Raw genomic sequence first — 142,000 nt, 5'->3', positions numbered from 1 at the left:
GCTGCGCTTTTCCTAAAGAGAAGTTGAGTTCCGTAAGCTGTTCTCCAACTAATCTAATTTTTAATCTGCTCTGATGTGAAAGGGGAGCCCAAAAACTGGGTGTCAACTGAAAGTCAACTTCTCAAATCTTGTTACGGTTTCCCTGATTTTATTTTTTGATCTGTAAAAGATGCTTTGTCAGGCATTTTCAGGAAAATTCACGCTAGAAACAGTGAGCCAGATACCTTTCATTTACTCTTAAATACACTTTCAGAATAACTCTTCAAATACTGCTATTACTGTAGATTTACAATACTTCATGGAGGGTTGAAAACAGCCCAGCTTTTATCACATATAACCTTAACTGGGATAAGTGTTAAAGCGTTGGATCCAGAAGTTGAATCCAGACTTCGAATCTTATTACGGAAGGTGTTTGCAAAAAAAAAAAAAACCCAAAAAACCAAAACAACCCCAGAGAGGTTAAAAGTTTAAATGGAAGAAGACAAGATGAAGTTTCAGATGTGGGATCCAGCACTGCATATTAATAGATAAGATTGCGTGAATATGTACGTGAATCTGCACGGTAGACAAAACTGCAGACGGACTGTAGGGCTGCAGGACTGCATCCTTATTCACTATTTCTCTCATTCCTCATCTGTTATTACTAAAGAGCTCAGGAACTCTCTTTGAATTATTAAAAGAGGGTGGATAGTTGCCGAATTTCTTTATTTTTTGCAAGTTTCACAATATCAGGTGTGTTTTGTCTGTTTTTTTAAAACCTTGTCTTCTGGAAGGTGGTGAGCATATCACCTTCCATTTAAACCAAGGATTTGAAATTTACTAGTTCTTGCGCTTCTAGAATAAAATTATGAAATAGGTCTCAGATGTATGCATAAAGTTCAGACTGAAAGCCAGCTGATTTCTTATCTTTTGAAAACATTTCATGTTTTTAAGTTGGTCACGCCCAAGTTTTTGAATGTTTGGTTTGAAATCCTGAAAATCTTTTTCCCTCTCTCTGTTAGTATTTCAGTGCAGATGGTTTTTAATCAGATGTTCATGTTTTGGATGTTAAAAATGAGGCTTTATCTGTGCATAAAAAAGAACTAGTTTGTTTTAAAGTTAAATCACTTTTTGGGGGCAAAATACCATTTGAGACTGCAGATTTTTTTAGGATGTTTATCAGCCCCCAGTACAGGAAAACACTTAAAAGATGGATATTGAGTTTGCTAAAGTAGGCATATTTTGCTAAGTCCTGTTTATCCTATTGATTACTGCCCCCCAAAAGCAGCATGAATATGCAGGATGCATGAATATTTTCAGTAAGGTTAGAATTTCTTCAGGACATACACAAGAACTTTGCATGTCTTAAGAGCGAGTAATTAATTTCAAATACTGAGGGAGCCTCTGGAGCTCTGAAAGTCTGCTGGTTCACATCTGCCTATATTTTTTAAATGGAGATATATATATATACATATATATATGTATATATATTTATATCCAGAAGATACCAACAACTTACTGCTGTTGTCTTTATGTCTACAGACAGTGCTTTCCAGCTAAAAGTACCTGGTGGATGTTTAAGTTGTGATAGACCATTGATGCCACAGGCTTAACAGCATTGGGAGTGAGGTGAAGAGCTTTTGTCAGATAAGGTGTGCTCTTTGATGCACAGTTACTGTCCAGGAATAACAGGGATGATGCGGAGACACGGGCAAATGGATGATTTTGGATGGTGTGATCTGACAGTGCAGATGTAGTGAGGATTGTAGAGGACACCAGCTGGGTACAAGGCGCAGAGTCAGGAGGATGGGGTGATATTCCCAGACCATCAGAGCTCTGTGCTGGACAATTCAGCTGCCCATTGAGACAGCGGAGTTGTCTGGGACAGCGTGGAATTTTTCTAGCTGCTGTTTGAAGGGCGCTCCGAGAGCTTCCTGAGGAAGGATTGCCGGATATCCGCTATTACAGGCGGCACGGCACGAAGAGGTAACCTGGCTGCGTCTGGTTTGGTTTTTTTACAACGAGGTCAAAGTGCACTTCTTTTTGGGGAGAATAAATTTAGAAATGTTGAAAACTCGAACGTTAAAAATTCAAAACCTCACTGCCCCAGCGGGCGCAGAGCTCGTAAAGTGGCGGCACCACAAGAGCCGACGTTGTGCCGGCGCACGGACTGGGACCTCTGTTTGCCACAGCGCTGATTTTTGAGTCATTCTGAGGTGTGTCTAATCATAGACATCATCTCTGCTGTATCCCCCCCCCCACCCCTCCATGGGTGGATGCTCACATCCCAGGTTAGGAAAGCCATAACAGTGTCTGTGCACCCGAGCTCATCGGGAAGAACAGAGGCACCAGAGGCTTTCACTGGGGCGGCTTAAACCAGCTGCAAACACTTCCATCTCCTTTTCCAGCAGATGGATGAGGTAGTTTGATTTTTCCTAGTAAACTTAAATAAATCTATTTTAAAGAAAGCCTTTGTGTCCACGCCAGGGGCTGCCCAGCTTTCAGTGCTGTTCTAAACCCTGCTACAAGTTTGTGTGTAGACAAGGCCCAGGAGAGTTATGGTGGAGCTATTAGGAGGGGGAAGTGATTTTTTCCTTAGACTGATTAAAATTCTTTGGGCTTTCTGTTTGTTTGTTTTTAAACACCTATTTAGCTTTTAATTAACATTTAAGAGAAAGGAAGCTGGTTAAATATTCAATACCTCCTCCCTTTCAATTAAGGTAGAGCAGCACACAAGGCATGATGAGGCCTCTGGGAAGTACGGAAAAACGGAGAAGAGCAGGCTCCTGATTATCATTTTCAGGGGGACTGGAAAGGTGAAACCCATCTGATTATTATTACCATTAACAATAACAATGTTGAGGCTATTTTTTTAACATCAGAAAGCAGTTTAAAAATGCCATTATTCTGCAAAACCATATATACTGGGTTTTGCCTTTAAATACTTTCATGTTTCCAGTCCCATTCTTTACTTATTTCAGGAGTAAGGATGGAGGATTTTCTAATAAGCCTTTTTGTCAGCTTAGTAGGGAGGCTGCAGATGCTGGAGAAGTTGTTCTTCATGCTACATGCCCTTATTTTCATTTTGATGCAGCTTTTTCTGTCTCAGCAAGTCAGCAGCCTGAAATCATATGGCCCTGAAAGCTCAGACGAGCCAGTGGGAAGGAGCTGTGTTGTCACCATGCTCTAGTGTCTTCCCCTTTTTCTTCCTCCCCCTTGAAAAATCCAGTTACCTTCTGTCTGTGAGCCTGTTATCTCTCAAAATTGCACATAAAACTTTCAGAAAAGAATGCCTCGGTGGAAGAAATGGATTGGAAACCTACTGGTATTTATAATTCAATAAATATCCTTCCTAAACTTAAATTCCTCCCTTTTGATGGTAGTGTACCCTAATTTATTTAATAATATATTTATTTGGTTATCAGTCCAGTTTAAAACAGAATTATGTTAGCTGAAAAAAAAAAAGACCCTTTTGCATTGTGGAAACTCCTCAAACCACTGCCAAAAAAGTGATATATTTTTAAGCTTGCTGTTTCTTTTACTGCAGTGAGACAACTCTAGAAAATACTTCTTTTTTATTAAAAAAAAAAATAAAAAAAAATATTTTTTTTGATCACTATGTTACATAAACAGGTTTTTAAAATGGAATTGTTGGCACCAGATACCAGTTGTATAAATGTATGTGCCTGAATGAGTGGTTGCTTTTTGGCTTTTTTTTAAGGAATGAAGAGAAAGCAAATGATAAAATGCATAGCTATTGGACAGGTTTCATATAGTAAGACTTCAAGGTTTACTGGATGTAAGATTGCATCGATTTTTAAAAACAGAAATAAATGTTTTGCAGAAAGATTTCTGACTGCATATATAACAGGACTTTCCAATTCAACTTTAAAATTAGCCCACTGTGATGACACAATTATTTTTAAAGTGACTGTTGTCTGTTGTGTGGTGACCTATTCAGTGTTATGGATTTTTATTTAAAAAACCCAAACAAACAAAACAACAAAAAACCAACATGTTTTCTCCATGATTCTCTCTTCCAAATATATAAACACATGAGTAGCTTTATATAAATGTCTCTTGTGATTACTTATCAGTAGAGTTAATGATGTGTATTTACTGGCTGGACTGAAACAAGAATTAATCCAATTACTTCAATAATTGGTTATTTACCAAATATTCTCTTAATTATCGAGAGTCCATTTCTATTTCAGCTGTAAATAACAGAAAATCTCCCATCAATTTCAGCTAAAGTGGTATTTTTTCTTTTAAAAACAGATTTTCATAGCTTTTTGTTCAAAACCCAATTCATAGAAATCAGAGGAAAATTTCACAGTTCCAGAGGATATTGAAAATAACACCTTTTGTCAGAAGGTTCAATTTTTAAATCATACTGTCATCCAGGTGAACTCAACAGCAGGTGAAGATTTTTTTTTTTTTTTAAATTTAATTTGTAAAGGAAAAAAGCTGAAGGAAGTAGCATGCATGTGTCTGGAAATAGTCAAATTCTCTTATCTAGAAAATTCTGTGCTATAATATGATCAAAAGTTAACTTGAGCAACCTAAGACTGAAGTCCCTGAATTGGTTGACCTCAGAGCTGTATCTTTTAGATGCAAATACCACTAATGTCAATTTTATCTCAGCTGGATATAAATTATATCCAGTTACAACATGCCCATGCCACAGAGATCTGGGAGATGATAAAGCTGAAGAGCTGATGAAGGCAAAAAGGCAGGTGCAAAGAAAGGGATTTTGCCTGTGGATTTTGGAGCAGGGTCCTGCCCAGATGGACAGCTCAGACTTCCCGTGGGGAGGAGGAGAGATGAGGCTGTGGAGAAGGCTCTTCCCTTTCTCAGCTTGCTCCTGGTTGTTCTCTGATAAGAGCATCTTCAAGAGGGGTTAGAGGGAAGGCAGGGATCTGTTTGGCAAGAAGAGCTGTCCTGGATACTGAGGAAATACTGTCTGCAAGAGCCTGTGCTGTAGGCAGATACTTCAGTAAATGAGAAGAGAGCATGAGTTTGCAAAATATTTGTGCTATGCACACAGAGATAATGTAGATAAAGCTCAGTCTTACTCTTTCTTTGTGTTTTCTCCCCCTCTTTTTTTTTTTTTCTCCAGATTCTCTGAAGCGGCTGCATAGTAAGGACAACACTGACAAAAAAAAAGGCACTATCAGTAAATCAATAACTTCTTTTCTTTCTTTGTTTTTTTAAGGAGAACACACACAAGAAACCAATTCACCTCATTCGCTGAAGAAGGATGTGGAAAACATGGGGAAAGGTAAAATAAATAAGGGCCTCTTACATTATAAAACTGCTCTTTGTTTTAATAGAATATGAGGGTAATAGGGAGCACTTTTGTTCTGCACCATATTTTAAGCTTGTCAAGTAACATATGAATAATATATGGACCTTTGGGTGGATATAATTGAGATTAATGCATATATATCAATCAATACATGACACTGTAATATAATACTTTAAAATAATATATTTCATTGATTTATATTCATGGCTTTCTGCACAAAATCTATTGTAGGTCTATGCAACACTTTTTTTTTTTTCCTAATAAGTGCTAAAATATTTTGTCTTATAGTAATGAATTGCTCTGCAACTGTTCCTTCAAGAATTATTTACACAGACTATCAAATCCACTTTTCTTTTCTCTTTGTTAGAGGAGCTCCAGAAGGTTTTGTTTGAGCAGATCGACTTACGAAGGAGACTGGAACAGGAATTCCAGGTGTTGAAAGGAAACGCGTCTTTCCCAGTCTTCAGTAAGACACATCTCTGTGGTTTTGGTGTTGTGTGTGCGTGGTTGGTTGTTGCCAGGTTGATAAAATGGGAGAGTTACGTTCTCAGTTGTGTTGCCAGGATCTTTGGCTTAGTTCTGCTGAGGCAGGTTGGACGGGGCTCAGAGCAACCCGGTCTGGTGGAAAGTGTCCCCGCCCATGGCAGGGGGTTGGAATTAGATGGTCTTTAAGGTCCCTTCCAGCACAAACCGCTCCATGATTCTACGATGGCACTTCTGGTGTGGTTTTGCAGGCTGCCCAGGCAGGTCTTTTGTAGGGAAGATATAAAGCTGGATGTCTGTTGTGGTGTATATTTTACTGGTTTTGGTAACACTCAATACAGGAAGGAGAAACGTGTAGGGTCTCTCAGGGTACAGTGATACTGGTCTTAACCAGCATCTTAGGGGCTTTTGGAGACAAGGTGCTTCATAGCCATTTTCAGGTGGTTCTGGCTGATGCTGGAGAATTCATTTGGCCTGTGTTTAAGCACGAGAGATGCCTTTTTAGATTGTTCCCCCTGAGATGGGCTATTGGAGATTGCCCTTGCACCGCAGCTGATGAGCGCGGTGCTGCTATCCCGGGGTGACAGAATGCACTGGGCACGTGTTAAATGAAACTAAATGGACGCCTAGCAGGGTTCATGTGTTTAAAGTTTAAAGAAACTATGTTTTTACCCTTCCTATAGCATCAGATAGGCAAGTTCAGGGAAGCAAGGAAGTGCAAAGACTCTGGGAATGACTCTGTCTTCAGCCCAAATATTGAAATATGTAGACAGCTCCATAAATAAAGAAGAGTCGCCTGACGTGATACAGATAATAATGAAAGGAGTATAACCTCACCCTTCAGAATAAATACAGTCATTACTTGGGTTTGGGAGTGAGGTAATTTTCAAATAATTTGTGTAGATCAAAACACTGCTGTGTGGTATTGGCGAAGTGGCACCTTGGAGTTTTGCCATTCAGGTGTCTTATTTATCCTTTTGTTCTTCTGCAGTAAAATTAATGCTCTGTCATTGCCCATGTAAATAAACGCTGCAATTAAACCACATGAAATACAATTCAAATAAAAGAAAAGAACACGTACGGCCGACCAAGGAAGTGGTGACTGCTGTATGCTGGCTTGAAAAATATGTGGTTTCAACGTACCACAAAGTAGTGGTCAATTTTCTTCAGGATTAAAATAGAAAACAGATAATGTGCTATAAACAATACCTACAAGTGACCGTAAAACCTATTTACAGATTTAGATTTACCAAAAAAACCCGCCCCTCCTCCACATATAATAGAACAAGAAAAATGGTCTTTGTAAAGCAAATTAGTGTAAATCCATGATAAGGGTGGTTTGCCCTCTACAGCAGTATGTGTTCTAGCGAAAGAGAAGGGTTCTGTTCCAGGCTCTTGATTCTGAACAGGGCTGTTGCTTTAGATCAAGTATTAGAAACTACTTTGCCAGGTTTCCCAAATTAGAAACTGCCTCTGGTGGTCTTGGGTAAGGAGGAGCTAGGGAGAGAAGTGTTTGGAGATCCAGCTAAATGGAAGTTGAGGTAAAATTAAAATTGTATTGATGGATTTATCATGGCTTGGAAATACGTGAGGCTGCAGGAGGGAGTGAAGAGCAGGCAGGTTACAGGTTTTTATATCCCAGTCTGGCTCCGTGCAGCACCGGAGTGTGCAGTCATGGAGACTGGAATTCTGTCCCATCCCTAAAGCCACCAGGGACAGGAACACACTGCCAGGGTAATTCTCACTCCAGCGGTTGGTGGTGGATCTCCCTGTACTTCGAACTGTTCAGATGCATAAGAAGCCTTTGAATTTCAAGTCTTCTTCTTGGTGTTTTTTTAAATAGGGGAAAACTCATCCCTGTTTCAGCAGGGAGGCAACACAAGGTACTACTGTGTCTCTCTAGAAAGTGCTTCTGTCAGGTTACCTGGAGTTAACTGTTGGGTCTTGCACTTGGAACAGAGCACATTCAGGGTATTACACGTTAATAGTCATAAACCACTATCCACAGCAGGGCTGTGCATTCTTGTGTGTAAGTGGTGTTTGGGTTCAGAGTTCTCCTCATGGAAATCACTCTTAAATGAGAACTGAGCTCACTTGCAAGCTCTTGTAGCAGTGCTATGCTCCAGGCATCTCTGTGGCTTCTCGTACCTGCTTGAAACGTGGACTCTGGTGTTTTATAAAACAGCAGACCTTGTCTTCTGCTGCTTGCACCTGTATGTTTCATGTTGCTGTTGTACTTGAAAGCCGCAGGTGAGGTTTTCCGTAAGATCTCTCAAAGCAGAGATCACCTGAAGAAAATAATAAAAAAACCCAAAGATCAGATCACTTGTAGAAAATTGGAGTGTTTGCTGTCCTGATAGAAATACAAGCATCTGTGCCTGGTGACAGGTTCTCCTGGAAACCTCCACTGGTTTGTGCCGCTGGTGTCGGCTGCTCCGCGTTTTGTCCGTCTGCATTTAACAACCGTGGCAATAAAATGGTGGAGAAGTAGTCTGGGTACTTAAAGTATTTAATTTTGTGTTAAGAAAGCTATTTAAATATTCATATCTTTTCTCTGGGGTATTGCTTATGGCTTTGTCTGTAAGCATTCGGAGTCGGATTAATGCTGCCGGAAAAAAAAAAAAACAAAACAAAACAACACTATCCCTGCCATTAACACCCATTTCCACTGTGAGCTTGGACATTTGCCGTGCAGGACAGAGAAAGATTTCTGAGCTATTTGTTCTGAGAGGTGATGAGCCCGTAAAGAGGCAGTCAGGAGGAAAGTGTTGAGGAAAGATGGAAAATTTCTCCTTAAAGCCTGCTCAGAGTGAAGCTGGAGGACCTCAGTAGGAATTAGCACTGATATATCAGCCTTCAGTGACCAGGGCAGGAGGGAATCATCTTTTTATACAGCATGACTTTTCTAGGGGTAGGAAAAGAGGAATTGTAAACCTGCTTTATTTCTGTTGGCTTATTTTTATTATCAAGTTGGAGTAATAGAGGGAATAAGATGAAAAGTTCTGTGGGAATTTACTTGAAATACGAAGAACTGCATTTGGATGTTATCATGTCCCTTTCTGTATGACAGTGCTGGACTCCTGATGGTTTCGGCCCACCAAAATTTCTCTTTCTTTGTTTCAGTGCTCTTTTCCTGCCTCCTTGCCTTTTGAATAGCAACTTGACTCATCATTCAGAGAGGGCAAAATTCACGTGTGAAAGAGGAGGACTTGTACTTTCACTTGTACTTTCTTCCAGCCTTGCTATGCCCGCTAATGATGGTGACAAATCCCCTTTTCCCTGCAGATGAGGGACATCCCCTCCACTGAGTTGTGCCACAGCTGCTCTCCTGCCTTCCTGCTCCTGTTTTTTGGAGTTGGGAAGTGGTGCAGAGGCTGCACGGCCAGTTTGGGAGCGGGTGAGTTCCCAGCGTTGCAGCAGCACAGGTTATTTATAGGAGCTGCACAGTCTCACCTGGGCCCAGATCTTTCCGTTGCAATTTAGGCAGTTCTGCCACTCACACTGCTGTGCTATCAAAGCATCCCAGTCCTCTAATCCATTAATCCTCCCAACCCACTTGGCAGGTGAAGCAGGGCTGTTACTCCTGCTTTGCTTGTAGTGAAAGGAGACATGGAGACACACATGGAGTCCAGGAGAACCAAGGCTTCCTGACTCCCAGGCTAGTGTCCCAGCAGACAGCATGACTGTGTAACTCTTTTAATTGGTTACCTGTAAATTAACCATTTTAGCTACCTTGGCCTTGCAGTTCCCTTCTCCGGGCTCTCCATGATGTTTTCCAGTGGCATTCACCTCACTGGTTCTGTGCTCCAGGACAGGCTTGTTTCCCGGGTTGAAATGATACTCGTTGGAATGGGTTTTCTCTCCCCTTCCATTTAACAGTTCATCACTGCACCCAGATCTCCACCAAGGCAGCTCTTCAAGTTACTTGGTTCTTGTCAATAGTTTTGTTTATGTTTTTCTTTTTCCCACCCTCCAACAGCAATGTTATGGAAATCAGACCAGCAGTTAATCTTCTACCGAATGAAATTTTGTCTGAAATGGTTACTTAGGAGGAAGATAAGGGAAAGAGGATCTACTGGAGCAGGAAGGCAGGACTGTGCTATAGCCCAGCTGTTCAGTCTCTTTTCTTTCAAAGACTTTTTCCCTTCTGAGTTCGACGTCACTGTTTCTAGAGCTTTAGTCTGAGTTTTATTCAAAGCCATCAGCACAGTATTACACACTACAAATCAAACCCTGCATCCTTGAACGCTTTCTCCTCTCACATGTTGGACATCGCTGTTGATGTCCAACAGATTTATGCCAAAGCAAAGGAGAGCAGTTTTTGCTCCTCTCTTCAGTGTTGGTAGAAGTTTGAGTAATGACTGCAGAGTCTCGCCCATCAAGAAAAATAACTGGGAATAAATGATAGCAACAGAAACTTAGCAGCCTAGATCTGCTGATTGGGGAAGTAGCCAAATCTGATTTTTTCACAGTTTTTCTGTTGTCTGTAGTGTCTTCTAATACATAAGGTTTTTTTAGGCACGCATTTTAATTGTCTGAAAGGCTTTGTGTAGTGCTTCAGTTCCTCAGTGGTGATTGGGTTTGATATGATTTGATTTATATGAATTCTGCTGTGTGGTCTCTGTTTTAATTATTGCATCTACTTTTTTTTGTCCCCCCTCACACAGATAATTTTCAAGATCAGATGAAGCGGGAACTGGCGTACAGAGAAGAAATGGTACAGCAGCTACAAATTGTAAGTTTGCCTTCTCCACTGAAAATGCTATGAGCTGCTGCTTTATGTTCTTTAAATGCACACCTCAGACTTTTCCTTTGTGAGCCATGCAGATGCACTGTCACCGAGCTCCTATTACCTTGTAGTTAGCAAGACCTAAGTGTGCAGTTCTCAGCTGGTTTAGAGCCTAATTACCTGGAGATTTACTTTCATACAGTAACCAGATGGGTCTTCATGTTTCAACTAAATGAAAAATGTTGACTCAGACACCGAGAGGTGCTTCAGCAGGGAGGAATGGGAGCCTTGAATCAGCAAACAGTTAAATGTTTCTACCTCATGTGAGCTGCCAAGGGGTGCAGTTCAGCCCTCGGTAGGGAATCTGTGTGAGCCCAGCTTCTCACCAGCAAATAAACCTTAGGATGTGTCTTTTTCACGTTTCAGACACTAGAAGAAGTGCTTAACTCAGCAGTAAAGGATCGAGTTGCCAAAACACAGTTCAGTGCAGGCACACTTTACTGTTGGGTCTCTTGCTTGTTATTTTAAAATCAAGAGGGATTTTGCCTGTGTGTTAGTGCAACTCTAGATCATCATATACAACTCTGCTGTTTTGAAAACTTGACATGCTTAATCCAGTGCAAGGAAGGCGGCTGGAGCATGGGAAGATGTTTCATGCTCAAACACTGATCAGTGGTTTTCAGAGCAGGGCATGGTAACAAACAGGAGGCTGTCAGCTAATACTTGCTTTGCTAGTGCTTTCTCCATGATCAGTCTGACATTATTTAACAGTCCTTTGTTTTGAGGCAGCTTTGCCAAATATCCCCACTTCCCCGAATCAACCCCGTGCTCCAGCACCTTAAATTTTCCTTCTGCTTGTCGTGGGCCATGGTTCAGAGAAGGCATCGTCCAGCCTCCTGGTACTGTCATTTTCTAATTGATGGGTTAGGACATAAAAACAAAGCTGAAGGCCAGGATTGTCAAACCTGTGTGCCGGCGTTTGGACGCATTTAGGACTGGCCTTATTTTTAGAGCTGCCGAACATTCACGCGCCCTGTTCCTGCTGACTTCAGAGATTTCAATGAGAGATGGAGGGTGTTTGAAAGAGGTTGGTAACGGAGGAAACTCAAGTCCACAACATCTCTAGATATTTTTTTTTTTGATGCTGGTCTCCACTCTTTTTCTTTAATGTGTCCAACTCTTAACACGTCCCTCTTTGTCTGTCGATGCCAGGCAGGGAGTTTGGCTTGACCTGTGAATTTCATTGTCACAGAAGATGTTAATTAGGATGCCACCCTGAAAAGCACCCCTACTGCTTTGTATTTGAGGCAGGTGACCTGCCCAATTCCTGCTGTGAAGCACAGAGTTTACAGGGCCACCTCAGCCTTTATCTCTTGTGTCAGCTGGACTTGGAGCTAACAAGCTCCCCTTCCTAAAGAGAGAATGGATCACCCCTGCCATTCACTTTGTGTCCCAATTGTGAAGTTGCTTCTGAAACTGGATATCCCAGACTTCCAGTGAGCCAGCTGTGGTCGTTTTTTTCTGATTTTCTTGGGCAGGAAAAGAAATATGATCATGTAATTCACACCCTTTCCACTTACTGACGCACGCTACGGAAAGACTAATAGTCATTTAATCATTAAACAGAGCTGTCTGAATGTACTTACAGGGAATAGTTTCAACATTTAATGCACTGCCCCAGCAATTCAGGACCTCTTCCCTCACTGTTGCTACCTGAGTTTAATTATTACTAATAGGAATGTTGTCAAGTCAGCAGTAAGTCCTTATGCTCGTATTTGTGAGGCAGGTTGTGACACTGAGACAGATAAAAGGATATTTGCGTATGCAGAAGTGAGAGACTGCTGCAAGTAACGTGTGTGTCTGTTTAAAACTGGTAAAGAAATCTTCAGCTGATGTCTTGGTTGATAACTGAGATGGAGTCAGCACTTTCGAGGTGATAATCCCTGCAGTTACTTTAATTCATTCATGTGAATATATCTTGTATGTTTATGTGTAGAATTAAGATTAATGAACTGAATGTGGTAACGATAGAACTACTTTGGCCTTCTTGGGTTATGGCATGGATGAATTAAAGCTCTTGGTGCAGAATACATGAGAAGCATGGCTACTTTTGATTTTTTTTTATTGTTGTTATTTTTTTTAACCAGTGGCAGGTTGTTTTCTTTTGTACCTGAGATGCTGTACTGCTGCTTTAACAGAGCTTTAGCCTAATTTTCTTGTTAACATAGAAGTGTGAAGAGAAAAGCAGAAGTATTTAATGCATACTTAAATCCTAATTTTACTTAGACCTTCACAGATGTATACCTTTGCAGTACTGAACTCCCAAATTTACTGGTATAATTAGCCACAGAACTTGGCTTAATTGCTTTTTAAAAATTATTTTACAAACAATGTAAACGCCCAGCGTCAGGGGTTTTTTTTGGCTCTTCTCACTGCTGAAGGATTATACAACTTAAATTAGTCCTTCCTGAATATCCCTGGAGGGGTTTAACAGCTGTGTGGATGTGGCACTTGGGGCCATGGGTTATTGGTGGCCTTGGCAGTGCTGGGGAATGGTTGGACTTGATGACCTTGTAGGGCTTTTCCAACCTAAACAATTCTGTGATTCCCTGATCCCTGGTAACAGTGATCACCAGAGGCAGGTTTTGCCGGAACTATAACCCCTCAAGCTGCATAAACCATCTTTGGCGTGTTTGCTGTGTCAAAAAGGTCTGGAATACAAGAGGCAGGAAAAAAAATTAAACAAATATAGTCGCACCTGACAGCTTTCCGGCGCCAGCTCCCGCTGTAGCCTGAGTGTTGCACGGAAAGCACTGGGTGAAGGTGGTGCCCCGTGCCCGGACGGTGCTGAACAGTGGCCGGCGATGCTTTTTTCTCCCTTTTTTTTTTTTTGGGAAATCCGTCGCGGAGCTGCGGCCGCGGGGATGGATCGGAGGGGTCGGGCGCCCTCTGCCGCCCCCCGCCCGACACTGCACCCGCCGGCGGCCGGGCCTCTCGGTTCCTCGTCAAAAGCCTCGCTTAAAGCAGGGCTTAATCAGCGGGGGGGGGGGTGATTTTAGTGCCCTGCCCTCTCCCGGGTTAAAGAATAATGATATTTTGTGTCTTCCTGAGAGTTGGAAGCAAGGCTCTGATCATTGGGAAAACGGGGTGGGTCCTGCCCCTGTTTTGTGTTCAGTGGTGGGTGTTGAGTTCTTTGGGCACAGCCTGGCTTGGCAGGGTGCTGGGGCAGCAGGACGTTGTGTGGCCACCAGTTTTGCTGAGAATCACAAAATGGTTCAGGTTAGAAGAGATCTGGATGAGTGGAGGTCGTCTAGTCCAACCTCCCTGCTCAAGCAGGATCCCCCCCAGGGCACATTACTCAGAATTGTTCTTGTTCGCAGGCACACACACTTATAATAACAGGTAAAAGAGCATTTCCAGGCAGCTTTTGAATATCTCCAGTGAGGAAGACTCCACGACGTGTCTGGGAAGGTTGTTCCAGTGCTCAGTCACCCTCATAGTGAAGAATTTCTTCCTGATGTGGAGGTGGAACTCCCTGTGTTTCAGAGAAAAGAGTTTGATCAGAGTGTCTGGAGCAGCTACCAGAAAATTTTGCAAACTGTTTGTGCCAAGCTCTCAGCCAAGTGCCAGGGAACAACTGATTTCCATTCATATTTAACTGGAAGACGGATCTCAGATCACTGAATTAATTTTTATTTGCCTCATCTTTCAAAGTGCAGCCTCCCAGATTGGCTGAGCACAGTGCAGGCACCCGGAGACCATATATAAAATATGGGGTTTGCATATGAATCCTGTTGTGCCAGGGGAAGTTTAGAATGGATATTAGGGAAAATTTCTTCACTGAAAGTGTTATCAAGCCGTGGCACAAGCAACCCAGGGCAGTGGTGGAGTCCCCATCCCTGGAGGGATTTAAAAGGCCTCTGGAAGCGGCAGCTGGGGACAAGGGTTAGTGGTGGCCTTGGCAGTGCTGGGGGAATGGTTAGACTCGATGATCATAGAGGGCTTTCCAGCCAAAAAGGTTCTGTGATTTGGTGGATCATCTGGCTGTTGTCACTAAGCTGTGCAAAAAGGGCCAGACAGAAGGAATTGCTGCAAATTCCAGGCAGGTAAATTCTCTCAGGTAAATTCTTTCATGGCACACATGGTATGGCCTTAGAAGAGCCTCACCTGCCTTTAGAGTTGTCAGTTTCTGTCCAGTGTTTACCAGAATTCATCTGCCAGGACAGCGCAGCACCTTAAGAAAGTATTGAGTCAGCTCCTACTTGAGACTCTGTATCTCTCTGATACTGTTTTCTGAGCAACTGTGTTAGTGGATCAAATTTTAAAGGCATGAACTTTCTTCCAAGCTGCCTGGTGAGAGAGAAAGATCAGAAGCAGCATTCCCAGCGTGATGATTTTTATCCTTTAATGTTCTCGTGAACCCCTCTCAAACGTTGCCACAGAGAAGTAGAACACCAAGGAGCAAATTTATGTCTCCTGAAAACAGAGTAGCTTTTCCTCATTTCCTATCAGAGGTCCCTTACAAGTAGTTTCTGAGTTCCCAGGGAGTGCTGACCTCAGTGGTGACCTGTCCATCAGGAAAAGCTCAGTTCATCACCCACTGTGGTTTAGAACATCAGGTAGTGACCAATCCCACTAATTTTATGTAGGGGTAAAAGATGGCAGTTTTTTGAGATTTGCTAGAAAATGTGAAATACTCAGGCAGTCCTTTGTCTCTCCAGATAAAATGGGAACTGTTGGTTTGGTTTTGTTTGGGGTATTTTAATTTCTTAACTGACTTGCTCCTTAGTAGCCTAACTTCGGGCTGATAGTAATGTTCAGAGCTCAGAACTGGATCCATCTGGAACCCTTCTATGTTTTATGGCTTTCTGCTGTAAGTGCTGCGTTGAATCAACTCTGTTCTTCAGAGTCAGGCAATAAAATAAATCAGGACCTATCCACCTGCAAAACTCATTTCCATCTCTGCACCATCTTTAAAGAATCACAGGGAATGTTTAAAAGAAGAAAAAATGTACCATGTGGTAATACTGGTAAATCTTCAGAGGTATGAGATCATGTTCCTCTGGGTGCCACTGTAATTAAAAAAAAAGAAAAAAACCAAACCACCAGAAAGTTTAGTTCCTCTTTTAGGTTGTACATGGAAAGTTGGTGCTTTGTACAACTAATTTATTCATTATACAAAGAAGGAGTATCCCTATTTTTGTGTGCAGAGGCCTCAGTCTCTGCACAGCTGTCACTCCAGTTTCAAGAAGAGGAAATATGAAATTGCAGTGCTTTATGGGCATTTCTGCTTTTTGTCCTCTCCTTGAAGTGGTCCAGCTGGAATGGCTGACCTTGACAAGAGTGTCAGAGGCAAACAGTTGTTCAGCAGAACGGCTCCTGGATTTCTTGAGCTGCATCTTGTGCTCCAGTGCCTGTTCACAGGCACACACATATAATGACGGGTAAAAGAGCATTTCTGGAACCGTGTGTCCTGCAGACTCCGAGGGAGATTTCATCACCTTGCCCTCCCAAACCAGAAATTCTAATTAACTTTTTCTTCTGTGCTCTAGCAGTTGGGATGATACTGCTGGTCTGTTTCTGTATGTTCTGTTATCCTCATTTGATTTTTGGTGGAGTTCTCTCCAGGTTTAGTGTCACGAATTGGGAAAAGTCCTTTTGATGCCGAAGGTAGAATACACATCCCTGAATGGGCACACAAAAGTGAGCTGACAAGTGCTATTTTCACCAGAATTCTATTCTATTTGCTACTGTTGCCTTTTTTTTTTTTTTTTTTAATTAAGACAAGTGAACAAAACTTTTATCTTGACAATACATCTTTGTATGCCTTGGTAGGACAGAGCTGGGCCTCCTTCTCCTGTAAATTCAAATGTCAGAGAAAAGGAATGCCTTGCAGAGATATTAAAAATAGAAGCAAGAGCTTCCTTTCCCTTAGAATCTGCAGAAAGTCTGATCAAAAATGGATGTGGATGTACAGAGAACCACAAGCACATCCTCTACTATTGCCTGGGTGCAAAATCTTTTTTCTAAGCAACAGAAGTCAGGGTGATGTGTCTTTGCGTACCCCACTAGAGGTAGGCTGAAAAGGTGACTCCTCTGAAAGAGGATGGTGTGCCAAAGCTCCTTTGGTGTCCAAGTGTCTGTAGCAGGGATCAGACCTGCGCTTTAGAAATGAATCAATCCCCAATCCCACCCAATTTCCTGCGTATTGCTTCGTGTTGTGGAGCAGACCCAGAGCTTGGGTCTGGATTCCTTCCAGGTGAAACAAATGAGGATGTGTTCAAGGAATGCACATAGGAGTGTGCTCTACCTCATAACAGGTGACCAGTACCCAGGACTAGACTGGAGTTGGGCTGAAGGAAGAAGGACCCAGTGTCCATATTGTGGTTCCCTTGGGGTTGCTCTTCAGATCTGCCCTCATTGTGTCATATTTCCTGTTAATGTGAGCTTAGTCATAAGAAAATGATTTCTTGTTGCTTGAATCCAAACTGCCTGCAATTTTGTTATTGCTGTAGACAGCTTTGTTAAAAGGGCCACCCATTGGATCTCCATGCCCATTTGAGTGCTGATCCCATCTTCATCACAACAGTCACCCTGTACGCACTGAAGGGCTGTAAATACCATTCCACCGCAGCACCAGAGCTGCCAAATGCTCTTACAATGACAAAAGTAGAAGATGACACTGTAGGTGATTTAACTCACGAAGAAAGTAGTCATTTCCCTGTTGAACACCCACCTCTCCCAGTGACATTTATTACCAGGAGAGCGGATAAACCAGCGCACATTAAAAAGGCGCCGATGCGCCAAATATAGCGGAGAAGTGGATTAAGAACAGTTAATTTCTGACAGAATGTACCCCGTTGTATTATCTAGGTCAGTTCAGCCTGGGAGATGTCCTACATAACTGGAGGCCATGCAAACCCAAGTTGCCTGTTGGCCGTGGTGAGTGGGAGAGAGGCAGAAAGCAGCGGGTGAGGCATCACAGGTCCCAGCTGGAATGTGCTGGGTTTTTTTTTGTCTGAGCCTCCCTTTTGAATCTAAACCGTGGCTGTGGGTGATCAGGTTAAACAGCTTCTTTGAACTGTCCTCCCTGGTGCAGTTTTGGGAGGAGCTTTTTGGCCTTTACAAGCACAGGGAGGCAGCTCTGTTGGTGGAGGGGAGAGCTCTGGTTTTTTGGGGCGATCCTGGCTGCAAGCTTCCTAGTGGCTTTTAGCTTCTGCCAGGGTTAGGGGCTATAAGAGTGGTCAGCCAAAACACCTGGGTCTTTAGACTTTTCCAGCCGTCAGTGGCTTGTGCACACACATTTCCCTTTCTCCAGGGCTGCGTGGTGGAGGAAGCAGTGTGCCCCCCAGGAAAGGCTTTTGCTTTCATTCAGCCACAGACACTCCTGCTTCCTTGTGCTGCTGCTTTCAATCACGTTGACCTCCTTCCCTGAGAAATGAAAGGGTTAGTTCTTGAGCTGCAGATGCTCTATTCTTTCCCCTCATCCTGATCCTTCCCTGCTCTTTTCCTTATTAAGGTAGTCAGGGACGGATGTGTCTCTCACTGTCATTGCAGACACAATGTTTTACACCAACCCAGACACATGCTGAGCACAATTCACACAAACATTCACACACTGTGGGCATAATGCATTTAAAATCAAAACTAGGGATGTTCAAGAACTTATGGGATCAGTGGATATGGATGAAAATTCACGTGCTCTACCATGTCCTTAGGTGTGTGGGGCAGGTTGCTTGAACTCAGTGCATTTGCCTCTGTTGCTTCTGCTGTTTGTGCAGCTTAAGGCCTTACTGCTGACTTCAGATGACATTTTTGTCAGCTTGCAGTAACAGATTTGACATTATTTGTGAGAGTATCCTGGAGATCCTGGCAGCAGAAGCGGGTCACCTCAGTGTGCAGCAGCACCTACGAGTGTAGGGACACTGATTTTTTTTTTTTTTATCCCAGCCTGAATTCCTCCAAAGGTCCTTCCAAAAGACATCATCAAAGAATTTGTAGTCACTTGGATTCCCAGCTATGGAGAAATCTCAGAGCAAATTAGTTTTGTTGCATTCTAAAGGCAAGGCATTGGAGAAGAGCAGCCCCGCGCTGTATTCCCAGTGGCCAGTGAGCACATCATCCCACTTTGTTTCTAAATATAACTATGTTCCCTAGTATGCCTATGTTCTCTGTTTTTCTTTAATTATTTGTTCCACTTCAGTGGCTTCCCCTCAGATTGGTGCAAGTCAGAGACAACTATTATGAACTTCCTAATTATGGTGATATAAATACATGAAGTCTCATACTCCCAACCTACTGTATCTTGGCTGTGCAGGGATCAGGGTGCATTGCCTGCTCTGTCACAGACAGCTGATTTTTTGTGATCTCTCAGGTGGCTTTACTCTTTATCAGCAACTGATAGAAACAAAGCATCAGAAGACATCTTTTACCTTGAATTTCAAGATCTATCTGTTGTTTTAATTCAGGCCATTTTTTAGTTTCCTAAAGACTTCAAACTTTTAATTTAAGGCATTGTTTCCTAAAATTCCTCACTGTTTCCAGGAAGGCAAATAAACCCTTTCATTTGCAGGAGTCTCCAGCTTGGATATTACGTTAGCCAAACCTTGGGTTAAAGCAGAGTCTTTGTTTCTGTGTCATTCCAGATTCCCTATGCAGCAAGTTTGATCAGGAAAGAAAAGCTCGGTGCACACCTCAGCAAAAGCTAAAGGTGAGCTTGTGAAAGAAGAAACTTTGTTCCACCTGACCTGGTGTCTTTATTTGCAGCCATTGCCAGAATTAATGGGATCATTCTGTTGTTTGATGCTACTGATTCTGGTGTCAGAGCCTTGTCTGTGGAGGTGTTTCGATACAAGCTAAAGCTGGTAACTGACATGTGGCATGAGCTACGAGGCTTCACTGGAGTGGGGGATAGTGCTGAGAGTTGATCACTGAGTCCTGCAGTGACACGACAAAGGGGAATGGCTTCAAACTGATGGAGAGTAGATTTAGAGTAGATATTAGGAAGAAATTCTGTACTGTGAGGGTGGTGAGGCCCTGGCACAGGTTATCCAAAGAAGCTGTGACTGCCCCATCCCTGGAAGTGTCCAAGGCCAGGTTGGATGGGGCTTGGAGCAACCTGGTCTAGTGGAAGGTGTCCCTCCATGGCAGGGGGTGGAATAAGATGGACATTAAGGTCCTTTCCAACCCAAAGCATTCAATGATTCTATGGTTCTGATCGCCTGAGCATGTGCTTTTCTTGACACTGGAAGTGTCATCAAGGTCATTTTACTTCCATTGGAAGGAGGGAAATACCTTGGCATTCACAGTGTAGAAAAACGTTCACACATAAGCAGGTAGGAATGGGTTTTTCTGCCCTTAATGGAACTCCTTTAGCTCCAGGAAAGAGCAGCATATTAGGACATTTTTGGATTTTTAAAGGACCCCACTGACTGTTGATCTGTAGTTTGGTGTCCTGCAGAAGGAAATTATTCTGCTGCTCATGTGCAGGGCCTTCCTAAACCCAACACTGCACTTTTCAGAACTGTTTATTAGAAGCATTCAGTTAGTAGAAACACCATCTCCATCAACAGTGGCCTGGGAGAGTCCAGTTTTGAATGCTAAAGTCTTAACATTTAAATAAGGTCCCCCTTTTTTCTTTTTTTGAAAAAAAACCCAACCAAACAAACCAAAACAAGAGGATTAGGGATTGGAGATAGAGGCAAAAAGCTGGTAGCCCTGCTACTGTGTCATGTCACAAAATCTGGCTTGTGGATTCACTGAAAAAATCCCCCAGGAGAAGTAGTGGGATTAGAAAAAAAAAAAAGAGCTATTCATGCATAGAGATCTCAGCAATGCACAAAGTAGAGGTATTCAAGAGAAAGTCTGGGACATCTGAGAAGGGTTTGATAGTACAGATGAAGGAGGTTTGCCTTAGCTATGGAAGAAGCAGATCCTTAAAAACATTAAGGGTGAGTACAGAGTAACCAGATAACCAATATCTGTGGCCTTGAGCTCTGCCTGCTGAGATAAGGAGATTAATCTAAGCATCGAGTTGGTCTGTTTTGGCCTCTTGTGCAGACTTTCTTATTGACTGCCAGCACTTTCTGGTTGAGTGTAGATTAATCTGAGTGCTGATTTAAAACAAATTCAGTGATATTAATACCCTGAATAAAACAGCACGCCTCCCCAGATGAGAAGCAGCAGGCCCTGCTCTCAGAGCCTTGTCCACAGCACTCGCTGTACAATAAAAGCCTGCCTGAGGATGGCAGCACCAGAGGAAAAGGCACCGTTTCTTCCCAGCATCAGGTTTCCATTAGCTGACAATCCCTGCAAGGAAGGTGCTGGCACCACAGCAACGAGCATTTCCTGCCTATCTCCTGAGAGTGTGAAGGATGGATGAGCTCCTCACGCTGTTTTTGTTTCCAGAGGCACACCATCCCTGCAGACAACAGGGATTTCTCCAAGCAGGCCCTGGTGCTTTTGAAAGATTAGTTGTTACTTAACTGCTAAGCTAAATCAGTCAAGCAGAGAATCACAACTGTATTGTTCAGGAGCAATTTCAGGCCCTCAAATGTGCCAAGCAGAAGAAAAGAGTCTCCTCAAGAAGAGACACGTAAGCACATCCCTACCCACACAGTACACCCAGGGGGTGAAGACCCTCAGCCACTCAGTTCGTGCTCTATGTTCCTCAGCTGCCCTTGCTGGGCCTTCTGCTCCTTTCCACAGCAGGTCTTGTTGCGTTTATTCACACTGCAGTCAAACTTGCACTTTATCATTAATGTGGATATTTCCACAAGACCCTGCAGATACTCACTAGCAAACTCTCAAAGGATGCTCCTAGAGCAGCTGACCTATGTGTGTGTGCCTTTTTCAAGGGTTGCAAATAAGTGTCATAATTCTGTGAGCATCTCAAATTTGGACTTAATGTTGGTAACACTTTCTCTCTCTCTCTTTCTCTCTTTCTTTTTTTTTTTTCCTTTTTAATTCCCAGAGGCACAAGAGTTTTTGCAGCTGTTACCTTATAAGTTATAACCCAGTCAGAAACCTGACTTGTATATAGACTGTGAAATGGAAGTGTTTGGGGATCTAAATAACAAAAAAAAATCAGGTTCCTCTGAACCTAAGGACAAGTGACCTCATAGTATCATGGACGACCATGTCAAATAGAATGTAGCAGCCATTTATTAGTAAACACAAAACCACAAAAAAAAAATGCCTGTCCTTGATCTTTTTTTTTTTTTTTTTTTTGGGTGGTACCAAAGTTTAAGTCTTTGTGTTTTTAGAAGGACTGTTGAAGTTGATAGAGAAAATGCTTTTGACGAATCGTGCAGATAAGCTGTGAAAGGAACTGCTGGTCCTTTCAGCGCCACAGACACTTGACAACATCTGCCAGTTCATCTCTTGCTTTGGGATAGTGGTTGTTTTATGGAAAGAAGTGAACGTCTCACCAGATGGGCCAGAACCAGATTTGGGTGGACGGATGGATGGATGGATGGATGGATAGAGCAGCGTTAGCCATACACAGTGCTTTTTAAAAGCAAACTGGAGATTCTCACACCCCTCTCCCTCATCCCTTCCCTCCCCTGGTATTTTGCCTGCTGTACGAATTACGATTGTACTCCTCTGGAAATATTTTACAATTTAATATTGAGTGTAATTAAGAATATAATCACTGTTATCAAAAAAGGTATTTAACTCTGTTGTAGTTTCTTTATCATTCATGTGGATAAAAAGTCTATAATAAAAAAAAGAAAACTATGAGATAATAGTTGCGCTTCCCTGTAATTTAATGCCATGCTTACTCCACTAAAGCAAACAACTGGGAAATTTATCTCCAAGAATATCCTTGTATAGGTATTTTAATTCACAAATAATATGTTGAAGTGTTTCATGGTGGAAATTCTCTGCCTCTGGTTGTTTGGAAGTAGATTTAGTAGCATTTCAGGAAGTGCCTTGTGGATCCGCAGAAACAGAGGGAGACATGCCAAAGTTGACTTTTGAGACTGCAGGCATAGTCCTCCAGGTCTTTTCCTGGTAGTGTGCAACACCCTGATTGCCAGGGCTTTCCTGAGTGAATTCATCTCCATGCTAAAGGTCTCAGTCTCAGACACCGTCATCCCTGATCCAGAAGATCTCCCACACCAGTACAGCACCACCAGCACCCCAAAGTGGTTTTGTCCATCCCCAGCACCTGGATGTGTTGCAGAGTCGCTCTTTCAATATTCCCCTCGTTCCCAGCAAAGGCCTGGGAGATTAAACCATCAGGCTTTACAGCTCCTCGGTGCAGCCAGAAGATCTGGAAGCCAGGGTGGGAAGGGCAAAGCCTGGTTTTTGTGTCCTTTCCCCGCATAGGCTCTGGTAGTAGGTGGGCTGACAGGACTCACTGAACTGGCAGCATTGTGGCCTTTGTAGGGTGAAAAAAAAAGCAACAAAAGCACCAGAAAAGCTGGACCAGGTTCCCTCCATGCCAGTGCCCTGTTCCCAGTTACAGATGAAAGCAGACACTTTGTGAAAGCACACGAGCAGTGAGAGATATGTTCCTAGAATATCGTTTTAGCTACTCATGATTTACCGCTCATGGGTTTTCTGACCTAGACATGATGTCTTGTTTTTAATAACCCTCAATGGATTTTTTTCTTCCATGAACAAACACAACTAGTGACTTTTTAAAACCTAGGCACACTTTTAGCAGCTTAGAGCATCCTGTGGCAATAAACTCCACAGCTTAAATACAGGTTGTGGGGAAAAAGAAAATTAGCTTCTGATGTTTTGAGCAGCCAAATTTAGCCTCATTTTGTGCCCTGGGCTCCTTGTACTGGATGAGACCAGTTGCCTGTTGACTGCTGGCAATCCCTGTCCACCTTTTGTGTGTTAGTCATGATTTCATAGGCATCTATGAAACTTTCAGGTTGTCTTTTTTCCAGGTTGAGTTGTAGTCATCCCTCCAACACAAGCAGTCCCACAGCTTTGTAGCCTTCATGAATCTTTTCCCAGTCACCTGCATCCTTTATGAGATGGAGAACAAGCTGCACAGAATATTCAGGATACAGGATGCTGTATAGGTTATTGTACAGAGTGACACAGTGCTGTTTTCCGTGATGAATGAACCTGGCTGCAGTGTGGTGGTAAAATCTCTTAACCACTGTAGATCAAAAATTTTGCCCAGACATAAAGCAATCCCGCTGCTCAATATGAAATTGCCGCCCTAATGGCTTTGGAGTGCCAGAGCTCCTGGATGTGGTCAGGCCAGCAGAGTAACCTGTTGTCCCTCACTATTGGAGAACCAGCCTGTTCAGGCCCAGGAGCAGACACAAAGCATCCCCAGCAGATTTATTTGTTTTCTGCTCCCAGCTCAGCAGTGTTCAGACCATCGTGTTCCCCAGGGACTTCCCACAGCAAGTAAGCAGCCCCTATACGTGTTGTTGGAGTTGTGAAACTGTGTCAAATGCACAGTTCACACACGTGACAGATTGAATAAGCAACAAATACGCTTCAAATTGAACATTCAAGCTTGAAATGTCCAATTTCCTCTTGGAAATGGAAACACCACTTGCCTGGATTGTAACGGATTCACAGGGCACAACTGCAAATGCTGCAATGGAACATGTACCTCAGAATCAAGCATGAATGAGATGTTTTGAGTTAAAAAAAAAAATCATTCCTCACGCTAATAATGTGATCCTAGAAAACAAACAAAGAGCAGTTACCACCTAAACAAATTACCTCGATAAATATCCAGGGAAGCTTTCTTATCACCAGTTGCTTTTTGTTTGCTTTCCTCTTGTGCCAAAGTTTGTACACATTAAGGTGACAAGGATCCCATTAAACACTAGTGTTTCAGGGACTCAACCCTCAATGTTTCCACCAGCTGGCATAATAAAGAAAAGGCAAAAAAAAAGGATACTGGAAGATTTACCCAGTAGTTGGTATGGTTCTATATGCAGTACACACTCCTTAAGGGGGTGTTCCCCTGTATTTGAACTCAGCTAAATCACTGCCATGGCCCTGGCAGGCTTGTGTTTGAGCCCACTGGAGTCCTGGGGAGCACTTACCAGCATGGATGGGGAGTCAGTCCAGCTCTGCAGCTTCTGAAGTGGTTTGGATGTGGCCACCCTGAGCTAAAAGGTGATGAATGTCTCGTTGGGTGGATGAAGCTCTTCAGTGCCACGTGGGAACGGCCCCAGCCACATTTAATTTACTCACTTGGAACAGCACGCACTGTTGCTGCCCTTAACATAAAATGAGTGACATGTTAGCCTGGAAAATAAACATTCAGCTTTTCTGACACGACGTGCAGCTTGTCAACACCTTGAGGAAACCTGCGTAGGTGACCAAATATCACTTCCACGGCTATTATCACATGAGAGGCAAAAGGTAATAGCTGTCTAACAGACCTTAGCTTCAGCCTTTTGTTCATCAAAATCCCCTGAGAAAACCGCAGCACAGGCCACATGCTGAGCTGTGATCTGAATTTTGGATTGATGGGATCACTTTTTACCCCACAGAGTTGTTTCCATGAACTGCTCACAGCATTTCCAAACTGGGCTCCGTCCCTGAGGTGTGGTGGTGCTTGTCCAGGATGTAGGACACACATTCTTTGCTTCTGAGACTCTTTAGCGTAGTTATTTATGTTGGTGAAGAAGTGCAGCAAGCAACAGCGTGAAGGTGTGTGCTTTCCTTTGTTCCAGGGCATGGGAACACACCTTCTCTCAGGACCATAATTTTAGGTGCCTTCAAGCCATCTCCCTCAATGACCTTGTCTGCCTTTCGTTGACCTTGTTCTGAAACAGCAGATGCAATCCACAGAATCCTAGAACAGTTTGGGTTGGAAGGGACCTTAAAGCCCATCTCATTCCACCCCCTGCCATGGGCAGGGACACCTTCCACTATCCCAGGTTGCTCCAAGACCCATCCAACCTGACCTTGTGAGTCATGAACAAGCCATTGGAAGCAGACTGAGTGTTTACTGCTCTTGAGATCAATCACACTGATGAATAAATGCCTTAATGATTAAAAAAAAAAGTTGACTCTGCCAAAATAGGTCAATTAAAGGTAAAGATATAGAAGTTTTGTCTGAACTGTGTACGGCAAGCAGGTTAAGGCCCTAATAATTAATAGTAAAAAAAAAAAATATGTGTTGTTTTTTTTATTACTGATCAATTCAATTCCTGAAGCCTTTTGTCTTCTGTGACAGATTAAAGCCCAGATTTCTTTAAGTTATTTTTCCTTTTCCACAATTTTCATGTAAAACCTCAAGACAACTGTGCCAAAAGTTTTGTATAAATTCTGCAGTGAACAAAAGATAGCTCCTCCTCAGCAAACCTGTATTTTTTAGGCCATATCAACAAGGAATTAACAAAAACAAAGTGTAGCATTTGCTGAGCCTCTTGGATAACCAGTTTTACCCCACTGGCTTTTAGGGATGAATCACTCTGCTCAGCAATCTGTTGGGAGAGCTCCTGTAGGACATCTTACTGTTTTCCTGTCACGTCCTGTAGCTTTTTTCTTCCTCTAAAGGGTTTATCTACGGAGTTTATGCCTAGATGAGCATGGCAGGGGACTGAAACTAGATGATATCTAAGGTCCCCCTCCAACCCAAGTCGTTCTGTGATTCTATGATCTTCAATGTATTTCAACACAATTTTATTTAACTGTCTTGGACTATTCAGTACAATTTTGAGAGGGCTGTTTATTTTGTTGTATTAAGATTATGCTTGATATGTACCTTCATCTATGAAATGTTTTATTTCCAAGCTCCTAGCCAAGAATTCACTAATAAATCCCAGAGCAGGTAAATAACCTGCTAAATCTCTGGCCTTGCAAACAGCTTGTGCCCTGTGGTGTGCACCTCTGTGGCCTTGGACACACTTGGCTGTTTCCCCTGGTCTCAGTGGGACTGTTTTTATCTCTGCTGGCAGTTTGCAGTAGTGGACTGCACCCAATCCACGTGAGATAAGGTGTTTCTGCAGGAAAGAGATGCCTCCTCCACCACAGCTCCCTGCTCTCTGATCTCAAGCTTCTCCACAAAACCGAGTTTGAAGTGAGGTGGATATTGGGATTTAAAAAAAAAAAAAAAAAGAATACGTATTGAATTAAAAAAAAATAAGAATATTCCCCTTCAGGAATATTCAGAGCATCCATTGCTTATTCCTTAATGTCTTTGAAACTTCAGTGAAAGTGAATTTCCATTTATCCTAGAAATTTGTGGAGAAGAACATGTCCCAGTTTCTTCCATCACATCTTCACACTGGGCACATACAAGGGATGGAGATCTACCATATAGATGTTCAGTAGCTTGCAGGAGTGAGGCCTGCTCTGTATTTAGCAGCTTTTTCCCTTGGGACACGATCTGAATACCGGAGAAATCAGTCAAGAGATTCCCATTAGCTCTGGTGACCTTTGGATCAGGCTCAAAAATCACAAATGGTTTCCACAAAGCAATCTCAGTTTTGATTTGAACTTTCTCTTTGTTTGATAAAGAAGGAAAGCACCAGCACTTGCCAGAATACAAAGTCCTCCCTTCTCAGGAACTCTTTTGTGGCATCTACAACACAGAAACTACTTTAACAGCATGCTTGTTCTGTCTCAAAGCCAAACAAAAGGCCATGATGCCCTGGAGGATGGAAGAGAAGGTACCCACACACCAAGTGTTCTCCTCTGTGGGTGACACAGAATGGATAGTTGATGTGTGGCTTAACAAAAAATATATCTGCAGGCCTGCTCTCTGCTCTTCCTCTCTCTGTAAAATCTGTTTAATGTAGTTAATTTGCTGTTTCCTTAAGATACAGTCAAAAATTCACAGCTGTGGTTGTGCTCACTGCCTTGGGCTGTGGACACCTTCCAAACAATCTCCAGGGGACTTGGAGAGGTGCTTTGGTCCTGTTTGGTCCCGTGACGTAAGAGGCGCTGAAGTTGTTGTGCAGTTATTTATCCAAGCACAGCAGAAAAACCTGTCAATCTCTATTGTTTTGGAACACCTGCCAATGTGGGGTTTATTAATGTTTTCTTAGTACCTGTATTAACAAAAAAGGAGCCTCCACCCTAGGGCACCACTCCCTCTTTGACCACAAAGCACAGGTAACCACAGCTTTTCATGAGAAAAGCTGGTGCAGTTGCCAGCTCAGCTTCAGTCTGGCGTAGGGAATGGGGGCTTTTGCAGAGCAAAACGAAGTCCAGAGCTGTGGAGATGTGACTCCCCCATACTGAGGCATGGGAAAAGGTGGGTGCTGCAGAGGTAGATTGATGCTGCCCTCCTGCCTGTGATGCGGTGAAGCCAGGCTGCAAGAAATACCACAATGAGCCACACTTGAAACCCTAAACTGGCTCTGTCCACTGGACAGCTCAACAACATCTCCTTTAATTCCCACCTTGTTCCTTTCAGTGCAAAGAGCTGTGTAACACCCAGAGAGCAAGGATGGGGCTCAGACTTGCCACGGTCCCATAGTCAGAGATGATGAGGCTACCTTGCCTGGAGAGCACCCAAACCCTGCCTTCTTCACCCAGCTTTCTGAAGGAGGAAGGGCCCAAAGGCACCCCTCCTGGGACATGGCATGTTCCTGCAGTGACTCCTGAGCACAAGCTACAGGGGCAGCTTTCCTGCAGGAGTTTATGCACATCAGAGGGTCCCGTGCCCAGCGGAAGCCCTGGCAGGCTCCGGGGTGGAGTCCAACTGTGCCTCCTGCTCCACCAGAAAGATTGTGAAAGGAATTGCTTAACAAAGGGATGGTGAGTAAACCCTCTGTTTGATCCACCTCCACACTTTATTGATTGTCCACACACGGAAGAGATTATCCTGCCCTAATAAAAACCTCGGAGAGAAGGAAGCAATCAACAGAGGCAAATGAAGTGAGCAATTAGCCTGAAGCCCTTCAGAGCAGCTTTACTTTCAGGGAAGGTCTGAGCAGCAGGATGCCGACACAGGGATCTCCAGCAGTCTCAAGGTAATCCAGATATTTGTGATCTTATTCTACTCTATATTTTAATTAATGTAGTGTATTTCCTTGACTTTTTCAAGCTCAAGGTTCTCCTTAGGACATCTTACTGATGTGACAAAAAGAGGTGGTATCTTGGGGGGCTGGAGGACTCTCTAGCAATCAAGTAGGTTTTCCATTCTCAGTATCCCTCTGCCCATTTCTCCCTGCACCAGGGGAAATTTCACGAGATACTGACGCAGACAGTGGGCCAACATTTCAGTTTATTCACATGCACTAATGGGCAAGATGCAAAGCCTGGACCATTGGTATTTGCAGCCTGTAACAGCCTGGGGACATTTCACAAAATTACGCTGCCTGGTTTTACCATCCAAGCTTTAGAAAAAGTAGGACCTGCAGGTCACTCTGGTTCATGTTGATAGGTTGTAGTGATAGGATAAGTGGTGGTGGTTTTAAACTAAAATAGGGGGAAATCAGACTAGATAGAAGGAAGAAATAGCTTAGGATAAGGGTGGTGAGGCACTGGCACAGGTTGCCCAGGAAACTTGTGGATGCCCCATCCCTGGATAATTCAAGGTCAGGTTGGATGGGGCTGGAGCAAGCTCCAGACTGGTCTAGTGGAAGATGTCCCTGCAGGGGGGTTGGAACTAGATGAGCTTTGGAGGTCCCATTCTATGTGGAACTTTTAGACCTCAGAGCATATTGCCAGACAATTTGTTCTTATATTTATTGACTGGATACATCCTGTGATTCCACATTTTCTTTCTATTCCAGAAAAAGGAGCTAGAATAGAATATAATAATGTTTGGAAATATGTGTGTGCTTATGTGTGTGTCTGTGATTGTGTGCCAGTATTCATACAGGGTGACACCTGAATCTGACCTGAACACTTGCTTTTTACACATTATATGTTCCAATAATAAGGGAGTTCATAGTTTTAAATTTCACCAAGTGGAATATTAATCATAAAATCAAGAGTCAGGAGAGGTCCTTGAGACTCCCATCCATGAAGAAGACTCTCTGACACATGTAAGACTCATAGTTAGCCTCAGTTTCACTTGAAATTTGGTTAATGATACACCTGTGCCCAAAGAAAGTTTTACTCATTATTTTGTGAAACTTGGTGCTTGGATGAGGGTTTTGGTATTGCTGTGGTGAGGTAATGTTCTTTGCCACAAAGCAAGACATTGTATTTTGGGTCCCTGTTACCTTTTCCATCTATTTGTTGACCATTCCTAGTTATTATGTGATGACTGAGATTTTTTACAGCAGTTGTCCCCTTCTGGAGGGAGTAAAAGACAAGGTGCAACCTCTGCTCTGTGTCCTGAGGCAAACTGGCTGGGAGTAGATAAAAGTGTCTACTGGATATGCTGGAGTGTGATGCCAGCATTCTTGTCCATGCCAAGATTCCACCCCTGGAAATGTTCAGTGCCAGGTTGGACAGGGCTTAGAGCAGCCTGGTCTAGTGGAGGTGTCCCTGCCCCTGGCAGGGGGGTTGGAACTACACAGGCTTTAAGATTCCAACCCAAACCATTTTAGGATTCTGTGATTCTATACAGATTAGATGCCGTAGACAAACATCAAGTCAAGCTCATTGCCTTAAAAGAAAGATCCAGGTTTTTTGGGTCAGATTAACTTCTGCCTTTTGAATCTGTCCCTTAACCCATGCTGTTTTAATCTCCAGTCTGCAGAACAGTGATAGCAAAGTAAGTCAGTTGTAAAGATAATACCCGTTAAAGATAGTGAAATGGTCAGATGTCCCAAAGGAATCTAAAATGAATGTGCTGGGTTTGAACACTAAACAGCATTCTGAATGTCTGTCTGCTTAATTTTTCAGGGTGGCCTGTGCTGGTGACGAAGGTTCCCACAACATGATGGTTTTTGAGGAAGAAGGTGTTTTACTCTCCTGTCTGTTTCCATTAGAATCTTAAATAAGTTTGACAGTGTTTTATTTGTGTGGTGACACTGCTGAGAGTGTTATCAAGTATGTAAGGCAGATACAGAGTGTTGAACAGGCTCAAAGGGAATAGATGAATCAGCCATGGTAGAGCCATTTCTGTTGGGTTTTTAGGGTGGGAAGAGTGGTGCAAATAAAAGGAGGTGTTGCAGCAGACAAGAGGAGGACTTGGAGGCAGAGCTAGATAGGAGATGTGAGAAAAATTTCACTCCTTTATGTTTGGAGTTAAATCCAAGAGCAAAATTGGATGAAAGCAGATTGAAAAGGGTGGAAGTGGATAGAAAGTGCTGGCTAGAGAGGCAGTAAGAGCCAGGATCCTGCTGTGGCTTCCCTGTGAACAGGTGGATAATATGTGGAATGACACTGTGGTCTAACAGTGCAGGGCAGACTCTTCCACCCTGAGATCCATAGGGCTGCATTTCAGTCCCAGCCCTTAAAAGGAGCTTTGCTTTGTTCTTTGGTAGGTGAAGACCCACAAGTTAGTAACTGAACTGTGAGATTTTTGAACAAAAAGTAGTTCCCAGGAATACCCTAACACAGAGCTGGCCACCCCATGGCTTGCAGCAGAAGGACCGTCAGCATAGGCAGCCTGTAACAACCTGGGGTCATTTCACAAAATGCTGCATTTCTTAAAGCTCTTTGTTGGCAAAACTAACCTGTGATTTCCATGTTCTTTCCAAGGTTCACCACCCTCCACTTATGCAATTGTCATGGTGTCTCTCAGTGGGAGCCTCTTGCTGCTGGTTGCCATCATTGTAGCAATAAGTGTTCTCCGGAGGTGAGTGTCAGGGAAGTAGGAGAGGACCCAGAGTCACCAAGGGAATGTGTGTAGGGATGAATTCATGCATGAGCCAGGAGTGACAGGGAGCCCATGGGAAGAGTCTGCCAAGCCCTAGTGCTTCCTGGGGTCTTCCCAGGCTCCTTCATCAGCAATAACAGTGGCTGGAGAATCACTAGGGTGGGTGCTTGCGTAATATCAATTTATATCTAGTCCAAATTTTTCTCCTCATTCCCAGATTTTGCATATATTGTGTATATATATATATATATATATATATATATATATATATATGTATGTGTGTGCGTGTGTATTAAAATTCAATTAAGGCAAATTAAGAGGCCCAACCCCCTAATTCTCTCTACTGCCAACATTTTAATTTTTTTCAATGAACCTGAAGCCACAAAAAGAGGGACATTCCTTGTGATTTTTGTTTCTCTAATAAGAAAGTAAATTATATGTTTTGAGAAGTCTCTTCAAAGCAAAATTTTGTTCAGTTTTAGTTTGAATGCATCTAGCCAAATTAAGGAGGGCAATGAGGTCATAAGATATGTTTTTTTGAAGGGCAGAAGATTGAGGGGAGAGGAAAAAGGCCACCTCCATAATTAAATAAATCCACTCTATCCCAGCTATCAGTTCTGTACTGTCATTAGTTACATCCTGTTATTAATTGGATTGGGTTCAAAATACCAGCAGCTCCTCATGCTGATAGGACACCCGACAGTTTGTTTTTTCTCCATTTCTGTTGTGCCAGGCACTGCACATCGAATTACACCTCAAAAAACCTCAGGACACCTGCGGTGGTGGAAAACGTTACCGTGACAAAGAACAGCTCTGAAAAGATCTCCACAGTGGATTTGGCTGGCCCAGTGTGTGTAAATTACCTTCCTGACAAGCAAAACGCACCCCCAGCCAGAGTCTACCATCTCTGAAGAGATGATTTCCATTTTTGAGCTGCTGTTCTTCTTTGCTTCTCCTGCTAAAACACCCCCCGATTGCAGTGCTAGAGCAACAATGGTCCACAGTTTCTTCAATCTGCAGCTTTCTTCCGGAGAGAAAAGGGGATAAAGGGCTCAGGGATATGTGCTAGTGAGTGGATGGACTGACATGGTGCACTTTGTTTTCTCCATCATAGCGCTGGACTGTGAACTCGTACCACAAAAGTATTAAAAAATGCAGGAAAATGACATTTTTTTTAATGGAAGTGGAGAAAAAGCGTGGATACATGTACCTTATCTCTGTGATGTGTTGTGTTAAAAATTTACTGTAGAGGTTTACAACTGCCCATATTGTCTCTTCCTGTGGGATGAGTCATGGGAATAAAATACAGGGGGGGATTCCTGGTTATTTTTACAAAGATTTCCCAATCCCTCTGACTCACTGTGAATCCCAGATGCTGCACAGGTGCCTAACCTTTTGCACATGGTTTCTGACTTACTGCAGGACTCTGTGGCTCTGCTAACATTACTGGACAGGCCACAGTCCCTAAAGCCGAGGGAATGGCCTGAGGTTGTGTCAGAGCAGGGTTAGGTTGGATCTCAGGAAAAGGTTCTTCCCCCAGAGGGTGGTTGGGCACTGAACAGGCTCCCCAGGGCAGTGGGCACAGCACCAAGGCTGACAGAGCTCCAGGAGTGTTTGGATGATCCTCTGGGGCACAGGGGGTGACACTTGGTTATGGTCCTGTGCAGGGCTGAGGGTTGGACTGGATGATCCTTGTGAGTCCCTTCCAGCTCAGCACATTCTGTGATTCTCTGAAGTCACCAGGTCTGTGATTTGGTTTTTTTACCCACCCACTTTTACAGCCTGATGAAGGATACCATCTATTAATCTTTAGTTAGTGCTGCAACTTCCCCATCACCGATGACCTCTGCCTCTGGCATGGCACCAGCTTGCTGGGAACAAGCCCGACTCTTCTCCTCATTCAGGTGGCAGATACAGGGATCAGGTTAGTCTGGAATCTGGCACCAAGAGGGATCAGTGTGCTCCCTGCATCTGGCCAGCCTATTCCAACTTTATGCCGTTTGCTAACTGCTGTTAGGAACCCATGGGTTAAAGCCTATGAATTTCCTCCTCTTCCAGGCTTAGATGGGGCCAGTGGCTCATTGGGAAAGCTGCTGGTGGAGAGTTTGGCCCCAGCAGGACACACTGGGACACCAACACACTCGTGTCAGCTCCTGCATATGGTACTTGTCAAAAGAGGGAGTTGGAACAGGCGCGGGAAGATGAGGCTGCCCTGCACAGAGCCACGTGGGCATTTCACAGACCTGAATGAAAATCTGTGCCACAGAGGCGGGTGGACTTTGATCACCACTGAAAGTCCTCTGGGTTTGTCCTAAAAGGGCAATTTCAGTAATTTTTCTATTAGCAGAGGTGGAAGCCAGACCTGATTCCGAAGCTGCAGGCACATCAGCCATCCCTGGTGGATGCTCAGCCACAGCAGGATCCTTTGATGAGACAACATGATCCTTTAGCCATGGTTCCATTCAAAACACTGCTACTGACACCGTTTCCCATCATCCGACAGAAACATGCCTGTACAAGTCTGTGGTGGCAAACACCAACTCTGTGCCTGTGGGAATTTGAGCCACTTGAGTTTTCCTCTTTCCACACCTGTGTTGAGGGAGCTGCTCCTGCCTGTCTGCTGCTGCAACACCAACATCAGACATCCCTTCCCCTTGCTGTCTGTAATATCCCTGCTCCTTCTTCAAAAGAACAAAATCCAACCCCTTTCAACATTCATGAAGCTGATTCCCCATCTTCTAAATCCCTCCCTAAGACCTGCTGCTGCCTCAGCACCTACAAATCCTGCCCATCTGTCAGCAAGGAGGCTGGGCTAAGCACAGACTTTTAACTCTCTGACAAAGTCTATTTGTTTCCTTGCTGCCCTGCTGCCTATGTTGATCTGCTTTTGATATCCACTGTCTTCCAGCTCAGACATGGACTGGAAAATTCCTACACCTGTCACCTCTGTAAAATATCTGGTACTGACCATAACAGGATTTGGTTCTGGACTGTTGCATTCCAGCAAAAACACAACACAAGCGATGCCAATAATCATAGAACAAGGTAATGTCACAGAGTTGACCTTTAAGGTCCCTTCCAACTCAAATCATTCCATGATTCTATGACAACAGTGGAATAGTGATGATACCAAGATGAACAACAGCATGTGTGTGCGTTTGTGTGTCAGCACTAGGCAACAACTGACTTTTAAAGGCTGTTACAGTTACAGAGTCAAGTACGATAAACTTAAGAAACAGCATCGATAAATTTGGGTGCAAATTCAAAATTTTGTTTTCATTTTGTTCATCAATCCCCAGGCAGACCTTTTGTGTATGACGCTGTATTAATGTTCTCTCAAGGTACAAACCTTAGCAAAGCTGGCAGGCTGTGTTTTTGAAGGGGGCAGCTCCTCACTTCCCAAACAAGCGAGGGCAGAGATGATCCATGACTCACGGACAAGACAAGGACCTTTCCTGTACCTAGCTGCTGAAGGGTAAGAACCAGATATAGGTTCTCTCAACTGTACAAAATCTTGTTGCATTCCCAGCTTTGGTGGTCAAAACAATCATCTGGACATTAAATCAGCTACTCAATTTGTGCTTCCAAGAGATGTGTTACATCAGTCGGGTGCATCATTAACCTTTACAGGAGTTTGACAGTGCTGATGAGCAAGGGTTGACAAAGGCTTTAGTTCCACTCTGAAATGTAGCAATGGGATTTATTTATAGCACCTGACTGAGCCACAGAACCTAAATTTTTTCACATGCACAGGTTTTCTCGGTTAATGGAGTTACTCACGGTAGAAGTTGGTAAGAAAGTTGCTGCCAACAAAACACATTTCTTCACTTTCAGCTTGGGATGGTTTATGCTGATTTCCAGCCTTTCCTGTGTCTCAAAAACACTCTTACTGAATATGTCTGGGTATGTAAAATATCTAAAGAAGGAAATCACTAAAACTAGTTCAGAAAATAAACTCAGAAGATGGTGGTAGCAAGGGTTGAAGTCATGACAAGTCTTCCTCTGGCCTGGTATTTGCTCACCAGGAATAACCCAATGTAATCCTGAAAACTCACAAGGAACAAGCCCAATTCTCTGCAGGGGACAGTGAGACCCAGTGAGATGTGCTCTGTCTGACGATATTGAATGATAAACTGAGAATAAAAAATACCAAGGTCTCCACAATACTTCACCAGGCCGAAGTTCAATCCTTTGGCATCTGTAAGGTGGTTTAAAAATCTCCTTTATGGTGATTGACTGCACCCTGCAGATGACAGCACAGGAATTTATTGCACTGAAATGTAACACCTTAATGAAGGGGGGAAAAAAAAAAACCCTTTCCTTTTAATGCAAGCAACTTTGTCTGGTTTTCCCTTCAACCATGTAAGGCTGTTCAGAGATGAGACTCTGTGGTTGTTAAGTTGCCATGATGGATTTTACAAAGGGGAAAATCATGTCAAGTTTATGTAAGCTTGACAGCAGCTGCTCTTTGGAAATACATCTTAATTATGGGTAAAAATACTAAGCCATAACTTGTACAGTTATTGTAAAAACCTCTTTTTTTTTTTTTCGGTGCCATAATTCTAAGCATTAGCTCTTCACTGAGGTTACCATTTATTTATAGGTTGGATACTGCAAGGAGGTAGCCCAGGAAATGCTACTTGATGATGATGGTTATTAGACAAGCCTGTTAGTGACCCCCCCCCTTTTTATCTGTATTTAATTATAGAATTACTGCCATAATGCCCTAAGTTGTATCTGAGAACAAGAGTCAGCTTTATTTGTGAGACCATTATATGCCACCACTCACAACTTTTTAAAAAATGGTGATGGCCTTTGGGATGAAATCTTTCAGCCCAGTATTGACTTTCTCTGCATGTATGGAGTTTGGCAAAATTCAGTCTTTTTTTTTTTTTTATTACTTATGGATGGAAAAAGATGACTTGAATGATAAAAAACCTGAAATTTTGGTCAAATTTTGGGAGGCCCTGGGCACCTAGAAATGGCTCCATTAAAAACATTAAATGGACAGTTATTAGGAGTTTTGCAGTTATACCAAATTTATAAACCTAGATGAGAAATAAAGAAGTTAGGTTGGAACTTCTGAGCTTGCAAGTGCCAGTACACTCGGGTATCCCCACTAGCTCCTGACATATGTGAAGTTAATCTGATGGATATGTTTGATTTTTGTTCTCTGCTCTATCTCTCTTATTTCATAATAGTTAATTTTGCGGGTAAATTAGTAACAAAATATGCTACAGCTCTGATGATGGGGTGCTTTCTCTTGCCTCTGGTTCCAGTTATTAAATTGTGATGTTATTTAATAGTGATGATTATTAAGAAGCACAATATTATGCCACTGACTATACCAAAGTGAGTATTTTTGAAAAGAAAGATGAAGATAAGAAGCAGCTGAAGTGTGGGTTTGTCCAGGCGGTGTCTGAGCATCTATTGATTATATGCTCCCAACACTTAATTAATTGCTGAAGTATCAGATCATCTCATGTTTGCTCGTGAGTGGGTCTTAACATGGAGATGTAATATTGATAAATGGTGAATAATTTGCCCAGATCAGAAATCTGTGGCAGAGCAAACAGTGGAGGTTGGGGTCTCTCCAGTCCACCACACTAAGCACAAAGTTATGATTTCTGTCGCAGTGAATGGGTCTAATAACCATCAAAGCATGGTAATTATGCAAATCATTGTACCCTGATTGAGTAATAAAAGCTATCAACCATCCGGAGTTAAGGGGTTTGTGTATTGTATGATTACTGAGAAATAAAATCAGAGTGATTATGCAAATGACCCCCTTCAGCCAATAGGATTGAGGGATGCAAGGGGAAAAAAAATGCCTATTTGTGCCTCAATAACAATATCCCTCAATACAGTATCCCTGAGCTCCAGTTGCTATTATTTTTGTTATTTGACTGCAGAACCGCCCAGAAGCCCTGATCAATCCAACATAAAAGATAATTGTTTTCTTCTGGATTTTGCATCATTTACATGTTGGACAAACGACATCTGGGATCTGGGCTGAGCTCCTGCTAGAACCCTTAGTCGGGGATATAACGAAAATCAATATATATTGAGGAAACACGGGGGGGGGGGGGGGGGGGGGGGGGGGGGAATGGGGGGTGGATGGGGAAATGCTGTCTGTAAGATTAAATAAAAATATAAACACGCCTATTTTTGCATATGTTTTTGATTAATTCCACTGATACCAGCTTACTAATGGAGGGGTGGGCACGGAGGCTGCCCCGCGCCGGGCGATGTCTCCCTGCCGGCTCCCACCGCCGGGAGACGCCACGTTACTGCGTTACTGGAGGAGGAGGAGGAGGAGGAGGAGGAAAAAGAGAAGGAGGAGGAGGAGGATATGCCTTCCTCCCGCAGCCACCGAGACCGAGGACACTCGGTACGCGGAGAGCGGAGCTTCCCACGAGTCACCGCCTGTGCCGGGATCCAGGGGCTTCGAGGGACCCAGGGGGTCCGAGGGATCCACGGATCCGAGGGATTCAGGGGGCTCCGAGTGTTCCACGGGGCTCAGGGAGATCCACGGATCCGAGGGATTCAGGCCTGGAGCTCCGAGGTTTCCACGAGGCTCCAAGGGATCCACAGACCTGACGGATCCACAAGGCTCCGAGGGGTCCACGGATCCGATGGACACCAAGGGCTCCAAAGGGATCCATGGGGCTCCAAAGGGATCCATGGGGCTCCGAGAGACCCACAGACTCGAGGCCCAACGAGGCTCCAAGGGATCCATGGATCTGAGGGACCCATGGACCCGAAGGAGCCGGAGACCTGAGTGACCCACGGACACGAGGGATCCACGGGGCTCCGAGGAATCCAGGGGGCTTCACGGGATTTACAGACCCGAGGGATTCAGGGGGTTCCGAGGGACCCATGGGGTTTAGAAGGATCCACAGACCCAAGGGATCCATGGACACAAGGGACTCATGGACATGAGGGACCCACAGGGCACCAAGGAATCCACAGATCCGAGTGATCCACAGACATGAGGAATCCACAGCTCTGAGGGATCCAAAGGCCCGAGGAATTCACAGGCCCAAGGAATCCACAGATCTGAGGGGTCCACAGGGCTCTGAGGGACCCACAGGCCTGAAGGATCCACGAGGCTCCAAGGGATCCATGGATCTGAGAAATCCATGGACCCAAGGGATCCACGGATCTGAGGGATCCAGGGGGCTCCAAGGGATTTACAGACCCGAAGGATTCAGAGGGTTCTGAGGGACCCACGGGACTCCGAGGGATCCATGGATCTGAGGGACCCATGGAACTCCGGGGGACCCACAGGGCTCCAAGAGACCCACAGACCCGAGGACCCACGAGGCTCCAAGGGATCCATGGATCCGAGGAATCCATGGATCTGAGGAATCCATGGACCCGAGGGATCCATGAATCCGAGGGATCCGCAGGGCTGCGAAGGACCCAGAGAGCTCCGAGGGATCCACATGGGTTCGAGAGACCCACAGCCACGAGGCTCCAAGGGATCCACGGATCTGAGGAATAAATGGACACGCGGCATCCACGGGGCTTAAGGGGGGATCCAGGGAGCTCCAAGGTGATTTATAGACCCGAGAGATTCAGGGGGCTCCGAGGAATCCACGGATCCAAGGGACCCGCGAGGCTCCAAGGGATCCACGGATCTGAGGAATAAACGGACACGCGGCAACCACGGGGCTTAAGGGGGGATCCAGGGAGCTCCAAGGTGATTTATAGACCCGAGAGATTCAGGGGGCTCCGAGGAATCCACGGATCCAAGGGGCCCCCAAGGATCCCCGGGCGGTCCCAGCGCCCGGACGCGGCTGCCGTGAGGGGGAAGCCCCGCCCCCCCCGCCCTCGTGGGGCGAGCCCCGCGCGCTGCCCGAGGCCACGCCCCTACGCCAAACTGTGTAGACAAGGCGCCGCCCCCTTGCAAAAGCCCCGCCCCCTCAGCTCGCGGACGCCCGGAGAGACGGCCCCGCCCACGAAACCCCGCCCCGCAAAGCTCCGCCCCTCCATAAGCCCCGCCCCGCGCCACGTCCCGCTCGGGCTTCGCTCCCGATCCCGATCCTAATCCCGGTCCCGGCCCGGCCCCGCCCCGCCGGGCCATGGCGTTCACGCTGTACTCGCTGCTGCAGGCCTCGCTGCTCATCGTGAACGCCGTGGCCGTGCTGCACGAGGAGCGCTTCCTGCGGCACGGTGAGCCGGGAGGGCCGCGCGGCCCGGGGGAGGGATCTGGGAATTCGTCTGGGATCTGGGGATGGGTTCCCGGCCGCTCCCGTCGTAGCTTTGTCTCTCTCTCTCTCTCTCTCTCTCTCTTTCTCTCTCTCTTTCTCTCTTTCTCTCTTTTTCTCTCTCTTTTTTATTTTTTTATTTTTTTTTCCTGTAATTGTGTGTTTCCCCTGCCCTTTCCCGCTGTTCCACGCCCGTCGGGATGTTTGGTGCCGTGCAAAGGTTTTCCTTCCTCTCGCCGCGCCTGTTTTTTTGATGAGATGGCGCTTCTCGGCCCTCGGGGTCCTCGGGGTTGGGCATCCTTGTCCTTCAGCGGGGGAACCAAAGCTGTGCAAAGCAGAGAAAATCCATCACAGATCTGCAAAGCCATGGAAAAAAATACCGATAATCCAATTCCCTGATCTGGAGAATCCTGACTTTTCTCCACGTCTTTTCTCCACGTCAGGCTGAGCTGGGATTTTTGGCAGGAGTGCAAAGGGTGATCTCCCGTTCCCCAGTTGGAATCGCTACAAGGGAGCTGCTCGGTGTGGGTTTGGGGTTTCCTTTTGCTTTCCTGATGAGCAGCAGCTGCGGGAAAAGGGGGATGTGGGGGCTAACGGGATGAGTGAAGCCACTTGTCGGCCTCGGGAGACTTGGGAATAGCTCCAGGCTTATCCAAGTGGGAAACAGCACCTGGCGAGGCAGGTGAGGGAGAGGACGAACCACCCTCATCCTGGTGCCAGCTGAGCGAGGGAGACAAAAGGAGGGGGGGAATCCCCCAAAAGTCGTCCCTGGAGTCCCTGGAGAATAGGAACTCGCAGGTTGGGCATTGGAACTGGAATACAGAGAGCTGCTCCATGCTCCACACGTCACCCGACTGGTAAGGGCTGTGCCAGCGGGTCTCAGAAATCCCTGGACACATCTCTGATCCCGTAGCTGTACCTCCCTGCAGAGGGGTCAGGACTCCCTTGGAGGGCTTTGAAAACCTTCAGGACTTTGGTCCTGCTCGGAAAAGTTCCCAATTTTTTCCCAAAAGTTTTTTTTTTTTTTTTTATAGCAGTTACAAAGTCATCATCATCCTGACTTTTGAAGTTGTGCTTGCTGTTTTTCCTTTCTCAGCGCTGAGGCTTCATCACTTCACCCTCATATGCAATGATTTGCTGTTTTATTTTCAGGCCTGTGGACAGACTGTGGTTGGTTTGGGTTAATTTTGGCAGGTGTCTTTTTGAAGCCCAGATGAATTCTGGTGTTTCTCTGGGCACTTGGGGAATAGTAGTGTGTTGAAAAGTTGAGGGTTTCCTTTACAGGAGCATGGATCTATCATTGCTTAACATCAGGTTTAACAGTTTCCAGTCTATTCTATGAAAATCTGATCATGGAATAAAGCTAATTGGTGGTTTGCCTTTCAGTGTTAGTGTAAACCATATTCAGGATGGATTGTTCATTAAAATTACAACATTGGTTTCATGGTTTTGGGCTTTTTTTCCTAAAGTGTTTATCTGTTTTTACGTGACACAGTTGGCTGGGGAACTGACCAAGGGATTGGAGGATTTGGAGAGGAACCAGGAATTAAAGCACAGCTGATGAACCTTATTCGATCAATACGAACTGTCATGAGAGGTGAGGAGACATCATTATTATTATTGTTGTTGTTGTTATTGTTATTATATTGTGTTTGTTTAGTTGTTGTTACCATTCTGAGTTTTGTCTTCCCTTGGAGTTTGGGAGCTGGAGGGAATCTCAGTGGTCAATCAAAGTGTGCAATTAGCTTCACCTTGTCTAAGTTCAGTTTTATGGCAAGTACCTGGTGAGGGAAATGTGATTTCAGGGATCCTGAAGTAAGCCAGGCTTTTGTGCCTCAGAAGATGGAGGGAAAATATGCTTTATTTGTAAATTACTGATAGCTTTTTATTATAAAGCACAGCAAAAATTCCTTTTTTATGTGATGATAGAGAAGAAGTAGCAAATCTTACCTCTCAGGCCCACCACCAAGGGAAAAACATTTATTCTAAATCACAGTAAAGCCAAGGACAGCAACTGACTTTGAGTCGGTTTAATTTCATTTGGAGAAAGAGATATCTGGGTTAAACTTAAAACAGAACTCAAGTCTCTGGATTAAAGTTAAAACAGGCCATAGAAAAATATTTCTGCTGTTGCTTCCTACTAATTTTTAGTATCTTAGGCTTTGAGCCTGGCTCCTTCCCCTAGTCCCGATTTTGCGTAGGAAAGTTTAAGTGTATTTTTTAGTTTTTTGATTGATTCTGCTCCTTCTCCCAGGGTATTCTCTGAAGATAATACGAAGCACGGTCGTTTTTGTGATGTGGAAAGGAAAGCTTTCAGAATTGATGTTCTTTTCTTTTTCCTTCTGCAGTGCCATTAATAGCACTGAACTCCATTACCATCGTTCTCCTCCTTTTGTTTGGCTGAAGACACCTCGTGAAAATCCTCTGGACATCCAAAGAAGCCAGTTGCTGACCATCACTGCTCTGAGTTTTCTGGGATCCAGCACGGTTTAGCTCTCAATTCGACATCCAACTTAAAATAATAAAGACACTATTTCTATTCATCCTATTTCCCCATGTTCCCTTTCAGTTTCATTAACCAAGATCACGGGGATCAATGCAACAATGCTGCAAATATGTTGGACTGTGACAAGTTCTGTTGCTTCCTGTTCATAGTGTTGATGTCATAGAATATTGCAGTGACTGTTAATATAAGATGCAGTTTTTAAATGTCTCGTTACTCAGGGATGAATTTCCTTCAGTACGCTTTCCAATTTGTTTTTAAATTGAGGAAAACAGCAATGTTTTGGTGTGGGTTTTTGTTTTTTTTTTTTATTTCAGTTACTACCACACGTTGTCAAGAATATGAACACGTTACCAAGAATTCAAGTTCGCGTTATAGGGGACTGAAGTCCAGTTGTGATATGGAGATAAAACCAGCTGGGTAAAGTTCCCATTCTGGCTCACATTGAAAGTTGAATTTTCCTGGTTTGATTGAGGACAGGATTTTTCTCTTCAAATCTCTTCAGTAGTTCATGCTGATGGTAAAGTCAGCATGTTGAAAATAGGTGCAGTTGTTGTGCAAAATCAAAAAAAAAAAAAAGAAAAAAACCCACCTGTATCTGAAGCTGGGCAACTCTGTATTAATTTAGCCTAGCAGGGGATATTAATGATTAGCATTTGTTACTCTTCTGTCAAGAGTTATTAAACTTTTTTGTGTGTTAAACTTTCTCGTGGTGATTAGTGTGGTGGAAGTGGGGAAGCATTTGTATTCTGAGATTCCTGGGAAATGTGGGAGAAGGGGAATACCGTGGGAGAGGGGAAATATGCTGCCCTTTTCAAATGCAGTTCTTTGTTAAAAACCCGCGAATTTGCAGCCTCTTCTGTTGCTGCTCCTTCCCTCACCCTCCATCTTCATTTGTTAAATTAACCGTCTTTGAAAGTGAAACTGTGAAAATGACTTTGCAGTTCTATCGAAGAGAATACTGATAATTGCTTTGGTACAGGTTTCAGTTGGGCTGCTGAGTTAGGTCTGATTAAAGAAGCTCATTCTCATGTACCTTTTCAGAGAAGTTAGAATTCTTGTGTCTGTTTCACTGCTAAAGTGTTTTACCTTAATTTTAATGAGGGGATGCCAAGGGAAACCTGGCAGTTTCATTATTTTAAAACAGCTTAGTTTATAATCTCTTCTCCTGACGCCTTGACGTTGTATATGAAAATGAATCTGTAATATGTGTAAATGCATTTAATGATCAGTTGCAGTGTTTTGGCAGAGTAAAATATATCCAGGAGGAGAATTTTGTGTTGTTTCCTTTTTTTTTAAGTGATTTTTGTAAATAAATTCTGAATTTCTAAATTAAGCACTCTCTTTCCTAACTCACCCTCCACCTGTGTACAGTGGGATTATCTCAAAACTCATCTTCATCCTGTTGCAGATATCAGAGTTACTGTTCTTACAGGGAATACTTAATTTTTTCCCACATCCCTGTGAGAGAAGTATCTCTTCACTGTGAAGCTGTATTTTGGCATCATATCTTTGCTGTGAAGCTGTATGTTGGTTTATGTAGCGAACCTAATGAGCCATGGCAACGTTGGCCTGAGGCAGAGTAGGATCTTTAAGTTCTGAAGTAGGTGGATCTGTTAGAAAGCATTTATTTAATATAATCTTTGTGTAATTCAGAGGTGAAGAGGGTACAGCCTGTCTCAGTTTTTTCATGTATCTGTCTTTCATGGAAAATGGGCAGCACGTATGTGGAGCTGATTAAAAAGTGGATCGAAATGATAAACCACTTTGTGTTACTGTAAAATTTTGGGAAAGAAAAGCACTGGTTGATGTTCCCACTGTTGTTTCATTGGAGTGCTGAGTGATTTGAAGCACAGCTTGCGTATCATTTAATTTTTGTATCTATTGACTGTTAAAATACTAAAATAAAAGCCAATACTAAATATTACAAGAAACAGATTTAAAAACGGGTAAAAGCTGATTTCCCCCATTTCCTTGTCCTTCCAGGAGGGGTGAAGTTCCAGTGTGTGGCTCACAGCACGTGGGCAGATCCCTTCCAAGTTGCTGAGGCATGTGCAGGGAGAAGGAGCAGCAGATTCACGCAGCAGGAAATCCTCCATTTGAGGCAAAACTGGGACAAGTTTTACCTGAGAGATGCAAGATTTGAAGTGGGGCAGCTGGAGATCAGGTGTCCCAGGTAATGAGCAGGGGAGAGGACAAGGGAGTGCAGAAACAGCAAGGGAATAACCACACTGCTGTCTCCTGGTGTGGCTTCTGGCAGTTCTGGAACAGCTCTGCTGTGACTAAACAACCCCAGCTGGGGCTGGGGTTCTGTAAGGACTGGGAATATGCAAAATGAAGTTTCCCCCTGGCAAAAAGCTCCAAGGCCGCTCTCCAGGGGTCACCTCAAACCATGCAGAGTATCATCATTTGTACCTGGCATGGAAGTCACTGGGTGGTTCGGGTGGGAAGGGACCTTAAAAATCACCCGTTTCCATCCCCTTGCCAAGACAAAGTCACCTGGACCAGGTGACACAGGAATAGGTCCAGCTGGGTTTGGAATGTCCCCTCCGAGGGAGACTCCACGACATCCCTGGGCAGCCTGGAATATCAATATAATCTTATCCATGTATGAATATAATAAGTGGATCAGTTATTATGGATATAGTATGGATATAATTATATATATAATATTATATATATGTAATTAGAAGAATTTTTTCCTAATATCCTATCTATCTATCTTAAAATGGTTATATTACGGATATAATATATGTATATACGGATAGAACGTGTTATATATAATCATAATATCCATGTAAGGATATAATAAGTGGATTAGTTATTATGGATATAACTAAATATCTATAATTATATAATATATGTGCTTAGAAAAATTTCTTCCATAAATATGGACTATATAAAACATATAACAACATATATATAAGTATATATAAAGCTTTTATTTATATATAAAACATATAGTATTGTATATATGTTGTTATGGTTATAGATATATCTATGTATGGACATAATAATATACTATTTTATATGTTATATGCAGTTGTATATAATCAATATATCCATACATGGGTACATCATCATCATTATATTATTATTATTATATGTAATATCCATATAAGATGAAATATATCCATGATATATGGGTTATAAAATATCCATAACATATGGATTATGGATATATTAATAATATATGTATTATGGATGTCCATAGTGTATGGATATGGGTATAATTGTATCCATATAGGAGATAATGGATATAATTTATATAATTCATTATCACACCCATAGATATAATTTATATAATTTACTGTCATATCCACATACGATATGATTATAAACAGGACATCAGATAAAAAAGATAAGCATTGGATGTAATAATACTGGTGTAATGGCCACAATTGATGTAATTAATGTAATTTATATAATTTATAAAAACATCCATATTGTGAGGCGGCTCGGGCCCTCAGGGCCCCGCGGGCTGCCCGCCGCGCTGCCTGTCGCGACTGCCAGGCTCCGACCGGCGACCCCACTCCCTGAGGGCCGAGGTCGGTGTTTATTTACAACGGTAAAAATCACATTATAATTTTTACACGCCGTGCCGGCGGCGGGCGGCCCTGGCACTGGGCAGGGCGGCCGCGGCACTCGAGGGCCCCGCAGCGCGTCGGGCCGAGCGCGGCGGCGGCGGCGGGAGCAGGTCAGTGCCGCGGGGGGGAAGCGGGAGCCGCGGCCCTCACCCCCCTCCTCAGAGTGGGCGCGCCCGCCGCCCTCGGTCGCCAACGGGCGGGCGGAACCATCCGCGGCAGGAAGAGGGGAGCCCGCCGCGCTTGGGGTTCCCCCGGTGGCGAATGGGCCGTCCCGTCTGCCCGTTGTGTGCTGGCGGGGAGAGGCGGTACCATCTCTTCGCGGGGGGATGCGCAGGGGGGTTGTGTGGAGCGGGAGGGCACGGCGGGTGCTGACCTGTGCCGTCAGCATCCTCCCCACGTATATAATCACATATATAATTATATAATATACCCCTCTTTCCCTTAGGTCGTGCCTTGTGTCCCTCGTGTCCTTGTCCTAGAGCTGGGCTGGGGGGTCCCTTTGTCCTGACCAGGTGAGTTTTCGTTGAGATGAGATTGTGAAAAACGAGGTTCCGGGGTGTTTTAGGACTTCCTTGCCAGGCCATGAGCGTTATCCTTGAAATTATGCTGTGCTGAAAACTAGCTCTCCACGTAACTTGCCTATTTGCTGGATAAATACCCTGTGAACAGGAGAACCCATGGAGATCTAGGCTAAAAGATAGTAAAATAATAGTAATTAAAAATAAAGGCGCTATAAAAATTAATAAATAGATTATTATTATTATTAATAATAGAAGAACAACAGAAATTATTTATTCTTGAGGTGCCCTCTTTCCCCATGGAGGTGATGAGGCTCCTTTAGGAGTTCTGTTGCCAGCTTTGTATCATAAGCGTTTAACTTTGGTCCTTTGTAGCAACAGAGAATACTGTAAAATAGGCATTTTTATTTATTTTCTTACTGCAGAGAATCAGCAGGGAAAATGAATGTAGGGGCTCAAAGTTTTCTCTGTGTGTGTCTGTCTTGTAGCTGGGACATCAACGTCACAGGATCATTGATTAAACTGTCTGCAAAGATGAAACTGAGGGAAATTTAAATTTACTGAGGCAGGTTCTAGCCTGTGTGTGTTTTAGAAGTAAAAACACGTCGCATGTTGTCTGTAACCAAAACAGCTCAACGGAAAAACTGTAATCCCTTGCTAGTGGTGACAGATCACAGATTCATGGAATGGTTTGAGTTGGAAGGGACCTTAAAACTCATCCAGTTCCACCCCCTGCCATGGGCAGGGACATGTTCCACTATCCCAGGTTGCTCCAAGCCCCGTCCAGCCTGGCCTTGGACACTTCCAGGGATGGGGCAGCCACAGCTTCTCTGGGCAACCTGTGCCAGGGCCTCATCACCCTCACAGCCAGGAATTCCTTCCCAATATCCCATCTAACCCTGCCCTCTGGCAGTGGGAAGCCATTCCCCCTTGTCCTGTCCCTCCAGGCCCTTGTAAATAGTCTCTTTCCGTGTTTCTTGTTGGTTCCCTCCAGGCACTGGAAGGGGCCACAGTTAGGTCATGCCAAAGCTCTTCTTCTCCAGGCTGAACAATCCCAGTTCTCCCAGCCTTTCCAATAGTTGTTATTGTCTAATGAACAGATGTGTGTGTGTCTGTATTGGACAGTTTCTAAGAAATAGCTCAGCAGGGCTTGCTTTTGGAGCAAAAGGCAGCACTTGGAGCTCACGTGAGGAGAAAGAGTTGTTTCTGAAGGCTGGATTTTATCCAGGTGACTTGCTGTTTCCTTCCGCAGTGCCTGTGCCCTTCAAATGCTGGCTCTTATTATGGGCTGAGTCTCTTGTACCTTTTTGTGTGACCCAGAAGCTCGCTGTAAAAAAACCTGCCTGGCTGTCCCATCTGAGAGAACAGGGACCAGCCCTTTGGGGTGCTGGGTATCCATGACCCCTGAGACCAGGTGGGAGCTGGGCTGGGGGGTCCCTTTGTCCTGACCAGGTGAATTTTTGTGGGGCTGTGATTATGAAAACTGAGGTTCTGGAGTGGTTTTTTGGGACTTTCTTGCCAGGCCATGAGTGATATCCTTAAAATTAGGCTGTGCTGAAAACTGGCTCTGCAGGCAACGTGCATATTTTTTAGATAAATACCCTTTGAACAGGAGAACCCATGGAGATCTAGGGTAAAAGATAATAAAATAACAGTAAATTGAAAGTATAATAAAATAATAAGTATGACTAATATTATTATTAATAATAATTGAAGGTAAAAGATAAAATAATAGTAAGTGATATTATATAATGATAATGATAATAATAATAATAGAAGAATAATAAATAATTCTTGGGGTGTCCTGTTCAGGTCCAGGAGTTGGACTCGTGCTGATGGGTGTAACAACCTGCAAGTTCCACCCTGTCACCACCAAACAGCCTCAAAGTCAGGGCTCCCAGGGCGTGGTTTGGGCTGGATCACCCTCGATCTTGCTTACAGAAATAAAAATTAACAACATCCACTTCGGCGGAGCGTTTGGAGCTTTACAACGAGAGCAGTGTGTATTTATTTTCACTTCAGCAGCCCCGTCGGGCGTAGGTGGGACTTGCTGAAATGTGCTTGCTGAGGCCTTGAACCAGCAATACCAGACCTAATGATCCTCTTCTCAACACTCTTGAGCTGTTCAGAGAATTTTTTTTTTCCTTTCGACTCGCAAATAAAGGCACTTAAAAAACAAACAGGACCTGATTTCCATATACAGAGTCTTTGGGAGAAAAAAACACCTCTCCATCAATTATGTTGGCTTTTTTTTTTGTTTCTTTTTGTTATTGTTGTTTGTGGTTGTTTTTTTTTTAAGCGCTGCCTCTTATTTCCCCCCAGTCTAGAGAGGCCCATTTAGTGCTGGGAGTAATGTTGTGAGTAATACCGGGCTTGGCACAAACGAGGCGCTTAACTGAGCTCCTTGCTTTTATTGCCCATTGTCTCTAAGCCAGCTTGTGGTTTCATTTGTTTTCCTGTGTCCCAGGGGAGGGGCGATGGCAGCGCGGCGGGCGCTCAAAGCCGTCCTGGTGGATCTCAATGGAACACTTCACGTGGAGGACTCGGCTGTGCCAGGCGCCCAGGAGGCTCTCAAAAGGCAAGTTTTACCTCTTTGTTTTTCTGTTGTTGTTTTTTTTTTTTTTTTTATTTCCTCTGGCAGGTTGTGTCAGCGCTGTTTCCACAAAGTCTCTTTTCTAGGTGAGCCCTGGAGCCTCTGCCTTTTTCACGCTGTTGTGGCAAGCAAAGACTTGGCCAAATTCTGCTTTTATTTACACCTGCATTAACACCCAGACAACTCAGAAAATTCAGCTTTCCTGAGTGGCTCTCTGTGTGTTTTCTAAGCCTTTTCCACGTAGAAAAAACTCAATATTCAAGGTCTTTCCACTGATTCACATATGACTACAGCCTTAGCCAAAGTGGAGAGCAGTTGAGTTCACCTGAATTACGCCACTTACACAAAATCACTTCAGCTGAGCTGTTTCTCGAGGCTTTGTGAAACTGCAGGAGCCTGATCCTGTGTCAGAGCCCTTAGATCTGTGCTAAGCTAAAATGGAATAGCAGAAAAGCTTGGCCTAGTGAGCAAGGCAGACTCTGCAGAATTCTTATTTCATTCAGACAAGACTTTTCTTTATTATTATTTTTAAAGTTTCTTTCTGCTAGGTAAACAACCTAGTAATTTTTTGGTTTGAGAAACGTTTGATAATACAGCTCATTGTCTTTTGTAGGAATTTTGATATATTAATAAAAAGGAGAATTAAATACCTCTTGCTCTTGTGATGAAAGGGTGCCTAAAGAAACTGAGGCATAGCAAAATGATTTAATCTGACCAAGTCAGTGGTGAAATAGGATACACAATCCCAGGAGTATTTGTACTATGATATGACACTGTTTTCCTGGAGAAGACCTCTTGTAATGGATTAGGAAAAGCCACAGAGTGATTGATATATGCTGTTGTGGTGAATGAGGGAGGACACCTTAAGATTCAGGTCTTTTTCCCTAAAGTTTTGAAAAAAAAATTATTTTCTCATGTTCTTTTCTGCTAATCCATGTCACTGTCCTTCCTGAAGAGGAGCTGGAATGACTGGCATTGGAGCAAACGGAGAGATGCCATTTTTAGGGTTTCTTCTCAGTATTGAGGTCCACAGGAAAAAATAGTATCAATTTTTATTTTAGTACCAGCCAGGGGACTGTTTTACCAGTTCATGTCTGTGCAGGGTCAGTGTATCTAACAAATGAGAAGAAAGTGGCAGGTGCAAGCAAAGTCTCCAGGACTGACCAACTTTATTCTGATGTTCTCCATGCAGTCCTGATGCCTGTGTTTGTTCCTATAGCAACAGAGAAAGTGATGGTGGGGGAATAATTAAAGGAAACGCTGTTGAAACTGTTACTTAAAATTATTTGATTGTTTGGTAGCATGTACTGTCAGTGCAGGGCAATAATGTGGGTTTATGTGATCCTGGTGTTCCTCAGGAAGGGGAGAAATGGCTGCGAAAGCTGACATAAAACCACCATCACGGTAACACAGGTTCCTGGAGCATCCTACACCTCAGAGCGAGGCACAGCTGCTGGGAATTCACCCACCACGTGGAGTTCAGTGTATTAATTTAGCAGCAAGCTTCTTTGGTTTGTTTATTTCTGGTTCAGGGTGCCGTTGATCAAAAATGTGGGGCTGGTTTATTTGTTATCTGGTTTGAATTAAAAGGCTTTTCAAACTAGTTGTTGATCACAGATGTGTTTGCTACTGCTGTGAAGGTGGAGCTTGGAATCACCACTTTCCTCTGGAATTTTCGTGGGAGAAGGGGAAGAGGGCTTGGGGGAAGGCTTTGTTTTGCCCTGGTAGCTGTAGTTCTTGCTCTCTGCTTCACGCTACCCTCCAGCCCACAGAAGTTCTCGTGTGGCACCAGTGCTCTGGTGTTTTCCTCTGCAGCCACAGAGGGTACTTTTTTAGCCCCACAGAGAAGTACAAGTGTGCAAACAGAAGGATTGCTGGCCGTGATTCACACTGGCCGCTCTGGGTGTGCTGTTCCCCCACAGGCTGCGCAGTGCCCCTGTCACCATCCGGTTCGTGACCAACACGACCAAGGAGAGCAAGAGGGACCTGCTGGAGAGGCTGACGAGGCTGGGCTTTGACATTGCAGAGAACGAGATCTTCACGTCCCTGACAGCAGCCAGGAACCTCCTGGAGCAGAAACACGTGCGGCCTCTGCTCCTGGTGGACGACAAGGCCCTGCCTGACTTCACAGGTGAGGGGCTCTCGGAACTGAAGAGGGGAAATTGGGGAACAACTAAGGAAACATAGTGCTCTCTGTCATGCATAGACTTGTCTTCTTTTTAAATTAAACAGCCTGAAGTCATAGCTTCTTGAAGGAGCAGTGGAAATGGCAGCCGAGGCCTCCAAATAGAATCACAGAATATTCTGAGTTGGATCCTCAAAGATCATCAAGTCCAAGCATTAAGTGAATGGCCCATACAGGAATCAAACCAACGACCTTGGTGGTGTTAGCACCATGCTCTAAACAACTGAGCTTATCTCAGAGTCATTTGGGTAAAACTCAGTACTTTCCATTAATTTCCAGTGTAAAAAAAAATACCAGTAATAGTTAGCAGTAGGTTATTGGAGATTTATTGCACCTACCAGGGCTGGGTTTTTTTATAGCAAGGATGTGTCAGGTTGTGCAATACCTGATTTCCAACAGAGGCTTTTCTAATAAAGAGATGAAAAAACAGTGTGTAGGCCATGCAGGAGGCTGTTTCTCTCTTCACAGACTATTACTAAATGCAAAATCTCCAGGTAGTTATTGTTGCTTATCTTGTGTTGAACATCTGGGTCTCACCCCATGTACTTGGATACCTTCATTCGTGGCAGGAGGTTCCCCACCCCTACATTTCTAGATTGTCATTTCTAAAGACATGGTGGAAACCTGCTTTGCTTTCAGATGTTCCCATTTCCCTCCCTCAGCAGTAAGGGAAGTAGAAGATGGTATGTTTTCATATGTCTGGCAGGGGCCTGAAGTTAGACCCATGTCATTGTTTCGAGAGTAGTGAAGATAACCGTGTTTTTAACACACTCAGAATTGAAAAACTATATATTCAATTTTTCATTTAAAGTCTAGGCAGCAGGAATGTGGGTGGCTTATCACTGCTCCTTGCCCCTTGTCTTACAAAACTGAAATCCCTCTGGCTGCATAATTTCAGTAGGTTCTAATCTTGCCAGGATCTAGAAATTTCCTGTTAAATTTTAGTGCGGTAGTCAGTAATCTCCAGATACACGTGTTAAAGGGAAGAGGCTCTGCGGCCATGAGAGCAATGAAACCTGATAATCTGCTCTGCCTAACATTGTATCCAGAGAAGTATGCCCCCAGCAATACTCTGTGTTTGTGTTCTCAGGAAGGCTTTCTTGGGTCAGAAACAGGAGAGACAGCAGCTCTTTCGCTGAAAGCGTTTAAATCAGTTTAATCTCTGTGGTTTTGGGGACCTTTCCATCAGTTTTGCAGTCACTGATGCTAATTTTGTAAAAGATGGAACAGACAGAGATGTCATTTGGGTACGTTGGTGTTGCCTGGGTCTAGAGTGGATTGTTTTGTCTCTTTTTGCTGTAAAGGGTTTGGCTGCTTCCCTGTTTTCAGTGCTGCTCTTGAAACATTTAAGTACAGTGCAGAATGCTTCAAATTCCTGTTGTTGGCTGCTGTTCCTGGCCAATCTCTCTACAAAGTTGGTCACATATGAGTGTAATCCACTCTTGGTTAAAGGACCCAGATGCTTCTGGGTGGTGTCACAGATCCACAGGGCAACTCTGGTGTGTTTGAAGGTGGAACAAAACCCACAGCAAGTGCAGGATGCAGCCGATGACGTGTCATTAATAAAACTGTTTGTCCTGTTGCTGCTGCTCTGCTTCCATTGCTGGCTCTGTTCAGAGGTGGCACTGACATGCAAAAACAGTCCTGCTCCTCAGGAGCAGTGGAGGACAAAGGGGCTGTTCTCTAGGGGACTAAATCCACATTAAAAAAAAAGACCTTTCAGAAGAGCCCACACTAATCTCGAGTAACAACTTCTAGGTCATGCTGCAGTACCACGTTTGCTTGGTATCAAATAATTTGATAATGGAACAAGAGACAGATTTTAGACCCTCAGTGAATTTTTCTGGGACAAAAGGGAATAGAAAAACTGGGTGAAATTTACTAGCCTTCCTGCTTTGCTTGTCTTACAAAGCAGATAAATATATGTAGAGAGGGGCTCTCAAATAACAGACTCAAATAACATCATTCAGTTAAAAGAGGGATTTGTGTGGTCTGCTGCATTTCAAGGGAGGCAGTGAGACAATCATTCAACAGTTGTTTTTAAGACTGTTCAGCTCCAGAGCTGTGTTGATCCTGGAGGATTGCAGAGTCTGGATAGGCCAACACCTTTTCCACAATGCTTTCTTCATTCTTAAAAGACATAAAAACCAGTCTCTTAGTTACTCTGTAAAGTGATTAAATGCACTTGCTGACTGTGTGCTGCTAAGTGTGAATTGAACTCTGCTCACTCAGAGTTGTGTTCTGGTTTTCCAGGGATAGGCACTGATGACCCCAATGCAGTGGTGGTGGGATTGGCTCCTGAGCACTTCCACTACGAGATGATGAACAGGGCATTTCGGTAAGGCAGCCCCTCGTGGGATTTTGGGTGGTGGCTGTCTTGTGCTGGGCTCTAAACCTCTGCATGTGTGAGGAATTCCTTCTCCTGTGGGAAGAAGAGGGGGGTAGGAATATCACTGTTGAGCAGGGTGTGAAAGAGCCACTCATCCTGGTGGATTGGGGCCGTCACCATGAGCTTCAGGTGGCCCAGAACCTCATTTTTACAGCTTTCAGTCTGTAAATAAACTGCAGAAGTACAGTCACCACTGTGACTGGGAGGTGGCAAAGTTAGCAATGCCTCAAGAGGAAATACACAAAAGCAAGGATGTGGGGAAGCAAGCACAGAACCACAGAATCAGATAGGATGGAAAAGCTTTCCAAGACCATTGAGTTCCCCCCCAGCCCAGAGCACTGAGTGCCACAGCCAGTCCTTCCTTGGACACCTCCAGGGATGGGGACTCCACCACTTCTCTGGGCAGCCCCTTCCAATGCCTGACCACCCTTTCCAGGAAGAAATTCCTCCTGATGTCCAACCTGAACCTCCCCTGGCACAGCTTGAGGCTGTTTCCTCTTGTCCAAGAGGAGAGAGAGCTTCCATGTTCAAAGCCCAGCCTTCAGATCCCAAATATTATAGGGAACGAGATCCAGTGTTTAGGGCAGATTATTCCTTACCTACATAATGCAGGATATCCAGCAATATCTTCTGAATCATCTTCTGTTCAGGAGTGGCCAGCACAACATGGGTGAGGTGAGGTGAACTATGGAGCTGATCCAGAGTGTCTTATTTTTAAAACTCTTTGTTTTGTCCATAGACTAAAGGGTAAATCAGACTAAATTTGCTTGTCATCATCCGTGAGCCAGGCCTGCAGTAGTGTGTGCAGAGCCTTGTTTCCTTCTCTCTGGTTCTAGCTTGACACCACACCCTTGATTTTTAACTCCAAAAACCTTCAGCTTGAAGAGGCTTGAGCGTGAGCCTGTTACTGAGTGTAGCCTGGGTGATGGATGTGATGAGTCCTCTCCACTCTTTTTGCTCAATGGGATGGTGGCTACCACACAGTTTTGCACCTTGAAATCTGGTAAAAACCCTGATCTCAAGCACTTTAATCTGTCCTTATAACCACAAAATCCAAAAAGGGAGTATAAATTACTGCTGACCAGTATCTTCCTTGGGGTAGGAGGCCAGTGCTGTGCTTATCTGCTGCCAATTATGTGTCATAACAACACATACTGACCCAAACCGCCTCTGCCTCGGTGCATGTTGCCAAAGGCATTGATTTTGGAGTTTTACAGTGCAGTCATGAGTGGACTCCAATTTCACAACTGCATGAGCTTAACCCATGGTGTGTCCCGGGGCTTACATAATTTCATTTATTGATATTTCTGTCCTGACTATATTAGCTGTTGAATCATATCCATTTGCTGCCTGGGGCCGGAGATCAGGGCATTTAAAACAAGAAACCAGTGATGGCATGGAGAGTCTCTTGAGGGTTCCAGACTCCCAGGTTATGTGGGAGTGCCTGTGGAACTGGCCCTGTTGGGGTGGGCGAGGTTGTCCCAGGATGGATTTGGGATTTATGCAATAAGCATAGAATTGGATGCTAGCTCTGGTGATGGAAGGAAAGTGCTGAGGGCCAAATCCAGTCCCCTGCAGAGGGCAGCGGATGCAGCATGGCCTTGGTGCCCATGGGAGAGGTATTATGGGTAACAGTGGGTGTGCTGCCTGAGCACCCCGTACCCAGCACTGCCTGGGTGGTGTGGCTGAGAGCTGGGCAAGGCTGAGTCCTTCAGCTCTCCTTGCCTTGTGCAGACACATTCCCAGCCACTCCTGGTTTGTCTGCCTGGAGGAAGATTTCATCTTCTGTGAACCTGGCCTGGCTCTGCCTGGTGCTTTCTTGTGTTTCAGGCTTTGCAGAGGCCCTAGGACTGGCTTTGTCTGATCTGTAACACCTCACTGACTTGTTCTGGGTGTTTTCCCCAGTCTTCTATTGAGGGTAAACTTTTGCTGGTGTCAATTCTGTTTGGCCTGATGGAAAAACTAGCCACATTCTCTTTTTATTGAGTCTTATGCCATGTCTATATTCCTTCTCCTTTACTGCTCAGGTGATTGAGTCAGTTGGGATTTGCACTGCAAGTGGAATTGCACTGGGATTGCAAAACTTTGAAGGGAATCTGATTAAATGCAGGTATCTACAGTGCAGGTGCCTGGGCTCTGGAGGGAGGAGGAGGCACTTGTAAGGCATTTTTCCCCTAGTAGTGCTTAAAATAGGACAGTTGAACTGTGCTCTAGAAGTGCATTTTCCTCTGCACTGGCTGTGAAGAGCCCATGCTGACTAATTATCTGGTAGGCAGCTATTCCACTGACACCCAACATTAGGTAAATCTAACCCAACATGAGTCCCCAAACGAGGTGCACAGAGTAAGGCCGTTCTCCAGGCACCATTTGAAATGACTGAGACTAAATTTCTCTTTTTGTGTACATGGGATTTTGATGCCACGCTTAAAAGAATTCTCTCAGGTGAGATCTTCCCTGCAAACTGCTGTATGTAGTGGTTGTGGTGCTGCTGTCAAATTAAATTTTTCTGTGTCCTAGAGGCATCCTCCCATTGTGAACAGTGTCTGGCTGCTCACAGATACACACACCAGCTCTCTTCTGCTTGAGCTTGCTTTGGAATGCATTGATTTAACAGAGGTGTTTTGTGATAATGAAGTGAAATGAAGTATTTTCATTTATCTACTGCTCAGAGTAGCCAGGCTGCTCTGCAAGCAGGCAGGAAGGAGCAGACCACTTCCAAGGAGCATCCAGCTCACCTCAGCCAGCCTCAAGCAACAGGAGCACAGCAGGATTTTGTTTGTTTTCTTAAAGGCTTTTTTGTTTTGTTTTGTTTTGTTGTGTAAATCAGGTGGTGTTAAGAGGGAGAGGAATCCTCCTTTCTGCCCCGAGGATAACAGCCAGTGTTTCTCCTCTATCCCCCAGCTTTGCTCCTTACTCCTACCTGTTGGAATGACCTGCTGTACCTGGAGAAGGTGTAGCATGGAAGGGGAAGCATTTGGCACTCATTATATCAGCTTTTACAGATGCTGTCTGGAGGGCTCTTGTTGCACTGAAACGTGGGGAGGGGGGAGAACTGTAGTAACATGGCTGTGCTTCGTGGTCCAGGAGGGTTCCTGCAGTGCAGCAGCTACACAGGCTGCCCTTCCCTGCAGGACAGGGAGCTGCTGTGTCTGATGTGAGGAAAAGGAAGGAGCTCTAATCCAGCTTTGTTCCTAACAGGCTCAGTAATAGCACTGTTAACTGGGGAATTGAGTGGGACATGAATGCAGCAAATAGCTTTGTGGGTTATGTAACTTGTTACTGTAATTCCTTCCATGTTACAATACAAAGTTAAGGTCAAATGATTTATCCTATACCTGTAAGAAATTCTTCCCTGTGAGGGTGGTGAGGCCCTGACCCAGGTTGCCCAGAGAAGCTGTGGCTGCTCCTGGATCCCTGGAAGTGTCCAAGGCCAGGTTGGACGGGGCTTGGAGCAACCTGGGATAGTGGAAGGTTTCCCTGCCCATGGCGAGGGATGGAACTCGATGGGCTTTAAGGTCCCTCCCCACCCAAACCTTTCTGTGAAAGCCATTGAGGCCTTCAGCTGTAAATATAACTTCTTTAATATTTTGTGCTTTCTTCTTCATTCATTCTTTAGGTTGATTTTGGACGGGGCTCCTCTTATAGCAATCCATAAAGCCAGGTATTTCAAGAAGAAAGATGGGTTGTCTCTGGGACCTGGGCCTTTTGTGACAGGGCTGGAATACGCGACGGACACCAAAGCGACGGTGGTGGGGAAGCCAGAGAAAACTTTCTTCCTGGAAGCCCTGAGGGGGACTGGCTGTGCCCCAGAGGAGGCTGTCATGATCGGAGATGTACGTGGGGACCAACACCCTCATCACCTGCTCACTGACACAGTGCTCATCTCCACTGTGCACACTGCTTGCAAAGGGATGGTTCCACCCTTTGGAATCACCCCCCCTTTGTGTGTCCAGAGGAGGGAACAGAGCTGGGGAAGGGTCTGGAGCAGCAGAAGCGGCTGAGGGAGCTGGGGGGGCTCATCCTGGAGAAAAGGAGGCTCAGGGGGGACCTTCTGGCTCTGCAACTCTCCGACAGGAGAGGGGAGCCAGGGGAGGGGTTGGGCTCTGCTGCCAGGGAACAAGGGACAGGAGAAGAGGAAATGGCCTCAAGTTGTGCCGGGGAGGTTTAGATTGGATATTGGGAAAATTTCCTCATGGAAAGGGTTGTCCATCCCTGGCACAGCTGTCCCGGGCAGTGGTGGAATCCCATCCCTGGATGGATTTAAAAGCTGTGTGGATGTGGCACTTGGGGTACTGGTGGCCTTTGCAGTGCGGGGGGAATGGTTGGACTTGACAATCTTTGAGGTCATTCCCAGCCTAAACATTTCCATGAAAACTTACAGGACTTAATGGGTAATACTTGGGCTGGGTTCTCTTTATTTCACCACTGTTTGATGGGGCAAAAAGCACTCAGCAAACCACTCCTGTGACAGTTTCACTGACACGCAGCTAAAAGATTTCAATTCCATGTCGCTACTTTTAAGTGATGTGCAAAGCAGAAATTTTTCTGGAAGTGTCCATGCCCACCAACCAGTTGCTCTCTATTCTGCCCCAGGACTGCAGGGATGATGTTGGTGGTGCCCAGGACGCGGGCATGCGTGGGATTTTGGTGAGGACAGGTAAGTAGTCGACATATCAGTCATTTTGGGAGATGGTGGTGATTTCAGTGATCTCACTCTGGATACTTGCAGCCCCTGGGCCCAGAGTGAAGGCACCCTGTGGCCAGCCCTGGTGCTTTGTAACAGCCCACCTAGGAATTACAGTGGTCACTACGAGCATAATTTTGCTTTGGATAAGAGAGGAACCTGAAGGGACTGATGGTGTTACTGATGGTACCGTGGACTGGGTGAGGCCTTTCTGAGGTGGCTGTTGCTCATGCTACACTTATGTTGAACATGAAAGGAAGTAATCCTGCTGTTCCTCAGAAGAGTCTTCAGAGAGGCACTTTTCATCAGGAACTGTGGTGATAGAACAAGGAGTAACAGGTTCAAACTGAAAAAGATGAAATTCAGGTTAGAGATAGGGGGAAGAAATTCTTGGCTGGGAGGGTGGAGAGGCCCTGGCACAGGTTGCCCACAGAAGCTGTGGCTGCCCTATCTCTGGAAGTGTTCAAGGCCAGGTTGGACGGGGCTTGGAGCACCCTGGGATAGTGGAAGGTGTCCCTGCCCATGGCAGGGGGTGGAACAAGATGAATGTTAAGGTCCCTTCCAACCTAAACCTTTCTGGGATTCTATGATTCTATAAAAGTGAAAATAACATTAATATTTCAAGAACCTTCAGCATGGACGTATGAACAGTCAGTGAGAGAACAGTTCCAGTACTGCATTGTGAACCTGTGCATAAGTAACTGTAATTCAGAGCCACAGCTGCCCCTGGAGGAATCTTCGGTGTATGTTTAGGGAAGCCTTGTGGGATGTTTGTTGCAGGAGAACCTCAGATGGGCACTCCTCCTGCCTGGTTGGTACTGATTTGAGGAGGCTCTAATTTTCAGGGGGAAAAAAAATAAAAAAGGATACTCAGAGGAGCCTGGTAAATGGATCATTTTGTTAATCTGTTACAGGTAAATATCGACCGGCAGATGAAGACAAAATCAATCCGGCTCCCTATTTAACCTGTGAGAGTTTCCCAGAGGCAGTGGAACACATCCTAAAGAGTATGCTGTGAGAAAGGGAGTAGTTGGTTTGGAGGACCATCTGCTTCATATAATTTCCTTCATTCTTGCTTCAAAAATTAAGGTCCCAAGATCAGTCATTGCATGTGTGGCATCAGAAACCTGCCTGCAGAGTGAGGGGCAGAGGGTCTGAGTGGGCCCAGCACAGTCACCACACACAGGGAGTGTGGCAGAGTTCTGCTCATCTTCAGTTTTCAGGAAATATCTGATGAAAAGCCCTTCTCTGGAAAGCGTCACTTTCTGCAGAATAAGTGAGACTTATTCTGAAAACATGCACTGAAAATACCAACAGTAACAGAGGCTTAGTTGGCCTGTAGTGATTTCACTGAGCTCTTACTTAAAGGTAGAGATTATGCACATTTAGAAGTGACTTTTAAATTAAAGTACCACTATTGCTTAATAATAACTACTGTGGCTGTCTTTCCTCTCATTACAGCAGATCCTGTTCTTTGTTTTTCAAATTTTACATAAAATTAAAAACTGTCAGCATTTTACAGATGTTTTAATTAGATGCTGTTATTAAAAAGAATGATACAGAAACAAAACTCTGGTATTAAATGCCTCAGAGACTGTGACTTTTTAAAACTAGGCTTCAGCAGGGTCCTATTAGTGCTGCAGTTGCAAAATTTCACTGTTGTTGGGGATTTTTTTGTTTCTTTTTAATGTTATGGGGAAAATCCTTCACGAGCCATGGGGACACATTCCAGTTTTTACAGTTGGTTAGCAGAGCTGTAAAATGAAATTTAATTCTGTTTCATGCAATGCTTTTCCTATGCTCTACATCCCCCAATATGAACCAACTTTGTAATGATGGTAAATGGCTTTTCTGGTCCATTTGCAAACTGTAATAATCAAAGTCCTTTACAGTTGTTTTACAGTGCTCCTGAGTGTTAAATTATTAGATTGTAATTATGCATTACTGGAGTATTAACCTTATTGAAAATACAGTTTTGTGTTAATGAGCCATGCTTGTTCTTGTTAAACAAAACCATTGTGATGAATGAATTTCCTGACATGTGACAGCCTCTCTCTGCAGCCTCACTTGGTGGGTGGTTACTACATTCAGATCTAATCTCTGTCACAGACAGAATGTGTGGATGGATTTTGCAGATTTTGCAGTAGAAACCCAGAATCATTTAGGTTTGAAAAGCCCTTTTAAGATCATCAAGTCCAACCATTCACCAGCACAAGGCCACCACTAACCCATGTCCCCAGGTGCCACATCCACATGGCTTTTAAATCTCTCCAGGGATGAGGACTTCACCACTGCCCCGAGCAGCCTCTGCAGAGCTGGACAGCCCTTTCAGTGAAGAAATTATTCCAAATATTCAACCTCAACCTCCCCTGGCACAACTTGAGGCTGTTTCCTCTCATGGTGTCACTTTTTACCTGGGAGCAGAGACCCCTCAGGAACAGAGGCCATCTTTAGATACTGTCTGTGTGCCCTCACACACTGTCACGTACAGTTTTGTATAAATTCACACATCTAGTTTTTGTGCCAGCAATTCTGAGCCTGTTTCTGCTTGGAGGATATAAGAGAGGTCTGTGGCCCAGGGTCAGAGTCAGGTTCAGGAGGTGGGAGAGCTATAAGCAAAATCCTGTGAAGACATTTCCCATGGAGACTTTTGACATGTGACTGATGCCGGAACTAAAAGCGACTGTCAGTGCCTCAGAGGCCCTGGGACGTGCTGGAAAGCATGCACAACCCTGGTACTCGGAATGCAGATGCACACAACAAGGAAAACACTGGGAGAACTGCAAAGAGGGAAGAGTGTCTTGGTGAGGAAGAAGGGTAAGAGAAGGGCATTGGTGAGACCTGAAGAAGTGACTTGTCAGAATCGCTGGTGCAAAGAGTGCAGGACACGTGGCAGTGCTGACAGCTCACCTGACTGTGTGTGCAAGAACAGTGGCTGGTATTTAACACTGCACTGCAAAGACTGGAAAACTCCACTGGGTCCAGTGGAGGGTGACACGGGTGATAAAGGGAGTGGAGCATCTCTCTGAGGAGGAAAGGCTGAGGGAGCTGGGGCTGTTGAGCCTTGAGAAGACACACTGAGAGGGAACCTCACTAATGTCTGTCAGTGTCTGCAGGGTCAGAGGATGGACCAGGCTCTGCTCTGTGTGGCCCAGCAATAGGACAAGAGGAACAGGCACAATCTGATGCCCAGGAAGCTCCACCTGAACATGAGGAAAAACTTTGCTGTGCAGTGACTGAGCACTGAACAGGTTGCCCAGAGAGGATGGGATATCTCAGAACCATCTGGACACAATCCTGTGCCATGTGCTCTGGGATGGTCCTGCTGGAACAGGGAGGTGGGACCAGGTGACCCACTGTGGTCCCTTCCAACCTGAGCCATTTCGGATTCTGTGATCCTGTTTTATGGCTGGCTGTGAACCAGTGGGTAACCACCAGTACAGTTTCTAGTTCATTAGCCTAAACCTGCTGATTTTCTACAGTATCCCTCTTAATTCCTTGCCTTTTCCACCTTGGAAATGCTCCAAACCAACAGGAAACTAACACACTTGACACATCAGCTGAAAACGATGACAAACTAACCTCATCTACAAAGCCTTGCTAAGGTCCTGAGTTTCACTGAAAACCCCTGTTTCATGTTTCATTAAGAAGGGTGCAAGTCTCTGCTGGTACAGCTACACTGACTGTGATGCTTTAGTGAGTCTTGGAAATGGAGAGTTACACTAATTGTCTAACTGTTCTCAAGCTTTCTGCTTCAGTTCTACCTCCAACCTGTATGTAGTTGTCATGAATAAAGACTGAGAAGCAATCAATCTTTTAAGTCTTCATGCATAAAATTAAGGCTGGAGGCTTTGTTGCATAGGAGCTGCCATTACATTAATTCCATGAAGAATGTTTTTTGAATGGTCATTAAAATGGTTAATAAAGAATAACCACCACTCCTTCACCTACCCTTAAATTTTGGAAGTAAAGATTTCACTCTGACACTTGTCACTGCTTTCTCTTCCCTGAGACAACAGCATTTCCTTCCCCATCACCATCTGATCCTTTGGAGCAAGGACATGCCACTTTGGAAGTCTTGGAAGTTTTGGGTGTTTTCTGTCAAACTGACTCAAATTCCCTCTGCCAAGCCATGTACTTCCGGCTTAGATTCTTTGCTGATGGCTTGGTGTGGGTGATCACATCCAGGAAATCAGCTGTTGTGATCGTGTCCAGTTGGATCACGGGCAGCTTACTGTTACCTAAAGAGAAGAGAAGTGAATAAATAGTATTATCATTACCAAAAGACATTCTTTTATGTCCCTGCCTAATGCAACACTTAATATAGGGAAACAACAGAGTTAATGCAGTGAGATAAAGCAAAAGTTGTATTTATGCAGAGAGCACAGATACTGACATTTAAAAGAAGGCCTGATTTTCAGAAATTTAGATGTTTTAGATCTGTAGAGTTTAGAATTTTTCCAGGCAGATATCAGAGCTCCACCTGCTGGGGTTAACATGATCGTTCCTAGAGTTACAGCAGGAGATCAGCATTTGCCAGTTGACATTCTCTGCTCAGAGCTGAGGTACCTGGCTGATGATTTTCAAGAGCATCAAATATTTTCCTCACTGGTCTCATGGCGGCTTCCTTGCACACGAGTTTTATGTCTGAGCCGGAGTATCCATCTGTTTCCTGTGATGGGATCAGAACAATGCATTACAGCTCACAAATTAGACAGGAATAGCATTTACAGGCATATATATTGTAAATGTATTTATAGAAAATATTTGTGAAGTCTACTGCTGTCTGAAATATCTGTATATGTATACCCACAGACACACACAGACACATATCTATTTTTATGTGTATAATTTCCTCTTGAAGTTATGTTGCTTGTTCTTCTTTTGAATGCCCACAATACCTTGCAGGAGCAAGGAAAATACTGTGCGTTTTCTCTTTAAAGCCCATTTTTCTGTAGGTCAAATAAAACCCACCTTTCTGTGTCCATCCCCATCTTTCCTGTTAAAAAACCCCTGTGTTTCATTGTTAGGATTTATAAACCCAAAACTGAGCAGTATTTCTCCATGAACACAGGTCAAATGAGTCAACTGGGTAAACTGTAAAATATTTAGGTGTTGAGTCCTTGAGCAAACTGGTCTAGTGAATGGCATCTCTGCCCATGGCAGGGAGTTGGAACTAGATGATCTTTAAAGTTCCTTCCAACCCAGAGCATTCCAGGATTCTGTGATTCTATTTCCAAAGAATTCAGGATGTGACAAAGGGCTAAATGAAGAGAGCCTGGGTATCTAGTGAATCTTTTCACTGTCAAATGCTCTTTTCTCCCACAGCAGTGGAGCGGTGACAAACCTTCCCTACACAATTAACTGTTCATTACCCCGGTGAATTGGAAGTGCTCCCAGCTTGGTGAGAACAGTGATAAAATGTGCTGTTGCTGGAAGTCTCCCTGTATTTAAGGCTGAAAAGTTGGCCCAACAGAGAGGACCAGAATACAGCATTTTGCAGGCAGAGCTGTGTGAAACCAGTGATTTCCACATGCCTGTGACACGCTCAGCGCCGTGTCCTGCCAGTCTCCCTTTGGAGCCTCAGACTGAGCTGAGGTCCTTCCCCAGCTCTGTGTGTCACAGCTGCCACACCAAAGTGCTGTCCCAACCCTTGTTCACAGTTCTGGCCCAGAAATGCCTCCAGCACCACGTAGGCACTGTCCCTGTCACAGTGCTTCCCACCTGGCTCAGCAAGCTGTAATCCAGATCTGTCCTCAGCTTCACACCCCCGCTGTTGCTCAGAGGGGGTAGCCAGTGCTGGATCATCACCTGCCGTGCCTCTTTACTGGGCAGGTCCACCAGAATCCTCTTCTCCAGCCTCCGCAGCATGGCAGAGTCCAACTCCCTGCAAGCAAAGGCGGAGAGGGATCATCTCAGTGTGTCTTGTCGTGGAGACCTGGCTTTGACAGCAAGGTCCTCGCTGCAGGGACTGGCATTTTTCAACCCCACCTGTAACTGTGCCAAAATGAAAAAAAAAGGGTTAATTATCCAGTGTGTTCCTGTTCAGCATGTCAGTGATGTGCTGGCTTGTGACACTGAGGATTAGCAATAGCAATGAGAAGTTGCAGTTTCCATCCCTGGCTCTGGTGCTCATCTGCTGCATGTCTCATCAGTAACAACCTCTCCCTTTCTCCCTCTGCTATTAAGGAGGCAGTACAAATTGTCTGTCTGGGGCACTGTCAGGACTAATTAATTGCTACTTAGTAAGGGATGCTCAGTAGGTATAAAATCCAGACTGAAGGTCTTGGATGTGAGGCCATGTATTACGGCAGAACAAGACGCCGATCTGGGACTGCTCCTGCAATACAAACTATAAATAATACAGTTACAAAGCATATTGCCCTTTATAAAAAAGATCTTGTGAAGGGTGGACAGGCTGGGTAAATGTGTCAGTGAGCCAAAACCCATGATTCTGTGAACATCAAAACTGATAAAAATGGTTTGCCTAAAAAAAAAAAAAAAAAGAGAAAGAAAAAGCTTCTGTACCAATCTTTACTGGCCCCATTCAGTCACAGACTCATTATTCCAGTTTACAATATAATTCTGTCCTCATACCTGCCAAGAAACTTTCCTCTAGTGGAAACTCACTTCAATGTGCCTTGTGCAAACAGAAGAACAGGAGCTACAAGAACCTGAGCGGAAGGAACCAGCTGCTGGAGGGTTGTACCTGCAGCCTGGGACTGTAGATACACTTAAATTAAACCTGCCTCTACCTTTCCCAATTCCCTAGGTGAAATATTTTTGCCAGGAAAGTCAACATTCAGGCAATGAATGGGGTTTCTTGTATGAAACTCCCTTTAATTTACAGGGAGCTCAAAGCCAGCTCAAGATGGATCTGAAGGACACTGACAGAGCTTGTTTCTGTCACATTTGGTGACTTGTCCTTCTTTTTTAAGAGCTAATGGTTTTCAGTGGCATAGCACATGATAAAGGAACCCAAAAAGGGGCTCTCAAAACTCTCATCTCAGCAGGAGCAGCGATGTCCCCCTCCCCAGAAAGGACATCTTGGTTTGGGAGACCTCATTCCACATGCACTGAGCCAAGGGCAATGAACACAAAGATCAAAACACCAGATCAACAGGAACCCAGAGGACAACAGGAGTTAGCTCAGATCCACCTCAGTACTTCTAATCAAGGCTGCAAGAGTAAATACCAGAATTTGTTCATCAATGGCTGTCAGTATATTGATATTATTATTGATATTTTAGGCTGTTTCAGATGCTGTCCAACATCCAGTGCAATAGTACAGGGTCCCACCCAGAAAAGATAAAGAACCACACTCACCTGCTCACCTTCCAAATGTATTTTTCAGCCCAGCTTATCAAAATTGCTTTGCTTGGCTGGAAATTTGCTTATTTGGCTGGAAATAATTGCTCTGGCTGACCAACCCCTTTGCTGTTATTTACCCATATTAACATCCTCTGTGTACAGAAGGCAAAAGTTCTCAGGGTTTTGGAGGTGCCTACACAGGTACCCTAAAAAGCACGTGTAGGCAAAGGACAACCACAGCCAGTCTCTGCAAATACCCTGAAAATCCTCCAAATGATGAAGTTTTCCATGACTCCTCCTGCTTCAGGTCCCCCCCAAGATCACAGTTTCACGAGCTCTCTATCCATGTTCTGTAAACATGAAGTTGCTCTGTTTTGAGAAGCTGTGGCTGCCCCTGGATCCCTGGAATATTCAAGGCCAGGCTGGATGGGGCTTGGAGTAACCTGAGATAGTGGAAGGTGTCCCTGCCCATGGCAGGGGGGTGAAACAAGATGAGCTTTAAGGTCCATTCCAACCCATTCCATTCTGTGATTCTATTTATCCAGAAAGGTTACAATGACCTGGCTTGTTGGCTAAAGAGCAAAATAAAGAAATAATATTTTTGTTATCTGAAGTGTTTAGGTCCTTTGCTAAATTGTTTTTTTAGGCAAGGTTAAGTGACATTAACCAGAATAGAATAACAAGCACTGAGCCAACCAAAATATTCTCTGCAACAACAGCCAATGAAAGTACTGAGGGAAGCTCATGAAAAGATACACAAAGTTCTACAGGACCCATAAGAGTCAGTGACTTTTCAGAACTCCCCCCGGTTAACATTAGGAGGCATCACAGGATCACAGACTGGTTTGTGTTGGAAGGGAAGAGTCGATCAGCCCACCCCAAAACTTCACCCACCCTGAGGGTGGGGAGGGAGGAGAAAGCAGCACTGCAATAGAAGTTGAATTAAATGTGCTAAATCATTAGGAAACATTCACTACATGATTAAGGATCATTTTATTCCTTCACTAATGAGGCCTTTATTTTATTTAATTACATTGAATCATTTCAGCAAGTAATTTGTCAACAGAAATGCTTTGCTGATGAGTAGCCGAAAGCTACTTGCTGGGCAGCAAGGACAGGCTAAAGAGGAAGATCAATAGCTGCAGTGCAGCTTAGGACAGCATAAAGAGCTTTGTTTAGGCTTCTTTTCATTCATCTAAAAGCAGCTTGGTACCAATTTTTTCCATGATCAATAAACATCCAAGTTAAACAAATCTCCTGAAATCCAGCTTAACACCAAATGTTGGCAAGAGCACACTGCTGTGAAACCACAACCTCCCACGGTGGCACCAGGTATTTTGAAAGTTTGTTATCAACTATTCTTGTGGAGCTGAAGTCCGGGTCTGACAGTGGGACTAAATGTCACCTACTACTCACAAATTCAATCTGTAAATATACAGTTGAGGTCTTAAGAGAGGTTCAGTCCCTGCTGACCTCTCTGGAGGCAGATACTCCCAAATTCCTTGAGGCTAGTGAACCCAATGATGGTGTAAGATGCTCATGACTTTCACTAGCTTTCCACCCCCCTAAAACACCTTTCTAAGCACACATTCAGTCACTTCTTAAAGCAACCTGCCCAAAAGAGAGAAAAGTTCAAAAGGAAGTTCTAAGCTCTCAGGTAAAACTTTCAGAAGTGAGAGAGAGCTGGCTTATCACAACATCTCAGCTGCCACCCTCATATCAAGACAGACTGCCTGCTTCCTTTTGGGGCAGTTCTCCCAAAATAGAAGTCTGGCAATTTTGGATCAACGTTAAAAAAAAAAAGCTGTGTCATTTTAGCTGTTTCAAAGAAGCAATTTTGCAGAAATTAGCACTTCAGTATTATAAAATGATCCAAAATCAAATGTGTAAAACATTCAAAACTGAATTCTGTAATTTTTCCCTGACTTCCCAGGAAGAGTTTATTGCTTGTGTAAGGCAGACACATGTTAACAAGACACATGCAGGAATTGCTCTGCATGGATAATTATCTCACAGGATTAATTTCAGTCCATGGAAAGGTGCAATGCACTGCTCACAGTTTCTCCTTCTAAAAGGGCAACGATGCTGTGGTAACATAAACATTTACAGTGTATTAGTAACAAACCATAAAGATACAAATGGATTATTAATGTATTAATTCTCTTTCCAACTTAATTGTCCAGTTATTTCTTTTTCCGCACTTTCCTATATAACTGGAACATAATTAGAATTCCACTCCGTTCCTTTCACGTTGATACTGAAACACAAAATGGGGTGGATTTGGTACTGATTTAAATTCATGAGTTTGTCCAAGGCATAAATCCCCCAAACCAACACACAGACTCAGCTATTATGGCTATAAAAGCCTGTGATGGCTCTGTACTCACACTGTTGGGTAGGAACCAGCCTAACTTGTACATCTACTTTCTACACAAATTTTAGGTGTCTACATGGCCATTCTCCTACTTAAAGAGCCCTAATGCTCTGGGCAAACCACAGGCAGAGGGGCAGATGAAAGCCTCTGAATATGCTGCCATTTTGGCACTTGAATTGGGATCCACATCCTCCTGCTTCTCTGAAGGGCTGAGGCTTCTCAGTGCCAACACGCCAAGCTCACAGGCCACATGGGACTGATGGAAAATACTACCTCTGAGCCTCAATTCTCAGGCACCAACATCACTTCTGTGGTTTAACTCTCTTCTGTTCCCTTTCAGCCAGGCCTGCCAAAAAGGGGATCAGCTGAGGAGAGGAATAAAACATTACCACAGACATTGTGAGAGAACGTCAGGTGGTGTGCCATGACTGAGAGGTGCAACTGTGTGTTAAACAAAATAAAATAAAATTTAAAAAATAAGAGAAAACAATAATAAAATGCACTAGGAGTTGAAGTACTCAAAAGCAAGATGGGGATACACACTTTGTCACTCAGACTCAGACACACCCAGCTCTGATCACAGCCCAGAGCCCTCAAGTCACAGAGAGGCTTTTCCAGCATTTCTCCTTATGGCAACCCCATAAAAATGAGCCAAAAATCACTAATCATGAAAAACAATCCAGGAATGAAGCCTGTGCTTTGTGGGTGCAGTGCCCCTCTGGCTCCCAGCTGGTTTTGGGTGCCCTCCTCTGTGGCTGTCACACAGCAGAGCTGGGTGACAAAGTGCCTTTAATGTCAAATTTCAAATATTGCCACTTGAAATGCTGCTGATCCACTGTTCACACAGGTCATTCCTGGGAACACCTTCCATTGGGCTACACCAAACGTTTCCCAGACTATGGTTTGAAGTTCCCTGGAAATAGGACTGCTGTCTTCTCCTTTTCTAACTCCTAGCTCATGCTCCTCTGCATTGGAGATGGGAATTAAAGTCTGTGTGCCTTTAGGGACATGGGCACCCAGAAACACCTCAGTGCTGAGAGGATCAGCAGCTGCAAAAACATTGGCCATGTTGGCCTCTCCTGAGCATCCAGAGCTGTTACAACACAAATCTTACCTCCCTCCCTCACCCTCTCCTGCCTGCCTTGTTCCCAACAAATATCCTGTCCAGTTTGAGAACCAATGTGATGAAATGCCCTAGTTCCAGTCCTAAATTGTCTATTCTTCTATACTAAATTATGTTAAGAAAACTGAGGAATTGTGCCCCTCAACTTTTCAAAGTCCCATTTCATACCAATAAAATCCAACATTCCTATTTATGGAGTATCCTTCTAAGCACCAGATGTTTTAAGCACCTTAGAGTTCCAGGCTGAAACCCTTCTTAGCTTAAACATAGTAAATAACTTGCCTATAAATTCAAATACTCCATTTTAAATATTAGCAGCTGTAGGACCAGCATATGTTGACTTTATTATGGATTATTCTCATGTGACACAAATAGCAAGAATTGAAGAGTTTAAAAGTAAAAGCTCCAAATTAATCTTTAAATGCTTTAACCAAATATCAAGGCTTTTCCTGCAGAAGTCTAAATAAAATCTTTATCTGTGCTTAGAAGCTCATGAAAATGTATTCAAAATGTACTCTCTGGATCTCTTACCATGGCAGATTGGAAGCTGCTAAAACAAATACAAGATCATCAGATCGGGCCAAGCCATCCATCTGCACCAGTAATTCTGTTTTCATCCGCCGACTTCCTTCATGTTCACCACTACCAAGATTCAGAGAAATATTATTTGCTCAATGCATTAAAGTAATCATCTTTATTTATAAGTGTCATTCACAGCAACTGAGCTCCTGTCACAGTTTTGCCCCAGTTCAAAGCATGATTAAGCTCCATTAGCTAACATCTAAGCATTAAAATCAAGCTTTCTAACGATTACTTAAATGGACTCTTTCCAGTGCATTAAAGTGAGGTGAATTCACTATTACTGAATCCAAAGAAAATATTTATTTTTATTTTTTTACTTCATATTAAATCTCCACTCAACGCTGACTTCTACTGGATAACAGCTAAGGCTTTGATTGATTGATTAACTGATCTATAGAAGGGAATTTTTACAATGTGATAGTTGCCATTTAAATAACTAACACATCTACCTATTCAGAGTGGCATTTTTCTGTGAGTGAATATTAAGTGGCCACAAAAAGACACACTAACTACTGAGTTCAGCATGTTGCAAAACGTTCTACCAAAATCAAACAGAAAAATACACCTCAATGACATGAATTTAAAAATGGGGCAGAGACCACACAGAAAGGATCCTTCCTCAAAAAAAAAAAGGAGAACTTAAGCAAAGTCCTAAGAGTTCTGGCCCTGATTCAGGTAATCAATTTTGTAGAAAACCAGCTGGAACTCTTGGTTCCAGATGTGTAACTCTTGGAAACTCCTGGATTGAGCCCAGGGAAAACATCTGAGTCTTAGATGGCAAGAGCTGCACTTCAGGTTTAATGGCTTATTTCTGCAAAAACATCCACACATCAGTGCCAAGTCAGTATTTAACAAGGATATGTAAAAATACATCAGGAAGGCAAAATTTGGGTCATAATTAGTATCTATTAACTGAGAATGATTACAAGCAGTATCATTAAAATAGGGCATATTCTATTTACAAATGGTAAACAAAAACCATAATATAAAGTGACCACGTAATTCACTGTACATAAAATCCACTGTAATGGGTTACTAATGGTTATAACAATACTTTTACATTTCTCTTGCTCCTTTGCCATCCCTAACCTTTTCAATCAATTTTTTAACTATAAACTGTCTACACCTTGGGTGAAAATAATAATATTCAACCATTCCTGCAAATGGAAGTCCTGACAATGCCACCTAAATCTGTCCCATTAATGAAAATGCCATTCCAGTGTATACACTCTCCATATTACTCTGCTGTGCCTAAGATTGTCCAAAGTGTCAGAAAATCATCTGACAATTCATCTGTTGTTTCCCCCACCACTGCCTTTATTTCCACTCCAAATCCCTGATTTTAAAATACAGCACCACTGGTTATACACTCTGGCACCACCCTCCTTCTCAGACTCCTGCTGCCCCCGTAGCCTCTTGCTCATCCTCACATAACCTGCCTTTCACTCTTGCTTCTCTTCTGCAACTGAAACAACCCTACACCCCACTCTTCAAATCCCCCAATCCCATCAGTTACCCAGGAGCAGTGCCTCTTTGACTCATCACTGACTCCAGCTCATCCAAGAAAATTGTGGAAGGAGCGTGGTACCGGGCGAGCTCAAACAACACCTGTTCAGAGAGAAGAGTAAATGTGAAGGATAAACTGACACAAAAAGGCATCAAGGACCACTGGTATGGAAGATAAATAACAGCACCCACATTCCAAGGGACGTCTGCTGGGAAAAACCTCTGGGTAGGCTGAGGGTCCCTGAATCCTCTCAAATTCTGAGAGGTTTGTAAAGGAGATATAAAGAACACAGCCTTGTAATCCTGTCTTTATGTGTAAATCTTTCTGGCTAAATCCTATCAGAGTACCCAGAGAATAATGGGATAGAAGAAAATGATCCATCAGAGGATTCTGGGAACTCCTAAATTGTTATCAGAGATTAAACATGTGCCTTTTGTTGTTGCTCCATTTGAGTTTGTTTTTTTTTTAAATAAGGATTTGAGAAAAAAACCCTACAAGTCGGCTGGACCATAATGAAAGAAATAGGACTGATTCTCTTGATAAGAATCAAGCAGTTATTTTGTTTTTTTTTCTGGTGAAAACAAGCATAAATTGCTTGACCAATCAAGATTAAAAAATGGACTATTAAGCTGACACAAAAAATGTGGATCTGCCCTTTGGAGAAAGAAGTTTCATCTATTTTTCCATAAACATGGAGAGGCCTGTATTAGCACTAAGACCATAATGCCAGTTCTTCTAGACTAAAGTGTTCTTTGAGTTTTTAAATAAGCATCACTAACAATATATATTAATCCAGCACTTTTTAATCTGAACACTTTAAAAAAGCAAATTTAAAAAGATATTTATTACATTCATCACTTTGAATATAAAACGCAGGGTTTAAAGTATTTTCCTAGAGTCACAAGTAGACCATTACAGATTTTACTAGAAATCTAAAATACAAAATCACAGAAATACTGCGTAGAACTGAGGAAAAGAGGATGAGTGGACATGCCTCCAAATGACCACAAAAACCATGTATCCTTTCCACAACTTCAGAAAACTCCTGCACCAGCCTCGTGTGATCTTGGGATATAAATTCACACAAAACTTTTCTTAGAGCTCTCCCGGTCCACAATCTTATTTCATTTTTTGATTCTGCCGAAAACTCAGCTAAGGGTAAAATGCCACAAATTCAATATAAATGCACGTGCTGCAGCATGTTCACAAGAACATTTTGGATAATGGTGCTGAAAAACAGACTGTCCCATCCCTACTGCTGCCAGAAAGGAAAAGTCCAGAAAGCTACTGAGACAGGTGTCAAGAGGATCAGTAACAGGAGGGGACTGTCAGAAGAAAAATGTGCCGTTTTAAAGGCATAAGAAGGCAAGAAGAATAATTGTGCTGCAGACATTGCCAACATTTCAAGAAAGATTAACAATGCCTGGAATGCCACTTGCAGAGTACAATTTGTTATGGTTATTCATTCCCAAGAGCTTTGCATCTATCCAAAGTGTAGCCTTAGAGACCACAGAATCACAGATGAGCATAAAGGAAGGGCTTAAGGGCTTGTGGATTTCTTATATGGTGGATATTATGGAGAGATTCTGATGGGTATCATAGGGCAAGGATGAACCCCTGAATTTTTCTGGACCACAGCTGAGCCATGAACACTTCTTACTAGTCCATATTAGAAAATACATTTACCTATTTACCATTAAACTACCTTCCTTAAAACATTATATGTGCATTTGACTGTAAGACCTTTGTGACAAGGGAATTGTCAATTTTGTGCCATGAAGACTAAGAATAATACAGAATTTGGCAACATTTTGTAAGAAGCCTAGGAGACAACACTTGCAAAAAGGATGTGAAGTGCTCTGAAGGAGTCACTAAGCAAACACAACTTTAGTTAGGAACTCTGTTTGTCTGTCTGTTCTTCATTGAGTCAAAGATCTTTGCTGCCTTCAGAACATCTGCTTCATCTTACATCACAAAGTTCAACAGCAAGAATCCATTATGAGACTTGTGCAGAAGTGATGTTACTCCCATTTTGAGAACTACGTATGAACAAAGTCATGTTTTGTCTAAGTCAGGGAAGGTTATGAGCACCAGAGGAACATTTGCTTTCCAGTTCTGTGCTAAACCCCAGTTCTTTAAGAGGGAACCTGATGTTTGTAAATTATAATGAATGAGAGAATAATTCTTACCCGGACAAGTTTTTCTGAATCACCTCTCCATTTGCTGACAATGGTGGATGCTGATATGTTGAAAAAGGTTGTATTGCATTCTGTGGCAACAGCCTTAGCAAGCAAAGTTTTTCCAGTACCTACAAACAACAGTGTTTGAGAAATCCACTCTCTAAAGAAAGACAATGCAAGCATTTGAATAATTCCCCTCATCATACTACCAGTCAGGTAAAATCAGTAAAAAAGTCATAGTATGGTTTGGGTTGGAAGGGATCTTAAAGCTCATCTCATTCCACTCCACTGCCATGGGACAGGGACACCTTCCACTATCCCAGGTTGCTCCAAGCCCCCTCCAACCTGGCCTTGGACACTTCCAGGGATGGGGCAGCCACAGCTTCTCTGGGCAACCTGTGCCAGGGCCTCACCACCCTCACAGACAAGAATTTTTCCCAATATCCCATCTAACCCTGCCCTCTGGCAGTGGGAGGTCATTCCCCTTCATCCTGTCCCTCCATCCCTGGCCCCAAGTCTCTCTCTAGCTCTACTGGAGCCCCTTTAGGCCCTGGAAGGGGCTCTCAGGTCTCCCTGGATCCTTCTCTTCTCCAGGTGAACACCCCCAGCTGTCCCAGCCTGGCTCCAGAGCAGAGGGGCTCCAGCCCTCAGAGCACGTTGTGGCCCTTCCAGATTGTCTGGGGAAACTCAGGTAATACAGCACTGCAAATGCACTTCCCAAAGTCTGAATGCTGAAATGGTCAAGTGCCTTCTGTGGCAAGTACATTTAAACATTCACAGGAACAAATGGAGTTCACTGCAGTGGCAGCCTCTGCATCCTGACTCAAGTGGTTCCTGTGCCCTGTGTCCCCTTCCAGCCACACTCGTGGTGGTGGTGCTTGTGTCAAAGTGGAGCAGAGGGAGCAGGGAAGCTGCGCTGACACACTCAGGAAAACACACAACTAGCCCAGCAGAGGGCAAAGCTTCCACCCATTCCCAAAACAACCTCTAAAAGCAGAAGAAAGGAAGGACACTTTTACTAAGGATATGAGTCCATGACAGATTTATTCACATATCATAGGATCAGGTCACACCAAACTTTATTAATATGGTCCAAGCTCAGTAAAAATAGGGGTATGAGTTTTCAGGCCTCTGAATTGTTAGTATAAGCACTGTTTCTGGAAGATTCAGGTGTAAAAATAGTCAAGGCTCATGAGAAAGGCCAGGTTTGAGCGTCAGAGATGGACATAATCATCCAACACTCTCTCCTTTTAATTCACATTACAGAACAGGTTCTTTTCTAACATCTTTAATCTAATTAGCACCAATGATTTATCCATGGGACAAAACCAGAAACAATGATGAACACAGAGATATGGTATAAAGCTCTCCATACCTGGTGGTCCATAGAGCAATAATCCTTTCCAAGGGGACAGAATGCCAGTAAACAGCTCTGGGTACTGTGGAAACAGAAAAGTAATTCAGGGATTAAAAATGTATCATCTATAACAAATAGCAAGGAATTCTAGTCCCCACCTTCACTCTCCTAACACATTCAGGAAACATATGAAATTTGAAGAGGGGCATAAAACCACACCAAAACAATGTAGTATGTATGATCTGAATACTGATAAAAATACTGTATTTACCATTTGAAATCTGTTTTAAGTGATTTTTTTCCAAATGCAACCGATTTCATATTCTCTTCTGTAAGTCATTTTTCATGGAATTAATTTAGGCCAAATCCAGCACTTCTTACATTCTCAAAGGTTCCAAAAATTCGACTTGACACATTTTAATATGTTAATGTTAATCCTGAAAGGTCATTTTTCTATAGGAAATGCAATTTCAGATGGACCAAGAACAGGAATAGTTCTGACATGAAACAGGAACAGGAGTAGTTCTAACATGAACTGCTTTTAAAGCACAGAAATAGTAAGAACTCTAAAACAACACTGTAGTTACAAGAAAAATGCTAAGGAGCCCAACACTGGTTTTCCCAAAACTATTTAGGACTTTACCTTTATGGGATAAACAACTGCTTCCTTGACCAGCCTTTTAGCTGCGTCCAGTCCTATAATATCATCCCACTTCACGTTGGGCTTATGGAGATAAATGTCCTGCAACACACATCACATCTTGTTAGTAAAACTCCTTCTGCACTGGGATAATGACCTCTGGCAAAGTAAAAGGATCGACTGGGTGATAAAATAAAAGTGCTGTTAAGTGATACAAGCTGTATTATTTAACCCTATGTGCCAGGGACCTCCCAGGAGGAAAGCATACACAGCAATCATTTCCCTCAAGCTTCCCCTCCAACCCCCAGTTTCCCTGATGTATTCCTGTCAAATGTATAAACTCTCAGATATGTTTTCTGTTAGTTTGGCTCAGTAATCAGCCAACATATGAAGACCTATCATGATATGAAGGGTCACCAACCCTAATATTTTGCCTCTGTTGCTGGCATGTATGGGATGTTTAAAAAACAGAAGTATAAGCAATGGTATTGACATGTTGGTTCAAATTTATACCACAAGTGTACTTCAACAGGACTTAAATAATTCAAATTCCATCCTAGTCTTTGAGTTCAAACACCTTTTGACATTCTTTCTTCAGCAAATTTCTCTTCCCTCTGCACTGTGAAAATACTTTTGTTTTTTTAAACTTCATGCTCAGATACTTTATGGCTGCACCAATTACTTATATTATTACTCATGTTATAAGTAACACTGAAAAATTGCTATTTACCCCACACTATGCAAGATTTTATAAGCTGCAAGAAAAGCTGTGAGAAACTCTGCAACAAGAGGAAAATTTTCCCCTAAGCTTCTATCAAAAAACAGTCGGTAATTAGTGTATGCCCTGAAGCGCTCACTAAATTAATTTCATTTAATTCATCAAACTTTCCAAATCTTCTATGAATCTTTCCATTTGCCTTAGAAATATTTTGTGGCTTTCCATTCCAGAGGCTAATTGTTCTGCAAAAAGTATCATATCCTCAATACAGATACTAAAGATAAATTCTGCTCTCCAATAAAAACAGCCCCCATAGACTGAAGAAGGATTATGTGCTTGTATCCAAGGGGAAAAGTTGATTTAATACAATTAGAAAAAATTATTTATATAGAGTAGATTGCACTTTCCCTTTCTATTAACAGCAAATTAAGATGAATCAGATTTCTGATATTAAGTAGAGGCTTCCATAACTGTTTCCAAATTAAATTAGATTGTGTTATGAAATAGATACTACATGCTCTTTATTTTTATTGATTTATACAGTGTCAATTACCACAGCAACTAGGAATATACCACAATGAAGCACAATGCAAAAAATATAACATAACAGAGGGAAAGCAACCATATTGCTTTCTTGGTAATGCAGCAGCATGAACATCACTGTTTTAAAGGTTTACCATAAATTAAAGACCAGACAGGAACTGAAATGAATGAGAATTTTCTTACTTTAAGGTCGGAAATTTCTGAAGACTTCAATTCTACTAAACTTCAAATGCAAGACTTGCAGACCAAGAATTTGTGCCATATACAGCTATGAAAAAATAGTCAGCAAAAATATTCCAGACTTTATAAACAGGTGATGTAAGTATGTGGGAGCAACAGCTGATACCATTTCTGATGTCTCTATCCAGAAAGACTCACAACACTACCAAATACTGTGAAGCCTTTTGGATGAGTGCTTCATCCAAAGGTGATGCATGCACAGCTGCTTTGTAGCCACTGATCCCCAGCAGCCTAGGGACTGTTTGTTAGACTGCACCTTGACCCATGAGCGAAATGAAATGGTGCTGACTATGTTATGGAACCCTCCAGCTGTCAAAATTCCCATCCTGGAAGAATCCCCAGTCTGCCCTGGGATACGGTGCATCACTGATGCTCCTTGAGCAGCTCCTGTGCTGGGATGAGGGCACTGCTTGCAGGGCCTGCAGTTACAGCATCTCTCAGCTGCACCAGGTGAGAAGAGACAAGGAGTTCAGATCATGCAGCTGCACAAAACAAAGCATGGGACCAGTACCAGGCCAGTGCCCCCCGGGGCTGTCCCAGCCGTGATGTGGCAGCAGGGCCAGGGCAGTGCCCTCCCTGTGCTGGCACTGCTGAGGCACCTCCAGTTCTGGGGCAGTTCTGGGCCCTCAGACAAGAGAGACATTGAGGGGCTGGAGCGTGTGCAGGGAAGGGAACGGAGCCGGGGAAGGGTCTGGAGCAGCAGGAGCAGCTGAGGGAGCTGGGGGGGCTCATCCTGGAGAAAAGGAGGCTCAGGGGGGACCTTCTGTCTCTGCAACTCCCTGACAAGAGGGGGGAGCCGGGGGGGATTGGGCTCCGCTGCCAGGGAACAAGGGACAGGATGAGAGGAAAAGGCCTCAAGTTGCACAAGGGGAGGTTTAGGTTGGACATCGGGGAAAATTTCTTCATGAAAAATGTTATCAAGTCTAGGAACAGGCTGCCCAGGGCAGTGTTGGAGTCCCCATCCCTGGAGGGATTTAAAAGCCATGTAGATGTGGCACTTGGGGACATGGGTTAAGTGGTGGCCTTGGCAGTGCTGGGGGAACAGATGGACTTGATGGTCTTGGAGGGCTTTTCCAACCTAAACAATTCCATGATTCTGTGATTCTAAACAGTGCAGGGATATCAGGGTTTAATAATAATTTTTGTTTAGTAGATACGTTCAGAATTCAGATACTGGTGTGACACTGCCACACTGCCACAAGCCCAATGCCCTGAATGGAAACTGCACCCACAGGGTTGACTCAGGTTTTCTCCCAGCATTACATCACAATTAAATAATACATCAGATGATAGTAAGTTTTAACTAATATATTTAAATCTCTCTTTTCAGAGAAGAACTATACTTTTTCTATAGCAATAAGAACAAAGGGAAAAGCCACAACAGTCTCCATAGCATGATTAGATTACATGTTCCCCATTAGAAAGGAATGGTCTTCATTACTCCCATTGTTTATCAAAAAGAAAAAACTTGTAAAGAAATAACTTGTTGGGAGTTGCATGAAAAGAAAATTAGCGTGCATATTCAAGAATAAACACTCTCAGTGACATTAAAAAGAAATAAACAGCATTCTCAGATGACAAAGATAACCAACATCTCGATAAACTAACATGGAGATTGATCTTACTTTGCTTACAACCATTGCAAGTTCCCTCATCTCACCAGTCATGCCAATAAAAGCACTAAGAGGTTTCAATAATCGTTCCTGAAAAAGAAAAATGTAAGTTCTTGTCAGACTTCAAATATTTTTAGACAGACAAACTATTAAATACTTTTTGAAAAGCTGATACATGGTGTAATATCAACTCTTACAGGTGTAGAAACATGGATAATAATAAAGATTTTGAAGTAAGCCATTTTTGCAGTAAGGCAGACTGGCACCATGTGAGCTGAGTGCACTGTCTGAGAAGTCTGGCTTGTGTCAAGGAGTGATTACTGAAAATTTACCTCAGCCATCCAAACTCCATTGCTGTCTCAGCTGAGGCGAATGCTAAAAACATACTACATTCAAAGGAACCAGAATTTCACCTTCAGAAGTTCTGTGGGTTTCTGCAATTATTATTTTTTTTTTATCATAAGGTACCATTTCTATTTGTTGCTTACTTTTATGTTCAAACAGTAAACAACTGTCAACAAATTAAGCCAGTATCAAGTATGACTGTCCTTTCAAGGAGGAAATATCTGTCTCAGAAATCTAAGCCCCTTTTTAGCACTTGGGAACAAAGACAACTTTGTTGCACTATTTTATTTTTTTCCTGGTTATGTAAAACTCATTTTATTATTGTTGGATGGAAACATGAACAGAAACACTTACTGAGGGATCTGGATCATAATTAAGGCCGTTCAAGGCAATTTCATTTGGTGACATTCTGACAGCATCCTGGATCATCCCATGGAAGTCAATTACTTGGCCCTAAAGGAGAAAATAATGTTGTAACAGGCTCTACCCACGATGGTAGCTCTACACTGGACCAAATTTTGTTTGCAGTTACACAGTTTCCTTACTTCATATATAGTCCTAATTATGGCAAAAAATAGACCACAAAATCTGTGGTAGCAACAGGAGTAGAACACATATCTCAGCCATTGAAACAATTTAACTGCAGAACCTCTTATAATCTCATTCAGGAATTCAAAATTTATCTTCAGTTTTAGGTATTACCACTGGGTTTTAAAAACAAACATATTCTTCTTTCTTGAGTACGTCAAAAATAGTATTTAATGCAAACAGAGCTTCCTATGCAAAGAATTGTTACCCAAATCATAAAATTCACCTTTCAGCTGATTACACAGGAACATTTTATAAAAACACAGACCAGAAGGCTAACATTTGATATTCTTGAAAACCTTTGTGTTTTTTAATCCATACATATTTCTATGATAAATCACACACCAGGTTTCCACCAACCTTTCTTGGGTGAGGGCTGTCTCCTCCAGGTTTGCTGATTGCTGAGATGCTTAAGCCAAAGCCAGATTGGTCTGGAGTAACTGCACTGTCACTATTCTAAAAAAACAAATAATTTTTTAAAAAGATGTGTTGCCAAGGAGGTGAATTGAAGACATGACATTATAGGTATCATCTCACCTCTTCATATATGCCCAGATGAACTGTATCATTACATGGAAGTTCCAAGAGTAATCCCATACTTGTCAGACCAACACCACTTACATTTAGTTAGGCTTCATCTGACTGGTGACAGCAGCAAAAGCCACAGCTCTAGAGCTCAGCAGTCCAGTTGTTTCATGCACAGAGCAGAAAACTGCATTTTATACCGTGGTAAGAAGCAACATTTATGTACAGTAGAAATTACAGGCAAGTGTAAGGCACAGAACATCAACTCAGAGATGACAAGTTATCACATATTCACTTCACAGCCGCTAATCCTGAAAAATCCAAACGGTAATGTTTTGGGTTTTTTAGGGGTAAGAACAGATCAGAGATTAATTCCTCTTGGTGCAGAAATATAGACAAGCCCTTAAAAAAAGCTGTAACAGACACAGTGCTTGCCCACCAACCTGCTATTCCTGGATGACCCACTGTAAGGGATGATAATAAAGTGGATTTCACAGTAATCTGAACAAAATGAGACTCCCAAAATTGAAAATTACAGGGTCAAATTACTCCCCCAGTCTCAAACACCTTATGCACTGTGAAGATGCTTACAACTGACACAAGGCTTTCTATTAGATTTGTTTGTCTTGCTTTCTGGCACTAAAGGATGAATATGCTGATATTAATGGGAAAACTCTGATTGCTGTCAGTACAGGTTGGATTATATGGCTCCTTTTCCTCCAATTTTTGCCTGTGACTTGCCCCCCAACTCACAGCCAGAAAACATGTTCTCTTTAAGTCTTTCACCTATAATCCTTGAATTATATAATCAGTAAAGCCCATTAGTTGCACAGTCATTAATGGTGTGACTCCCATACATTTGTTGCCTATAGACTCTCAAAATAAAATCACATTAATTTCAGTTGTAATGCTACCAAGGTAAAACATGTTTAAACCTGTCTGGGGCTCTCCTTGGCAGATGATTTAGGTTCTGTTGTGCTCCCAGAGGTTTTTGACGCTGGTTGTTGCGCTGTCTGTTGCTTGAGCCTTGGTATATTTTGAGAAGAGCTTGCTGCCCTAGAATTAAAAAAAAACAAAACAAAACCAAAGAGTTTCACAACTTCTTTTTTCCTTCCAAATACCAAAATATTAGAAGGCAAAGTTTTCAAATAAAGCAGTTTTGGGCTAACTTTGCTCCCGCTGAAGTTATGGCATCAACTTCAATCACAGCAGAGTTCCTGTGAGTTCTATGCTTACTGTTTACAAACACCTCACCCCACCTTATCCACACTGCAGAAACTTCGCAAATTGTCTGCCTCTCCATCTGGGAAATAAGTCTCTATTTGCCTGTAACACATCATACAGTCAGCTGCATAGCCCTGGGCTTTAATGTTCCTGCAGTATCACAACATTATTTTAACCAGGGTGCATATTGTTTTCACAGGAAAATTTTCTGCCCAGAAAAACACCCCACATGTTTCTCTTACCTTCTTGCTCTTCCTCCAGTTCGCAGCTGTTGTTTATTTTCTGCTGTGGCAAAATCAACATTGAAATAGAAAATAATTAAGGATAGAAAAAAAAAAAGGGCAATTCGACTTTTTTTTTTCCTCCCTTCAAAAATATTTTTAAGTATATATTAGTGACATTGGAAATAACAATGCATAAGCAGGATCAGCGTGATTATAAGCACTGCAAGCTTGCAAAAACTTTTTGAAAACAAACTGATATTGGTGAGAGCAGTTTTGCTTCAAGTTTGTTCAAGTTTAGGCTCATTCAATCTTTGATTTCTCTGCTTACATTTTAAAACAAGTATCATGTTCACAGTAAAATGGGCACTACCAGAAATTAGATTAAGCACAATAATTTAATATATCACACAGAATGCTTATTTAATGCTAATATTTTTTTCACTGCTGAATTGGGAAATATGAATTTGCCTTATTCCTCTTCATAATAATCAAGTTCAACATAACAAGACAGAATAAAAGTCACATTGCAATGGTGGTTATCAAACTATGCTATTTTTTGCGTTTATGTAATTTGAAACAAATTCTGCCAAAGAAAAGGTTTTTGTCACAAAACGTCGAACTCACAAAGCCCAGATGTGAACTCATAAAGCCAAGGGTTTGTGTCCTTATCAGCACAGACCTGGTTGTTCCAAAATATGTCTCCCATCAGTGTTCTCTGTACGACACTCTTACATTCAAGATTCTCACACGCTTATATAAAATAATCCTTCCCAAACAGCTCTTTCCCTGAAAAAGCTTGGGAACAGAGAGGTAGCAGAGCCCACAGATAAACCTGTAATCCTGTGGGTTTGTCTGTAATACTTCCAACTGTGACCCAGCATGGAAATGACCAAGTTAGTTCTGCAGGACTTGCCAAGAGTGTTGCAAACAGTTTAGTAGGAAGGAGCACCACACTAAGCCTTTTGTTTAGATACACATATCTGACTATGGGCACCCTGCAAACTACATGCAGGAGAGGAAGCTGCTTACACTTCAGGAAAAAAGGATGATGCCTCCCTGCCAACACAGTCACAACTCTGAGCCTGGGTAATGGTGGAGTACTCCAAGTCTGAGAAGCTTTACTGACCAAAAAATGCATCCTGAGAGCTTTTAAATGTCCCAGAGTGGCTTTCTAGGAAATGTTTTTTTCACTTAGATCATGGATTGAGCCTTGACTACCACTCAGTTTGACTAAGATGTGAAAAAATGCTTTGTAATACATTTTCACTCTTGATTCATGACAAATCCCTTTAGTTTTGTCCTGCAAGGCTGTTCCTTTTTGTATTAGCACCAATTAATATGTTCTAGATGTGCATACCTTTTTCATGCAAATAATCACAGAATCCTTAGGTTGGAAAAGCCCTCCAAGGCCATCAAGTCCAACCACTCCCTCAGCACTGCCAAAGCCATCACTAACCCATGTCCCCAAGTGCCGCATCCATACGGCTTTTAAATCCCTCCAGGGATGGGGACTCCAACACTGCCCTGGGCAGCTGTGCCAGGGCTGGCTGGACAACCCTCTCCATGAAGAAATTTTCCCAATATCCAGTTCAAATCTGTATCCTTCAAGCTCTTCATCCCTGATTTTTACACAGTTGTTCTCATGGCTTCTCTAAGTTACATTTTGTGCTCAAGTGCAAAACCATTCAGGCTCTCAGGGTCATAGCAGGATGCTCATATTCTGACTTGCCTTATTCTGTATCATTCTTTTATACCTCAGCCTTACTGGTCTCTCTCCATGAGAAGAAAGTGAATAAATATATCTATGCCATAATGCTTTGTGCTTAGCTGACATTTTCCACTATCACAGCAGTTTTTAAAAGACAGAAAAATGCCATTTTTTTGTTCCTCTACATAATGAGAGAATGGAGAGGAGAAGGGCTCAAAACCCCATCTCTCAATACTTATGTCTTCTGTGCTAGAACTATAGGTCTGTAACTGTAAGGGTTGGAACACTAAATGCTGACATACACAAAAAGGGCTGCTAGCATAGCAAGCAAACATACATTTTAGTCTTTGGAAACAAAAGCTTTCTTTTCGGAACAGAGTCACATACCAGTGTCCAGGACCTTTTTGGTAATTTTAGGATACTTCTGAAATTTTACAAAGTAATAGCTTTCATATTCCATCAAAATTGTCTCAAGATCAACGTTGTCACAAACTTCAAAGCCACGTAAACTTAATTTCGTCTCTTGTTCCAAAGCATTTGCAGCATCGAAGTATCTGGTAATTTAAAAAAAGGAACAAAGATCAAAAAACTGAGAGTCATTATCTTACTCTGATTTTTGAGAGAAAAAGTAAACAATGGCATTAGTAACTATATGGTATCTTTAACTTGTCTACAAGTCTACTTATTATAAAAGTATAAACTCTATTTAAAAAAGCCTTTGCTGGTTGATTTATAGTATTTTTTAATTATAGTCGACATTTTTGTTCCAGGAACTGAAACAATTTAGCAAAGTAAAATGCCAAGAATATGTAACAGTAGTTTACCTCTTTCTCACATCAGCCCAAAGGCCCATACTATTCATCCACCTGACAGGACACAGTACAGGAGGTCAGACAAACACAGTCCCACAAAGTAGAGCCCTGTTATTTAAAAAACTTACCCTTCCTCCATTAAATAATGCAAAATTAGAATGAGGAGATTTTTCCGACGAGCTTCTGTTCGCATCTCCTCCTGTGAATTAAGACAGAACTCTAGATCAAATGTAATATTCTCTTTATTGCTGTAAACAGCATCTAAATGTAGCCTGTGGAAACAAACAAATTAAGACAACAGCATGTAAGAACTGTAAAACAACTCACTGTTAATAAACACAAGGAAAGTGGTTTTCAATCTAATTTTTCTTACACATTATCAGGGCTACTGGATGGGTAGAAGCCTTTTCCTAGAAGAGAGAAAATTACCTCGAGGTTGAACAAACAGCTTACTTCCCTTACTATGGTTATGGATGTCCAACATGTTCATGCTGCTGCAGACTCCAGGGCAGGACTCTTGCAGGCTTCAATGCCCAGTATCTCCAGGGGCTGTGCAAGGAAATCTAGTGCTCCAGCCTGCCTGTGTCCTTCCCTTGCAACTAGAAACCTCTTCTCTGAGTGCTTGGAGGAGGGGATGGAGAACAGGTCTGAGATCTGCATGGCTCTACTGCGAAGACCAGCTGTAACACTGTTGGCACCTCCTGTTTCATGGGCCTTGACATATAAACACAGCAAATGAAACACAGACACTTGCAGAATTGTAGTGGGTTGGGGTAGCACTGAACTTGCATGATTTTAACACACGAGTGACCAAAACCAGGTCTCAACACACAGAAATTTCAATATGGATTCAGTCCCATGGATTCCTTGGCATAGAGTGGAGAACCCAAAGTCATTCACAAACAGTTCAGCAATAAAAACAGAGCAGTGTAAAACACCTCTGTCTTCATTCAGTGAAGCAACATCAGGGGGAGCACCAGGTCCAATATCAAGTAGGGCAAAAGGGGCAGTGGAAACAGAAATCATGGCAGATGCTGGAACAAGGCCTAACTCCAGTGGAATATGCTGTCTTCGCTGAGTGACTGCAGAGAAACCCTGAGATTTTTAGGGTCATAACTGAAGTTGCTACATGGAAAGCTCTACAAATCAGCAGGTTGACTCTGGCCTGCCTCACTGGGACTTGGAGCTGGGACCACAGGAAAAGCAGGTATGGCCAAACCCACATTTAGGGAAATAAATTCTTTCTCTCTTAGGATGCTGGCATTCAGCATTGGAAGATGGAGTTCATGATCCTCATGGGTCCACTCCAACTTGGGATATTCTGTGTATTCCATAATTCAATGATTACTTACCAGGACCCAGTGTGAGCTGAAAGAGTGGCACGCACTTAGTGGATGGGGTAAGAGCAGCAATTTCTGTTGCTCGCGTAGCACAGAAACATTCCTGATCACAACACTGCACAGTAATGCTACACAGGCTCCCACTTCCCCCCAGTTCCCCTCCCTCCTACTCCAACTGAACAGCACCTGCATCCACCCCCAAGAAAAGCCCAGCCCAAGTGTGAGACCCGCAGGTGACAGACCCAAAGACCTCCATCCCCTTCATGCTGCAAACAGAGCTCCAGCACCTGTGGCAATGACTTCTGCTGCTCTGCCTGTGCCTGGCACACAGACATGCTAAAGAATTACTACTGGCCAAGGCTTATGTTCTCAAATCCCACAAGGTACCCAGAAGGAATATGAATACAAAGAGACAATTCCTCTATCCTTCATGATGATCTCTTGGAAGGAAACGTCATTATAGTAAACTGCTGATATTGGAGAATCATGTATTCCTAAAATCAAAGGTGCTTTTGGGTGATGCAAAACCAATTTACCTCTTCAGCATGCTGCTCCTTTGCCAGATTAGATCTAACTACTCCCTTTGCTCTGTACTGTGGATATCACGTAGCATTCTGCTGCTAATTTAAATACTTGAGATAGCACAGTCAGCTATCGTTTCATTTTAAAATAAAATCTGTCAGCCTGTAAAAAGTAATGGGTAGAGCAGGGAAAAGGTAACCCAGTACAGCAAGTATTTCCTGGGATGCTTCCTTCAGTCGTGGGGCCACCTAGTGTCACGACTAAGAAAGGGCTGGGGCTTGCTCTTCACAACACTTCCTGCAGAGTGAAAGTGTATTTGCGATTCACATATTACTAAAAAGATTCATAGACTCTTCATTCTGCTCTTCTAGAAAGAAGAATAAAACTGGCTGGGGAAAACTGAAGAAACCATACCCCATTTCTAGCCTTTAGATACTTCGATACCATCTTGATAAAGTTTTTCAGAGTCCATAAGGAAGCTACAATACTGTTGCATTTCAGTGGTGGTACCAAGGTAATTTTTCTGAACCATTCTGGTGAGAAAACTGTGCAAATGCTTGGTAGATTAGCACCACTTGAATGAGGCAGACTGGTTCCTCTGAGGTGCTGCAAAAAGAAATGAACCAGTTCTGAGAACTGTCATAAGGAAAGAGAAAACACTGACATCCTGGGACAAAACGATCTTTTCCTTCTTAATTTTTGAAGTGTCAGTGCTCAGAAAACAGATTTTGAATTGTGGCCCTTTTACCATTTCTCCTGGATGATCTGAATCTTCTGAAACGCAGTTGGAGGTGCAAGAAGGAAGCTGAGAATCCCACCTGGACATTCTTTGAAATGTAACTGCTCCTGACGGTTTCTGCTGAGAAAGATTAACTGTTGTGTTTGCCCACATATCAAAGGGCAAGGTCACAGCTACCTCTGAATATTTAAACCACAGTATGCAAACACAGTAGCTGCCACTGAAGACAAACACAAATCAAGTGTTTCATGTAATAAACATGGATACTCTTGACAAGAGAGGAATTGCCTCTCCCTCATGAACTGACAGGGCTCACTATCCATGCTTGGAACTTCCCTTGAAGAGAGTTTGCATTCTGGCATGTCTTCTCCTGCTGTTCATCCCTTCAGGTTACTTCTGCTATCCCTAAAGCGTTTTAAGTTCTAATATAATTAGACTGAGAGGTTAATTCTGCCTTTTACTCATGTTAAGAACGCAAAGAGCAATGGTTGATTTTGAGAAGTCAGATGTGTCCAAAGAAAACTAAGCTGTTGATCAGTTGACCAACTGACAACGACTTGCATTAGGTTGAGTCTGAAACACAGAACAGAGATATCTCTGGTCCAAGTTCTGTGAGGTTTCTATATAAGAAAAATCAAGGACCTTGCATTATGTTGCTGTTACCAGATCATGAATCTGGTGAGTCAGTGGTGCACAGATCACTGCTTTCTTGATCAATCCTATTCCTGCCTTCACCAGGCCTATTGTACCACATACTCTTGCCAGACGCCTGTGTCAGTGCCACCAACAGCTTTAGCTGTTCCCTTAAAACAGCTCTCTGCCCACCCTTGTCTGCTGTCCTGAACTCCAGTTTATCCTCCAGGGACTGACCCCCACTGCAAACATGTCCACAAAATATGGCCACAGTACAGACAGACACTAACACTGCCCAGGGCTTCTGCTGTGCTCAGAGAGGAAATGGTAAATCTTAACACAGCACGAAAAAATAGGAGTGCTTACGAGTGCAAAGTTACTTAAAATTCAGTTTAGCTTTATAGCGATTTAGCCGTCCTGTTTAATTAGTATTTAGAATTGCATGTTGTTTATAGCCACTGGTATTTCAATAGATGTTTAAATGTTTAAAGTTTAATAAGCTTCCATTCTTAAAAGAACAAAAAAATGTATGTAATTAAATTTTCAATTACTATAGGGGATTTTGGGGTCCCTGAAATTAATAAAAGCTTAAGGCACTTAAATGTGATCTTGTTTTAAAAACTAAATAGCTGAGCACTTAACTAATTAGCTCCAACACTTATAGTGCTATTTTATTTATTTCTAGCTTAACAAAAGAGCAGTACATACTCCTTTCTTTGAGTCATTTAAAATTAAGCTCTAATAGAGTTGTGCATCTTTAAATGCAATTGTTTGTTTAGTCATTTCCACACCTTTTACTAAAATGCATTTACATTATAAATCAACCAAGTCTCTTGTGTAATTCCATCAAATTAATGGGCCTACTAAAAGATTAATTTAACTCTATAATGTTTCATTATCTTTTGACCCTATATACTCTACGTTAATATATTTGTTAGGATGGGGAAAAAAAAAAGGGCTGCAGTGTAAGTCACGGTCTGGGGAGCTTGGGAATGAGAACTATACTGCTTTAGCACTGTGTCTGTGTACATCCAACTGTGGCAGTCAATAGGATGAGTTCAGAGGGATCTGTGGTCAGGAATCCAGGCTGTCATCACACAGGGAAAGAATTTATCACGACACACATGCAGTGTCCCTCCCCTCTTTGTCTTTAGGATTCCAGGCCGCTGCCAAGTACAGGGTTCCTCGAGATCAAGCTGGCACCATGTGCCAGGATAGAGAGGCTTCATGGGCTCGCCCAGTTCTCCTCCCACCTCCATCACCCTGTATCCCCACGGCTTTCTCTCCCCCTTATTGCTTTGGATATTTGCAGCCTTGACAGGCTTTTTAGAGGGCTGAATGTTCAGTTATTGTCTGGCTTGCTGACAGCACTTTTTGAGAAACATAAGCAGAGGAGGGAACTGGTGAGTTTTAAACAATGTATAACTTGGCTGCCACTGAATAGAATTTCCCAGGACAAAGAAAGAGCGCTTTGCCCTCTTCTCTCTTCCAAATTACACACGGCTGCTGCAAACAATAAGAGTTGGCAAAGTTTTCAAGGATTACAATGAGCTTTCATAATTAAAGACATACAGCAAGCTCACCACAGAACTTATGGCTGTCCTAGCAGTAGGATGCACTCAACACTGTTACATGTAAAATTAAGAGACATTTTACAATTTGAGTTTGGTGCACTGAAAACAAAAAACCTTCTGATTTCTCCTCCCCACTGCAATGTTGTCTTTCATTAACTCATGCTCCAATTTTAAGAGCCACTCACAGAACACTATTATTTCCCTCTTTTAATAGGAACACTGCTGAAGACAGGTTTTACACTGCCAAGACCTCACTAATTTGAAGTGATACATATTACGAACACATAAAAATGAATGGACACAAAGTATGGTGAATTATACACATTAAGGATGATGGATTTACAAATTAATTAACAATTAACAATAAGGCATTGATCAATAAAGCATTAACTCTCTCACTCCTTTGTAGGAATTTGCAAAGTCTTACTGCAGTTCACAATAATATTGTTTGTCAAGGGGCATTCACAAAGCAAACACAGAAAGTATTTTACAATTAACACCAGTGAAATGCCTCACAAGACAAATTTATTTGACTGTAAGACTGCACTGGGTAGCTGTGAACAGCTATGGAATTGCAGTGCATATAGGAATTTTTTTTTAAAACACTTTTCCCCAAAATTGCTAGAAAATAATAATTTCCATCCTGTAGAACAGATCACTGGGAAAATGCAGTACAGATATAGGCAGGATTATGGAGTTAGAAATCCCAGTAATTACTTAGTGCTACAAATTAAACATATAGCAGTCTAACTTAGAGATACTCCATTGGAATACTGGAATTCAGGAACCAAACAATAGGTAGTAAGGCTCCCTCCACAGAAGGGAGGCAAAACCTTGGAGCACAAACCAAAAAATCCTCTTGGCAGCTTCATTTTAAGTCACTAATTAAAAAAAGGGCTCCGAACTTCTGCTCCTCCGTGGAACACAAACAACTCCCTTCTACTCTGTACCCAAACTACAGATTGCTATCCTCACATCCTGCCAAAAGGCTGTGGAGAAGCCAGCTCACAAAGCACACCAACCCAAACCCAGTGGTACAGCTGACAGAGCTTGAGCACCAGGCCCTCATCCTACAGATATTTCTTCATTTAGTAGCCAACATCATCCTCGGGACCAAGGCCACCCAAATACCCACTGGTAAGGTAACAAATCAGATCCCTTTTCCTCCTCTTTTCCTCCTGCACCTCAGTGCTGTTTTAATACCACACCTTAGGGCTCCATTCCCAGTGGCTGGAATTTGAATCCACTTCAGGGCTCAGAAAGAGACTCTGCAGGAGGATGCCATTCCTAGGAAATATATAACCTACTAATACTTCCTCAGGAGAGGTAGCAGAGGGGCAGGCACTGATCTCTTCTCTGTGGTGACCAGTGACAGGACTCAGGGAACGCCTGGAGCTGTGCCAGAGAAGGTTTAGTTGGATCTCAGGAAAAGATTCCTCCCCCAGAGGGTGGTTGGGCACTGAACAGGCTCCCCAGGGCAGTGGGCACAGCACCAAGGCTGCCAGAGCTCAAGGAGTGTTTGGACAATGCTGTCAGGGACAGGGCGGGATTGTTGGGGTGTCCTGGGCAGAACCAGATGACCTTGTGGGTCTCTTCCAACTCAGAGTGTACTGCAATTCTGCAAGAGGTTGACATAACCTAAAGCTCAGTCTCAGTGTTCAGTATGATATAACTTTCCTAAAACTTTAATTAATGGTAGTAGTTAGCTGGGTTCCTTTTTTTTTTTTCCTTACAAACTCTTGTCAGTTTGATCATTAAATCACCAAAGCTTTGAATTTCTCTAGATTAGCTCTGATGAGCTTCAGCAAACAAAGCTTGAGGGAGTTGAGGATTGGACATCTGGGTTTTTAAATTCATGACCCTTCTAAGACATGTTGGAGTAATCAGAAGACACAGAGGAGATTAACAAAGACATCACACCCTGAGAGTTAGAGACTCTCTGTCTGAGGAAGAATAATAAGAGAACCAAAGAATGTGGACCCAATTAGACAATAAAGGACAGAATACTAATTAAATGAAGAGAATTGTGTAACTTAGAACCAATTAATGTCACTTTCTTTGTTTGCTAAAATATATAAATATCTGAAAAGTCTTGCAAGGGACTTATGTGGCTGGAATTTTTCACCAGGTGTCTCTGGCCAGAACAAAGCAATGCCTGGCTCAACAACACTTAAAGGTGGTGTTGGAGGCTTTCACTTCTTCCCGACGATTTTCAGTGACAACAGAACCCCTCACAAAACTCCTCTTTTTTGAGGAATCTTGTGCTTTCCAGGCACGGTGGGAACACGGATTGGTGTATGCATGCACAGCACCCAACAGCACTATGGGAAAGGTTTTTAGCATCCCTGCAGTCGCCCGCACTCCGGTGTAATTTGACCAGCAGATGGAAGCAAAAGAACAGGTTACAAAATTTAGCTAAATCCTGCTGTTTCTGGGCTTTCTGGGGGAAGAATCACAGAACAGAATGGTTTGGGTTGAAAGGGATCTTTAAGGATCATGCAGTTCCAGCCCCGTGCCTTGGGAAAGGACACTTTCCACTAGACCAGGCTGCTCCAAGGCCCGTCCAGCCTGGCCCTGGACACTTCCAGGAATGGGGCTGATGAGGTGGGGGCGTGGCGGGGCAGTATAGGCGTGACCGATGGAAACAGGGGTCAGGGAAGGGAGGAGCACGGACTGTCCGCTTTCGGTGTGCCTGGTGCTCCAGGACCATGAACAGAGGGGCTGTGGTGGGTCCGTGCCCGTCCCTGCCCACCACAGCTGGCCTCGGCCCCGCCGCCATGACACCCCGCACACCCCTGCGCATGCGCAATGCCGTTGCCACGGCAACGGCGACGCGCGGCCACCCGCCCTGCAGGATCTCACCGCTTCTCTCGCCTGGTAGGTGGTTCTGAGCGCCTGGCAGGACAGCTCCATGGCGGCGGGGAATGCCGGCGGGAGTACCAAGGGGAATGCAGCCGGGAACGCCCGAGCCCGCACCCCGTCGAGCCCCGCGGGCGCCGCGGGGGACAGGCCCGCCCTGCCTTCCCAGGCAGCCAATCGGAATGCCGGAAGGTGAAAGACTGACAGGATGGATGACCAATCAAGAGTGAAGTAGAGTGATGGAAGGCGGGGCTAGCAGCGGCGCTGACCAATGGCGCTGGGCTCACCTGAGCGGCGGGGATCTGTGAGGGGAGAGGGGGAGGGTCGGGCTGAGGGGCCGGAGGGGTGCGGACGCAGAACCGGCCAGACTAGCCCAAACCATCCCAGAACATGGCAAACCAACCCAAAACAAGTGAAACCAACCCAAACCATGCCAAAATATGCCGAAACAAGCGAAGCCAACCCAAAACATGATGAACCAACCCAAAACAACCCACAACACGCAAACCAAGCCAAGCCAACCCAAAACAAGCGAAAACAACCCAAACCAATCCAAACCAAGCCAAAACAAACCATTCCAAGAACATTCCAAGCCAAGCCAAACCAGCGCAGCCCTGCCTACCTCAGTGTTAAGTACGCCAGGCTCACCTGACACAGCCGAGGGGTGTCCAACCAGACGCAGACTCCACTTGGTCCCTCATGTCAAAGATGCTGGCAAGTGTTAAAATGGAGACCACCCCTCCGAGGCACCGCAGGGCTGAGAGAAGGGCCCTCCTCGGAGCACAGCTCGGCTACCTGGTTGCTGCAGCCTCCTGGGTTCAGGGTGTGATATATTAGAGGGTTCAGTTGTGCCTCTTGGATACTGTCCGGCTTCAGCCCAGCTGGAGGAGAACCTATGATCCTGGCAGAGGCTGATGAAACCTAAAGCTCTGTCTCAAGACCTCTCCCAAAACTTGTCTTTTATCAGGAATCGTGTGCTTTCCACTCACAGGGATTGGTATACGCATGCATAGCACCCAACAGCTCTGTGGGAAAGGCTTTTATCATCCCTATACCCAAATCCAACAGCTGCCCCGTTTCACCAGCTGTTCTTGGACAGCGTAACTACCAGGTTCTCACACCCACGCAATGCAACCTGGTCTAATGCAAGGTGTCCCTGCCCACTGAAGGGAGGTCGAAATGAAATCTTTAAGGTCCATTCCAACCCAAACTGTTCTGGGATTCCATACCAATGCTTGCTTAGCATCTCATCCTCAAAAACATGTTTTCCAGACATCCAGACCTTCCTTCAAACACACTCCTTAGTACCACTGTCAATATCCCCTTATTCTTGTGGTATCACTGTTCCCGCTCAGGATGTTTCCCCTGCCCTTTTCTTAAACTTTCCCATTCCAGTATAGGCCAACACAGGCTTTATGTTCCCTTGAACTCCCTTCAACAAGTATCTCCAAGTGCACATACCTCTTACAACCCTTCCCTCCCTCCTTTCAGTATGTCTCAATCTCCAGGATGTCCCAATTGAAAATGTGACTTTGGTGTATCTTCACAGCTCAGATAGTTGTGCCGCAAATGTAATGTACTTTCACCCTGTTAAGCATCTAATTAAATATATATCTCTTTTATTAAATCTGTCCCATAAAACATGGAGTTTTTTCCAAGTGGATAAGATTCATGTTCCTGCATCTAAGTCAGGTCCCCTCCTACTAGAATTTGCATTCAATCTTTTTTGCCTTAACGTGGTAGTAGAGGGGATAATAAGTTTGTTTTTCCATTATTAGTTACTTCTGTTTTGTGGCTCTGAAAGAGAGGTGAAGAGAATTAAAGTTAGGATTCAAGCCATCCCAATAATGTTTCCAAGTTCATTACTGTTGGGAGAATAGTCTTAGTTTGAGGCTGTGCTCCACTGGAGAGAATTTTCCACCATGACTGTTAAAGGAGTAGTGGTATCTTAATATGGGGTTTTCTATTGTTTTGATGGATAAAGAGAGAGACTATTCAAATCCTTGGAACAAAACTTGAGAGTAATTTTCACAAGAACTGTCCATGGAGGCAAATGTCCACCTACAGCCAGGGAGGCTGTGTTCAAGACTTTGAAATCTAGGCATATGTTAATAGACATAATTAAATAAAAATAATAATGTTCAAGTAAACAACTTTATAGCAAAATTTAAATATTTTCCTGTTGGACTTATAACCAAAATATAGGTGTATCACCTTAGGATGGGCAAGCAAAACATGTATTTAATCTGTGCTTTGACAGCTCTAGACCTCACAAAAGAGGGTTGTACACACTGACCACGACTTTAAATATTTTCGCCATCCACTTTTAGTGTTACCTTAAAGTAACATGTGTTACCTTAAAGTAAATGACTATGGGACAGGAGAGATGAGGGAGAAGCCTAAGGCTGACCTAATAAAGTTCTTTCCTTTAGACATAGCACACACAGAACAAATCTACTTTCCAGTCAGTCACCCCAGACTCCCAACCCTGCTTGCAGTGCGCGCTCCATTGTCTATCAGCAGCTGGTTCAGAAGCACAGGAGGAGTTTGAGGAGGTATAATGTAGATAAGAGTAATTGCTGCATGGCTGAGAACAGCTGTAGACTGATGGTTTTGATTCATTTTGGTTTGTTGTTTTGGGGGTTTTTTTTTAACTTTTTATTTTTAACTGTCTGCAGAGTTTGTGGAAGGCTGGGAGGGTTTGTTTGGATGCTCAGATGTCTTTCAGTAGTTAACACAGCTGGGGGAACAGACAGTGCTTGTGTTGACATACCATTCATAGTGCTAGAAAGATTACTAGAAAAAGTTGAAAACAGATGGATTGTTTTTCCCTAATAAGCCTCAGTTTAGGGGGCGGGATGCTTAGCACCTATAGGCTGCCTTCTTGCCCCAATTATAGCCTATTGGGGAAAAAAAATATAAAAAACTCCTGTGATAACCTGTCAGATGGGGTTGTGAACTGAATGCCTTGGGGAAGGGCAGGTTTCCTGCTCCTTGGATGGCTGCTGATGAGAAGAGTGCTGGGGCCTGCCCTGCAGGCCCAAAACGGGAGAGCCTGCAGAATGGTTTAGAAGCTGCAGCAACACGTCACCAGAGGAGAAGGAGGAGGGGAAGCAGGTGGTATCGGAAGAGTCAGTGCAAGAAGAAGCATCAGAACCTGGAAGGATGTCAGAGACTTGAGGTAGGTTTCTTAAAAGTTTGGAGGAAAGGAAAATGTTGGAGTGGTTGAAATTTTGGTAAGATGGTCTGGTAACTGGGGAGTGCAAGCCTAGAGTTGATCTGTGTGAGGAATTTTGATAAAAGAGTAGGATTTTTGAAGAAGCAGAGCAAGAGGGGAGACTGATTCTTGTTACTGTAAAAGCAGAAGAGGGAGATTTGACAGAAATTTCAGTGTGGAGATAATGGAATGGGAGAGGGTATGACTGTGGCCTATGCTTTTGTGAAGTAGGGACCTAAGAAAAAACTTGAGGACCAAAAGTATAGTTGTTTTATTTGGTGTTGGGTGGTTTTTTTGGTTCGTGTTTTTCTTTTTTGTTGTTGTTGTTTTTTGTTTTTGTTTTGTTTGTTTGGGGTTTTTTTTGAGGATAAAGGCTCCAGAGATGTGTAACAGAAGGGTTGCGAGGAAAAGGTGGAAGAAAACAAAATACAATGAAGGAACTCTAAGAAAAAAATTAGGATAAGCTACTATGTAAACTCTTATTCCCTTATGCATGTGAGGTGTTAAAACATAAACCATATTGTTAGCTCTTATCCCAGCAGATATCGAGGATGGGATTAATGGGAATATTGAAAGATGTGGTTATGAAGTGAGAGGTGAATGTACACGAGAAAAGAAATGCCTGACTCGGATGTGACCTTGAACATTGTTGTCTCTCCCAGTGTCCTTGCAGGAAGGAACCTGTGAGGATGTGCAAAAAGGACGAGAAAGCTCTGGTCTGGTTTAATGATCTCAGAGAGCCTAACCTACAGCTTGCCCCTTTAGTCTAGTATTGAATTGCAGGGAAAAACAAGCATTTGATGGACTTGGGAGTTGAACTTGTACAACGGTGTGGCAGATGGCATGTCTTATTAGCCTGTGAATTCTTGGTTTTGACTAACAAAAGGGTCTTGAAATTACTAAAGTCCATATGTTTAAACCTTCAAGGATATGGGTGTCCTACGACCAAGCACAGAACCAGTTTATGCAGAGGACTAAATATCTGTACCTATGGTCAAAAACTTTAGCACAGCTAAAGGTTTATTTTAGAGTAGCTGACAGTAAATAAAAAGGAAAGCCTGCTTCAGAAAGCTATTGCAAAATTACCACTAGTAATGGTAATTATTGAGTTTCCTGGTGTCCAGGTCTTGTAGCAGTATTAAGTGTCCATAGCTGGTGTGTATGGTAGAGATCAGTATCCTCTAGAAAAGCTCAGCTATTTGTTCCCAAAATTGTCTGCCAGCATCCCCCCCAGCAGAGCAGCCTGGCCCCTTGACCTGCTAGTTACTGTTGTAGTCACTGCTTTGAATCTGTCAATTGTGCTGAAACAGCTGCCTTTTGGTTCATATGACCAAATATGTCTTGCATTTCAGACCTCCTTTCTCTTCCAGTGTCTCTTCATTTTCTTGTTGGGGTTGGTTTGGCTGCTTGCCTGTTTGTTGGCCAAGTCTTTGCTATTTTTTATTGCAATAAATTGGTTGTTTGGTTTAACGGCCCAGTTGCCAACGAAACTGAATATTGTGACTAGGTAATTATTGTGACTAGATAATGATCTTTGGCTGCTTTTGAAAACAATATTCTCAGCTGCACCTCGATGTTTATTTTTCTGTAAATGTCTCAACATTTCCCTTGCAGCGGGAAACCCATTATCCAGTTTTTGAAGCTTACTGCTGGTGACATTTTCCCTTCATTTTTTATTAATAAAACGTGCTGCATCATCATTATAACACAAATTATGAGAGAGTGCTCTTGATTGGGTGGATAAACTGAGAAAGCTGTAAAATCATAACCTTTCCATTTAATCCACTTCAATCGCAATACCGGGTTATTTTTTATTTATTATTTCTGTGATTTGCTGTTTTTCTTTTTGTAACAGAACAATTCTGTTGAAGAGCTGAGTGTTAATCCTGGAGGGGAAGGGAGCACGGCAGGTGTGTCCATTTCTGGGCTCCTCAGTACAAGAAAGACTGGAGAGAGTCCAGTGAAGGGCGCAGAGATGATTACGAGTCTCCTCTGATGAGCAGAGAGTAACTGCAGGAGCTGCACCTGTTTAGTCTAGAAAACTGAGAGGGCATAAGTAATGCACATAAACATCTCAAAGGTGGGTGTCAGAGCACGGTGCCAGACTCTTTTCAGTGGCGCTCAGCGACAGGATGTGGAGCAGTGGCCGTAAACTACAACACAGGAAGCTTCACCTCAACACAAGGAATAACTTCTTCATGTTGAGGGTGGCAGAGCAGTGGAACAGCTGCCCAGGGTGGGCGTGGAGTCTCCCTCTCGGGAGACATTCCAAACCCACCTGGATGCCTTCCCGTGTGACCTGCTCCTGGTGACCCTACTTTGGCGGGCGGGAGGGTGTGGACTGGATGATCTCCAGAGGTCCCTTCCAACCTTAACAATTCTGTGATCCCACCGGGATCACGTCTATGAACGGCTGGATTTCCTGCCACCCCGCAGCTGCCGCAGGAGCCCCGCGGAGTCAGGGCCGGCACTGGCAGGTGTGTCTGCGCCCCAGCGGGCCGATTCCCCTCACGGTTCCCGGTGTGTCTGTGGCACGCCGGCCCTGTCTCCCCTCATGGTTGCCGCTGTGTTTGTACCGCAGGGGGCCGGTTTCCCCCCAGGGTTCCCGGTACCGCAGCGGGCCGGTTTCCCCGCGGGTCCCCCCGCGTCCCTCCCTCCTCGCCGCCGGCCCGCCCTCCCCGTCACGTGCCGGGGGCGCGCACCGGGTGCACGATGATGGTGGCGGCGGCGTCCGGCGGCGGCGGGTAGAAAATGGCGGATTTCGAGGAGCTGCGGGTGAGGGGGAAGGAGGGGGCGAGAGGCGGCGGCGGGACAAGATGTCGGCGTGGGGGGGGTCCGCGGCTTCCCTGGGGAAGGACGGAGGGAGCGAAGCCGCCCCGGCGTCCCCGGGGGGCGGCGGGGTCTGCCCGAGGGGACCCTCCCTCTCGGTGCCCGGCTCTCCATCTCCGCCGTGCGGGCTGTGCTGCTGCTGCCACCGCCGCCGGGGGGGTTCTCCCCGCGCCTCCCGACATTTTAGAGCCGCCTCGGCCCTGCCGTGCGGCCCCGGGGCTCGCATGGCGTCTGCCGGGAGCCGAAGGGAAGGCGATGAATAACCCCCGGGTTGCTGAAAATGCTGATAGTTGTGGAATCTGTGGGAATCCGTGGACTGCTTTCCCACCGGGAAAGCTGTGCCTGCGGAGCGCGGTGTTGGCTTTTCAGACCTGTTTTATCTCCAGTTCAGTGTCTTTCATGTTGTGCTGTAGCAGATTTGTGTGTGTGTGTGACCTTTCATTTTTTAAGGTGTGTACACAAAAAGCTGACTGCACAGTTTATATTTTTCCTCCCGTTTCCTGAGCAATCCGCGGGTATCTTTGTTCGGAAGGAGGAGGTTGTTCCTTCTGCAGCATCCGCACCTGCAAAAGTGGAATTCTTCCTGGGAATTCCCCGGGCACGCCAACCCCCCACCTTGTCCCCCCGACCTAGACTTTGCTACAGAAGGAATAAAATCGGGTTAAATAGGAACCGCTGTGAGCTGGGCTTTAGTTGAGAGGAAGGTCTGAGGGCTGAGCTGATGTTGGTGCGACCAGGAGCGGGAAATGTGCTGCAATCGCCAGAGAATTTCCTACACCGAGGCTTCTTCCAGCACTAACACGGCTGGGGTGCAGCTGAGGAGCTCGCTTGTAAAAATATAATGGGAAGAACTGAGTTTCTTTGTCTGAGGACAACAGCGCTCTGTCTCAGTTTTAGGTTTAGGAATGGTTGGTTCATTTTTTCCTAAGGTAACCTTATGTTGTTTGTTTTTTATTTTTCCCTTTAAACTTGTTTGTGTTTTTGCTCGGTGTCCTCATTCATTCTCAACCCTCATTCCAAGGTGCCTCAAAGGGTTTAGCGAATGCCCCAGTGTAAACTTTGTGGCAGAGGTGACCCTTTTTCTTTTATCTCCTCCTCTTCAGGTTTAGGTTGGAGCTGTGATCCATGTTTCCCAGGGCACTGTGATGGATATCCATAAGTATTGATAGTCTCCTTCTGGGAATTAGATACCTAAATACCTTTGAAATTAACAGATAATTATTAGCAACTCACCTGAGTTGCTTGCCAGAAATAGTATAGGAGGTATGGAGGGGAAAGGGAACTGGGTTTCAGGCTGGCTGCAGGGCTGCCCTTTCATCACTCAAAAGAAGAGGTACCACTAGTTAAAAAAAAATTGTCTGAAGACATGTTTTTGATGTTCCCGTTCATCCTATTTGTAAACTGGAGTGCCTATGGGATGAATCTGTTAGCCTGGAGCTTTTCTAAATGTTCAACATACGTTTGATAATAATTCATGGCCTGTTTTGGGAAGGCTCTAGGTATTTCTTTGGAAGAGAAGGTAGCAGTCTGCCTCATGCCTGCAAGGCCTTAGCTGCCTTTTTTTTTTCATAGAGAGGATACATAGATACACCTACGGCTTAATGCTTTGGAACAGTATTTCTGCTGATTAATCATGGTTGCTAAAGTTTAGTAATAAGAAACTTCATATGACCTTCAAGTATGAATTTCAGGGGGAAAAAATGTTTCTGGAATATAAAAGTGCTTGAATTATGTAGTCTGATTTCCTTCTTTAGAGTTCTGTCAAACTACTCTTTGTGTTCATGGCGAAACATTAAAACTAAAATAGCTTTGGTCTTCTGTGTTAAAAAGGCTTTTTTATTGGGCTGTGCAGCTGTAAAGAACTTCTCTTAAGAGAAAAGTGATGGCATTTACACGACACAACTTGAATGTCTAATCTTAATTGAGTGATGTGAAAAGCATGTTAATAACTAGGCTGCAGTCTTCTGCAATACTGCTGGAACCTCAAAAGAAAATAACTTGGTAGGGTTTGTTGGAAGCAATACCTGCCTTACACCGTAATTATAAATGCTCCAAAATGTATGTTGTGTCCATAAAACTGTGTTGATGATAAGAGTGTCCGTTTTGTGTCTGTAAATGGAGTAAGAAGGTAAAATGCGTACAGAATCATAGAAATGTTTGGGTTGGAAGGGACATTCAAAGGCCATCCATTTCCACTCCCTCCTCCACAGCAGGGACACCTTCCACTATCCCAAGTTGCTCCAAGCCCTGTCCAGCCTGGCCTTGAACACTTCCAGGGATCCAGGGGCAGCCACAGCTTCTCTGGGCAACCTGTGCCAGGGCCTCACCACCCTTTCAGCCAAGAATTCCTTCCTGATATCCAATCTAACAGTGCCTTCTGGCAATGGGAAGCCATTCCCCTTGTCCCAAGTCCTTCTTCACCTCTCTTGGAGCCTGTTTAGACACTGGAAGGAGCTCTAAGGTCTCTATAGAGCATCACCTGGCTGAGCAGCATTCTCTGCCCATGCTCTGTTTGTGCTTGGGATTGCCCCCACCCAGGTGCAGCACCTTGAACTTGGCCTTGTTGAACTTCATGAGGTTTGCACATTCTCACCTCTTTTATTTCAGATTTATCAGGCAGAATTTGTTGATCAGATGAGGGGTTTTCATTTACGTGGTGGTTGTTGCCTTAAAGTGAATGTAGAATCAGCTTTAGGGGGGAAATGTTGTAAAAGCCAGTGTTTAAATACTTACAGTAAACCTTACCCTTGCAAGACTTATTTCAAAAACCTGAAATGGACAAAACTATGTGTATTTTCTTATACTCCCAGGCACCTCTAATGTGGGTGTTAATTTACAATTTTTCTGACCATGGTATTGAAGCCAGCCTGTGTCTTCTAATAAAATGAAATCCATCGTGTAGTGAAGTGCTAGTTTGTGGAATTTCCCTGTGAAATGTTAGCTGTTCTGAGGTGTGACTGACTGCACATTTCACCTTGATTAACTTGCAGGAATGCACAGAAGGCAGCAGGCAGGGTAATAGATGGTATTTTGCAATGCATGCTGTTTCCTTAATCTGTGTAAGGGATTATTTTGCTCATTTGCATTCTTATTATGGAATCCAGAATCATACTGCCTGCTTCTGAAATAAAGGAGCTGGAGTTGCTATCAGACTTCTGCAACCGTCTACAGAAGCATGCAACATCAAGTTCTCAGTAAATTCATGAATATCAGTATTTTAACACAGCTCCTCTTTCATGTGTCATAACTGTAAAGCACTATTATAGTGCTTCAAACCATTTTTTATGAATGCTGAAACACTTTTTCCTCACCCTGTTTGACTGAGAGTAAGGAAAAGTAGAAGGGGAATGCCAGGTGGAAACTAAACTTCTCCAGCAGTTTGCAAACTCCATGGAATTCTGTTTCCATCTCCTCTGGTATTATATTATTTTCCTGTTGAAAGAAGTTACTGGAATGAAATTAAGGTGACATCTGCTGTTGAGCTCTTCAGAAGTTTGGGTGAGCTGCTCAATGCCAAATGTGACTGTTTTCTCTGCCTCCTGTGTCTGTGGTGCATTTCTAGACGGGGTGTTGAGGGGAATACTTGTTTCAAGGCTGCTGTGTTAGCTCTGATCTAAATATCTGCTTGATAGAAGCATGAGTATATCCAAACAGGCTGCCTGGAAATGTTGAAATTCGTTGTCTGAATTTGTGTCTCCTCAACCATGAAGAAAGGGTGTGCCTGATGAGAGTACTACCATAGTATTTTTAGATGGCTGTTTTGATGTGCACAAATAATGTGGCCTTGAAAAGTCAGGTCCTGGCTACTTATTCCTGCTGTCTTTTAATGGCACAAGAAACGGCCACTGACAGCGGCTGGACACGAGCCCAGGTGTGCCCAGGGGGGCAAGAGGCCAATGGCCCGGGGCTGTCCCAGCCGTGGTGTGGCAGCAGGGCCAGGGCAGTGCCCTCCCTGTGCTGCCACTGCTGAGGCACCTCCAGTGCTGGGGCAGTTCTGGGCCCTCAGACAAGAGAGACATTGAGGGGCTGGAGCGTGTGCAGGGAAGGGAACGGAGCTGGGGAAGGGTCTGGAGCAGCAGGAGCGGCTGAGGGAGCTGGGGGGGCTCATCCTGGAGAAAAGGAGGCTCAGAGGGGACCTTCTGGCTCTGCAACTCCCTGACAGGAGAGGGGAGCCAGGGGTGGATTGGGCTCTGCTGCCAGGGAACAAGGGACAGGATGAGAGGAAACGGCCTCAAGTTGCATTGGGAGTGGCAATGGTGTTTAGATTGGATATCTGGGAAAATTTCTTCATGGAAACAGATGTCCAGCCTTGGCAGAGGGTGCCCAAGGCAGTGATGGAGTCCCCATCCCTGGAGAAATATAAACACTCTGTGGATGTGGCACTTGGGCACATGGGTTAATGGTGGCCTTGGCAGTGCTGGGGAATGGTTGGACTCTGATCTTAGAGAGATTTTCCCACCTTAATGATTCTGTGGTTCTAAGTTCAGTTTTCATCTGACACAATTTGGTGGTCTTACTCAAATTGTCAAAACAATTTTCACAATGTTAAGGGGAGGGAGAGGGACCAAGCAGCCGGGGCACAGGGGAAGTTTTGAGTTTTTTGGTGACTGACTCCACAGTTGAGCCGTAGTTGTGTTATAACGTCAGTTGAGATCAGATCTATGTTAGAACACATGCGTGTAAACTCTGTGTAGTAAGGATTAGGGAAGGCAAAGTCAAAACACCATAGTTCAATCCTCAAAGTCTTCCACAAGTAACTTCGATAACCGAGTGAATGGTATTATTTTCTTTGAAGAGATCTTTGTGTCACATGTTGCCAGAATGTGATACGAAAAGGCCAGGAAGATTTTTGTGACATTTGAAGAATCAATATTGTTGGCTAAACAGTCTGTGTCTATTGTATGATGTATATAGACTTTATACAGTAAGATATAATGTGACTTTTTAAAAACTCTGCCTTGCTGTGCCATCCTTTCACCAGTGAAACCTGATGTGCCTGTCTCTGTTCATGGCTGCCTTTAACACTCTGTCCAAAATAAAGGGAATTTCACAACAACCTATGCAGAAATTGAGAAATAAAGTAAGGAAGTGCTTAAAATGTGTTGGAAGACAGGTCACAGTACTGATTAATCTGATTTTGTTGTTGTTGTTGTTTGCTTGTTCTTTGAAGTGAGCCAGTTACTTTGTGTTACAGAATGTGCTTCTGCCTGTGAGTTTAAGGTAACGCTGCATGAGTTGCATTAAAGCTTTGTTAGTATTGTTTCAGTGTGGAAACAAGCCTTTGAAGTTATTAACTCAGCCAAACTCAACCTGCATCCTGGACACTTTGTTTCTTCATTTTAAACCAGATGTGCTCTTTTGTTTTGTCAGGGTGTGGGTGGTACCTAAGGTGCGATGATGGAAAGTAGATGCTTCATCATGCTCCTTGAAAAGGCCTCCTTGGGGCACTCTTGGCTCACCTGTGCTTATCTCTCTCTCCTCTCTAGAATATGGTATCAAGTTTTCGTGTTTCTGAGCTGCAAGTGTTGCTGGGGTTTGCTGGACGTAACAAAAGTGGGCGCAAACATGACCTCCTGATGAGGGCTCTGCACTTAGTGAAAAGTGGCTGCAGCCCGGCAGTTCAGATCAAAATCCGAGAACTCTATAGGCGACGGTACCCCAGGACGATCGAGGGACTTTCAGATTTATCGGCAATAAAACCCGCGGCTTTCAACTTGGACAGTAGCTCCTCTCCTGTGGAGCCTGACCTGGCCGTTTCTGGCATTCACACACTCCCTTCCACTTCGGTCACGCCTCAGTCTCCTTCCTCGCCTGTCAGGTCCGTGCTCCTGCAAGACACTAAGTCTCACTTTGAGATGCAGCAGCCGTCCCCTCCAATCCCACCCGTTCATCCCGATGTCCAGCTGAAAAGCTTACCTTTCTACGACGTGCTTGATGTGCTCATAAAACCCACGAGTCTAGGTAAGTGTTTACCACCTCTGCAGATGGCTTAATTAATGAAATAAGTGTTGCTTCTGACAGTACTGAGCCCAGACTTAAATGGCTTTTTGCTCCTGGGGAGAAGTGGCAACACCTTTCCTTTCTCGTCTTTATGCTTGCCCTCTCTGCACCACTTGTCCCCAGAAGTGCAAAGCTACGCTTCACGGAGAAAATAGTGCTCTCTTTTGTAAATGTAATATGATTTAAAGACCTTTGTCTTTTGAATATTAAATAATAGAGCCAGATAGTTTAGTTTGAAGGTACCTACAATGGTCGTCCAGCTGCCTGACCGAAAGCTGAAGAGTAATATTTAAGGGCATTGTCCAAGTGCCTTTTAAACACCGACAGGCTTGGGGCACTGACAGCCTCTCCAAAAAACCTGTTCTGGTGTTTGACCATGCTCCTGATAAAAAAATGTTCCCTGACACCTTGTCTGAACCTCCACTTTTTGGCTGAAAGATTTGGACCTGAAAACTCTGCCTGTTACAGATGAGGAATAGTTCTGTCGGGGTCAATAGGAGAAGGATTTCAGAGTCTCAGTAACTTACAAGTTGCAACAATACATTTGTCTCTTTTACCCTTATCTCACTGCAACAATTCTGCAGGCTCTGACATCTGTCACTGAAAGAGATACTTTGTGCTGGGATGTTCAGTGTTGAGCTCAGAGCGCCTAAAGGTTGTTGCCATACTGGATGTTAAAATGTGGAGTGGACCTTTGTCTTCCAAATAACCTGAAACCCAGTTTGTCTTCCTCAAGTGCCTCAGTCTTCTATGTTTAATTATTTGGAACTACATTTTCTGTCTTGAAATTCAATGTGGCTTACCTTTAAAAGGCAAAAAAAGTTCCCTAACTATTTAGTAATAAGCTGTTTGCATCCTATTAAACATTTTATTTTTGAAACTGATCATAAAGCCTTTTAGTCTGTGACTTATATTTCAGTGAGGCATATACTGATCATTGATCATACTCCAGTACCTAAAGCAGAAAACTTTACTAAGAAATGTTATTTACAGTGCCAGTTGTCACTTCTCTGTGTCTGTTGGGAACACCCTGTTAGAGGAGGGTTTAATATCTACGTGGGTATTGGTGCAATAGCTATTTTGGTGTTGGACAGCTCTGGCTTGTGCTGTCATTACCCTTGCAGAGATAACCTGTCAGTGCCACAATGTCCTGGATGAGCATAGAAATCAGATATGAAGAGTAATTGATATGCAAATAATGGGCCCTTCAGATGTTGTAGGGATATGGTAACATTGGCTGAGAATCATTCTAATCATGGACTCGTGCAAATTTGGCATCTTTTATTTAATATTTTTATATTTATGTGGATATCTTATGTTCCCAGTTACTAGACCTTGGCAACTGGGACATGGAACAAACAGTTTTTGGGGGTTTGGGAATTAAGGATTCAAATAACAAGTAGGCCAGAGAGAGTTCAGTCCACTTCACTGCAATTCTTTTAAAAGGGATGAGTGTAGGTATTGTTTTGCACTAACATGAGAGCACAAGTGTAGGTGTGTGGTTTTAACCCCCACTTAATTAAATAGCAAAATATTTCTATGGTCTTTTTGACATGTACTCAAGTATTATTTTAAAATATCAAGTGCCTCCTGTGGTGTGTATGTGCATATGTGCACAGTGTAGCTGTTTGTAACTGTTTGAAGAACTTGATGTGTGTTTGCTCCACCTGGGCTCTATTTCAAGTTTGTCTTCTTTTTTGTGTGTTTTTTCTGGGCATAGAGATATTATCTGCTCAATATTGCAGTGTCCAAGGCAGTCCAGCTCTCACAAGGATGCCTGGTTTAGTTGTGCTATTTTTGCATATGTCCTCCTTGCTGCTTATTTTAAATTGGACATGTCTAGTCTACCTTTACTTCAGGTCAAGATTTTTAAGTTTTCAAGTTGAAAGAAAGTAGAAAAGTAAAACGTGCGTACTGTTGACCTTTAATACTAAAATCTTGCTGCTTCCCATCACTGACAGACAAGTTGGACTCTGATGTGAAAGTTGTAGTTATTTATTTTTTTCTCCAGATGCTACTGATGGGTAATTCCAGACACAAAGTCTAGCTGGCTTCTCTGGCACTAGGGGTTGTGGTGTCTCTCTCCCTCCCCAAAGGTTTAGTTACCTTTAGCTGTTTCTGAATTTCCCAGCTGCCCGTTGATAACTTCTGGTACATGTTCTCTTCCTGTAGTACATTACAGGAGTTGCCAGCATCTCTGTGGTCCTCCCTATGTCAGGTATCCAGTGTAATATTTTGTTGTGTGTTTGTTTGAGCCTTCCTCCCTTGGGAGAAAGGACTGTAACACAGTTTGCCAAGCTGCTTTAGTACTGAAGTGTAACATGATGTTGAGCCATCTGAGTGTAGTTGAATGAGTGATTTGTTCCATTGCTTTCCTTGTGACAGTTACATGCAATTCAACCACAATTTGAGTACATTCAATGACTTATGCCTCATTCCAGGAAAAACTCAATTGCAGATCCTGCTTTAATCAATGACTTTAATCACTGTGGTTCAACCTCTTTTGTGTTTCTCTTTTTCTAGTACAGAGCAGTATTCAGCGATTCCAAGAGAAGTTTTTTATCTTTGCTTTAACACCTCAGCAAGTCAGAGAAATCTGTATTTCCAGGTAAGAAATGAGTGTGGCATAATGTAAGTACACTTCTGCAAAATTTCAAGAGACAGTGTGCGGGTTTTTGTTCATTTTGTTCATCACATGCTCTGTAGATGCAGAGTGATAATCCTCAAGTTATGCTGAGTTTCTGTCGTGTTTTCTTCAGAAACTACTGTGCATAGAATTTGTGTGCATTTAGGGTAAATCCTACCCCATTAAAGAGTTAACACTTACTGATTTTTAAATAATTTACCCTGTTTAGAGGGGTGGAAAGCTTCTCTTCGCTGCATGTTTCCTGTCTGCAGGAATGGAAGACTGCTTTTATCGTTTGTCCCAGGGTTCATGTTGTTGCAAGACCTGTTGGTGTAAACCAGAACAATTCATAGGTGCTTTTTCCTCTCTGGCATCATCAAACTTTATGGCTACTATAAACTCTTGATAGAGGATGCCGATACTGAAGTCCTGCATAACTTAGCAGTAGCCAAACAGAAGTGTTGCTTGTAAGATTTGTTCATAGCTCAGTAAAAGAAAAATGAGAGCAAAGTTTAGTGATGCTGGGGCAGGTGTACCAGTTCTGTCTGTGTATGACTGGAATATGAGTCCTGCTGTCTTAATGGGTACTTCTCTTTTTTTCTTCTCTTTGTCACAGGGACTTCTTGCCTGGAGGCAGGAGAGATTACACAGTCCAAGTTCAGCTAAGGTACCTTTTCTGTAGTGTTCTCTTGAAACTTCTTAATTGGCTAATGTAACATAAGTGTTTGTGGGGACACTTGAAAATGATGCTTTCTCTTTTTTGTGTACACAGGTTATGCCTAGCAGAGACAAGCTGCCCTCAAGAAGATAATTATCCTAATAGTTTGTGTATTAAAGTAAATGGGAAGCTTTTTCCATTGCCGGTAAGTGTTTGTATCATTTGTGGCTTCTTGGTGGCTTATGGGGGGGAGGTTGTGTTTCTCTGTAATGCTGGCTTTCTAAAATAATCAAGCTATTAGTCAAATAGTCAAATTCTTCTAATGTTAGGCATGTGGTTTTTACATTTGCCGTGTGAGATAGGCATTACTGCTATTAATCATGTTACAGCCACCCCATGGACTAATTGTGTTGTAGCCACCTATAGTGAACCTCATCTGTTGCAGTTAACATAACAGAATATGTGAGGAACAAACCAGTGTCTGCATGGAGAATCCTCCTCATAAGTCCTTAGACTGAGTTTATTTGAGGGTGGTATTTCTTGCTGTGTGGGCAATCTGAGTTTGTGATAGGCTTAAGTTCTTCCTTGTCACAAGGGAATGGCATCACCTTCTTGTGTGCCACTTGTACATTGCCATGCATCTGTTCTGGGTAGAGCAGAGTTAATTATGGGGATGAACAGGCACTTCTTAGGCTTTCCAGCATTTGCTGATACTGGGACAGAACAGTGTTGGCAGTCACACTTCACTGGTGTCTGATGTTGCGGTACATGGGCAGGGTCACCTGCCTGGATATATGCAGAAAGGGAAAAGCACTCTCATTCTCGAAATACCTCTGGAATAGGTTTCTCTGTTCAAGAGAACAGAGAGAAACTCTTACACAACCCACTCAGAAATAGTTCTGGAACCTATAGAAGATGGAAAAAGTCATAGTACAGAGGTGTTTTTCAGCACTGGGTTTGCAAAGATGCTGGTTGGCAGGAGAGAGTGTGAAACTTCTTTTTCAGAATGCTTGTAACCATTTTGGTGTGTCAGATGTGTTGTCCTGTATCCTCCCTCCTCCCTTATGCAGCCATGACCTTTTTTTTTTTTGTGCCTCTATGCAGCTTAAATGAGACTCTTCAGTTTCTCTTCCCCCTACTTATGTCTTCAGGGTATAAGAGGGTTTCTTTTTTATGTTTTCTGGTCAGTACTTTTTGCAAGTGCCACTTACGTTCTCTGCGATGACCTTGAGCATTTTCTCCTTTCTTTGGCAGATTGTCTTAATTTCTTGCAGCAACCAACCAAAAAGAATTGAGTCTGTTGTTATCTTGTGGACATCAATGTCTTGTTAATACAGTTTACACCCTGCTGTGCTGTGTTGTGCTCTCCATTTTGTGCGTAGCTTGTCACAGTCATGGCAGAAACTGTAGTCTTGGGTTATTGCTTTGTTTTGGATCTAAATCCTGTAGATTCTTCCTGCGTGTCATAAGATGATTCTTTCATCTGTTTAGCAGAACTTTAGGTGAGAAAGTGAAAAAAACACTGTTGTCTTGGCAACTTCCTTTCCCCTCCTCGTTCACTATGAGCTGAATGACAAATACAGTCTCAGTCTGAGTGCTTCTGCAGACATTTTTTAGTTGATGTGGTCACTGTCTGCATCCTCTCATGGTTCCTTTCTGTTGCAAGAAGAGTAAGATAACCTCTTTGCCTCAAAGACCGGCATTGTCCATCTCAGTAGTGTTGGTGTTAGGTAAATAATGAGTGATACTGGTCTCTGGTGCCAGCTTGCACAGTTCATAAGTGAGCACTGACCTGTCTTTCCCTGATGTGGCAGTTCTTGCCTCTCAGGTGTCTGTATGTTATTCTTGGTCATCTCCTTGGCTGCAGTCCTTACCAGAAGCTTCATGGAAATGCTACCAGTGTACCAGTGCTGGTTCAGGTTGTGCCAGCTCATGTTAACACAGTGTTTCTTTGTACTCCTACATCTGTGTCCTCCTCTTAGTGTTGGGTCTGAATTAAAAGGAATAAATGTAGAGCTTGCTGTGCTGGTAACAAGGATTTGATACATGTTGCATTACAGCGAGGGCTTCTCCTGTCGAAGTCTCCTGTAGGGAAGTCAAAAGATAAATTGTTTTTGTCCCAGGGGACCTCCATGGGCCACTGCAGGTCCCTTTCAAAGGCCTAAGTCCAGTAGGGCAGGGCAGGTTGGAAATGGCCAGATAGAAGAGCAGTCTTCTTTCTGTTGATAAATTTCCTGGCTATAGCAGATGATACCTGCTTTGAATAATTTGGTTCTTGGAAGAAGCATGGAAGACTTAAGGTCCAAATAATGTTGGCAGTTGCTTGCCACTGGAGTTGGCAACCTGACTAAACAGGCCATTCTGGTTGTGAAAGGCAAGCAGAGTGCTCTCAGCTCCTGGAGGATAGGAAGGGAAGGCTTCAAATTTGTTGTAGGAATTTTAGGGTGAATCTGTTCTCAAGAAAAACGTCTGTGGAAGAAAACCTCAACAAAAGCTTCACTGAAATGAGTCACGTGCAGAGTCTGTCTCTAAAAAAAGAAAAAAATTGGGAAATGTAAGGGAATTTGCATTCTTTTTCTTCTGAAAGCAGGGCAGCTTCACTGTAGGTTGGAGGCAGCAGGGTTATTTTGGCTGGTATGGTATGGGTGAAAATACCCTCCTAAATATTGCAGGAATGGTGTATTCATCCACATAAACTCATTAGTAGAGAAAGGCCTACTACAGCAAAGCAATAGGGATGTATACTCTATAAATGGCTGTAGCTGTTTTGTCTGGTTAAAGAAAAGGCAAATCATTCCATCTTTTAAATGTGAAATTGTCAGCAGTCCCCATGAGTCTGCTGCCTCTGTGTTCTGGGGTAAAGCACACGTGGTGAGGTTCCTGGTCACTCATCTGTGGTGAGCACCACTAAAGGCAGTGATTATCCTATGGTATGCTGGTCTAGTGGGTGGAAGAGGCTGTTTTTATCTCTTTCTTTTTTCTTTTTTTCTTTTTTCTTTTTTTTATTATTACTGTTTTTATTTTCAGACCTACCATGTTTCAAAGTGACTCCTTTCCTAAGCACTAGTCTGTGAATGCATGAGTTTCTCTGGGTAAAGAAATACATGTTTTTCCAACATATTCTTTCTGGGAGCATTTCTTGTATAAAACAACACTGTTTTGAACTAAATGAAGTCTGTCAGTCAGTTCTGTGCAAGACAGAGCTGCAGTCTCTTGTTGGCATCCTTCAGGTGTGGGATGAGTTTGAGGTGAGTTACTGAAGGCTGTCTGTGACCTCAGGGGAGAGATCCTCAGAGTTTCTGTTGCAGACTGGCTTGTGTTCATCGTGACAGATGCAGGGTGAGAGGAATAAGGCTGACTGCATGGTGCAGAAGTTGGAATGTGATGATCTCTAAGGTCTCTTCCAACCCAAACCACTCTGTGATTCTGTGATCTTTTACATACAGCTGATATTCCATGTACAGTCCTCCTTCGGGGGCCTTGGCAGAGGACAGGTGACACTTGTTGCTAATGGGGCCAGGTGTAGTTCATGCAAGGCAAAGCAGGTACCAAGGAGATGTGGGGCTCTTGGAACAAGACATTGTTTCTTAGATAGAATCAGTGTTTTCTCTGTGTGAAACATTGAGTTAACTCTTCATGTCATGCTGTGTTTGTCAATAAGGCTGTGTCCTTGTGATGTTCCACTCTCTCCCAGTGGGGTACAGGGCAAAAAGGATGAAGCATCAGTATAACCTTCTACTCTTCCAGTGAACTTGCCTGGTCCGAAACTGTGTTCTCTTCCACCTTTTCAGCACTTCTGTAAAACCCCTTTAAAACAAAAAATGCCTTATAGTTGTGCTTAGCTTACAGTGTTAGACTGTCAAAGACTGATATTTCTCAGAATAAATGTTGGATTTGGTCTCCAGCCTAGAGAGCCTCTAGGTTTACCTGCTTCCCATGGATCTGTTTAAAACAAGTCTGTGTCAGCAGACTTGGTAACACATTGTCTTTTCTTCCCACAGGGATATGCTCCTCCACCAAAAAATGGAATTGAACAGAAGCGACCTGGTCGTCCCTTGAATATCACATCTCTAGTTAGGCTGTCATCAGCAGTGCCAAACCAGATTTCCATTTCCTGGGCTTCTGAAATTGGAAAGGTAATCTGTGTGTTCTGTAGGGGGTGGGAAGTTTGTCTAAATAACCTCTTCTAGCATTCCTGTCCCCCTGCTGCCTGATGTGGCTGGCAAGGCACACACCAGCAAGTGTTTAGTGTTAGGTGGCTGAACTCACCATCAGTGCCAGGAAGCAAAGTTTGCTCTAAAACTGTGGCAGTTTTCAGTAGCACATGTAAGATTCACATACAGATGGAAAGACTTCCTTATGGGATTCACATTAGAAAGCTTCCTTTAAGGGTTTGCCTGAAATGCATGTCAAAAATAGCAAATTCTTTTTGTGTAAATAGTAAATCCCCCTGTGGATTTATTACGGAAAGAAAGGGAGAGTGCAAGGAATTTTTGACTTCATCCTAGGCTTAAATAATTGTTGCAACACCCTTTCAGCACTTGGCAAGTCAAAAACTACTTATTCCTTTATCTCTGACTGGCTGTGTAAATTCTGGATTCAGTTACCAAAGTAGTTTGCTGCTTAAGTTGTTCTTCAAAATCAAATTCTGTGGACTGAAGGCACCACATGTTTCAAAGTGAGACTTCAGTATAAGCTTTTATATTAAAATTTTAAAAATAAATTCCAGAGAAAGCTGATGTTCATAAAATAAATGAAGGGCAGTGCTGACATCAAAGGGTGATTTTTCTAAAACAGAGGTGGAGGGAAAGATCTAAGTTGTTGCTTCCCAATCAAAGCACAGGATCTTTAGATGACTCCAGTGCTGTGTGTGGTCTTGGCTCTCCTGCTGACTCCTGCTTTCTTTCCCCCCCGTACTGCCAAAGCATATTCTCATAGAAGCAGATGACTTGGAATGCTTGGACATCCTCCCTCTTGCCCTGAGAGGTGAAGCAAGTTCTTTGGTTTAAAGTTGGTGCCAGAACTTGTGTAGCAGCCGTTGCTTTTCATCCTCAAAGTGAGACCCTGGGGGACAGCATGGGGTGTCAGCAGCTCATGTGGTGTTGGCATGGACTGGGTTGATAGTGAAGGGCTGCTGAGCGAAGGGTTTGTAAACCCCTCAGAGCTGGGCAGACCTGAGCCTGTAGCATCCTCTCTGTAGGTAACAGACGGTTGTTCTTTAAAAAAAAAAAAAAAAAGAAAAAAAAAATCCTTGTTTCTTAGTGGTTTCACATGCAATTAGATCAATTTATCTGCTTGTCTAGGTAAGAGCTGGTTTTCCTCTACGTGGTAAAGGAAGAGCAGAGCTGTAGGTGTTGTCTAAAATGCCTGTGCAGTACCCAGGCAGTACAGGAGCCAGAGGAAGGTGGCTGGCAGAGAGTGGAAATAAAAGGTCATGGACTGTGCTCATTATACAGATGAAACCATTATTATCCTGCAGCAGTGGGGCTTGCAGACTTTTCATTAGTGACCTCAAAGAGGGAGTGAGCACTGAACAAAAGAAGCTGGCAAGTGGTGTGAGTTAGGGAGGAGTAGGAAATGCCAGGGAGCTGGGCCAGGCTCAGCAGAGTGAACACAGTGTAACAAGGCTGGGCTTAGAAGTGCAGAACAGGCTAAAGAAAAGGTACAAAGAAACTGGGGCAGTTGTGTGCCAACTGAAGGTGTAGTGTTTGCACCATAAAGACCATATATCTTCTGTCATGTGATCCTTTGAACTCCCCGCTGACACTGGTGAAAAGGGAAGGATGTAGGATACAAATGTAAGAAGTTCCTACAGACTGTCTGTATGAGATGTGTCATTATCTAATTGATCTTTTCAAGAAAAGAGCCAAGGTTGTCTCTTGGTTGTGGAATTATTTTTCTTAGTTGTGAGACTAAGAGTCTCACTGGAGTGAGACAGTTCAATTTGATTGGCCAGAGAATTCTGGCACAGCATTGGTCTTCCACAGACTTGAAGTTGTCTGTCAATGCTTTTAATAACAGTCCAGCAAAAAGTCAGGTTTTTGTTTTTACTGTATGCTACAGCTAGTGTAAATAGTGATCTGTTGACATACTGGAAGTACTGTATGAAGTAAACATTTCACCTTTAATCACTCTCTTTTAGAGTTACTCCATGTCTGTGTATCTCGTCCGTCAGCTCACTTCAGCTATGCTTTTGCAGAGGTTAAAACTGAAAGGTATCAGAAACCCCGACCATTCCAGAGCACTAAGTAAGTCTCATTAACTTGCCTGTCTGTACTTTTGGAGGGTGGTTGGTGTCTCTTTAAAGCTAAAACTGGTAATACAGAGGGATTTGCAGCATTTTGAGGTGAAAGTCTGTGCCCAGGTTGTCACAGGTTTACTTTGCTGTTGCTGAGGCATCACACTTTTTTTTTAAGTGAGGGTCCCCTGTGCTGGTAGGGAGCACACCTAGAGATCCCATCTGAAATGTCCTTATGGGAATGCCATGAGCACCCCTTACTGTGCTGGGCTGTGAGGTGCAGGTAAATACCTTAAAATTCTCTTCACTCGTACCTTACTCATCAATAATTGTTTCATTTCTCTCTTCACATGTTGGGTTGAGTTTGCTCTACTAACCATGTGGCTGTTAGTGCATCTGCAATCAAACAGCATCAGATAATGTTGTGATGCAGTTTGCCAATTGCTGATAAGTAGTGAAGCTGTTGTTTGATATTGCTACGAACTAGTTTCCTAGATGCTTAATTTTTTTTAGATGGCTGGAAGAAAGTACATGTACCAGTGAATCAGGATTAGCATTTGAAATAATGATGTCTGTGTATAACTTCCTACTTTATTTTAAATAGTTAAAGAAAAGCTAACTGCAGATCCTGATAGTGAGATTGCTACAACCAGTCTGCGGGTATCTCTGATGTGTCCTGTAAGTATGGCTGGAAATTTACAGATACAGATTTGTATTTTCATCTGTAGTGCAGAATTGGGCTGCTTTTCAGAAGCCCTGCTTTAGAAACCTCACTGGCTTTATATTTTATATTAATGAACCAATATAAAGTAGTGGGGAGAAGGCTGCATCTAAAGCACCTGGCTGTAGCAGCAGTCACCCATCTGTGGTTTAGAACTGTGAATGCCTCAGTTGTGATGCACTGAGGCAAGTTGGTGCTTGTGCCTGTATAGTGATGTCTGTAGAGGGAGTAACTTTGTATATTGAGGTGTTGAGGCTAATGGGGCAGGCTGGCTTATAATTAAAGGATACAGTAAAAGTCAGTAAAATCCATACCTCCTCATCTTGATAGCTTTACTTGTACTGCAGCTACTATAGCAAACAAAAAGTTGATCATCTTGTAGCAAGGTATTGGTGCCTTGGGGTTTCTGTTCCCGGGCAGAAATTGGTCATTCTGAGTCTTACTAGTACATGGAGCTCAGGAAAACGCCTGAATTTTTCAGTTAAAAGAAAATTGTGAAAGCAGGTACTTCAGTAGGTAATTTATTAAAAATAGGATCCTAGAAATAACATGGTTGCAGGTCCATTTCCTGACTGTTTTCTGCTTTGGGAAGCCTTTGAATGTAGATTAATTGTTCCTTTAGGAGCATTGTACGTCCTGTGGTGGGGTGGATTTGTTGGCAGCACCCTTATCCCAGGGCACCTCTGTAGGAGCAGACAGAGCTGTTTCACCCAGTGCCTCTGGATTCATTGTTAATCATTCAGGCCTGCTTCTGTCTTCAGTTTTGACACTCTTTAAATGCGTCTCTGCAGCTGGGAAAAATGAGACTGACAATCCCCTGCCGGGCTGTGACTTGCACACACCTGCAATGTTTTGATGCTGCTCTTTATCTTCAAATGAATGAAAAGAAGCCTACCTGGATCTGCCCTGTCTGTGACAAAAAGGCAGCTTATGAGAGCCTAATACTAGATGGGTAAGGGACTGGGTTTGCAGATTACACAGTTACTTAAAAGTTTTCATTATGTACTTGACAACTACTTTCGTTCTTGAGGTTTAGCCATTTCATACTATTTTTTGTCAAAATGCTTTAGACTGGAAGGAACTGTTAGACTCTCTTAATTTCTCCTCTCATGTAAAGAACTATGTGAGTTATCTCCTAACTGCATCATGAAGACTCTTGAGCCTCAGTGTATTTCCACTGGAGAAATCCAAATGTGACATCTAGGGATAGGTCTTCCTTTCACATGTCCCTGTCTCTGAAAGCTGTTAACTTCAAAGTTTAACTCATAAAAAAATTGCCAAACTTGGTTCAAATGGTGATGATTTCTGCTTTTGTATGAAAATCTGTGAATTACAGTAATCTTGGAGTGAAATATGGATAGGTTGGGATAATCTTTTCTGATATCTGCAAAGGCTGTAATTACAGGCTTTCAGGTAAGCAGGAACTAAGGAGAGAGAAGAGTGGGTGGAAGGTGATCATAATTATCTTTTCTACTGTGTCTCCTTTTCACTTAGGAGAAAAATTTCACTTGGACTCAAAAGGGAAAATTTATTTTTCAGGCTCTTTATGGAAATCCTTAATGAATGTTCAGATGTGGATGAGATCAAATTCCAAGAAGATGGCTCCTGGTGCCCCATGAGGCCAAAGAAAGAAGCTGTGAAAGTCTCAAGTTCTCAGTGTACCAAAATAGAAAGTATGTACATCTGGGTACTGATTGCAAACCAGCAGAAATTAAGTCTTGGAGACTTAATTGTGGCTTGGATAATGTATGTGGGTGTTGGTGTTTGTTTTGTGGAGGGCTTAGTATTTCTGACTGTCTTGTAATTTGAACTAAGAAACAAAGAGTGCGCTTTTGGGCTTTGTCTTTGCTCTTTATAATAGCAGTTAAGAAAATGAAAAGGTTGCTTTTTACATCCCTTAACTGATAAGTTAAGACAAAAGTTTGTGCTTTAATATCCTCAATGGGACACAGAATGGTCACAGAACATTTACTGGGCTGTAACATTCTCTGTAGTGGCCAGGAAGGTGATCTATAAAGCAGGATCTGAGTTCCTGGTTGTGTTGGAAATAGAAACTGCTGATGTCACCAGCCTTTAGAGAACAGTGCTTTATTTTCTTCTTCAGGTTCCAGTGTTGTTAGCAAACCCTGTCCTGTGACAGTGGCCAGTGAGGTTAACAAGAAGAAAGTTGACGTTATCGACCTGACAACAGAAAGCTCTTCTGATGAAGAGGAAGATCCTCCTGCCAAAAGGAAGTGCATATTCATGTCTGAAATACAAGGGAGCCCAACTAAAGGGTTTGTCAATTTTAAAGTTAGTTGTTCTGTAATGTCTCAGATAAACTGATCTGTGGAGAAATGGACTGGGGATCCAGCTCCACACTTCCAGAGGAGAATTTCTAGGCCTCTCCTTGCAGAAGGTTGTATTGATACGGTAACTTTGTGCAGGCAAAACACTATTAAATAGTTTTACGCCTTACAAAAGACTTGCACTGACTGTTGCTGTGTTTGCAGGGATGTTTCTCCATAGAAAAGGAAGCTGACTAATCTAGTGGACAGTGTTCCCATGAGAAAGTAGATTATGCCGTGTGGAGGAGTTTTGTGCATTCTTGCTAAGTTAGTGTCATCTTAAAGTGTGATCCTTTATCTTGCTGTTTGTTACACCCTTTATCTAATCTGCTCTGGTGCCCAGTGAGCAAGGCTGTGTGGTGTCTTTCATCCAAGGGAGGCACTTTGCTGTTTTGAATCGAGACAACCTTTTCCTCCGTGTCTCTGATAAGCTCTGGAATGTCTTGAACGCTGTTGTTGGCCATGATTATCAGTCAGTCCTGCACCTTGCTTGGCACAGCAAACGACTTCTCAAATCCTCTGGCAACTGCTCCATCTTTATAGTCAGGCCTGACTTCAGCACCAGGCTTAACTTTACTGCTGTGCCACCTTTTCTCTGCCCTGATCTGTGCACCTCGGCTCAGGTACTGTTTGTGGCTTCCATACTGTTCTTGCTCGTGGCCTGTGGGGCACTGGAGACCTGCAGGGAGTGAGGGACACGGGTCAGGCTTGCCAGCACTCTCTGCTCCAAGCTCAGCTTTTAGTAATGGCTCATCAGTTAGTGTTGCTGCATGCGTGTCCATGTCTTTCTTATGTCTTGTACTAAAATAGTAGTAAATAACCCCAAACTCTGTGTGTTTTGCCAGAAGAAATGAACAGGTGCTCTATGTGTCTGTCCACAAGAATGTGTGTGTGGGCTTAGGTGAACAGAGAGTTGGTCATCTTCAACCACTTTCAGCAGCAATACTGAAATGCTGTTGCTTTTTGTGAGGACTGTGGAGGAATCCTTCTGCAAGAGACTCTATTTCTTATTTTTACAAGAAAAAATAGCTACAAGTGCATCTCCTAATGAAGTTTCAGAAGGCACCAAGACTCTTTTTCCATGCTCCTGTGTTTGATGTTGCTACCTGCAACCGTAATTGTAGGAGGACTGAGTTTTCTTGCCTCTCTATGACCCATGTGTTTTCCTTGCTTTTTGGGTATGGATATGGCCTTTTCATTCTTCAAATCCAAGTCAAAGCCAGGCTTTTGGGCAACAGCTTGTCTCCTGTAAACAGTGTTGTCTGCTGGTTTTGGTAAAACCGTGGGGTGTCTCATAGGCAGGTAGGTAAAGTGTGAGAGGTGCTTATGAAGGGAGGGTCTGAAATCCAAGTTTCTGACACCAGAAGTAGCTTAAAGACAGGAGTCCAGGGAGGAAGACATGAGTGTATAACACTCATGGCTGGAGGGAGTGATGTGAAGCAGCTGGGTGCAGGATTCTGGGTGTTTCCACCTGACTTGGAGTTTATGAACTACTTTATTCATGTGGCTGGTGCCTGAGCACCCGTGGTGGTGTCTGTAACAGAGCTGTGAAGAGGTCGGGCAGCAGAAGGAAAGGCAGTAAGGTTGGAGCTGGTTGTATGCTCCCGGAGAGCTAAACTTAGCTTGGGCTCAGGCTTTGAGTAAGGTGGGTTTATATTTAATTGCCATGTGTATAATCTGTGCTCCAGGGGCTGGATAATGGTCAGTCATGCCCCTGGCATGACGGGTTGGCATTGAGGAGGAGTTCTGAGGAGAAATCAGACTGAGCACTCCTGTCTTTGGCCACTTGCACATCCCTCTGAGTGTGCTCACAGACACTCGTTTCTGACTTTGCCACCAATGACTCCAGCACTGTACTTTGCTTTAATGCCAGCTTGCTCTTATGTCACAGCTGCTGTTGAGAGCCAAGATACGGTCATGTTATTATGAAGACTGTTATGAAAGAGGAAATTAGAGTGGATACTTTGTAGTGAGTAGCCACGCTGGAGTTGTGTTGTAACCCGGTGACTTGTGAATGAGAGTGCACAGCAGTGTGTGGTTTCCCTTCTGCAACTAACGGCCAGGTTGTTTGTAATTTCCCATGCTGTCTGAAACAGGGTTCTCATGTACCAGCCATCCACTGCCAGAGTGCCCAGCGTGACGACGGTCGATGCTGTTGCAATTCCTCCTTCATTAACAGAGTACCCAGTACCATTCCATCACCCACCAATATCCAGTATTTCATCGGACTTGCCAGGTAGGTGCTGGATGTTTTTCGTGTGTGTTCTGACAGCATTATTAATGTAAGGGGGCGGGAGGGGGGGGGGGTAAAAATTGAAAAATTGGTTAACACTTTGTTGTTTTTTTTTTCTAATGGAACAAGACTATATGCAGTATTGCTCTGATGTGATGTCTAGACAAGCCCAGTACAGGCTGTTTGCCCAGTTTCAGGTTGCATTTTGCAACAGCAGTGTGACAAACGTTGCTTTTGGGGTACAAATTGGCACTTGGGCACAGCAGCCAGAGACCGCTCTCGCTGTGCTCAGTCAGACTTTGTGTAAACATCCTGTGGTTATGCACTGTAGAAGTGAGGGAGAGTAGTTGCTTGTTTAAGTTAGTAGAGTTGTGAAGGTGCTGACTCATCCCAGCCCTTGGTATAGATACTCTGCTTGCTGATTGTAGTGGTGCTCTGTCTAGACTGTATGAAAAAGGTTAAGGTGAGCTACAATCTGTGAGCTGACCTCTATTGACTTTCTTTACCTAGACATACCCTAAATGCCTATGATGTATTCTTCAACACTGCTGCTAAATATCAGACAAAAGGTGGGGATACTGATTGTTTTCTATCCTGGCTCCTTGAAAAGAACACTTGTATATAGGGACTCTGGGGGTTCTCTTGGCCGGCTGTAACAAACCCAGAGCCCAGGAAGTGGTGACTTGTGGTGACAGGTGTCACTTTGGCCTCCTGTACTTCCCCTCTCCCTGCTCCATTGCCTGTTTCCATGCCTTCCCTGCAACATCTCTGGGTTTTTTCCTCTTCTTTCAGCACCAGTTTGGCAATGAGATGGATATCATTCCCCCTGTTTCTCTGTCCATTTTGGCTCCCTTACTGCTCCCTCCCTCCACTTCTCCCTTGTTATGAAATCAGTAATTTTCTCAAATTGGTTAGGAGAGTAAACTGAGAGAATGGAAGTCTAGAACTGTTGTCCATCTGTATCAACAGAAGTTCTAGAATGTGCATGAACAAAAGAAGCTGTCAATTCTGTAAATGCAGCTGAGCTTTAAATCTCCTTCAAAATTTCTCTCTAATGGAGAAGAAGAGGAGAGATGTCACTGGCCAGAACAGATGTGGAGGTGAGGGGAGAGGGAGGGAGTAAGTCGATCATTTCTTTCTGTTGACATAGCAAACACAAGGCCAATATTTAGAAACAAAACAAAAAATGTGGTAATTTCTCATTGGTTTCATAATTCTAAACATCTTGCCCTAAATGCTTACACGCTAATGGTGTTTAAGATGGACGCTAGTTGTCACTGCTCTTAGAGGATATACTTTGAACTACTTGTAGTTTCCTCTTCTTCGTTCCTTTTATTTGTCTAGACACAAAACGGGGATGATATTAGAAATGTTTCCTTATTGGCTGCCCGTGGGTGGAGGAAGAGACCTGCTGCTTGTTTTTGGACTTGTGCATGTTGTGACTTTACTTCATTCCAGCATCTTTAATGTGATGACACTCTTCATGTCCCAGTTTGGCCAAGTCAGGTACAATATGCAGTGAAACTTGCATTATGAACCAACAGCTCCAAACGGCAACCTCCATCTAAGCAACCACATTGAACCACCCTGCAATATCCAGTGAATAATACATCATTGTCATCCTCATTCTTAAAAAGAGCCACTTGTACTAGATAACTTGTTTTGCTGCTGCCTGAAGTAGTCATTGAGAGTGGTGTCACAGTGGTATATTCCATTTAGAAGCTGTGTATCAATTGCAAAATCTGTTCTACAACCACAAAAAAAAAACTCCTTAAATTTGTTGTGTGTGAATAAAAGAGAGACTTATTGATTTATTATCCTTCTCTTCCTCCTAGGTCTGGATTTTCTTTCGCTAATCCCAGTTGATTCACAGGTAAGTTTCTGAACTGCTGTGGCGTTAATTTCCAAGTCTGATTTTTGTGACATTCTGCTCCAATAATTATCAGGGTGCTGTTGTCATCCAAACCATGTCTGCAGTCCACTTGCTTGGACCTAACCACAACCCGGGAAAATCTGTTTTCCCAGGGAGAGCCAGTAATGTAGATGCACTAAGGAGGTTTCAGTTTAGCCTTACTATGATAAATCCAGGCCTGGAAACTCACTCCTTACTGGTGGTTTCCCTTTCTAAAGTAAGTACATGCTCAGCACTAACTTGAATACAACCAGGGTGGTGAGGCCCTGGCACAGAGAAGCTGTGGCTTCCCCATCCCTGGAAGTGTCCAAGGCCAGGTTGGAGCAACCTGGAATAGTGGAACGTGTCTGTACCCATGGCAGGAGAGTGGAACAAGATGAGCTTTAAGGTCCCTTTCAACCCAAACCATTCTGGGATTCTTTGAAAAGCAGAAAGGGGAGGATAGTGGGGAAGTGCTTGTGTATGCCATGCCCACTTGCTTACTCTCTTTGCACAACTCTGGTTCTTGCTGTGCACACCTTCATGGTGTTCCACTAGAAACGTGTCTGGTGCTTGTTGTAGGGAAGATGTATCTTCAGAGAATACATTTCCCTCGTGCAGTTAGTCTCTTCACTCTTCATTGTTTGTTTCAAGCAGTACTGTCCTCCTATGTTTTTGGATAGTCTCACCTCAACCTTAACAAGCAGCACGCCTGGCAGCATCATCACCTCAGCCAGCCACCAGGAGAGCAGCACGCTCGTTAGCTCCTCGGGCAGGGCCGAGCCCGAGGCCGGGGTGATAACCAGCAGCAGCAGCAGCAGCGCTCCTGACATCATTTCCCTGGACATCATCTCCCTGGACTGACACTCGGGGCAGCACTGGACTCCCGCAGGCATTGCACAGAGCTGCAGCTCCTCCCTCTGGAACTCCAGCGTCATCACCCCGGAGGTCATCCTGGTGTTTATTTTGAAAGGATTTTTCCCTTCTGGAAAGTGGGGTAAATTTGTTGATGCCAGGAGACAGAAGTGATAGGTTGGATGGTTGGTTTTTGTTTTGTTGTTTGTTTTTTTTTTTTTTTTCCCCTGCTCATTAAGTAGCTGGTGTAGAAAAGGCCCTTGGAGAACATGTGTTTATGCTTTTGGTTTGTTCTGGGAGCACTGCCTTTTTCTTGCTAGGTGAATTCCGTAAATGTTTTCTAATTTGGTTGTAAGAAACAGCAATAATGTAAAAATTAATAAGGTTGTGGTTTTTTTTTTTTTAATAAATAAAGGAAGTTAATCACTCTAGAACAACAACCTGGATAAAGGTGCAGAAGTGTATGAGTTAGTGAATTCTTAATATTTTCACTGGGGCCTGTAATAAACTTCATTAAGACAATGAAGCTTTGAAATAGCCATGATGTGTTGTTTGTCTTGTTCCCCACCTCCCCCTTACCTGGGGATATATAAGAAACCTCTGTAAATGGGATTGTTTGGGGGGGTTTTTTCCTAATTTCATGTCTTTCTCAAATGCAACAAAATCCTAGGCTGTGACTTCTTCCTCTTTTGTGTTCTTTGGGCTGGGAAGGGGACAGACTATCTATGCAAACCCTGCATCACACAGTCTCTGTGCTGCCATGTCGGAATCAGGACACATCCCCACCACAAAAACTCCAACTATGCAGTTGAGAGTACAGTTGCTTTCTGTGCCAGCTATAAGGAGATAAAATGGGAATTAGTTTCTCAAGTGCAGATGTATTTGCAAGGATTTCTTGCTCATGGTTTCTGTCACTTCAGTAACTGCTGTATCCCACATGGGAATACTGCACTTAGACTGTGGGGGAGGCTTGGCTTTTTGGAAGGCAGAAGCCATAGCTGCACAATGTCCCCACCTAATTGGAATTATGTGTTTAGGGCTCAATGATGCTTTGTCCCATGTTTCCTGGCCTCCTGATTGTTGCTTTTCTATTTCAAAGGGAACAATTTCCTCCTGTTTTACTCCTCCAAGTGTGCTGCTTTGTTCGTGTGTGTGCAGTGTCTGCCATACACCTGGGGATAACCTCAGCAGTACTGTATGTGGAAGAGGTTACAGACTAGGAAAAACGAGTCATTTCCATAGAGCTGGAATAATGGTATTGTCTATGTATGCTGACATAGCAGCTTTTCCAAGTGGTGTGTTTCTGTTGAATAAATGTATTTGAGATTATTCCTTCCCTAATGTGAAGGTTTCACTTTTTTTCCTAATTTCATGTTCCTCATTCGTTATTTCTTTAATTGGATGTCTGGTGCTTTTTGCTCTCCATTGCTGTTACAGTATTGAACGAAGTACATGGATGAGAAATATTGAAGCAGAATGTTTTGTAACTCTTGTCTGCCCTGTACTCCCACCTTTAATGCTGCATTACTGTTCCTTATTGCCTTTTTTGTATGATATTTCACAGCAGTCTTGAGTTCACATGTTGGTCTTAATAGTGCATCTAGTCTTTTTTTCTTCTCCTTATCTGTTTAATTTTTTGTACCTATTAAGGATCAGTTTTTAGCATGATTTATTTCCTATAAAACCATGCTTCTCAGGAAGTTTTTCCTGATGGCCTGTAGCAGATCAGTGCTTTCTGCATCACCATTGCACAGTGACTTGACCTGTAAGTAGAGTGTGGAGAGGGGCTCCAGAATAAAGCATTTAAAACTGGTCTTTGTTGTTGAAGATGCTTTTTTTGCTCTCCTCAAGACAGCAGAGAATTGTTGGGGTGGGTGGAGAGGGTGGATGGAGGAGGCTGCAACTGAACTGAGGCCTGCACCAATTTTCCTTTGGCAAATTCCCAAATACATTCTTGTCTATCCAAGAACTTCTCACACAAGGAAAATCTTGGAGAAAAGGTTAGATGACATCTTACTACTTTGAGTGAACTGTATCAAACCTTCAAGCCAACTGCAGAAGGAGATAAAGGTGAGATAATTAAAGATGCAGGTAACAGCATGCAGTGAAAGCCTTCCTACACCAACTGGCCTTTTTTTTTTTTTTCCCTCACCCATCAGTTTGCTACAACTTTTTCTGCAATTCCTGGAAGTGAGCTATCTGCTAAAATCCTAGTTACAGAAAGGCTCTACCTTTCTGAAGGCTCTCGGCCTGAACTGGCTTCTGATTTTCATACTCCAGGAGGTTCTGCACCTGTCAAGCAGCAGGAATTTGGGTGTTTCCTGAATGGGGAAAATAGTGTGTCCAGTGGGACCAGGGCAGTGCCCTCCCTGTGCTGGCACTGCTGAGGCACCTCCAGTGCTGGGGCAGTTCTGGGCCCTCAGACGAGAGACGTTGAGGGGCTGGAGCGTGTGCAGGGAAGGGAATGGAGCTGGGGAAGGGTCTGGAGCAGCAGGAGCGTCTGAGGGAGCTGGGGGGGGCTCATCCTGGAGAAAAGGAGGCTCAGGGGGGACCTTCTGGCTCTGCAACCCCCTGACAGGAGAGGGGAGCCGGATGTGGGGTCGGGCTCTGCTCACAGGGAACAGTGAGTGGATGTGATGGTTCTGGCCAGGACAGGGTTAATTTTTCTTGTAGCCAGGAGGGGCACAGCCAGGACCCAGAGGTTATTCTGTACCACATCAGGTCCTTACTGCAAGTGGGGGGGAAAGGGATTCTCTCCCAGTCAGGGTAGTGCCAGTTTGGGCTCCCCCCAGAGCATTTTGCATGTGAATCTCTTTTGTACCCTTTAGTTATTAGTATTGTTACCACTGGTTTTCTTATGTCATTGCCATTTCCAGTAAATTCTTATCTCAACCTGTGATCTTTGTGCCTCCAATTCTTCTCTCCAGCCACCCGTGGGGGACTAAACTAGGACTTGGGACATGAGGAAAAGACCTCAAGTTCTGCCAGGGGAGATTTAAATTTGGTATTAGGGGAAAATTCTTCACAGAAAGTGTTGCTGGGCATTGGAAGGAGCTGCCCAGGGAGGTGGTGCAGTCCCCATCCCTGGAGGTGTCCAAGGAAGGATTGGACGTGTCAGTCAGTGCTCTGGGCTGGGGGACAAGGTGGGGGTTGGACACAGGTTGCACTCAATGACTTTGGAGGTCTTTTCCAACCTAAATGACTCTGTGATTTCAACATTAGTGGAAATTTTCTGTATCTGCTTTAAGTCTGGGTGGTGGATGATCGAAAGGTTACCCGGAACGTTCCAGCCTTTTGCCATCAGTCTCCAAGAGCAAGGAGGATTCCAGTTGGGAAATCAAAGAACCCGTTTTCTGGCTAAGAGGACAAAACCTCAAAAAATTCAACAGGAATTCCTCCAAGAGCAACAGGGGAGGGAGATGCTTCCTAGGCTAAAAACAACTGTGGATTAGATAAACTGTAAAGATCACCATTATTCATAGGTGACTGATTTTTTTAAATGTGGATTTTTGACACAAGTAGCGTTGATCACAGACAAGATACAGGCAACAACAACCACATAAATTGAATTAGGATGTAATTTTTATTTCTTTCATTTAGTGGGTAATCATGCCATCACTACACTCCGTTAACAATGTGTGTGTGTGTTCAATGTGACCCTCTAAAAGCTTTCCACTTCCTTCCCGATTTTATGAGGAAACAATGTCAGGACAAAACTGGGCATGAAACAGAAGTGATTATAACTTATCTAGGAAGTTACCCACAGGTGGAACACCCTCCTGCAAGCCTTTGCTTTTATGTGTTTCAGCCACAAGCTGCCAAGGATGAGAATGCATCACAAGGATCTCCAGGCAAAAATCTGCCAGTGATCAAAGACGCACTGGAAAAACCTGCCTGCCAGTGCTGTATCTCAAGTTGGCAGTAAAACCTAGTGGGAAGGAAAAAATTAAAATTAAAAAGGGATGAGCCAGCCACAGGGAAAAAATAAAACTGGCTAATTGTGAGTTTCTGCATAGACAAAACCCTAAAACACTGTTCCTAACTGCAGTTAGGAAACTACTACTTTGCAGGTTATTCTTTCAAGGAGGTTAAAAGGAGGCCAACTCCCAGCTGCAAAAAGATCTTGTGTGACCGAGTAAATTGGCAATAAAAAGGCAAACAAAATTCAATTTAGATGGATAGAAAAGTATATGGGGAAAAATATGTTCCATGTGTCTCAGGAACTGACCTGATAAAACTTAAGATCTGTACTGCTTACCATAACTCCAAGAAGTGTTAGTTTAGTGTTCAGAAGTGAAGTGAGAAGTACCTATTAGGTAGTTCTTGTACCTAATAAGTGCTTGTACCTGTTAGGAAAGGAACAGGAAACAAAACATTATGTCCAGTGAAAGCCTGTCCCTTTATTATGTGGTTCCTTTATTATCAAAGCAGTTACTGCAGCGAAGGTTCCAGAAGGGGAACGGAGGTGACCGAAGCCCTGGGCTGGCTTCTACACAAAGAACACACCTCAGCAGCTCAGACCCTTCAGCTTGGAAAAGGCAGCAGTTTAGTAGGAAGGAGACAGAAGGCTAAAAATCAAACAACACGTAAAAAAACCCCAAATACTCAAAACCAGCCGTACAAACATACATATAAATTATTCTTCTAAGACGTTAAATTGCCAGTTTATACTTTAAAAGTCAACCATCTCTTATTTCATCACTGATTATTTAAGCAGTTACCACAGTCATGTGTGTTGGCAGAGAAGCACCCTCCAAAATAAAACACATTTCTTATAGTTTTATCATGTGAGGAGTTCCAAATGTGCCCCATGAAGCCAGTAAACTATGTCCCACTGTCACAGGCTACCCTTGAAGTGCATTTTTAAATGGGGAGGAGGGAAATGGGTCACACACACTAACCCCAGGGCTCTGTACCACACTGAAAAGCTGAAAGTTTCAGGGGCAGCATAAGAAGCATCACATTATAATTTTCAAGGTAGTCTTAGGATTGGCAGATGGGTGTAATGCCACAGAAGCTAGTCAGGCTGGCACTCTGCCCTCCCTTTAAAGATTCAGATGGGTACTGAATTTTCTACCCTGCTGCTGCTGGTGACCAATTCTTTCTTCCAAACTTGCTGCAAAGGAAAACCTTTACTTAAAATGATGGAAACCCAGCCTGGTGTACATGGAAAGGTCAGAATGTGCAAAAGCTGCCACATTTTTCTGGCACCCTCTGCTGTCACCAAAGTCTAGGGGAGCTGGCTGCCAGGAAAAAGGGAGTAAACTATCTGTTCTGAACTGGAGATGCACAGGCATAACACGCTGACAAGCACTCTGATAAAAACCACGCCCAAAAAACCCTCACACTGGCTTAGACACATTATCACTAGAGCTGCAAAACTCCCCTGCTTTGTCACAATGGGTCTCACGAAGCCATGAACGTGAAAAAAATTTTCCATTTTGCTGTTTTGTCCTTACTTGCACAAACCTTTTTCAGCCCTGATGGCCAAGACATTTTTTTAAGCGACTGGTCTGGTAGATTTCCTGCCCATCACCCAGCACTGTAGGCTGGATTTTATTTCTACAGCAGATTTTAAAATATTTCAATTGCTTTTAGGACAGTTAAGACAAACTGGTAAATGAATAGCTGCACTTGTTGATAAATAAATACTTTCAGGATTGAATATATTTTCCAGGCTTTTCATGGAAGAATTTAATGTACTAAGAAAATCCATTTATTCAAAGGACAGAAGTTAATGTTTAAACAGTTCAAAAAGAGCTTGTTAAAAAAAAAATAAAATCTTTTTTGCTCTTTGTGGTTTTCTAGGATATCCACTGTTTGTTATCCCAATTGTTTACAGTGACAGAAAGAAAGGAGGGGAGAAAAAACCCCACCCAAATCACAACTTTTCCAATGGTACTGATAATTCATAAAGAACAACATAATGGTGGTGTATTTGTATTTTTGGCAGCCTCTGGTATTCTGGGAATGTGTTTTTTACCCGTAGCAGCTTCATCATCAGGTGGCCCCTCACAGAGAAGTTCCAAATTCCTATCAGAATGGGTTCACACACAAGGCACAGAAATCTTTAATCTAGTGAAATGCAGAATATGTTATTCCAGGTAACAGACCATTCAGATTTGCTGTATTCTGCTTTTGTCCCACCTTTGTCACATTGTTCTTACTTCTTGTTTCCAGTCTCTACAGGAAGTATGGACCCACTTTAGAAGAGGGGTGTCTTTCCTAAAAGTTAACCTGCTAAATTAAAAGAAGTCTCCTCTTACACCCCAGCAATTAAATGAAGACAAAATAGTATTCTACCCTAAAAACAGGATCCAGAGCTAGTTGGCGCAATGTCCTTAGCAACTTTTTTCCTGTGGGCCAGTGGCTGATTTACTGAATTTTCCAGCTGCTGGATCAAAACACCTAAAGGAGATGTTTATTTTTATTCAGCCAGTTTGAACTTGAGGAATATCCATTTCTCCTGCAAATTTCCACTTAGTTATTTTAAAAAAGAACCCCAACAACTTTGCAAAGTTTCATATTTAAGCCAAGATTAAAATAGCGGAAGGTGGCTAATTTGAATATAGCCATAACTATTAGAAGTTTGGGGAGCCAAAGGATGGCTTTTTGTTTGTTTAGGTTTTTGAGGTTTTTTTACTATAAACACTGGACTTCAACATGCATTTTTCCAGGCTGGACGGGGCTTTGAGCAACCTGATCTACTGTAAGGTGTCTCTGCCATGGCAGGGAGTTGGAATGAGCTGATTTAAGGTCCCTTCCAAGCCAGACCAGTCTATTCTATTATTTTTAGGCTTTCACAGAGGACTAGGCCCTGTAAGCAATACTGCTGTCAAGAATTCTCTTACTTCACCCTGTGATCTTTAACTGTTGGTTGAAGCCTTGCTAAAATACCATACAAAATGAATCCTGCAAGTATCCTATGAGCTAAGAGAGTCAGAGTAGGTTAATTTATCATAAGGCCTCAGAAGACCAGCAAATACATTGAGCTTTCACACAGGTATAAAGAATTCAGCTAATTGTGTACACATCTAGTAGGAAATTCACTCCACCACTCATGAGATACAGTTTCGGGTTTATAAAATGCACGGAAATACTCACTGAAATCAAAAGATTGCGTTTGCTCCACAGTATTGTGTCTGTGTAACTCAGTTCAGGAAAAGCATTTGTGCTCTGAAGCTGTAGGAGTGAACCTTCTCTCTCTGCTCTTATGGAGCAGGTTATCAGAGAAAGCTCTCACAGCATATCTGCTCAACAAACGCCTCTCTCAGTGTCTTCCTTGAACACTCAAATGTGTAAATGTTTTTGTCGTAAGAGTTACAAATTCCTGCCTCTAAGTGCCTGTGAAAGCTCAGTTTTGCAGGCTGAGCAGGCACTGGTATGCACCACTGACATCCTCAGAGTGTCACTGTGGTATCTAAACACGGATCTGCAGCCATTCCATGTGTGTTGTAGTTCTCACTCACCACCCCAGAGGTTTTCCATCGTGTCTCCCTCTTTCTCTGAATGCTCAGCTGGAGCTTTGAAGCAAAAACCTCTCTTTGTTCCATACACTGGGAATGATTTTAGCAGAGGCTAAAACAAAAACTTCAGAAATACATTTGTAGAGCCCTACGTAGGATTTGGGGGATGATCACTTTGACAAGAGTATTAACTGAATTGTTAGTGAACTTCCTCTGGCAATTAAAGTAGAGGTGGCTCATTCCTGCCAGACAGAGAAGACTGAGCTAAGAATGGTTGAGGTTCATAGAATCCAAGTATCAGAATTAAATCCTAAACTAGAGTCCTTTATTTCAGCAACTACGTTAAGTTGCAATTTTAGCTGTAAAACAAGCCAGTTTTAAAACACGACAATCATGTTTGCACAAAGGGAAACAGGTCTAAAATCTGGTGAGAAGGTCTGTCTTGTAGCTGTTAGCTGAAAAAAAATAGTATCTGAAGTGACCCAGTTCTGACAGTTTCTTACTCTTAACAGCTGGACCACCAGAGAAGACTTCTGGTTGACTTTCCTTTTTTTATTTTACAATTCTCAGCTGCAATACAGTAAATACTACTTGTCTTTCTATCAAACTATCCTTCCAGAGACATCCAGCACATTATGATACAATTACTGGTAGAAAAACAGACACTTGCATCTCAGTATGAGAAAAGAGCAAATTAAATGTCTTATCAGTCAGGGACAGCAGAAGGGCCATGTTTCTTGTTGTGTCAGTGACACAAGCAGCAAAGTGAGGCACAGAAAGCCAATGTTCTGGCTTTAAAGACCCACAGCTTCCCTTCAGCAGTTTGCCCCAGGCAAATGTCTGACATCTGATGTTTGAATGACACTGAGAAACTGGCTTGAGATATACACAAGGTATACACATTTTGTCAGAGAGAAAGCATCACTAGAGGATGATCTGCTTTGTGATATCTGTCCTCTCTCCCAGTTGCTTTCACTCCCCAGCTGGTTGGTCTGAAAAACAACCCCAAAAGGAGTAGTATGGAGCAGCGTGGGTGGAAGGGGATGGAAGAATGGCTCCTTCAGGTTGCAAGGATCTGAACTGCCGTAAATATATGCCGTTGTTTCCTATCAAGGCTGGCAGTTTCCAAAACAAGACTTCAGCCACAGCAGAGCTTTAAACTTTTCTTTACAATAATATCATCCATTGGTCCAGTTTCACCTTCTCCGTGTGTGGGAATGATGACAGTGACATCTTCCACAGTACACTGGTAAAGTTCCTCCATCTCCAGCTGCAATTTCAGCATACCACGGTCCATTTTGTTCATCATCAGTAGTTCTGCAATACCCTGCCTCAGAACAGTCTCTCTCTGTACACAAACCCCTTGATAAAATACAGGCACAATTAGCACTTGCATTATATACAGGGAAGATCTCTAGTCTACTCGATAGAGTGGTGACTGGCAAACTCAAATTTGATGCCACCAATTGGAATTTGATGGCATCAAACCCATCATTCTCAGTTGCACGTAGAGCTCCGTTTTCTGATGGAAGGAGAAGAGAGACAGGCAGCTCCACTCTCCAGGATTTCACTGAAAAGTTGTCTTTATTTCCTCACTTATTCTACGTTCAACCCAAAAGTTGGGTATGGGGTGGGTATAATGCCCTAAGATACAGGAAATGCCATGGGCTGAGGAGCCATATCAGAGTTCATATCATTAGAAGTTAAACTTTCAGGGAAAAAAGCTTCTTCCATCATGATTTTTCTTTTCCTTAAGAAGAAGAAGAATATAAAATACGCTGAGTCCTTTCTAATTGAAAAGCAGTTTCTAATTGAAACAGTCAACCACAGCAAAGGCACCATCAGTGACACAGAGAGCTGCTGTGACTTCAGGGAAGAAACTGACGTGTCCAAGGGAGTCAAAATTAAGTTAATAAGAAAACCCAAACTACCCCTATATTATTTGAGGAAGGCCAAGTCGCTGTCTGAGACTTTGCAATGCATAGAAATTGCCATGTAAGAAGAGAAAATAATAATAATAATAATAATAATAATAATAATAACAATAATAATTATTATTATTATTATTATTATTATTTTTCATAATTTGCTGATTTAAAAAGTTACATTGGTCAGGCAACTATACCTGCTCTGTTACTTATTACATTAAGTGCCAATGCTTAATGTACTTCAAGGGAAAGCCCCAGGAAGGCTTCAATATTTCAATTTCCAAAGTTCTTAGGACCTAAAATTCCGCTTAGCTTGTAATTAATCCTTATTCAAAACCGACACCTTAAGATAGCAGTCGCAGCACAATATCACTGTAAGACACTTGCAGAGTAATGCTCCAAATCACTTTGAAACTTATTAAATTTGCAGTTGCAGACATCAAAAGCAGAGGTGATAGCAATGAGACACAACCCATCGCAGTGGCTTTCTGTAAGAAATCCACTAAAAATTAAGGTTACTGCTAAGAAGGTTTCCAAAAGCATCTTTCTCTATAGTGAGAATCAGGACAAACGGTCACTGGGTCTCACCTAAAAGCCCTACTCCTAAATTGCCCAGATTGCACTCTGAAAACTGGGAGCCTCTGTTCTGCAGTGCCCAGCTTGATTCAAACGTCAGCTTAAAAAAAAAAAATCTGTCAAAATGCAAGGCTTTGAGAAAACCCTTTTTCTGTCTCCAGATTTTAAAGAAAATGAAAGTAAGAGAAGAAAGATACAAACAAAATCTTACGTGGACTTGATTCTCACTCTTCTTTCTGTGTGTCTGTGAATCAGGTTTCTTCAGCTGTGGCTGAAGCACATAGTATGACAAGGTTGATTTGGTCTGGTCTGCTATGAAATTCACCTGGAGGTGGGAGGAAAAAAGTTTGGAAAATCAGCTATTGCTTCCTTTAAAAGCATACAGATGTCGGTGTGAAATTTTAAACCTTTACTGAATTCACAATCTAAAGAGGAAATGAAGTTGTTCATACTACTTAAGCTTAGTATTATAAATATCTGCCCACATTTTTGGCATGTTTGTGTAAGTATGAGGAGTGGAGGCATGACTTAAAACACAGCTCTGATTTTGTACCACAAAATGTTGACTACCATGATAGTGAAGAATCCACCTATGGAGACAGAACAGCTCATCCCTTCCAAATGTTTCTGGCTTCCAGAAAAGCCTGGCTCTTCTCCTTTCATAGCCAATATACGAGCTCTAGAAACTGGTGGCCCAGCTCAGTTTAAGAACAACTTTAAGGCCTCTTAAACCTCTTTAAAGACTTCGATTAGACAAGTGCAAAATTTTTAGAGCTCCTCTTGCAGATTATATCACAGAAAGAAATAGTTCTTGTTTCCATAATTATTCTATCTCTGGCTAAGAATAATTCCCCTCCTTCACTTGCAGAAAAGAAAGAAAAAAACCCCCATAGAAATCTTGACCCCTAGAGGTGCTGGTGATTGTCTATTAAGCACATGACACCTTAGCAAAGGCAGGTAAGATGTCACTAATCTCAGCCTGCCTCAGTCTGTAATGAGTCACCTGTAAATCACAGGAGTGGCTATTCTTGTAAATCCTTTTTAATGCAGGAAGTGCTTCACAGGAACAGAGAAAAGGATAGAACTGGAAGAAAAAATAATAGGGAAGAGTAAACAAGCAAACACAAAAATCACATGCTACATCAGTAGTTCGTACTTGTTCAAGTGAAGAAAAATAGACCTCAAGAAACACTCTAAATGTGTTCGTAGTCTGCACTGGAGTTGCAAATATCATAGAAATAAAATGAAATGCATTTCTACTGCTACACCAACAGAAGTTTCCAACACAGCCTGGATGCTAATGGACACATCTGAACACAGGGAACCTGTCTTCACACAAGGATAAGATCTAAATTAAAAAACAAAAACAAACAAACAAAAAACCCACAACAAACAAAAAACCCACAACAAACAAAAAAACCAAACAACCCAGCCCAGCTAAATGTATACTTATATGTAAGGAACAAAACAGGATTTTTTTTTTAAAGAACAGATACACTGCTGATATATGTATTACTGCATATTCTCATACTAACTTCAGATTCAACTTTTGCATTATATATTTTCTCAAAAATTGGTTCTCGTTAAAAAAAATGAACACTTCTTATTAAAGTAGCCAAGCTCTTTTTAGAGATGAGAAATATCTAAGCAGCAGCCTGGCCTCTTCACCCCAAAACGTATTATTTTCCTACTCTCTCTCACTTTTACAATTTTTTTCCTACTTCAAACTCTGCACAAATCAACCAGCCCACTTGCCTTCTCTTGCTGATAAAGAAAATCCAGTACAAACAAGACAATTTTTAGTGTGTGCTTATGCTTTCATCAGTGACCCACCCCACATGAAGGTACTTCATTTTTGAATTTGCTCTCTTGAGTTATGCTTCAGCTTAATAAGGAACCAGTGATATTTCTTTTCTAGAACATTCTAGGGTGTCTCATTCACACAACATTTACATACATCTTCTGAGAGCTTGAAATATTTCTTTGATCTCTTGCTTTTCCATTTAGAGAAAACAGGACCTCTGCCATTCTTTTCTACTTTTATAATTCTCCCACTTTTAAATTGTGCTGTGCTAAAACAATTAAAACCAATACTTACAATTAATACTACAATTAAGTATAATGCCAGAACTTGCTGTATACAGTTATTTCACAATGCAAATAAATACTCAGGTGTTGAGAAGTATACCTACCTGCTCTTTGTTTTAGCTAATTGTACACTTTCTTAATGGTATAAGTGAAATTCACTTCTGATTGACTTTTAACCTGCACAGATGCCACATTTTGAAATGAAACCTGTGTTTTTCTCGTTGTCTCCAAGTTTCCAAATCATTTATACACACAGGCCACATAATTCTTTTATTTTGGGACAAAGGAGCTGACATGACCACAGCAGTTTATTTTAAGCCTCCTACAGGTGTCTATTTACACTAATTCTAAATGTAAAGGTTGTGGACATGTTACTCCAACAGGCTTGGGTGTTCTCCTGTGGTAATAGTAATGTTCTACCAGACCTTCTGTCAGGAACTTCAGGATTATGTGTTAATAAATGCTATCTACTTAAAAACATTTTATTTACCGCTTCATCTACACAGATGCCAAAACAGACCTTGCTGCTCTGTGAGAAAGGCACTGGTGTCACAGTTTTTTTGGTCACAAATACAACAGAAAACAGCAACTTTCATTTTAAGTGTTTGTCATTAAAGAGCTGTTACAGAATTTCTCTTCTGCTGTGACAGGCAGCAACCAGATCACAGGTATCTTGCTTTCTGTAGGGGAGTTAAGGTTGTCCATGTGCTCCACCAAGTCAGAATGAGTGAGCTCAAACCAATATTTGTAGAAGGGGGAGAAACATCACCCCTTTATAGCAAGCAGAACCTCACTTTCACCAAGAAAAGTTTCATGGCCAGTACAGGTAGAAAATGACCTTGCTCCTTTTAACTTGTGCATTATGCTATTTGGGTGGCCCTTAGTGCAGTGATGTCTGTCCCCGGCTACCAAAAATGCCTCCAGAGTAGACTCCTTCCTCTTCTGCAGGGCATCTCTTTCTCTTAAAGATGTTAAATTTGTTGTTGTGTTGAAGTGCATGCTTCACCTCAGAAATAAATATTCTGAAAACCAAAGAAAAATAAAAACTCTTATGGAAGCTGATGTCGGTGACTAGAATGTCTATTTCAGTAAAAAATAATATTAATACAACGAAAGATTACAAGAATTTAAAAAAAAAAAAGAAGAAGAAGAAAGAAAAGGAAAATGTTTTGATAGCATTAATTATCAAGAAATGCAAATACGTACAAGCATCTGTTTATCACTGATTCACTAGAATAAAACAAGATGCAAACCAGGTGAAATGTTACCAGAAGCGCAGTGATTTAAAATAATAGAATCACAAAATGGTTGGGGCTGGAAGAGACCTTAAAGATCATTTTGTTCCAACTTCCTGCCATGGGCAGGGACACCTTCCACTAGACCAGGTTGCTCCAAGCCCCGTCCAACCTGGTCTTGGACACTTCCAGGGATGGGGCAGCCACAGCTTCTCTGGGCAACCTGTCCAAAAATAATAGGGCAGGCTTGCTAAGGGGAAAAATAAATGAAAAGAAAACCAAAAGAACTACCCTGCAGTGTTTCTAACTTATTGATTTCCCTGAGAAAATGCTGATCTGATCCAGGTCAGACCGTGGATCTAGAAGGTTTTTTCCAAGCTCATTGATTCTGTGATGCTGTGATTCTTCCTCAAGGTGAGTGCTTTGCAGCACTATATAATACACACACACACACATAAAGGTAGCCTTTGTTTCATCAGAAGCAGTGTTTTTATCTCTTATTCTAAACATTGATGATCAGGGTTTAACCCCAAACCTTACCCTTGAATTCATGGCACACATTTGTGGGCAAAACATACAGGAACGTTCAAATCCGTGACCTGCGCTGACCAGGAGCACTTCTCATACCTGCAAAAGGAGGAGAGAGAGAACCAGCAACACCCTCCCTGGAACCCTTCTGATGAAATAAAATGAGGGTGGGAGGGGTAAAAACAAATAAATAAGCTCAGGGAGTGCTTGAGTCCCACAGGTGGGCAGAAAGGGATGGGTTCAGGAACACCAGCGCTACCTCATGCTGTCGTCTTCCTGGGGTCCCAGGGTACCAGGACGGGATGGAGGGCACAGGGAGGCAGTGGCACCCCCACTTCAGAGATGGTGGTGCCCCGGGTTCACTTGTTCTCCTGTGGCTGGGAACTCATGTTATTGCACAAGTTGGAGTTGCACAGATGTGGAGATGCAGGAGAGCCCCGAGTGCGACCATCGTGCTAATCCCCCCCTGGTCCCTCAGGAGGAAAGGAGGGTTCCTCAGAGTAAAAGCAGACTGTAAATACCAGCTCCTGGTGAAAGAAACTGAGAGGGATGAAGTCATTGTGTCCTGCAATGTGATGGGAGCTCTGTGTCTTCTCCCTTCCAACTGCAGGGAAAGAGGAACATGAGTCTTAACACAACACACTGATTCAAAGCTTAGTTCTTTTCAAACATGGAATCACAGAATATCCTGAGTTGGAAAGGACCCACAAGGATTATCCAGTCCAACTCCTGTCCCTGAGAGCATTGTCCAAATGCTCCTTGAGCTTTGGTAGGTTTGGGGCCAAGACCACTCTCTGGGGGAGCTGTTCAGTGCCTGACCACCCTCTGGGAGAAGAAGCTTTTCTTGACATCGAACCTAAATTTCTCCTGGCACAGCCCCATGCCAGCCACGGTGTTCACTGCTCTGCTCCAAGGACCACCTCCACGGGGTTTTCCCTCTGAGGATGATGTAGTTTTGATTTCTTGCTTGGAGCAGGCAGTCAGGCTTGGTGCTGTAACCCCTCATTAGTTACCTTTAAAAATCAGTTAAATGACTGATCAGTTCCCTGTTGAAACGCAAAAATGACATCATGTCCCTTTAAAAATAACTCACTATCACAGAAGGCACTGAAGTAATAACAGCACTTCACATTTTTAATACAGACTTTCATCCGAAAACGTCTCTTAGAAATATTAGGTAATTAAATTGTCAAGCACAGAGAGAGTGCATGAATGTCTCCAAGGAAAAGCACCAGCTTCTGGGACCAAACTAAGGGAAAATTTATACAGTAATACTTCCTAAGAACTGAAGGTCAGAAAAGATGAATATCAAAACAAGCATATTGTTATATATAAAGAACTATGTATGTGTATATATATTTATATATAATACACTCTGGCTGTCATCAGCCATACAGATTGAATGGTCTTTTCTAAAACCCCTGCCAGCCTTGAGTGTGGAAAAATGCTGTCCTGTTACTTTCCACAGAGCTTCTGCTCCACGGAGAACTTGCAGGATTTTGCTCAACTGGATAAAGTTTAATACAATTAATTATGTTTAAGATAATAAAATAGCAAGAGCAAGCACTCAGAGAAGGGCAAGAATGTGGGGATGTGGAAATTCTGGCCTGCGGGTTGTATTTTTTTTTATTAAACAGCAATTTCAGAGGTCATAAATGTGCAGACAGGAGTTCAGAATTACATGTTTCCTCAAGGGTATTACTTATTTTATTAAAATGCAGGTAGTAGCTGCACCATGCTCCTCAAAGGAATACCATAACAGAGGAAAAGTTACATCTAAGAGCTCCAGATCTCCTTTGTCCAGGCACTTCACAACTCCACATTGAGCTGGCCATTAGCCCAACGCGTTTGCTGCCTGGTCAGTACCTGTATTCAAGACAAAATAATCTATTTGACCAAAGTTCTTCTCTTGGCCAAGAAAGAAAAATGCTGCCCTATTCACCTCTTTTCCCTGAATAAGAAGAAATGTTCACCAGGTACTTCTCTGTCAAGCTTTTCCTACACGAAGGCTCATTTTTCTTTAAGCATATCTTCCAGAGGTTGTGAAAGTAGATGTGAAATAGCTTCCTTTAAACAACCTGGTTGTGTCACAACAGAGGAAAAGTGCTGTTGTTTTGTTCTGAACAGCTGAGCAGCACTTGCAGGGACTTGCTTATGCAGCCTGAATGTCAGCTCTGTGCACAATTCTCTGTCTGCAAGGAGAGTTCTTTCTGAAGACTTGATGGCTGGTGACAAAACCAGCTTTTCTTTGTGTCTACATGCGTGCAAATACATAATTTTAGGACCATTTTGCACAGCTGGTGCTCAGCCATGTTCCTCTACATATAATTGAAATTAAATTTATTTTCCTCTGTCTTTTTATTCCTTTACAATTTATGCCAGTCTGTGCAGGAAAACAAGCCTTACAGAACTGCTGAAAATTTTGCAAGTTAACAGGCTGCCTGAAGAAACCACACAGTGTTTACTGGCATGCCATCTTCATGGGTATTTTATTCTTTATATGACCTCCTTTCCATTTAAAAGTGACAGCTCTTGCACAAAGTATCTTTCAGCTTATACACTACCTAGAAAAATCTTCTTACAGATGCTAACCATTCCTCTTCCCACATTTTTTTTTTTCACTAAAAGCACAGTCTTCTGTGTTTCTGGAGCAATTACTGTCCTTATTCTCTTGTCCATAGCACCACCTTCAGCCGTGGGTGTGGAGATTTTATCTCAAGTAAAAAACCACTCAAAATAATCACCTAAATTGTACCTGAAGAATGAAACGGCTGTGTGCCATTAAGCACACACTTTAAGGGCAGGATGGAAATTGAAGTGGTACATTATTTTTGTACCCACCTTCCGCGTAGACTTTGTCTTTTTTTCATATGCCAGGATATGCCGGTGAGAATCAGAAACGATTTTTTGTAAGCGATGAATTGTTCTTTTCAGGGCACTGTAAATAAGAGCAGATTGACAATTTTGGAGGATTGGAAAACTTTGAAAAGAGAAGGTTTGTTAAAGTGCAGCTGAGGCTTCACGAGAAGAAGTTGGTTCAGACTGTAGCCAGTATTGCACCACCATGGTAGTGAGGGCACAAAGAGCCAGAATCATTTTCATTAAAGATATACTGGAACAATAAAAAAAAAAATCATACTAGTTAATACCTGTGTGGCAGGAGATGCCATTTCCCACTTTCATTGTTTCTCAGAATTTTTGTGCATTTTCACCTACCCTGTTCTGCAGTGGATCCTCATACACGTGCATAAGTTTTCTCTATGTGTTTCCTGTTTTTCCTATGTATTTCCTGACTCATTTTGGTCTAGATTCTGCTTTCTATTCAGCTCAGATAGACAGATTTGCCTTGCTTTGCAGTGCATGGAGTACTTGGTTTTCCATGCCTGTAACTGAGCCGAATGGTCCTGTGGTCTGTTCAAACCGATTTCTATAACATTCAGTGGTTTAGAGGGTGGGTGTTACCAATGGTTGTTTATACAGGGACTTGTGTAGACAGGCAGGACCTTCTCTGGCTGTCATCCAGGTTAGCCAAGCAGAAGGCCAGCTCTGACCTGAAAGCCGAAGAGCCCATCAGGCTAATAATATGTGTCTTTTCTCAGGAGTGTGTTAATTCAGCTGTGCCCCATCCCTGGAAGTGTCCAAGGCCAGGTTGGATAGGGTTTGGAGCAACGTGGGATAGTGGAAAGTGTCCCTGTCCATCGCAGTGGGTGGAATGAGATGAGCTCTAAGGTTCCTTCCAACCCAAACCATTCTATGACTCTATGGCATTATCATTAATTCATAGTTTCCATGTAAGTGCTGCCTGAGATCTCAAGAATTCCAAGGGCATCTGAGGAACTCAAATCTGCCTTCAACTGCTTGCACATAGGATTTTCCCCTGAACAGTTCAAATTTGAACCCTGCCTGGATAAGGAAGACACTACCTGAGCTAAAAACTTAGCTTTTTTGTAAATCAAATGTATTGATTAAAATAATTTCTCATTTGCAGTATTAATACTGTTAAAACACTGCAGTTAATCTTGATCAATATGCAGCCTATTTATTTTATTTACCAATTACATTTCTTTAAACCTACCAGTAACTACTCTGAGGGCTCCTCTGAAGACAGAAAGTTTATCCATGTTTCAGCAGATTGTCTATTTCGATCTGATTTCTAGTAACAAGAAGAAAAAAACTCCCAATTTTATTACTAAGCCATTCTACAACAAAATCTTTCACTGTTGTAAAACACCTGATGGGGCAGCTGTTTCTCTACAACTGGTGATTTCACTTAATAACAGAGACCAATTCTGTAGATTTTTCATCAGGAAGTGATGGATCTCAAAATATTCAAAATATTTACCTCAAAAATACTCAAAATATTCCTGTGACTCTTCTCCTTTACCGTATTTCTATACAAATAAAGGCCTGTGATGGGTGTGCTCACGGCAGCAAAAAGGAACCTGACCAACACAGTGTTAGAAAACCTGTGGAACTGATGCCAGTAAACCTCGTAAGGAGAAGAAAAAGCCTAAATTTTTGGATTTTTAGGAGTGTGAAATGAAAATCCCATTAGTAGTTAGTTTAGTTTTATGGTACAATAATTTCTGAATAATTTTGCTACCAACTTTTGGAATTTTCCAGAGTGGCACTGAACTTTCCCTAATCTGTAGCCACAGGTTTTTTTTAACTTTACAACCTCAAGCACCCTGCGGGTTTGAACCCTTGACTATCCCTATTATTTCTGCTCCTTCACTGGATGATGTGCAAGAGTATTCAGAATTAATACTAACACATAAAACCAGCACATATGATTTTCAGAAGTGCTGTCTCAGTGCTGCCTTTGTTCTGTTCTCCTTAAATCAATAAGGTTACTGTTGTCACTGGAAATAGTTTGGCCCCAAACGACTGTTTTTGAAAAGCTGTAAAAATGAGACCTAAGCAAAGACCATCGTGTGAGAATCTGAAATGCTTTGTGTGACCATTTGTGGTAGTGAAACACACTAGTTTGTCTGCCCAAACCAAAAGAATGAGTAGGTAACTCAATCAAGTTTGCTTAGCGTTTAGGGTTGGCCCCACAAATAAGGCATCTGACTTCACTGAGAAATTAATGAAAGACATTACAGAAAAATTACATAATTTCTTTTCCAAAAGGTCCCTGCTTATGAACGAAATTAATGCTTCCTTACTTTGTCACAATTTGTTATTGCAATATATTTTCTAATTATGTGTGGTTATTTTAAATTATAATACGGTGATATGAATGTAGAACTGGTTATATTTTATCAAATATTCAAAAACGATTAGCTGTAGTGTTCGTTCAATTCTGGCTGCAAAAAAAAGAATGAAAAGGAAAGGAAAGCACAAGGAATTAAGGGTTTTTCTGCTTCAGGAAGGACGCAGGCAGACTTTCTGCAGTGAATTAAATAAGGGCTACCAGTCAGCTTTGTGGTAAATTTGGTACATTGAGAACATCTGCCAAATTGCACCGGAAAGGTCACATCTGTTTATCTGTGAGCAGGATGTGTTCTGAAACTGATTGAAGGAGACGGTGTAGGCCGAGGGGCAGTGGCTGTGAGTGCACCCTGAGCAGAGCCCAGGCAGGAGCAAACACGTTCCAAGGTGCTCCACCAGGAACAAGCAGCCTCCCATGAACCCTCGGGTAGAGGGGTTTGGAGTATCTGAGGAATCTCTGGATCTTTATTACTCAGGAAATGAACAGATTAAGACTGAAAGCTCCCAGCTTGAACCAGGCCCAGCAGACACAGCCCCTCAATCCAGGGAAGACATCGAAGGGCTGGAGCATGTGCAGGGAAGGGAATGGAGCTGGGGAAGGGTCTGGAGCAGCAGGAGCAGCTGAGGGAGCTGGGGGGGCTCATCCTGGAGAAAAGGAGGCTCAGGGGGGACCTTCTGGCTCTGCAACTCCCTGACAGGAGGGGGGATCCGGGGGGTAGTCGAGCTCTGCTGCCAGGGAACAAGAGGAAATGGCCTCCAGTTGCACCAGGGGAGGTTTACACTGGACATGAGGAGGAATTTCTTCCTGGAAAGGGTGGTCAGGCATTGGAAGGGGCTGCCCAGGGAGGTGGTAGATCCCCATCCCTGGAGGTGCCCAAGGAAAGCCTGGACGTGGCACTCAGTGCTCTGGGCTGGGGGACAAGTTGGGGGTCGGGCACTGGTTGGACTTGATGGTCTTGGAGATCCAACCTAATTGATTCTGTGATACATTGGTAAAAACACTGCTAGCACTTTCAAATCTGGGTTGTAGGAGCTGTCACTTGAAAGCCTGGTTGGATCAGCTGCCGGGGGCAATCAAACTCAATGTATGGCTACAGCCTTCCAAGGCACATGTGCCCCTTTGAGGCACAGGGATAAGCTGCAGTTTGGGGCAGCCAGAGGAGGGGCATCCTCACTAAAGGAGGATGGAACCACCCTCCACAATTGTCATATTAATCCAGGCTGGTGAAGCAAATCCAGAGCTTCACCACCTTCCCCTTATACCCAATGGTGGTGTGGGGTGGTGAGGCTTGCAGTAATCAGCTGTTTTTATTTTTTGAAGTATAGCCCTCTGCAAGCAGAAGTGATCCAACATACCTCTCTTAAAGCTACTGTGAAAAAGGGCGAAAAGCATTACTGCTGCAATAACACCACTGTTAACATATTTCTGATGATAGGGTAGTTATAAGAGCTTTTTGTGTAGTCTCTTATTATTATAGGGACTGCCATCTTCTAGCATAACTACTTCCTTCACCCAGCAGCAGTCATAAGCAGTTTGCTATAATGATGAATGTTCTCACAGTAAAAAATGGCATTGTAAAACTGACTGTAATCAGGGTAAAAGCAACTGTGGTGGTGCTGAATATCTGTTCATGGTCAGTTCTCTACAAAGCAGTGTTTTTCATTTTATAAGCAGAAGGATGATTTTTGTCTCCCACAGTGTACCCTGAGAGCTAAAAAACAAAATTTGTACTTTTTAGTGTCCCTGTTATAACTGTGAGGCATCAGGCTCCTGCAGAGGAGGCAATTTTGTCAGTGACGCATGAGACAAAGTAGCATCCAAGCCATTCTTTCAAATTTTCATTTGGTCGTAATTCCAACAGGTCGATGGACTGGTTTTTTTCATTAGTGGGAACAGACAGGAACACTTTTTTATCCTTGGCCTGAGCATGTGTCATAATCAAATGTTCCTATAAAGCTGGGAAATAACATTTACATCAGAGAAAAAAAAAGAAAAAAAAAAGAAAAAGAAGAAGAAAAAAATGAAGAAAAAGAAGAAGAAGAACAAAAAGAAAAAGAAAAAGAAAAAGAAAAAGAAAACGAAAAGGAAAAGGAAAAGGAAAAGGAAAAAGGAAAAGGAAAAGGAAAAGGAAAAGGAAAAGGAAAAGGAAAAGGAAAAGGAAAAGGAAAAGGAAAAGGGAAGGGGAAAGGGAAAGAGAAAGAAAAAGAAAAAGAAAAAGAGAAAGGAAAAAGAAAAAGAAAAAGAAAAAG

General features: G+C 43.2%; 5 protein-coding genes across 25 annotated transcripts in view; 4 read left to right on the top strand and 1 right to left on the bottom strand.

Moving 5' to 3' along the window:
* Window positions 1-22,375, top strand: part of SKOR2 (SKI family transcriptional corepressor 2) — a 28,449-nt gene extending 6,074 nt beyond the window's left edge. The window contains 5 exon segments of the mRNA XM_027656164.1: window positions 5,195-5,260; window positions 5,655-5,753; window positions 10,438-10,505; window positions 19,145-19,209; window positions 21,472-22,375. Coding sequence (XP_027511965.1) covers window positions 5,195-5,260; window positions 5,655-5,753; window positions 10,438-10,505; window positions 19,145-19,207 — 296 coding nt within the window. The 3' untranslated portion in view covers window positions 19,208-19,209; window positions 21,472-22,375.
* Window positions 22,376-39,162: 16,787 nt separating this feature from the next.
* IER3IP1 (immediate early response 3 interacting protein 1) lies at window positions 39,163-42,487 on the top strand. Its single transcript, XM_027656162.1, has 3 exons — window positions 39,163-39,345; window positions 40,876-40,977; window positions 41,729-42,487. Exons 1-3 carry the CDS (start codon window positions 39,255-39,257, stop codon window positions 41,782-41,784), a joined length of 249 nt encoding a protein of 82 aa, XP_027511963.1. The 5' UTR covers window positions 39,163-39,254; the 3' UTR covers window positions 41,785-42,487.
* Window positions 42,488-45,547: 3,060 nt separating this feature from the next.
* HDHD2 (haloacid dehalogenase like hydrolase domain containing 2) lies at window positions 45,548-59,828 on the top strand. 4 transcript variants are annotated; one of them, XM_027656158.1, is made up of 9 exons: window positions 45,653-45,775; window positions 45,916-45,982; window positions 47,089-47,216; window positions 48,456-48,566; window positions 50,504-50,712; window positions 53,020-53,104; window positions 56,772-56,988; window positions 57,749-57,812; window positions 58,754-59,828. In XM_027656158.1, exons 4-9 carry the CDS (start codon window positions 48,466-48,468, stop codon window positions 58,855-58,857), a joined length of 780 nt encoding a protein of 259 aa, XP_027511959.1. In that variant the 5' UTR covers window positions 45,653-45,775; window positions 45,916-45,982; window positions 47,089-47,216; window positions 48,456-48,465; the 3' UTR covers window positions 58,858-59,828. The 4 variants fall into 4 exon arrangements, with proteins under 4 accessions (XP_027511962.1, XP_027511959.1, XP_027511961.1 ...); XM_027656161.1 differs by lacking the exons at window positions 45,653-45,775; window positions 47,089-47,216 and adding an exon at window positions 45,548-45,580; XM_027656160.1 differs by lacking the exon at window positions 47,089-47,216.
* A 1,842-nt stretch (window positions 59,829-61,670) lies between these two features.
* KATNAL2 (katanin catalytic subunit A1 like 2) lies at window positions 61,671-92,603 on the bottom strand. 7 transcript variants are annotated; one of them, XM_027656157.1, is made up of 16 exons: window positions 92,582-92,603; window positions 83,582-83,652; window positions 83,029-83,195; window positions 80,952-80,994; window positions 80,421-80,541; window positions 79,306-79,416; window positions 78,727-78,825; window positions 78,040-78,117; window positions 74,917-75,015; window positions 74,292-74,355; window positions 72,926-73,044; window positions 70,746-70,837; window positions 69,179-69,289; window positions 63,564-63,726; window positions 62,409-62,511; window positions 61,671-62,080 (listed from the first exon to the last, which is right to left on the bottom strand). In XM_027656157.1, exons 2-16 carry the CDS (start codon window positions 83,644-83,646, stop codon window positions 61,941-61,943), a joined length of 1,575 nt encoding a protein of 524 aa, XP_027511958.1. In that variant the 5' UTR covers window positions 83,647-83,652; window positions 92,582-92,603; the 3' UTR covers window positions 61,671-61,940. The 7 variants fall into 7 exon arrangements, with proteins under 7 accessions (XP_027511958.1, XP_027511952.1, XP_027511953.1 ...); XM_027656151.1 differs by lacking the exon at window positions 92,582-92,603 and adding an exon at window positions 91,124-91,292; XM_027656152.1 differs by lacking the exon at window positions 92,582-92,603 and adding an exon at window positions 91,124-91,292 and having other exon boundaries at window positions 80,952-80,991.
* Window positions 92,604-93,738: 1,135 nt separating this feature from the next.
* Window positions 93,739-122,529, top strand: PIAS2 (protein inhibitor of activated STAT 2). 12 transcript variants are annotated; one of them, XR_003529785.1, is made up of 16 exons: window positions 93,745-94,301; window positions 102,653-103,127; window positions 105,690-105,774; window positions 106,409-106,459; window positions 106,565-106,655; window positions 110,452-110,586; window positions 112,593-112,698; window positions 113,293-113,366; window positions 114,201-114,361; window positions 114,949-115,082; window positions 115,514-115,685; window positions 117,833-117,972; window positions 118,480-118,538; window positions 119,314-119,475; window positions 119,805-119,842; window positions 120,518-120,597. XR_003529785.1 is itself a non-coding variant. In XM_027656150.1 (15 exons), exons 1-15 carry the CDS (start codon window positions 97,089-97,091, stop codon window positions 120,722-120,724), a joined length of 1,971 nt encoding a protein of 656 aa, XP_027511951.1. In that variant the 5' UTR covers window positions 97,004-97,088; the 3' UTR covers window positions 120,725-122,529. The 12 variants fall into 12 exon arrangements, 6 of the variants coding, with proteins under 6 accessions (XP_027511945.1, XP_027511947.1, XP_027511946.1 ...); XR_003529780.1 differs by lacking the exon at window positions 118,480-118,538 and having other exon boundaries at window positions 93,743-94,301; window positions 120,518-122,529; XR_003529781.1 differs by lacking the exon at window positions 118,480-118,538 and having other exon boundaries at window positions 93,743-94,301; window positions 120,544-120,615.
* Window positions 122,530-142,000: the final 19,471 nt, after the last annotated feature.

Source organism: Corapipo altera, unplaced genomic scaffold, assembly GCF_003945725.1.
Source record: "Corapipo altera isolate COAL_440 unplaced genomic scaffold, ASM394572v1 61553, whole genome shotgun sequence".
NCBI lineage: Eukaryota > Metazoa > Chordata > Aves > Passeriformes > Pipridae > Corapipo > Corapipo altera.
Note: the sequence above shows the minus strand (reverse complement) of the source record. Positions and strands in the feature narration are given on the sequence as shown.

Bases quoted from the DNA above. Each gene is read 5' to 3' on its own strand.
- HDHD2 (XM_027656161.1), top strand. From the start codon at position 48,466: ATGGCAGCGCGGCGGGCGCTCAAAGCCGTCCTGGTGGATCTCAATGGA. The intron at 48,567-50,503 runs GCAAGTTTTACC...GTTCCCCCACAG, and splicing joins GCCCAGGAGGCTCTCAAAAG to GCTGCGCAGTGCCCCTGTCA. The intron at 53,105-56,771 runs GTAAGGCAGCCC...TTCATTCTTTAG, and splicing joins ATGATGAACAGGGCATTTCG to GTTGATTTTGGACGGGGCTC.
- IER3IP1 (XM_027656162.1), top strand. From the start codon at position 39,255: ATGGCGTTCACGCTGTACTCGCTGCTGCAGGCCTCGCTGCTCATCGTG. The intron at 39,346-40,875 runs GTGAGCCGGGAG...TACGTGACACAG, and splicing joins GGAGCGCTTCCTGCGGCACG to TTGGCTGGGGAACTGACCAA. The intron at 40,978-41,728 runs GTGAGGAGACAT...TTCCTTCTGCAG, and splicing joins AATACGAACTGTCATGAGAG to TGCCATTAATAGCACTGAAC.
- KATNAL2 (XM_027656151.1), bottom strand. From the start codon at position 91,174: ATGGAGCTGTCCTGCCAGGCGCTCAGAACCACCTACCAGGCGAGAGAA. The intron at 83,653-91,123 runs GTGAGATCCTGC...CTTAATTCACAG, and splicing joins CCTACCAGGCGAGAGAAGCG to GAGGAGATGCGAACAGAAGC. The intron at 80,542-80,951 runs GTAAGAGAAACA...TTTTAATTCTAG, and splicing joins ACTGGAGGAAGAGCAAGAAG to GGCAGCAAGCTCTTCTCAAA.
- PIAS2 (XM_027656144.1), top strand. From the start codon at position 94,119: ATGGCTGCTGATGAGAAGAGTGCTGGGGCCTGCCCTGCAGGCCCAAAA. The intron at 94,302-102,652 runs GTAGGTTTCTTA...TCTCCTCTCTAG, and splicing joins AAGGATGTCAGAGACTTGAG to AATATGGTATCAAGTTTTCG. The intron at 103,128-105,689 runs GTAAGTGTTTAC...CTCTTTTTCTAG, and splicing joins CATAAAACCCACGAGTCTAG to TACAGAGCAGTATTCAGCGA.